At 46.2% G+C, this 121,896-nt stretch overlaps 7 protein-coding genes across 9 annotated transcripts; 6 read left to right on the forward strand and 1 right to left on the reverse strand.

Moving 5' to 3' along the window:
* Positions 1 to 2,053: 2,053 nt before the first annotated feature.
* On the forward strand, positions 2,054 to 14,936 carry wdr36 (WD repeat domain 36). Its single transcript, XM_023960812.2, has 22 exons — positions 2,054 to 2,311; positions 2,832 to 2,859; positions 2,980 to 3,080; positions 3,163 to 3,280; positions 3,355 to 3,487; positions 3,556 to 3,610; positions 6,292 to 6,424; positions 6,542 to 6,717; positions 6,783 to 6,903; positions 7,766 to 7,831; positions 7,903 to 7,992; positions 8,060 to 8,202; positions 8,274 to 8,391; positions 10,493 to 10,658; positions 12,748 to 12,856; positions 13,216 to 13,295; positions 13,378 to 13,485; positions 13,561 to 13,792; positions 13,863 to 13,982; positions 14,262 to 14,343; positions 14,448 to 14,635; positions 14,718 to 14,936. The coding sequence occupies exons 1-22, from the start codon at positions 2,165 to 2,167 to the stop codon at positions 14,865 to 14,867; spliced, it is 2,664 nt and encodes an 887-aa protein (XP_023816580.1). The 5' UTR covers positions 2,054 to 2,164; the 3' UTR covers positions 14,868 to 14,936.
* Positions 14,937 to 20,164: 5,228 nt separating this feature from the next.
* man2a1 (mannosidase, alpha, class 2A, member 1) lies at positions 20,165 to 33,202 on the forward strand. 2 transcript variants are annotated; one of them, XM_023960640.2, is made up of 25 exons: positions 20,170 to 20,382; positions 20,463 to 20,731; positions 21,122 to 21,264; positions 21,444 to 21,647; positions 21,716 to 21,860; positions 21,934 to 22,021; positions 22,097 to 22,180; positions 23,662 to 23,789; positions 23,864 to 24,037; positions 24,123 to 24,309; positions 24,376 to 24,553; positions 25,911 to 26,101; positions 26,174 to 26,365; positions 27,291 to 27,405; positions 27,486 to 27,553; positions 29,989 to 30,157; positions 30,226 to 30,462; positions 30,621 to 30,743; positions 30,811 to 30,922; positions 31,124 to 31,257; positions 31,340 to 31,481; positions 31,557 to 31,687; positions 31,793 to 31,987; positions 32,447 to 32,557; positions 32,635 to 33,202. In XM_023960640.2, the coding sequence occupies exons 2-25, from the start codon at positions 20,689 to 20,691 to the stop codon at positions 32,803 to 32,805; spliced, it is 3,465 nt and encodes a 1,154-aa protein (XP_023816408.1). In that variant the 5' UTR covers positions 20,170 to 20,382; positions 20,463 to 20,688; the 3' UTR covers positions 32,806 to 33,202. The 2 variants fall into 2 exon arrangements, with proteins under 2 accessions (XP_004084491.1, XP_023816408.1); XM_004084443.5 differs by lacking the exon at positions 20,463 to 20,731 and having other exon boundaries at positions 20,165 to 20,382.
* Positions 33,203 to 35,174: 1,972 nt separating this feature from the next.
* mocs2 (molybdenum cofactor synthesis 2) lies at positions 35,175 to 37,230 on the forward strand. The gene is made up of 3 exons (XM_078956416.1): positions 35,175 to 35,319; positions 36,871 to 36,995; positions 37,104 to 37,230. Exons 1-3 carry the CDS (start codon positions 35,308 to 35,310, stop codon positions 37,228 to 37,230), a joined length of 264 nt encoding a protein of 87 aa, XP_078812542.1. The 5' UTR covers positions 35,175 to 35,307.
* LOC101172945 (molybdopterin synthase catalytic subunit) lies at positions 37,204 to 38,558 on the forward strand. The gene is made up of 5 exons (XM_020699819.3): positions 37,204 to 37,234; positions 37,314 to 37,424; positions 37,609 to 37,765; positions 37,829 to 37,952; positions 38,027 to 38,558. Exons 2-5 carry the CDS (start codon positions 37,316 to 37,318, stop codon positions 38,126 to 38,128), a joined length of 492 nt encoding a protein of 163 aa, XP_020555478.1. The 5' UTR covers positions 37,204 to 37,234; positions 37,314 to 37,315; the 3' UTR covers positions 38,129 to 38,558.
* On the forward strand, positions 38,362 to 49,468 carry ugcg (UDP-glucose ceramide glucosyltransferase). Of its 2 annotated transcripts, none has more exons than XM_078956415.1 (10): positions 38,362 to 38,543; positions 39,757 to 39,901; positions 45,374 to 45,476; positions 45,563 to 45,664; positions 45,743 to 45,855; positions 45,942 to 46,120; positions 46,192 to 46,278; positions 48,068 to 48,175; positions 48,263 to 48,341; positions 48,414 to 49,468. In XM_078956415.1, exons 1-10 carry the CDS (start codon positions 38,362 to 38,364, stop codon positions 48,582 to 48,584), a joined length of 1,269 nt encoding a protein of 422 aa, XP_078812541.1. In that variant the 3' UTR covers positions 48,585 to 49,468. The 2 variants fall into 2 exon arrangements, with proteins under 2 accessions (XP_078812541.1, XP_004084487.1); XM_004084439.5 differs by lacking the exon at positions 38,362 to 38,543 and adding an exon at positions 38,948 to 39,328.
* An 8,632-nt stretch (positions 49,469 to 58,100) lies between these two features.
* hsdl2 (hydroxysteroid dehydrogenase like 2) lies at positions 58,101 to 69,135 on the forward strand. The gene is made up of 11 exons (XM_023960707.2): positions 58,101 to 58,285; positions 64,287 to 64,450; positions 65,460 to 65,558; positions 65,666 to 65,780; positions 66,520 to 66,623; positions 66,700 to 66,798; positions 66,875 to 67,069; positions 67,142 to 67,213; positions 68,311 to 68,460; positions 68,549 to 68,677; positions 68,755 to 69,135. The coding sequence occupies exons 1-11, from the start codon at positions 58,269 to 58,271 to the stop codon at positions 68,868 to 68,870; spliced, it is 1,260 nt and encodes a 419-aa protein (XP_023816475.1). The 5' UTR covers positions 58,101 to 58,268; the 3' UTR covers positions 68,871 to 69,135.
* Positions 69,136 to 77,042: 7,907 nt separating this feature from the next.
* LOC144996333 (uncharacterized) lies at positions 77,043 to 120,190 on the reverse strand. The gene is made up of 6 exons (XM_078955726.1): positions 120,059 to 120,190; positions 113,539 to 113,640; positions 113,260 to 113,363; positions 110,093 to 110,362; positions 108,734 to 110,023; positions 77,043 to 77,324 (listed from the first exon to the last, which is right to left on the reverse strand). Exons 1-6 carry the CDS (start codon positions 120,174 to 120,176, stop codon positions 77,043 to 77,045), a joined length of 2,166 nt encoding a protein of 721 aa, XP_078811852.1. The 5' UTR covers positions 120,177 to 120,190.
* Positions 120,191 to 121,896: the final 1,706 nt, after the last annotated feature.

The following is a 121,896-nucleotide window of genomic DNA, read 5'->3' on the forward strand; positions in this document are numbered from 1 at the left end:
TATTCATCACAATATTCTGAAATAGAGGCTGAAATGTTTTTGAATTCTTTAAACAATACCAGAACAATGAAAGACTCTGAGAAAGAACTTTGTGATGATCCAGTGAGTCGTGGAGAAGTCTGTGACGTCATCAAGGTGTTAAACCCAAAGAAATCTCCAGGAACTGATGGATTAACTTCTGAATTTTATACTTTATTCTACCAGCAGATGGCGCCCTTTTTACTGGAAGTTTACAACAAAGTATTTCTAATGACACCCTACCCTGGAGTATGTACCCTTATCCCAAAACCACAGAAAGATTTACTCTAGATTGATAATTGGAGACCCATCCGTCTTCTTAATAATGATTATAACATCATTAGCAAAACTGTTGATAAACTGCTATGCGACTTTGTCTGGAAAAACCAAACTCATCATATAAGGAAATCTGTTCTAATGAATGATTACACTAGTGGGGGTCTGAACTTTCTAGATTTCAGTACCCTAAATATGACTTTTAAAATTAATTGGATAAGAAAGTTTTTGAAAAATCCGAACTCTCTGGAACTTCATTCCCAGATCTATTTTCTCCCAGGTTGGTGACCTCGACTTTTTCCTGCTCTGCACCTACAAACCCGACAAAGCGTCCATCAAACTGTCCTCATTTCAGAAACAGATGCTGCTTATTGGTCCAGGATTTATAAACATGATTTTTCTCCTCACAGGTTTTCCATTTGGAACAATAGATACATTCTTTACAGAAACAAAACTATCTTTATCCAACAGTGGTTTGATAATAATATCAGACAATTATTCAATCAACAAGGTCAACTTTACACTCACACCGAATTCCTTCAGTTCTACCAGATCCCTGTTTCTGTGAAGGACTTTTCAGTTGTTTTGATGCCGTTTCCCTCAACCTCACCTATCTTTATAAAGGATCTCCATCTGCTCCCCAACCACAGCTTCACCTGACGGACACTGCTGTGGAAAACTCTGCTTCTCTGCTTTGAGAAATCAAAACAAAGCCATCCAAAGACGGTTCCAGCAGGAGCTAAAGACTGAATCCCCAGCCGGCCAGAACTTTCTGGACTTCACTTCATGGTCCGGTGTGTTGGGAAAAGGTTTGGCTTCTGCCAAACAACAAAGTGAAAGAGGTTTCATTCAAGATCATTCATAGGTTTTATCCAACAAATCAGTATATGCAAAGGCTAAAAAGGGATATTGATAAAAACTGTTCTTTCTGTTCTCAGTCTGAGGAAACGTTGCTGCATTTCTTTTGGACCTGCAAGTCCAATGAAACAATATGGGACGAATCAACAAACTTGATAAAAACTCAGATTTATCCACATTTTACCTTAACATGGAAAAACATTTTATTTGGTTACGTTAATTATGATAAGACATTTTTATCTCAATTTTATTTAATAAATCTTCTGCTTTTATTAACCAAGTATTATATTCACAAATCTAAATTCAGCAATAAAGCTCCTAATTTTCTTGATTTACTAGCCCAAGTTAGATGTTACTTACATTCCATTTTCCCCAGTACAAACAAAAAAGCTATTAAAACGTATCACCTTGCTCAGCTGTATAATTTAATCTAAATTTATTTTCTTGCTTGCTTGTTTTTTTTTGAACATTTCATGTACAGTTTAGTGTTCCTTGTTCTTTTGCTGTATGTCACTTTTGTTCTGCATCAATAATAAAAAAAAAAAAATTAACACATAAAGATATGTTTATATTTGAAATCAGTAAAGTTTCTGAAAAACAAAAATGCAGGAAAACTCTCCACTTTTATTGACAAACAAGCTGTAAGACAAGCCCTAAATTATATTATGTTTTCTTATATTATATTATATTATATTATATTATATTATATTATATTATATTATATTATATTATATTATATTATATTATATTATATTATATTATACTGTTACATTATGTTATGTTATATTAGGACATTTGTATTAGACTACAATTTTATCTTATTTCATCTTTATTTCCTTCTGTGTCATCCATGTGGATGTGATCTTTAAATTAAAATTAATTTTCTTAAAGCGGAACCTTCGCGCCGTCGGTCCATTTTTCGGGTCGGACTCATTTCCGGTTCCCCGCCGCCGCGTGTGTTTTTGTTTCGGAGGCTCCGTTTCACCGTGTCTGTGGGTCTGCTGGCGGCAACATGCCGACCGGCGGCAGCTCCCTTTTCTCCGGTTTCCGGGTCTTGGGTCTTTACTCCAACCACGTGCCGCACGCGTTCCGGTACCACGCGAAGCACCGGGAGTTCTACCTGGTGACGGCGTCGGGACAGCGCTTCCACACTTTCAACGTGAGAACCGCACGTGCACGACTCGCGCTTTTTTGTGTATTTGCTTAAGTTAAATACTGAAGTCACGCGGAGAAAAAGAACAAACGCGGTCGGACTTTCTGTACCGAACAGAGAAACAAGAGTTTAAGGTTTTATTTCCTCACCTTTACTTCTTCCTGCTGGGATTCAGAGTTTTACCCATTTAATTTATAGAGACACTGTAATTAGTGTTTTTTAATATTTCATTTCCCCCCAAAATTAAATCACTTGTGTTAGTATTACTATTTTATTCCTATTTTTAAATCCCGGTACCCCCCCCCCCCCCCCCCCCCCGTAGGCCAGTTGTGTTTTTTTTACACACGTTTTTCCAGCTGAAAGTGACGTCACACATCGGTATTGTTTACAACTCTCTGACATTTTGAGTAGAATACTAACGGAGTGAGTCATTCATATTTGACGGTCACTCATGGAGATCTGTGTGGCGTCTTCCTGCTGTCTCGAGTCCCAGTCCGAGTTCTGACGCTGTGCTCCGTGTCTGCAGGTGAACCGACTCGGCATCGTAGCTGTGAGTAAGTATCTGTCCCCCCGGATCCGAACATGTTTGAGGAACCATCAGACTGGTTCTTTGGTTCTTTGGATCATGGGAGCTGTGCCCAGAGTCTCTTTGATGCCAGGTTTTGTGTTGCTAGGCAACAGCCTGCAGGATGACATCACCTGCTTGGCCGCAGACCGGATGCTGGTGTTCGCAGCGACGGGTCGTCTGATCTGCTCCTTCTCCAGGAACAAAGAGGTTCTGTTCTGGTTCTGGTTGGGGGTGGTGGTGGTGGGGGGGTCTGTTGGTCTGCTGTTTTAAATAAAGTTTCTCCGTGCAGGTGGTCATGCGTTACCATGGTCACAAACAGGAAGTGCAGCTGCTTCTTCCTCTGGGCGATCAGCTGATCTCCTCAGACTGCGGCGGTGAAGTCATAGTGTGGGACGTGCAGGGGGGGCGTGAGTGTCCGGGGTGGGGCTGGGGCGGTGCTGACCCTGCTGTGCTGTTACCCATCATGCTCCTCTCCACGCAGACGTTTACCTCCAGCTGAAGTTTGACCCCCTCAGCTTTGCCGTGTCGGCCATCATGCATCCCAGCACCTACCTGAACAAGGTGCTGCTGGGCAGCTCCCAGGGTGCATTGCAGCTGTGGAACATAAAGAGCAGGTGAGATGGGGAGGCATCCCCCCCCCGTAGATGTGCTGCAGGTGCTTAATGAGGGTCTCTGTCTGCAGTAAACTGCTCTACACTTTCACTGGCTGGTCAGCAGGAGTCACGGCGCTGCAGCAGGTGAGTCCGCCGATCTAACGCACAACAGCAACGCACGACACCAACACGAAACGGAAACTCATTTTGTATCAGAAACCTGCAAAATGTAGACTTTGCTGCAGACGCTGCAGACACTGCAGACGCTGCAGACACCGGTCGGTCAGAGAACCTTAGAAAACAAACAAGAAATGATGCCGTTACTACGGAAAGTTAATGCATTTAATGAAAAATAGGAGGAGCTTCATTCAAGTCTTTTGTGATTTTTGCTGTAAATTTTTTACAACTACAAAAGCCAAGAACTACAAATATGGTGGACTCATCTGTTCATGAGAACTAGAAGATGAACTGCTTTATGATCTGCATGGCTTTGTCCACAAACGTCACAGAAAAACGTTGGAGAAATATTAAATATGGACCAGGATGAACTGTTTCTGTGTGTATCATGACGACAACATCGGACACAAAGCAGCAAGGTCTGACGGCGACCTGCTGGACGCTCATGTTGGAGGCGTGGTCAACTTTGTCAACTGCGCTATACTTTTTTTAGAATTGGCTTTTATATGTACCGTATTTTCCGGAGCAGCTACTGTTTTCCAACGCTTACAGCCCTGTGGCTAATTTATGGATTTATTTGGCGGCTGACTTGAGCGCTCCGTCGGCACCGGAGTGTGCAGGGACCGGACGTCAGTGGGCACGAAGCGCTCCTCCCTGGAGAGGAGGACTTTAAATTAGCCGGTATCCATCCTGAGCATCCTCTCCATCCTGTTCTTGACGGTCAGTGGAGAACCTTCTCCAACAGGCTAAGGCAGCTTCACTGTCACACCAACCGCTACAGGAGATCTTTCCTACCTCACTCCATTGGACTCTAGTACTCGTCATCCATTTGCAATAGATAAACTCATTTAAGTCTGTTTTACTCCTGAGCTGTCATCCAATACAACTGTTTTCACTGATGGTTCTTTCTGATTGATTGTTCTGTTCTCTGTTGTCACCCATTGTTTGTATGTTTGTATCTTGAGCCTTAAGGCCCGTCCACACCGGGACGAATATTCGCCAGCGTCTTTCAACATGTTTTTTGTGTTCACACCCAGGCGATTTTCGCTGACGATGAGCCGAGCGAACATGAAATTTCATTCCCTGACATTAGATGGCGCTTAATGTAAACAGAAATACTCCTGTACACAAGGTGGCGCTGAGCAACTTTACGATTCTTAAAGTCGCTTTTCACTCAGAAGAAGAGAGCAAGTATTTACGCGCTTGTCAGAATCAAACAAAGAAAACATGAATATTTCAAGCAGCAGTAGCTCCGACTGGTGCTTGGTTCGGGGATATTTTAGAATGTCCGTCAGTGAGTGCATCTTCTTCGTCATTATTGCTTCGCGGCAGTGTAGACGCTACTTGGCGTCTATCTTCTTCGCTGGTATGTGTGCTCAGCAAGGCAGTTTTGTGTTTGAGCGCCCCCAAGTTGTGTTTTACTGTAACTTCAGAAGCTCCAGACACGTGTGCAAAAGCGCCATTCTCATTGGTTGAATAGATTTCGACGCGAGTCGTCAAAAAAAAAAACGAACCCGAGCCATTTTTTTTTTTTTGACGCTTTGACGCGTGGCGTTTTTTCGTGTCGGTGTGCACACTCTCATTGGTGCCCTTTGTTTAGTCACGAGGCGTTAAACGTCGGCGAAATTCGTCCCGGTGTGAACGGCCTTAACGCTGACGCTGCGCTGAGGCGCGCGCCTTTCAGTCGCCGCTGCTCTCTTTTAATGGTCTGTTTTTTGAACCAGCCCTGTTTCTACCATATTGCTGCCGTGACACAGACGGTAGGAGAGGAGAGCTGCTCTCCCGTTCTCCACTCCTTCCACTGCTGCTCCTTCTTAAACACGCACAACAGTGTGGCGACCTGGGGGTTAGCCCCGCCTTAAGCCCCTGAGAGTCATGGGAAGTGGGGTGTAAATGTCCTCATCATAACTGAGGGATGTAATGTTGATTATATGCTTACTGTTATTTACTACTGTTATTTTATGTATGATACCTCAATCAGTAAAAAAACAAAACAAAACCATAACGGAGGAAGCTGTGAACAGAAGTGATTCATGCCGTTTGGCAGATGTGGGTGTGTTCTCATACATGAGCTGTCGCTGCTGGCTCCTCCCACTGTGAGACGGTCAGTCTCAAGCGGCTTGTACTCAGGTGCCCTTTATAGTCCGGAAAATACGGTATATGTTTATTAAAATATTTTTGTAGTCCTATAGAGAAAAGATAAGGACGCGTCTAAGACTTGCAAACATGCTGCTTCACGCTAAAAACTTGCGATTTGTGATATTAGTGATCAATATTCCGATGATTCAACAGTTTCAATGAGAGTCGCATAACGTAAGTTATTCTCCAAATGAGCCTGGTCTGCACAGGAGCCAACATGTAACGTCAGAGCATCTGATTGGTCAATAAATGGATTTATTTATTTAAATACTTCAACCTGACATTAGACTGCTTTAGCACTTTTACAGGAACCATTTAGCGCGATAATTGCCGTGTTGCCCAGCTTGGTACCGCGATACCGTAACCGGGGCAGAAAGACGTTTGTCTTCATTTCGTTTCTAAATGAAATGAAATCAAATGAAGAATTGATCACCGATCAGCTGATGTTTCACAGCGTCCTCTATTGTCGACCACTTTTATTTTGGAATCGTCTGCACTTCCTTTCTCAGAGTCCTGCAGTGGATGTGGTTGGCGTCGGCACGGCGACAGGCCGCATCATCATCCACAACATCCGCCTGGATGAGACCCTGATGAGCTTCACGCAGGACTGGGGGCCGGTCTGCTCGCTGTCCTTCAGGACAGGTATGTCTTTACCTCTCCCTCTTACCTGGCTGGCCACGCCCCTTCTGACCTGGTTGACCACGCCCCCTCTCCTTTCATAACATGTTTGTCTCCTCATGTTTTACTCTGTTCTGTCAGACGGCCCCCCCATTGTGGCGTCCGGCAGTCCTCAGGGCCACATTGCATTCTGGGACTTGGAGCGTCGACAGCTCGCTGCCCAGCAGAGACACGCCCACAGGACAGCTGTCGCCGGGGCAACGTTCCTGCATGGCGAGCCACTGCTGGTCACCAACGGGGCGGACAACGCCATCAAGGTGAGGCGGTCGCAAACGGAGGACTTAACGAGGAAAGCCAGTCCTCACTGTGGTCTTTATCTCAGGTGTGGATATTTGACCAAGAAGGGGGCGGAGCCAGACTGCTGCGCAGTCGACAGGGTCACAGTGCCCCGCCCATTGTCATCCGTCACCATGGCAACGATGGCAAGAACATCTTGAGTGCAGGTACGACCACTACAGGCTTCAGGTCAGAAATGGTGAGCTCTTCTCTGATTGGTCGGGCTTAAAGTGAGCAGCTCTGATGGCATCACTGCGTCTGATGAACAGAGTGGGCGTGGACTCATAGCGGCGGCGTGGAGTCAGGAGCAGACCAAAACAATTCTATTTGAAAAAATCATTTTTGGGACGTAGAAAATATGCTGGTCGGAGCCAAAGTCTCCCAGCTCCGCCCCTTTCTGATGCAGACGAATAGATCCATGAAAGTCTTTGTTTTCCTGGTCTGAGCTGCAATCTGGATCAGAACCAGCCGGATGGATGTATGGATGGTTCTGATCCAGTTTCCAAAGCGTTCCCAGGCATCTTTTCATGATGATGATGTCGTTTTCTAAGACATAGTTTCTGCAGAGCGGCAGGAGTTCATCAGAAATTCACCTCCCATTGTGGGCAGCACTGTTGCCACAGAAGGAAGCCTGCGCTCATTTCCCATCATCCCTTTCATTCCTCCCTCTAGCTCACAGCCCCTCCCACCCTCAAGCTAACGTTAGCGGTGCAACAACATCAGATCCGTCCATCCATCCGGTTCTGATCCAGATTCCAGCTCAGACCAGACAAAGTCTGATCCATGAACAAAGACTGTTTTCATCAGAAAGGGGCGGAGCTGGGAGACTTTGGCCCCGCCCCGCGTATTTTCTATGTCACAAAAAGGATTTTTTCAGATAGAATTGTTTTGGTCTGCTCCTGATTCACAACAATTGAAGAAATTCTCAGAAATGCCGTTTTCTCTAAATTTTCTTAAAACTCCGTTTTCATCGTCTGATGCTGGAAACGCGGCATCAGCAGCTAAGCTCAGTGTTTGCTGCCCCTGCAGGTCAGGACGGGACGCTGCAGTCCTTCTCCACGGTCCACGAGCGCTTCAATAAGAACCTGGGTCATGGTGAGTTCCTGGACCGGTACCGGCTCAGAACGCCCAGAACCGCAGGACTGAAGGTCTGGTGTCATTTCAAGGGTCTGTCTGCAAGAAGAAGGAGAAGAAAAAGAAGAAGGGCTTGTCTTACGAGGAGCTCCGCCTCCCCGCCATCACTGCCTTTTCTTCAGGTACCCCTCCCCCTCTCACCACCTCCCCCCACCAGCGTAGACTCTGACCCTCTCTGTTGATTGACAGCTGTCACGCGTCAGTCGGAATGGGATGGGATCGTGGCGTGTCACCGCGGCCGCCTCGCCGCCACTACCTGGAGTTATTACCGGTCCACCATGGGGGCCCACCACCTGCAGCCGCCGGGAGCCAAGAGGGGATCCTTCGCCTCGGTAGCCCCTCCCACTTCCTGCGGGCTCTACTTCCTGTTTGCTGTGATTGGTGACCTTCTGACTCTGCCCAGGCTGTAGACATCACCGCCTGCGGGAACTTTGCCGTGATTGGTTCATCCTGTGGCCGCATCGACGTCTACAACCTGCAGTCCGGCCTACACCGCGGTTGCTTTGGTGACGGAGGGAAAGGTGAGGCTGAACTGGAATTCTTCTCTACCTCCACATTTGACCCCCAGACCAAGAGATGTGGGACATAAGGGGGGGGGGTCCACATTCCTCCCTACTCACTATCTAGTAGGGGTGTTGGAAAGAATCCATTCAGCAACATATGGCGATAGTTCATTTGGTGAGACTTGTTTCTATTCCAAATGCTGTCAGGATGATTTTCATGTCATTATTTCTGAGCGGCCTTCAGCGTCTGACTCCTGTTTTCACCTTTAACCTCCAACCACTAGTTGGCAGCAGAGAACATGGAGCCTCTTTGAGCAGCTCTGCACCTCAAAACAACAGGAAGACTGCAGCCAGAGGCAGCTGGTTCTGTTGGACTACTTAGTTTTTACTTAGGACGGTCCCGAACAGAAACATGTAACACATAAAAACACGGATTCTGGTTCTTTGGAGCTGCGATCAGAACCAGTGAAGCTCTGCAGCTGCACAGCGCCTGATGCACGGAGACTAAATGCTGTCGGCAAAGCGGTTCTGCAGAACCTTCCAGCTGTAGATTCTAGTTCTGATGGATCAGAGTGATGTGTCCAACGCTCTGAAGAAAGGCCATCGCCGTGGCGATGAGCAGTGAAATCCGTGGTTACTTCAGCGTGTGAGAAAGTGGAGCTGCAGCTGCAGAGCAGACGGTCAATAAAGCATCTGAGCCACATTGAAGCTCTTCATCCTGTCATCCTCATCATCATCACTTTAGTGTTTCTGGGAGTGTTTTTTTCTTTATTTCTAAGGCACCGTTCAGACGCCGGAGCCCTGTTGGAAATAATCAGCACTTCATTTCCTCAGTCAGACTCAGAACCTCATTGGTTTAGAAACATTCATTCCATTTTTATACTGAAAGATATTTTGGTGTGGAAATAAGACAATGTTGACTGTTCCCTTTATATATTTGAAGTTACCAAAATAAAAGCACCATAAATCTGGATAAAAGCAGCTTATCCCTTGTGGGTCCAGATGACCCCCCCCCCCCCCCCTTCCATTGAGGTGTTCTCCCTACCATGACAAAGGTGGATAAAGGTGGAAAGATTTCATGTAATCCATGGACACCAGTGAAGATCACAAATCATTGAAGAAAAAAGGTTCAGAGCACTGACTAGTGGGTCTAGATGACCCAACTCCCAATGTTAAAGTGCCTAGGATAGCACAGGGGCTAGTGGGTGTAGATGACCCACCTCCCAACGTTAAAGTGCCTAGGATAGCACAGGGGCTAGTGGGTCTAGATGACCCACCTCCCAACGTTAAAGTGCCTAGGATAGCACAGGGGCTAGTGGGTCTAGATGACCCAACTCCCAACGTTAAAGTGCCTAGGATAGCACAGGGGCTAGTGGGTCTAGATGACCCAACTCCCAACGTTAAAGTGCCTAGGATAGCACAGGGGCTAGTGGGTCTAGATGACCCACCTCCCAACGTTAAAGTGCCTAGGATAGCACAGGGGCTAGTGGGTCTAGATGACCCAACTCCCAACGTTAAAGTGCCTAGGATAGCACAGGGGCTAGTGGGTCTAGATGACCCAACTCCCAACGTTAAAGTGCCTAGGATAGCACAGGGGCTAGTGGGTCTAGATGACCCAACTCCCAACGTTAAAGTGCCTAGGATAGCACAGGGGTTACAGATGAGATACGGTTCCAGTGTTTAACATTGTGATCATTATATAAACTGAATTTGACTATTTTATTACAAAGAAATGCGTATTAATATTCAGGTAGAGTTTTTTATAAGTCCAAAAAAAGGAATAGAAATGTTCTGGTACCACATCAGGATACGTTTATATACGTTTATAGAGCATCTCCATGTTCTAGTTTGTCTGAATCTACAATTCCAAAATCCAGAGCACTAAAATTTCCCAGAAGTCTCTGTGAAAAACCAGTGTGCATCCATGCTCACTAGATCAGCAAATATGGACCACAATGCATTGCGTCAGAACATTATTTACCAAAAACTACAGCTCCAAATGCCCCTGTAGTTGGAGCAACAAGGGGGCCAGAGGGGTAGGGGAGGTGTTCCCAGTGGTCCTGGTCTGGGATCTACCGTCACTTGTTCTTCTGGCTTTGATTGGCCCCTTCTGCTGCAGCTCATGACGGGACGGTGAGAGGACTGTCCGTGGACGCGCTCAACCACATGACCTTCAGCATCGCCTCCGATTCGCTGCTGAAGTTCTGGCGCTTCAAGACAAAAAAACAGGAAGACGTTCTGCAGTTGAGTTCAGTTCCAGGGACCCTGAAGCTGCACAGAGAGAGGTGGGTGTGGTCTTCACAGGACCCCCCCCCCCCCCCCCCCCCCCCCCGGTCCTGACTAGGGGTGTAACGATGAATTGATCCTACGGTCCAACCAGATCCATCCGTCTGAGCAGAGCTGCTAATCGAATCCAAACGGCTTAAACCGTTCAAAGCCAGATAAATCAGTCATGTGGGAAAATCCCAGCCGGACTGAGGTACAGCGGACAGCACACACGTGACGTCATTAACATGGATCAGTCCATTCTAGTCCAATGTGTGGACAGACTTTGAATAAAGTCATGTGACCATCCAGGGTCTAGACCAGGGGTGGGCTGGATCTGGCCCGCCTCCATGTTTGGTCCAGCCCTCTGAACAATATCAGAGACCCATATTTATTTAATTAATCTGGCCACACGATCAAGACATGACCTTTACCATCCCCCCCCCCCCTGCAGTCTGAGCTCCAACCTGAAAGCCTCTCAAATCTCTGTCAAACAGAACTGAAGACAGTCTTTCCTTTCTACGTCACAGTTCATCTTTCCCGGTTTAGTTCATTCTTTCAGAGCGATTATGCTGCTTTTTTTAAACAGCACCCTGTTCTGTGTCCTGATTGGCTGAAGACCCTGTCAATCAATCTCCTCAGTGCCGTGTCTCCTGTTCAGAAACACGGAGTTCTTCAGATCAGATCTTTGTTTTCATTCTAAGATCCTGGATCTAATTTCTATGAAGGTTTGAGAATTTAAACAAGAGAAAAGTGTTTTTATGCAGTGAGGAGTTTTCCTGCCATAAACGTCTGGAATCATTCTCTGTGGATTTCACTGATTATATTTAGAACGTAACTCCTGCAATAGACGAGGAAGTCTGTTCTGGTGAAAAGGTAACAGAAATATGATTAGCTGCAGCAGAAGACACAGAAATGAGCTTTTTCAGTGTCAGTGGATGAGAAACAGACGTGCAGAACACAGAACAGCTGCACAAACAGACGTGAGGAGCTCAAAGTCTCTGCAAAATTATGACGGCAGAGGATCCACTATTTATTGGTTTTTATGTATCAGTTTATTTTCCTGAATTTTTGTCAATCATAGTGTTATCATAATCATAGTTTTATTTCATAAATAATGTTATTTATTTCATTAAAAGGATCATGAATGAATGAAACTTTATTCATATATCACTTTATAACTCCTTGAAGGAACCAAAGGGCTTCACAATAAAAAATGATCTCAAATGGGAACAAAAGTTTTAAACTAAAAACTCTAGAATATTCGGTTTTGGAATATCATTTTCAATATAAATGTTTTCATCTACATTCCATGTTTTTCATTCTCCCTCCACACATCTGCTCCTGGTCCGGCCCTTCTATCCAATTTTAGAACCCAATGTGGCCCCCAGTTAGAATAATTGCCCCCCCCTGGTCTAGAATGTTCTAAGAATGTTCCCTTTGGATTCTCTGGATGTGGAAAAACAACAGTGGTGAACTTTAGGAAACTAACATGTGAATGGATTTGACATTCATTCTAGTTTACTTGTTGGTTTGGACACAGATTTCATTAACTTGATGATCTGGAAGAAATCCAAGAATCTGGAAAACTGTTCAGTAGCAGGAATTTCTGTCTGGAAGTTTGGATGAAGAGGATCTGGATCCACTTTAGGTCAGATGATCTGGATCCACTTTAGGACAGAGTATCGGATCCACTTTAGGACAGAGGATCGGATCCACTTTAGGTCAGATGATCTGGATCCACTTTGTGACAGAGGATCTGGATCCACTTTGGGACAGAGGATCTGGATCCACTTTGGGACAGAGGATCTGGATCCACTTTAGGACAGAGGATCTGGATCCACTTTGGGACAGAGGATCTGGATCCACTTTGGGACAGAGGATCTGGATCCACTTTAGGACAGAGGATCTGGATCCACTTTGGGACAGAGGATCTGGATCCACTTTGGGACAGAGGATCGGATCTAGTCAAAGCGAATCGTTACAGCCCTAGTCCTGACCCATGACCTTCATCTGGGTCTCGGTCCACTCTGACAGAGTCCAGACGTTCAGAGTGGGCCGGCATCCGGGCCGTTGCTGACAGCCTTGACCCTTTTTCTGTTTTGTCAGTGGGATGCTAGCTTTAGCATTTGACGACTTCACGCTGGCCATCGTGGACATAGAAACCAGACGGACGGTCAGGAAGTTTGCCGGTCACCGTGGAAACGTCAACGACATGGTGGGTCTGGTTGGCTCAATATTTGTGTGGCACAGACCCTGAGGTTACCCAGAACTTCAGACCCTGACACCAGAGGGCGCTCTGGACCTGATCCCGCCCATCTGGACCAACACCATCCAGGGTTGGTTTGGTTTGGGTTTAAACCAAAAAAATGTAAATCTGGTCCAAAGTCAAGCTGACTGATCTGCTATGGTTGATGGCTGGGGATCAGATGACAGACCTTTAGAGGAACCCAGAGTTCCTCTAAAGGTCTTCCTAAAGTCCTCAGGGCCTGGTGGCTTCTGCAGGTCTGGAGCCGTGTATCCAGAACATGGCACCAGGAGAACCTTTGCTCAGGATGAATCTGTGTTTCCTGTCAGACGTTCAGCCCTGACGGCCGATGGCTGGTCACCGTGGCCATGGACTGTACCATCCGGACATGGGACCTCCCCTCTGGCAGGTAAGGACCGCACCTCCTGAGGAACCGACAGCTGTTCTGGATGCTCTCAGGACCCGTCGTTGCATTCTGGTCTTCTCTTTAGTCTGGTGGACTGCTTCCTTGTTGCCGTGGCGCCCGTCAGCGTGTCCATGTCACCAACGGGAGACTTTTTGGCGACGGCTCACGTGGATCACCTGGGCGTGTTTCTTTGGTCTGAACCAATCCCAGTTCATGCTGAGGCCTTTGTGAATGCGTTTCAGCCAATCACTGTTGTTTTCTCTCTCAGGACCAATAAGAGTTTGTGTGGACCTGTGGGGCTCCGCCCCCTCCCAGCTGACTACCAACCAGCCGAGGAGACGATTCCCGGCATTACTGCTGAGGACGAAGACCTTGAAGTGCCTTCAGAGGAGGCTGACGATGTGTATCAGTCAGCTGAGCAGTTGGGGGCGGAGCTTGTGACTCTGTCTCTGCTGCCCGAGTCCCGATGGAAGAGTTTGCTGCACCTGGATGACATTAAGGTGGTCTGGAGGAATGTGCCGCCCGTCAGCCTCAGAGTTGGACTTTCCTCACAGGTGTGTTTGTTTTCAGAGACGGAACAGGCCTACGGCGCCCCCCACCCCTCCGCCCTCTGCCCCTTTCTTCCTGCCCACACTTCCTGGTCTGACACCTCGATTCAGCTTACCTGCAACAGCTGACTCGGACGCACAGGTACACCAGAACTCCGGCTCCGCCTCCTGGCATCACCCATTAACGCAGTTCACATCGTCTTGGTGGGTGTTAGGCTCGGCCCCCAGGTGCGGTAGAGGCCCTGCCCACCTGTGGGCCGAGCACGGTCCTTCCATTGTGTGAAATGTTACCGTTTTCCCGCCTTTCTTTAAAAAACCAGCGGTTTTGGATGTTAATGAAGTGTCTGCTGAACAAAACTCCTCCCAGTTGTGCTTTCTCACCTTGAGGTGGGTGGGGCCGTTTCTCTCTGGTTCCTTTCAGTCCAAGGTACTGCCTTTGGGTTTGCTGGCTCAGAGGTCCGAGTTCGGTTCTGCTCTGGAATCCGCTCAGCAGTCCGGGTCATGTGAGTTCTGGTGTTTTTCAGCGTTTTTTCCTGCTGTGATTCTGAGCTTACAGCTCAGTTCTGGTTCTGAAGAGTCCAAACCTTTAATCCTTCCAAACCTGCAGATGATCCACCGCTGCGCCTCCTGAAGGACTTGGGGCCAGCCGCGCTCTCTGTGGAAATCACCTGTCTATCATCAGAGGGGGGCGGAGCAGGCAGCCTGCTGCATGCCTTCATCTGCATGATTGACAGCATGCTGGCCAAGGGGCGGGACTTTGACCTGGCTCATGCGTACCTGGCTTTGTTCTTGAAGGTCAGCCAGAGGCCAGCAGCAGACTCTTATTGTGAAAGGACAGCACTCTTCCTGCCTCACAGTTTCGTTTGTTGTCTTCCAGCTTCATTTGGCGGCGGTGGCGCAGGATGCGGTTGCCATGGAAGCCCTGCAGCAACTGGCATCCCGGCTGGAGGCCGTGTGGGCGGAGCTTAGAGCCTCATTCAATCAATCCTTGTGTCTGCTGTCGTACACCAAAAGTGCACTGCTGTGACACGCGTGTTCTGCACGTGCACAGACACGTGCACAGACTGTTGTTTTGATTAAAGTTGTTGTTTCTTCATTTGTCTGAAGTTCTTCATGATGTGGGAACAGAACATTCAGAACCAGCACCATTTGGTTAGACAGGAAGTGGGGACGTCACATGACAGGTTCATGGTCACATCTGGAACAACAGATTCTTCATGAAGGTTCAGGAACATCCTGCTGATTCAAGTCCTGATCCAGTCTAAGTGGCTTTGAGATGGAAGGAAGATCCGTGAGGCGTTTCCTGTTTGACCTTAAGGTCGACCGTGAGGCGTTTCCTGTTTGACCTTAAAGTTGACCGTGAGGCGTTTCCTGTTTGACCTTAGGGTCGACCGTGAGGCGTTTCCTGTTTGACCTTAAAGTTGACCGTGAGGCGTTTCCTGTTTGACCTTAGGGTCGACCGTGAGGCGTTTCCTGTTTGACCTTAGGGTCGACCGTGAGGCGTTTCCTGTTTGACCTTAAAGTTGACCGTGAGGCGTTTCCTGTTTGACCTTAAAGTTGACCGTGAGGCGTTTCCTGTTTGACCTTAGGGTCGACCGTGAGGCGTTTCCTGTTTGACCTTAGGGTCGACCGTGAGGCGTTTCCTGTTTGACCTTAGGGTCAACCGTGAGGCGTTTCCTGTTTGACCTTAAAGTTGACCGTGAGGCGTTTCCTGTTTGACCTTAAAGTTGACCGTGAGGCGTTTCCTGTTTGACCTTAGGGTCGACCGTGAGGCGTTTCCTGTTTGACCTTAGGGTCGACCGTGAGGCGTTTCCTGTTTGACCTTAAAGTTGACCGTGAGGCGTTTCCTGTTTGACCTTAAAGTTGACCGTGAGGCGTTTCCTGTTTGACCTTAGGGTCGACCGTGAGGCGTTTCCTGTTTGACCTTAAGGTCGACCGTGAGGCGTTTCCTGTTTGACCTTAGGGTCGACCGTGAGGCGTTTCCTGTTTGACCTTAAGGTCGACCGTGAGGCGTTTCCTGTTTGACCTTAAAGTTGACCGTGAGGCGTTTCCTGTTTGACCTTAAAGTTGACCGTGAGGCGTTTCCTGTTTGACCTTAGGGTCGACCGTGAGGCGTTTCCTGTTTGACCTTAGGGTCGACCGTGAGGCGTTTCCTGTTTGACCTTAGGGTCGACCGTGAGGCGTTTCCTGTTTGACCTTAGGGTCGACCGTGAGGCGTTTCCTGTTTGACCTTAAAGTTGACCGTGAGGCGTTTCCTGTTTGACCTTAGGGTCGACCGTGAGGCGTTTCCTGTTTGACCTTAGGGTCGACCGTGAGGCGTTTCCTGTTTGACCTTAGGGTCGACCGTGAGGCGTTTCCTGTTTGACCTTAGGGTCGACCGTGAGGCGTTTCCTGTTTGACCTTAGGGTCGACCGTGAGGCGTTTCCTGTTTGACCTTAAGGTCGACCGTGAGGCGTTTCCTGTTTGACCTTAGGGTCGACCGTGAGGCGTTTCCTGTTTGACCTTAACAGGAAACGGACCTTAACTCTCGGTTCCCAGCTCTCGGTTCTTGGTTCTTTGCTCTCGCCATTGCCCCTATGAAGGTTAAATTGAGAAAACATAGACAGAAAGCTCCCTGGAGGAACGATGATCTAGTCAGGGCACAGAAACAACAGTGCCACAGAGCTGAGCAAAAGTGGCGCAAGTCAAAACTCCAGGTTCATTATGAAATGTATAAGGGGGAGTTGTACGCTTACAACCAGATCTTATGCAGAACAAGGGAAAGGTACTTCTCTGAAATCATTGGAAGTTGCAGCAGCAACTCTCGTGTCCTGTTCACAACAGTAAACAGATTAACTAACCCTCCAACCCAGCTACCAATAGAACTGGTTTGCACACCTAAATGTAATGAGTTTGCTGTATTTTTTAATGACAAGGTTCAGGGCATTAAAAAAGCCATCAACTCCACAACACATATAACTATCCAACGGCCACCTACTCACTCTAAGCTGACTCACTTTATACCTGTCACTGACCAAACTGTCCAAGAGACCATCACCCGTCTGAGCTCGTCTACATGCTGCCTTGATGTGTTACCCACTAGATTTCTAAAGTCTGTCCTGAACAGTGTGATGCCATCAATTACTCAAATAGTTAACATGTCTCTTCAATCTGGAATATTTCCGGAGGCCTTAAAAACTGCAGTCATTAAACCTCTCCTGAAGAAAAGCAGTCTTGATCCCACTGTACTGAATAATTACAGACCTATCTCTAATCTGCCATTTTTAGGAAAAGTCCTTGAAAAAGTTGTCTACCAACAGCTCACTGATTTTCTCTTATTAAACAATTCGTTTGATGTTTTCCAGTCAGGTTTTAGACCCCATCATAGCACAGAAACTGCTCTTATCAAGGTAACCAACGACATCCGCCTGAACACTGATGATGGAAAAGTCTCTGTCTTAATCCTGCTAGACCTGAGTGCTGCCTTTGATACTGTTGATCATGGGATCCTTTTGCACAGACTCCAAGACTGGGTTGGCATCTCTGGATCTGCCCTAAGTTGGCTCAAGTCTTATCTAGAAGACAGGAAATACTTTGTTGAAATTGGGAGTTGTGTCTCAGACTACATGGGCTTGAATTGTGGTGTGCCCCAGGGATCGATCCTGGGACCCCTTCTGTTCAACCTCTACATGCTGCCACTAGGGCAGTTAATACGCAGTAATAACATATCTTATCACAACTATGCAGATGATACTCAGATCTATGTGTCACTGACAACAGGTGAATATGGGCCGGTGGATTCACTCAGCCACTGCCTCCAACAGATCAGTGCGTGGATGCAGAACAACTTTCTCCAGCTAAACTCAAACAAGACCGAAGTTATTATTTTTGGCCCACAGAAACAAAGAGAAATTGTCAGCAGCTACCTTCATTCTCTGTCTCTAAAACCCTCAAATCAAGTCAGAAATCTAGGGGTAATCATGGACTCTGACCTGAACTTTAACAGCCATATCAAGTCAGTAACATCAGCGGCATTTTACCATCTGAAAAACATTGCCAAAATCAAAAACATAGTGTCAAAGCCAGACCTGGAGATACTTATTCATGCATTTGTCTCCAGCAGGTTAGACTACTGTAACGGCCTGCTCACCGGCCTCTCAAAACGAGCTGTAAACAGCTTCAGTACATCCAGAATGCTGCTGCTCGAGTCCTGACTAGAACCAGGAAGTATGATCACATTAGTCCTGTGCTCAGGTCTCTGCACTGGCTCCCTGTACCTGAAAGAATAGACTTCAAAGCAGCTCTGCTTGTGTACAAGTCTCTCCATGGCCGAGCACCAAAGTACATCTCTGACATGTTAGTGCCATATGAACCATCTCGTACTCTGAGGACCTCAGGGGCCGGCCTCCTGTTGATTCCCAGAGTCAGAACTAAACAAGGGGAATCAGCGTTTCAATATTCTGCAGCTAAAATCTGGAACAGCCTCCCTGAAGTCGTAAGACAGGCCTCTTCTGTGTTCATGTTCAAATCTAGACTTAAAACATTTCTGTTTAGCCGTGTATATGACTGAAAGGTCCTATCTGCACTTTTCTTTCCTTTCCTTACTTTATTTTAAAAATTTAAGATTAATCAAAATTTAAGATTAATAGATTTACAATTAAAACTGGACAATATGTACAAAGCTAAAGCCGAAGGAGCTTTTCTAAGATCTCGACAAAAATGGCTGGAACAAGGGGAACAAATGACTTCTTATTTTTTCAAATTAGAAAAGTCACACGCAAAGTTTAATTCTGTGTTACAGTTAAACATAAATGGAAAATTGCAAATGATAAACAGCTTATTTCTAGTTTTTGTCATGATTACTACTGTGAACTTTATAAGACAACTTTTAGTCAGGAAGCAATGAATTCATTCTGTGATTCCTTGAATAATATAAATACAATCAGTGAAGAGGATAAATTGGGTTGTGATTCTGTCATTTCTTTACAGGAAGTTTCAGATGCTATTAACAATCTAAAAAACAACAAGTCCCCTGGGAACGACGGAATAACAGCAGAATTTTATAAGCTTTTCTCAGAACTCTTGACCCCATTTTTACTGAATGTTTATACAGAAAGTATCACAAATATGATTCTTCCAGCCAGCATGACTCAGGGTGTTATTTCCCTGATCCCCAAACCCAACAAAGATAACTGGAGACCTATTAGTCTACTTAATAATGATTATAAAATTCTGTACACAATATTAGCCATGAGAATGAAAAGTGTTCTTGATACAGTAATAGATGAGAATCAGTCAGGTTTCATGAAAGACGGATGCATCTCTGTGAAGAAACTGGATTCTCTAGAAAGGACTGTATTTGTGTTAGTTCGTAACCCCGTCAGTTTCTTACACACAGAAATAATGAATAACGACTCAGAGACAAAACTTATCTTTTGTAGATTTACTCCGCACAAAGACCACAGATTTGTACGCAGGGTTACAGACAGATGAACAAGGTACATTCAAAGTCTGAACAAAGGGGTTCAGCAAAAGGCCTGGCATATATACCTTGCATTTGCATATTCAGAACCTCATTCCATGGATCATGGTGTGAAAAACACACCCACAGACTGTTGCAGGCTAGATGCTCGAAGGTCAGAGCACCTAAAGTGTCAGATCTCAGAGACATTTGCCAGAACGCAAACACCAGGACACACAAAGATGAAAAGGGAGGATGTTAAAGGAATGCTTGCGAGACAATAGTCTTGGTTGTGTTCTGTTTGGAGTGTAATATAATTTTGAGATGATAATACATAGTGAATCGAGGTTAAGCCATTAATGTGATAAAAGGTAAAAGTTAGTTTAATAAAATGTAAAAGGGAGTTTCTAACTATTCTGTTTCTAATCACTCCTAACAATTTCTAACAACCTAAGACTGGTTGTAGATCTCATAGATTATTCAGACCTCATTACTGAGGATGATAGCTTCATTCTGTTCCTTGATTTTTGTAAGGCATTTGATACTGTTGAGCATCCTTTTCTATTCTACTGTCTGGAAAAGATGGGTTTAGGGGATTATTTGTGTAGTGCTGTTAAAACACCGAAAGATCTCTCTCTCCTGAAACTTTAACAGATTCCTTTGCCTTTATTATTTTTGTTTTATTTTTTGCATAACCTGTTTTACATAGTTATTATTATGGTTTTTGATTTTTGTTCATTCTCCTGGCAAACGTGAAGATTGTATTTTGCACACAGTGTGGAGTTTTGTTTTTGGTATTTTGTATGTGCAATATTTGTTAATAAAGTTTATTCAAAAAAAAGAATGGCGGGAGAGTTTTTCACAAACGGAAATACGTCACAGTTGTGCTGAATCAGCTGAGTCCAGGCGGAAGCTACACAGAAGCGGTATTGCGCAGGCGCAGCAGAGGAGCCTTTATACTTTTTTGTTTATTTTCCATTTTCAGTTCTGGATTTTCCCTAAACAGTTTGGCGTCAACGCACGCAGACGTCACCATCTTAGGTACGAGAGGGCACGAGACCTACGGCGTGAGAAACCCGGATAGGCCGACGAAGCAGCTCCGGTAAGTGAGGAAGAGGCTGTGTTGTGACGTCACGGTGGAGCACTGTCTCTCTATAAACTCGATGATGAATTATTTCGTAGAGAGCGCGCCCCCTCCTGCTCAGCGACCGGGGGGGGGGGGGGGGGCGCAGCTAGTCACGTGACGGCTGCACGTCAGCTGTCATCGAGCCCCTTCATGGATGTCTCCTCTGAGCTGGAGGAGCGACATCAAAGATCCTGTCGTTCACCGGAAGTTCCTCCTGGCTGACACACCTGGTCCAGGTGGTCCAGGTCTCTGTGGCGCTCCGGGTCTGTTCAGACCAGGACCATGGCTGTTCCATCCATAGTCTGTAAAAACATGACAAAGCGAGGTGTGACGTCATCCACAGAAGATGCTTTTCCTTCAGCTCTCGTGAAATCAGGCCGAATCCCTCACTGTTTCTTCCTGATACGGGCGCCGCCATGTTGAAACCGGTCAAAAGTGATTGGTCCAAGTCGCTGTAAGTCATCGTATCTATGGCAACAGCGACAGGAGTTGCCATAGATACGATGACACACAGCAACTCGGACCAATCCCTGTCTACCGGTTTCAACATGGCGGCGCCCGTATCAGGAAACAACGGTACTTCCTATTTGGGAACACAAGAAGGGAGGGGTTGAGCTGTCCATCACTTACAGTCATGCTCAAATCCATTCTCGTTCCTACATTTCCCATGATACAACTGTGTCAGTATTTAAAAAAAGTGTTTTTTTTGTTGCAGAGATGAAAAGTGGGCGAGCACTTGCTGTGCTGGTGGGAGGAGTCTTTTTCCTAGCTGTGATGTCCCTATACCGCATGCTTGACTTAATGCAGGGGGCGGAGCCTCAGCTCAGCAGGGACTGGTCCGGAGAACGGTTTGACCAAGTAGTTTACATGTTTGAATCCTTTGGCACTAAAGCGCCGTGACAAAGTCTGATTGTTTTACATTCTGGTGTTTATGTTTTCTCCTTCAAAACAACAACAGGCTTGTTTACAAACACCTGAATGACATGTGACATGACTCACGCCACTGGGCTGTATGATCCAATCACGTCTCTCGGCAGGACTTGTCCCGCCTCCGGAACAAGATTGATGGGCTGGAGCAGCTTCTCATTAGCAACAACCGAATGGTTGCCACGCTGAGAGACTCTCTGCGCATCCACAAACAGGGCGGGGTCAATAAGAGCATAGGCTCCTCCCATGTCCGAAAAGAGTCGTTGCCTGGCTGCCAATTGGCTGAGCAGAAGGAGCGCTCTGCCGGCGTGCAGGTTAGCTTACCATGCTATCCATGCTACCAGCTGCTGTCTGTCATCACAGACATGTGGGTCTGTTTCAGCTGCTGGACGTCTACGACCTCCTGCCCTTTGATAACCCTGACGGGGGCGCATGGAAGCAAGGCTTCCAGATCACCTACCAAGGAAACGAGTGGGCGGAGCAGCCGCTAGAACTCTTCCTGGTTCCGCACTCGCACAACGACCCAGGTGAGGGGGGAGGGGCTCTCAGCTGTTTATTGGGTAAGGCGGGGAGGGTGAACCAATGGGCTGATGGTTTCAGGCTGGCTGAAGACCTTTGATGGGTACTACCAAGACCAGACCCGACACATCCTCAACAACATGCTGCTGAAGCTGGGCGAGGACAGCAGGTACGACACTTCCTGTGCCTCCGGATGCCCACTTCCTGTCGGCTTACAGCTGAAACCGTGATGTCTGACCTGCAGGAGGAAGATGATCTGGGCCGAAATCAGCTACTTCTCTAAATGGTGGAATGAAATCGATGAGCAGAAGAGGATGATGGTCAAACGGTAACCTTCAGCTTCTCTGTGACTCTGACCTGATCCATCCATTTACAATCGTTTTGCTGCTGGACTCTGTGACCTTCATCATTCATTGATCCACCTGAATGAATGAATGAATGAATGAATGAATGAATGAATCTTTATTTGCTCAATGCCGAAGGTCAACAATGCCAGGAAATGTTTGACTTACTGCAAATATTCTAGAGGTTCTTGTACCATGCTTTGCAAAAAATAAAGAGATGTAAACAAAAGAGAATAGAATAAGGGGGCAGGCAGGGTTAGAGAACAAGGTGCAACCCAAAGGTAGAGTTTGGGGCGTGTTATTTGTTATTGTACATGTCCAGTTGATCCTTGAAGGCTCCAGCAGGAGTTCAGGAGTCTTCAGCTTGGGGGTCATAACAGTCTCTCAGTGTTTTTGTACGTGTAGCAGGTTCCTGCCAGACGATAGCAGACGGAAAATTCCTTTAGCTTCAACTCCTTCCTCTGGGCAGTCCTAATGGTCCACCCGAGGTCATATTTGGCTGCTTTTGAAGTTTCAGGGTCCCCTGATTTGAAGGCAGTGGTGGGGGCCTTTAGGTTCAAATACAACTCTGGTCCAGTCCAGGGTTTCTGGTTGGGGTAAATGCAGATTTGGGTTAAAGTTGCAGGTTTGTAGCAGCTTGTCAGTAAGGCACTTCCTGGTGTAGCCTACAACGGTCCGTTTGCATTTGGGTCTCCACCTGTAAACAAGTGCCTGTCTGTTGTTTCTAAGCAGTCTTGTATGACCTCAACACACTGCTCCATTAGTATATCTGTTTGGGAACCTGTCTTCCCAGTTTGAGCCTTTCCAGGCCGGTAGCAGTAGTACCACAGGCTGGTGAATATCCAACAGTGTTGTATATTCTAATACCTGGAGGTTGGTATGAGTGGTAGGTGCTCGAACCCCCCCCCCCCCCCCCACACACACACACAATCACACACCCTCTTTAGCATTGCCAGGGGGACACAAAGGCAGATGAAGACCAGCTGATGTGTGATCCCAGACTGTCCAGGGTCTTCATTTGAGACCTCTTCCCGGTTGGACAGCCACCATGTCTCACTACATTGGTGTTTTTGTCCTCGGAAGTCCAAAACCTCCTCAGCTGATTCAGTTCATGTGGAGCTGCAACCCACACCCCCATGGAGATCCCAGCCTCTGTGCAGGAAGCTCATGTCCAACACATGTTCCTGTCATCTTAACTACTGAGTCACGGCAGGGGGTTCCACCTCAGACTGAAACAGGGAGCAGGAGAGTCGGCTTCTGGAGCGTTTCCAGTCTCTCCACTGAGATTTTAACAAACGTTTTTTTCCAATCAGTTGTTCTTTTTTTTCATAGTGACCGATCATCTTGGTTGATTTTCTTCTGAGGCCTGTGGCCCATTTGGAGTTGAACCAACGCCTCTTTTACAGCTTGAATAATAATCATTTGTTCTCCTTTGAAGTGTCTTTTTCTGTCTGTGATTGGTCAGGCTGGTGGAGGCGGGCCAGTTGGAGATGGTGACAGGCGGGTGGGTGATGGCGGATGAAGCAAACTCTCATTACTTTGCCCTGCTGGATCAGCTGATGGAGGGTCACCAGTGGCTACAGAGGCACCTGGGTACTGACCCGCTCTCCTTCTGGGGGGGTTCTGTGGCACGCCCCCCAACACTGACACGCACTTTTTCTTTTCAGGATTGAAGCCCAGCAGTGGTTGGGCCATAGACCCATTTGGCCACTCCCCCTCTATGACCTACTTATTGAAGGGGGCGGGTCTACGTAACATGGTCATCCAAAGGATCCATTATGCTGTCAAGAAGCATTTTGCCCAAAAGAAAACATTGGAGTTCCTATGGCGACAGAGTTGGGGTAAGAAAACATGACGTCATGTTTATCTCAAGTTAACAAACATCAATGACCCTGCTGTCCACCTGACTCCACCTGCCTGTTTCAGACTCCTCCCACAGCAGTGACATCACGTGCCACATGATGCCTTTCTACAGCTACGATGTGCCGCACACATGCGGCCCGAACCCGGCCGTCTGCTGCCAGTTCGACTTCTACCGTCTGCCGGGGGGGCGCACTTCCTGCCCCTGGAGGATCCCCCCACAGCCAATCACAGAGAAGAACGTGAAGGAAAGGTGAGTAGCTCCTCCCAGAGGAGGACCTTTCTGTTACTGGTTCTGATCCGACTTAATCTCCTCTAGAGCTCACGTGCTGCTGGATCAGTACCGACAGAAGTCCCGCCTGTTCCGCATCCCGGTTCTTCTGGTTCCTCTGGGAGATGACTTCCGGTATGTGGAGTCCGGCGAGTGGGATGCTCAGTTTAACAACTACCAGAAGCTCTTTGACTATTTTGACCAGCACCCAGAACTCCACATTAAGGTGAGGGGCAACTTTCGGTTTTCCACCAACCAACCTGAACACTGACCATGTTTCTCAGCGCTCCATTTTTTTGAGCCATTACCTGTCTCTACTGAACTTTGTTCTTTATTCCCTGTACTGGGGTTGACCCGGCACGGTAACATGAAAAGTGTATAAAAATGCTGAATATTCTGTGTTATACTGAAGTAACGTGATTGATGAAAAAACAAACGTCTACAATGGACTGTAATCAAACTATGAACTGTAATCGGACTATGGACTGTAATCAGACTATGGACTGTAATCAGACTGTGGACTGTCATCGGACTATGGACTGTAATCAGACTATGAACTGTAATCGGACTATGGACTGTCATCAGACTATGGACTGTAATTGGACTAGGAACTGTAATCGGACTATGGACTGTAATCAGACTATGGACTATTTAGACTGTAATCAGACTATGGACTGTAATCGGAGTAGGAACTGTAATCGGTCTTTGGACTATATGGACTGTAATCAGACTATGGACTGTAATCAGACTATGGACTGTAATCGGACTAGGAACTGTAATCGGTCTTTGGACTATATGGACTGTAATCAGACTATGGACTGTAATCGGACTAGGAACTGTAATCGGTCTTTGGACTATATGGACTGTAATCAGACTATGGACTGTCATCGGACTCTGGATTGTAATTGGACTAGGAACTGTAATCGGTCTTTGGACTATATGGACTGTAATCAGACTATGGACTGTAATCGGACTAGGAACTGTAATCGGACTATGGACTATATGGACTGTAATCAGACTATGGACTGTAAGCAGACTATGGACTGTAATCGGACTAGGAACTGTAATCGAACTATGGACTGTATGGACTGTAATCAGACTATGAAATGTAATCGGACTATGGACTGTAATCAGAATATGGACTGTAATCAGACTATGGACTGCATCAGACTATGGATTGTAATCAGACTATGGACTGTAATCAGACTATGGACTATTTAAACTGTAATCAGACTATGGACTGTAATCGGACTAGGAACTGTAATTGGTCTTTGGACTATATGGACTGTAATCAGACTATGGACTGTAATCAGACTATGGACTATTTAAACTGTAATCAGACTATGGACTGTAATCGGACTAGAAACTGTAATCGGTCTTTGGACTATATGGACTTTAATCAGACTATGGACTGTAATCAGACTATGGACTGTCATCAGACTATGGACTGTAATTGGACTAGGAACTGTAATCAGACTATGGACTGTCATCAGACTATGGACTGTAATCAGACTATGGACTGTATTCAGATTTTAGACTGTAATCAGGTAATGCTTTGCTTAGATTGTGGTTACGTGTTTCAGGCGCGCTTCGGCACGCTGTCCGATTACTTCTCCGCCCTTCATCGACGCCTCAGTGCCACGGAAACCAGCTTACCGACGCTAAGCGGGGACTTTTTCACCTACGCTGACAGAGACGACCACTATTGGAGTGGCTACTACACATCACGACCTTTCTACAAGCGGCTGGACAGAGCTCTGGAGTCCACACTCAGGTGAACAGGTGTGGTCAGTGTGCTTCCTGCTTTTCCTGCCGTTCTTCTTATGCTGGTCATTTTGTTCTGCAGAGCCACAGAAATCCTTTTCAGCCTCACACTGGCTGAAATGCGTCGTTTCCATGGCGACCTTGTTGTAGGGTTTCCGGCACGGGAACACTTCCAGCGCTTGGTGGAAGGGAGGCGGAACCTGGGACTGTTCCAGCATCATGACGGCATCACCGGTACTGGGCGAGATCCGGTGGTGGTGGATTACGGCACGAGGTGGGTGGTCAGCAGGAAGTGATGTCCTTCCTAAGGTGGTTGTGTGAGCGAAGAGCAGAGGTGGAGCAGTACCTCGTGGACCATCAAACCGAAGTTTGTCTCCAGAAGAACAAAACTGTCAGAACGTTTGAAGCGCGGCGAAGGTGGAAGCTTTGATAGCGAGTGTTCCTGCTTCCAAAAATCGGAGAAGTTAAACCAGAGACAGCAGGGGAGACTGGGACCTCCCCAGGAAGCTTCTGGTTGATGTCTTCTCCTCTGGTTCCTGCAGAAGCAAACCCAAACTGAGGAGATGTCAGGTTCAGATGTTTGTTTAAAGTGACAGGCGCTCAGAACTCAGAACTTTGTTTCTGTTAGAACAGAAACACAAGTGCAGTTCCTGAAGGGGGGGGGGGGGGGGGGGGCATTCAAAGAGTTTCTCACTTGGAGGAAGCCCCGCCCCTCTTAACTTGAATCTGTCACCGAAGCTGAAGGCTGCAGTCCCAAACATCCGATGATGCAGATCATCAGACTGCTGACGGCGTTTGTGGGTTGGGCTTTTGCCGTCACCGTTTTACTCACCTGAACCTTTTCCACCTGTTGAGTCGGAGTCTCTGATCAGCTGTGACCATGGTGGACACCTGAGCAGACATGAACATATGATCACAGATGTCAGCTTTAGCTTTAGCCTCTTTCATCTTTTCTTCCATGCTCTCTGCTGAAGGATGGCGTCGTCATGGCAACAGGAACAGGTACCATCTCCTGTAGTGTGAGCATTTAGCATTAGCCTCCCATTGCATCTGTCCTCTAACGTTACATCTAACCCTAGTGTCCATCACTCACATGTTAGCGTGTTGTTAGCGTGGTGTCGTGGTTTGCTTGCATTGCGTCAGCCTCACACATATGCGTGTCACACGCTGCTCCATCTGAATGCATGCCTGTTCCGCAGGTTGTTCCACGCTATCCTCCACCTGCGCCAGGTGCAGCAGAGCTCCGCCCACTGGCTCCTCCTCCTGGACAAGAACCAGTACCACCATGACCAGTCGAAACCTTTCCTGCAAACGGTGTCGCCCACGTCTGTTTGACGTTACCGGACTGAGCGGTGACGTGTCAGCTTCTGACCCAAGCTGTCATCCTTTTTCAGGATGACGTGATCTCAGCACAGGATGCTCTGCCCCAGAAGACGCCACTCGTGCTCAGTGATGAGCCCAGGTAAGGGGCGTGGCTTAACAGCAGGCAGATAAATAATAAAACATTTTATTTATATGGCGCCTTTCTGGACACTCAAGGTCGCCTCACAGTACGAAAAAATATGTAAAAACATAAAAATACAGCAACAAAAGTCCACAAAGCACAAAATAAGTTACCAGTTAAAACAGCAGTTTAAATATTACGTGCTGAATGAAAAAGGTGAGTTTTCAGGTGTTGGCAAACTGAGAGAGTGAGTCCATATTTTGTAGATCAGAGGGGAGGGAGTTTCAGAGTTTGGGGGCGGAGCTGCTGAATGCTCTGCCCCCCATGGTAATGAGACGAAGGGAGGAGGAGGATCTGAGGGAGCGAGTGGGAGGAGCAACAGTCAGGAGCCCTGGCAGATATGGAGGGGCGAGGGTGTGGAGGGCTTTAAAGGTTAAGATGAGGATAGTGTAAGTGATCCGGTGAAGTGCTGGTAACCAATGAAGCTGCTGTAAGATGGGCGTAATGTGGTGAATGGAGGGGGTTTGGGTTCTTATTCCAGCAGCTGAATTTTGAACCAGTTGAAGCTTCCAGAGGATTTTGAGGAAGTCTAGAAAGAAGAGAGTTACAGTAATCGATACGGGAGGTAAAGAGACTGTGGACTAGAGCTGCTGTGGAGTGAGAGAGGGACCGAGACAACGAGATCTCAGTGAATGGGAGATCTCAGAGAATGGGAGAAATCAGTGAATGGGAGATCTCAATGAATGGGAGAAATCAGTGAATGAGAGAGCTCAGTCAATGGGAGATCTCAGTGAATGGGAGAAATCAGTGAATGGGAGATCTCAGGGAATGGGAGAAATCAGTGAATGGGAGAAATCAGTGAATGGGAGATCTCAGGGAATGGGAGAAATCAGTGAATGGGAGATCTCAGGGAATGGGAGAAATCAGTGAATGGGAGAAATCAGTGAATGGGAGATCTCAGGGAATGGGAGAAATCAGTGAATGGGAGATCTCAGGGAATGGGAGAAATCAGTGAATGAGAGAGCTCAGTCAATGGGAGATCTCAGTCAATGGGAAAAATCAGTGAATGGGAGATCTCAGGGAATGGGAGAAATCAGTGAATGAGAGATTTCAGTGAATGGGAGATATCAGGGAATGGGAGAAATCAGGGAATGGGAGATATCAGTGAATGGGAGAAATCAGTGAATGAGAGATCTCAGTGAATGGGAGATCTCAAGGAATGGGAGAAATCAGTGAATGGGAGATCTCAGTGAATGGGAGAAATCAGTGAATGGGAGATCTCAGTGAATGGGAGAAATCAGTGAATGGGAGAAATCAGTGAATGGGAGATCTCAGTGAATGGGAGATCTCAGAGAATGGGAGAAATCAGTGAATGGGAGATCTCAGTGAATGGGAGATCTCAGTGAATGAGAGAGCTCAGTCAATGGGAGATCTCAGGGAATGGGAGAAATCAGTGAATGAGAGAGCTCAGTCAATGGGAGATCTCAGTGAATGGGAGAAATCAGTGAATGGGAGATCTCAGGGAATGGGAGAAATCAGTGAATGGGAGATCTCAGTGAATGGGAGAAATCAGTGAATGAGAGAGCTCAGTCAATGGGAGATCTCAGTGAATGGGAGAAATCAGTGAATGGGAGATCTCAGGGAATGGGAGAAATCAGTGAATGGGAGATCTCAGTGAATGGGAGATCTCAGGGAATGGGAGATCTCAGGGAATGGGAGATCTCAGGGAATGGGAGATCTTAGGGAATGGGAGAAATCAGTGAATGGGAGAAATCAGTGAATGGGAGAAATCAGTGAATGAGAGATCTCAGTCAATGGGAGATCTCAGTCAATGGGAGAAATCAGTGAATGAGAGTTCTCAGTGAATGGGAGATATCAGGGAATGGGAGAAATCAGGGAATGGGAGATCTCAGTGAATGGGAGAAATCAGTGAATGAGAGATCTCAGTGAATGGGAGATCTCAAGGAATGGGAGAAATCAGTGAATGGGAGATCTCAGTGAATGGGAGAAATCAGTGAATGGGAGATCTCAGTGAATGGGAGAAATCAGTGAATGGGAGATCTCAGGGAATGGGAGATCTCAGGGAATGGGAGATCTCAGGGAATGGGAGAAATCAGTGAATGGGAGATCTCAGGGAATGAGAGAGCTCAGTGAATGGGAGATCTCAAGGAATTGGAGAAATCAGTGAATGGGAGATCTCAGTGAATGGGAGAAATCAGTGAATGGGAGATCTCAGTGAATGGGAGAAATCAGTGAATGGGAGATCTCAGTGAATGGGAGATCTCAGGGAATGGGAGAAATCAGTGAATGAGAGATCTCAGTGAATGGGAGATCTCAGTGAATGGGAGATCTCAGGGAATGGGAGAAATCAGTGAATGGGAGATCTCAGTGAATGGGAGAAACCAGCGAATGGGTCGCTGTGAGTCGCTCACAGTTATTGATCGTGGTTTCAGGGTGTTGATCGTCTACAACCCGACAGAGCAGCGCCGCTCCTCTGTCATCAGCGTTGTGGTCAGCTCTCCGGACGCTCGTGTTGTCGACTCAGAGACGGCTCAGCCAATGCCTGTCCAGATATCTGCAGTGTGGGTGGAGCCACAGCAGGTGTCCTCTCAGGCCTTCCAGGTGAAGCGCTGATCAACAACGGCTCGCCTGATCCCAGCAGCTCCATTTGACTCCGTCTTTTTTCCCAGCTCTCCTTCGTTGCTGAACTTCCACCTCTGTCGCTAACCGTGTATCATGTGACCAAAGCACCAGCGGGCTCCACCCCACGCTCCACTTATGTCATCCATCGCCACGGCAACCGCCCAAGCATAGCCTCCCAGCACTTTCAGCTGTCCCGCCTGGAAGCAGCTGAAGCTCAGACCCATCTGTCGCTTAGCAACAAGCACCTTCAGATATGGAGCTCACCGGAAACAGGCCTGCTGCAGGTTCGACCTTTCAAAATAAAAGTCTGATCTGCTCTTCAGATTCTCTAAAGCGTTTCCATCGATTCGTAGGGTTTCATGTTTGGTGGTGTTTCTTTATTTGGAGCGGTTGTTGAGGTTTATCTTTGTTCTGCTGGTTCTTCTTTTGTTCTCAACCGCAGAAGCTCCGCCTCTCTTCCGGTCTGGTCCGCCGGGTCCAGGTGAAGTTTCTGTGGTATGGAACCACAACAAACAGGGACAAGAGTGGTGCGTACCTGTTCCTGCCTGGGCAGGGGGGGGCACAGGTGAGATCTGCACATCTGACCGTGATGCATCCTCTGTTCTCCTGACCTTCATCCTTCCCCCACGCAGCCCTACTCCTCTGAGCCCCCCCTGGTCCGGGTCTCCAGGGGTCCCATCTTCTCTGACATCACTTCCTGTTTTCAGCACGTCACACACACAGTCCGCCTCTTCCACCTGGAAGGTAAGAGCCGTCCTCTTTTACAGGGCAGGCTTTGCCCTTCGCAGTGTCTGTCAGGTTCAGCCTGAACTTATACAAACTGTACAAGAAGCTGCTTGAGAGGTCAAAGGTCATGTTTCCCTATTCAGAAATATTCACCCTTCTCATTTATTTTTATGAGTGTTGATCTTTAATGGCATAATAAGAGCCTCGAATCTCCCCCAGGGCATTCTGGGAAATCCATTGAAATTTCCAACATGGTGGATATCAGAGCTGAAACCAACCGGGAGCTCGTCATGCGACTTGAAAGCGATGTCGCCAGCAGCAACCGCTTCTACACCGACCTCAACGGCTTCCAGGTTATTAGCAGCGTTTCTTTAAGCAGAACTGTGATGTCACTGCTGAGCTGTGTGCTCATTGGTCCCCTACTGACGGGTGCAGATGCAGCAGCGCCGGACTCTGAAGAAGCTCCCCCTGCAGGCCAACTTCTACCCGATGAGCTCCTCCTCCTTCCTGCAGGACTCACTCAGTCGTCTGACGCTGCTGTCGGCGCAGAGCCAGGCCGCGGCGTCGCTGCAGTCAGGTGAGTCACACTCCGACCGCTGCCGCCACCTCCTCACTCGGTAGAGGACTTGACAGTGACCCCTCCCCTTCACAGGTGAGCTAGAGGTGATACTGGACCGCCGCCTGCAGCAGGACGATAACCGCGGCCTGGGCCAGGGAGTGACCGATAACAAGTTGACGGGAAGTCTGTATCACCTGTTGTTGGAGGACCGGAGGGCAGTTCAGGTAAGGGCGGGGGTACCTGACACGACATCTGTGTGTCTGCAGCTCGGCTTTCCCGCTTTGTTTGACCAAAGTTTCTCTTTTGCCTGGTTCCATTTCTTCCAACAGGAAGTGGGAGGAGCTACTATTGATCACCTCTCTCTGCTCGCCCACCTGGAGTCGCTCTCCCTCTGCCACCCGCCGATAATCATGTTTGCCCAGAGCGACATCCAGCTTCCAAAGCTCCGCCCCTTCCTGCCTCTGCACTCGTCACTGCCGTGTGATGTTCACCTGCTGAACCTGCGGACCCTGGAGGCTGAAGAGGTAAGAAGCACACCTGAAGTGCAGTTTTCCCCGCCGCTCCGTCACCACCATAAATCCGTGGTTCTTGTTCGTCTGAGTGTAAACGGCGTGGAATCCTTGCCTTGCGTCCCGTTTTCACAGCTACGCTTGTTTTCAGCAGACTCCTGGCCACCTAAGAGTGTGTGCCTTGTGGTGGTGGGGCACGAGTGCTAACCGCTACACCACGTGCGCTTTAGCGACATTTCAGCCGGCTTGTTGAACTGGCTAACGGAAACAGGCCTGCTGGAAGGTAACAGCATTGATGGGGTTCCAGCTGGTTCTGGTCGCGGTCCAGGTCACCAAAAGGTCTGAGACGTTCTCACTGGGGTGACTCAGTGGGTGTGGTCTGTTGGAATCAGGTGCCGTTTCTGGCGCTGTTAGCCACGCTTCCTCTGTGTCTTTAACGCTGGCGTTCTTTACCAGCCGTCTGTCTCTCGACAGGAAACCGGAGCTCCTTCACAGGAAGTGGCTCTGCTCCTTCACAGGAAAGGCTTTGAATGTAGCTCCGCCCCTGAGCCACCGCCACAGTGCACATGGAGTGCGCACGAGGAGGTGCGTGGAGCACAAAGACGGTTTTGGTTGTGAGGTGTTCAGATTGGATGATGGTCTTTTGGTCCCGCCCCCCGCAGGTGAACCTGGACGACCTCTTCTCTCCTCTTCAGTTCCGCTCCATCCGCCGCTCCGGCCTCACGCTGCTGCGTGACCACGACGAGCCCACGTCTGCCCGGCAGCAGCAGCCGCCCCGGCTCGCCAAGCTGGGGCCGATGGAGATCGCGGCGTTCCGTGCGGTTCTCGACTAAACCCTGAACCGGTCTGTGCGTAACCACTGCAGCCAATGAGGAGAGGCCTGGAGGCGCCGCCGTCCAATCAGAGAACACTGAAAGACCATGACCTGCTGAAACCCAGAAGGAAACAGAAAAATAAAAGCCATGAAATATTTATTCAGAGGAAACACTGAAGCCGTGTGAATGTAGAGGGTTTCCATGGCAACAGTCTTTAACTGCTGTGGATTATCTTCAACCTGGGGTGAAGTTTTTGGGTGATTTTTTTCAAATCTTGTTTCTGAAGGGAATTCTGGGAAAACTTGCTACTGTTTTTTAAATGTAGATTATTTTCTTACAGTTCACAGAATCTGAATCAACGGGAAATATTTCTCTGTCTGTGAAGATTTTTAATAAAGTTTGTGTTTTGATACAATCTTTTCTCGTCGACAGAGTTTGTACAAAAACACAGAAATACTTCAGAAAGAAATGTGTAAAAAACCAAACATGTTTGTTTTAAAAAGGTTTTATTAAAACTGTCTTTAAATCTTTTCTGCAGATCCACAAAAACCTCATTTCTGTTGTAACGTGAAAATGTGACAACAGCTGAGCAGACAGACGAGAGCTGAAAGCTTCTTGTGTTGCACAGATTTCCTGTTGCATTAGAGGTCAGGAAACATTTGACACTAGGTCACTGGGGTCAGACTCATTCTCACCGGGGGCCACATCAGCATAGTGTCTGTCCTCAAAGGGCCACATGTAACTTATACATGTAACTAAATGTAATGACAAATAAATGTAACTACTCCTTAATATTAAATAACTCATTATTTATTTATTATAACTGTTTAAAGTGACAATTCCAGCTGCATAGAAACATATGTTTGTTTGTTACTTTAGCATAAATCCTTTTACATTTGATTCTGTCAGGTTAAGTTATATAGACAGTGTTTAAGTCCTAATGTAAAGATGACCATATTTCAAGTCTGATTCCCCCTAGATATGAATAAATACACTAGTTTTAATTTTAAGAAATGTAAAACGTTTATGCTCCCGTGGGCCACGTATTCATCGTACTTTTATCTGTAACAGTCTGTAGTTGGACTAGACGGAAAAGAAAAGAAGGGAAGAAGAGAGAGGGATGCCGGGGGTAGGAGGGTGATTAAAGAAGAGGGGGGGTAGAACCGTGAAGCAGCATAAAGAAACAAGTTGCTGGATGTTTACAATCATTACAGTCAGGTTCAAAAGTAGTGTAAATCCGAAGGGGGCGGGGCCTGTCCACACACACACCTACAGTGGCTCCAGGGCCGCTGAGGCTGCATCAGTAGAGACCATCAACAAGTATGAATGAATGATGGACACATCATAAGCCATTTGAGCGTCCGGAAAAGCAGAAACATCCAGTCCATTATTGTTAAATCCCACAAACATACCTGTTGGCTCCAAAAATGCCCACAAACAAAACATGTCAGCATGTACACAACACAACTGATGTCCACACACACACACAGACGTGTGCATTGGGACCGACACGTGAAACATTTGTTCAAAGGTGAGACAGCACCTGTGCTCCAGTGGATCTTTATGTTCCTCTAAAGTGGATGATGGGATGTCCGGCCATCCCCACACCAAGACCCCCGCCGTAGCAGCAGCGGCAGCCAGGACCCCCCCCAACAACCGCCCGCAGGGCAATCACAGCGCCACGGGGGCCCCAACGCCAGATAGCCGGGAGGCACGGAGGGACAGAGAGAGCAGCCCCCCCACCACGCCGTCTTTCAGTACAACCTGTGCTCCCATCATCTGTGTTTGTTGAACCTCTGCAGTCATCAGTGAACACAGACAGGAAGTAGTACAAGTCGTTGTTTTATTGTGTAGACAACAATTAAATTAAGTAAAAGAATACACAATGACACAAAAATACAAACTTAAACAAAATGAGATTAAAATAAAACAAATCTAAAGCTGTGAATCATACTTTGATACAAAGGTCTACATCAGTCTTTGTCGATTCTGGTCCGATTCGTACCGGTTCTGGTACTCCAGGACTGTTCGTGGCGTCCATCGGGCCCACGCCGCCGCCCTATCTGGGACATTTCTGAAGTCCCCCCCCCCGACAATAGGACCACAGTCCAGTTCTCTGATACAGTCTATGCTGACCACGTGACGCCCAGAGAAAACTCCCAAGATGCACCACAGGCACATCACAATGACCGTGAAACCACAGCTGCTGAACTTTGATCTCAGCTTAAACAAGAGAAAACCAGAACCTGAACAGTTTCTGTAACTTCATCGCTTTGGCTCACAGTCCAAAGTTCTTCTGGTTCTCCTCCTTTCTGTTTCTCCTGGTGGGCGGGGCTTCTGCAGCGTCTGGTTCCATTGGCCAGAGGACTTTGAGTGACAGGTGAGGGACCCACGCGCCCTGCTGCGGTTCCTCCGGTCCAGCAGGCGGCACTGCAGCGGTGGACGAGCAAAAGCAGGAAGTGGTGCCGCGTGCGCGCGTGACGCTCGGTTCTCCGGTGCCGAGATAGCTGCAGTAACTTCATGACTGCGCAGGTGAGTGGAGGGTTTGACCCCTTGCATGCTGACGTCAGGCTTTGTGTCACACATGTGCCACACACTGCGCAGCCTTTGTGTCTGCGCATGTGTGGTTTCTGCACGTGTTTTGTGCTAGTCTGCTTTGTGTCTATGGTTGTGAGTCTTTTGTGAACTCCAGTGGATCACATGGTCTGGCCTGTGGGGCGTCACGTGGTCAGCATAGACTGTATCTGAGAACTGGACTGTGGCCCTATTGGGGGGGGGGGGGGGGGGGGTACAAATCGGACCAGAATCGACTAGGATGTAGACCCCCCCCCCCACACACACACACAGTTGCCCGCCTGTAACCTTTATGCTGTGCTTCACACCTGTTTGGTGTACAGTGATCCCTCGCTATAACGCGGTTTACTTTTCACGGTTTCGCTACTTCACGGATTTGCATTGTGCATTGTCTTCTGCATTCTGATTGGCTAAAAAGTCACTCCACTTCTTCTCTACCTGTGCGTCAATAAAGTTGCAGTTTAACATGTACACGTAGGTAAAACAGCTTCCCAAATTACAACAGATACGTGCAAATTCTCTTGCAATTTCGAGTTTCTCTATCCCCCATGGAAAAAAGAGCGACACCAACTGTCAATCACTGTGTTCTTCTCCCGAACAAACACAGCTGCGCCGCGGGCTTCAAAGGGAGAAAACACTGCAGAGCGGAGTCAGGATCAGCGGCTCTAGAGCAGTGAAATACACCTGAGTCACTATTTGTCTGACCTTACTTTGTATTTTTTTTTAAATCATTTTAAATTTTCTCCCGTTTAATCCAATTACTCTCGGGTCGCGGTGGGCGGGGCTAATCTCCGCGATTTGAAGCCTGATTAGTTATTATTTGACAGTACAGTACAGAAGATATTTGTTGAAAAACCTTTTCTAAAGTACTTTTATTTGTGAAACAAATGCCTGAGCCTGTAAAACGGTTTGTTCTTTCTTTTCAATGTATAATAGACTGTTTAATAGTATAATAATTGTTAAAAAAATAAAGGTTTCTACTTCACGGATTTTGCCTTTCACGGGTTCTTTTTGGAACGTAACCCCCGCGAAAAACAAGGGTTTACTGTAAAGCGAGTTCAGAAAGGAAACACAGGCAGAAGTCAGGATCCTGACAAGGTCACTATTGGAAAGAAAACCCGCAAAAAGACGACCAAGGTCCAAACCCAAACTAAAATCCAGAACCAGCAGGAGGCTGAGGACCAAGAGAGACGAGCCACCCAGCACCGCTCCAACTCTGACCCTCCTGCTCCTCGGCCAGCAGGTACCAATCAGGAACATTGGCCCCTCCTTCCAGGTGAGCAGAAGGACGGGGTGTGAAAAAGGTGCATGCCAGCAGCAAGATGAACACAGCCAATAGGCAAACAGATGATGACATCAGTGAGGATGAGGCGGATGAAAAGCAGGAAGCGTTCCCGTAAAACATCACCACGCGTGTTTCTAGACCCGAATGTTTTCCCGTCACGTTCCACGCTGCAGTCCACGCAGCCTCACGTGTGGCACTGAGCTCATACAGGTGTTTGTGTGCAGGTGAGCGTCATCTACTTTGGTCAGAGTGCCGAGCTGACTGGGCTGAAGGGGGAGGAGCTTGTTTCTGTTCCAACGCCCATCAGCAGCAGGGAACTGTGGGAGCTGCTGCAGCAGAGACATCCCCGGTACGAAACCCAGGAAGCAGCAGAACCTGACGGCGGCTGATCGGATTCTGACCGCTGCATGTGTGTGCGTGTGTGTGTGTGTGTGTGTGTGTGTGTGCGTGTGTGTAGGCTAGCAGTGCTGCGTGGTCACGTGGTCTTGGCGGTGGCTCAACAGTACATTCCCATTGCGGAGCAGCTGGTGGTTCTGAGGGACGGAGACGAGGTGGCCGTGGTTCCTCCGCTCAGCGGCGGGTAGGCAGGTATGTGCTTCAGTCAGTCGCTGCTCTCCATCCCAGCAGAGGAGACGGGTTCTCAGACGTTCTACCGGGTCGGTTGCAGGAATGTCCCAGCAGGAGGACGCGGTCAGGCTGAGCCGGGATCCTCTGTCCGTGCAGGAGGTGGTGGATGCTGTGAGCAGCTCCTCCTGTGGAGCCGTTTCCGTCTTCGTCGGTACGGATGGACGGGACTTTTAGCCGTGTTGGGTAGCGACTCCCTGGACGGGGGGGACGGGAGTGTTTGTGTTCCACTTCTATTTTGAGTGCTAAAGTGAGGAACAGCGGTGCGGGCCGTTACAGCGTGTTGGTGGGTCCGGTTCGGTTCCTCAGAACTCAGGAGTTTCACATCATCTGTGCAGGAACGACCCGGGAGGACGAGGTGGAGGGCAGGAGGGTGGTGGGACTGCACTACGAGGCGTACGAGTCCATGGTCCAATCAGAGTTCACCAAGCTCTGTGCTGAGCTGCGGGGGTGCTGGCCCAGCGTGAAGCACATCTGCGTCCACCACCGGCTGGGGTGAGCGCTCCGCCACTCCTCTGACCGGCAAACGCCAGACTTACCTGACAGGTTCCTCTTTAGGTGGGTGAAGGTGGGCGAGGCCAGCGTCGCCATGGCAGTTTCATCTCCGCACCGCCACGACGGCCAGCAGGCCATCCAGCACTGCATCAGCCAGCTGAAGGCCCGGATGCCCATATGGAAGAAGGTAGGAGCCGGCGGCGGTGGGACGGCCGAGCCGGTGGGACGGCCGAGCCCTCACCCCCTACCTGTGCTCCACAGGAGGTCTACAACACCCAGGAGGAGAGCTGGAAGGAGAACCTGGAGTGTCCGTGGTCCAGCACCGCCCAGCTGCTGACGGATGGATGTGACAAAGAAAACTGAAGCTTGTGATCCAACTGAAGGGGGCGCCAGTTAGCTGCTACCCGCAGAGCAACTGACTTCATTTAATCATTTGTTTTTCTTCCTGAAATAATCTGTTGTAATTGTTGAAGCGTCACCGTGTTCTCAGTCTGCAGGACGTCCTGCTTCCTGAAGGAACTCAGATTGTCCATGACGACCGCGGTCTCTGGTTCCTGATCCAGTTCAGTTTCGGTTGCTCAACCCCAGCAGGTGTTATGACACACACTGACAGGTGTGGCTGTTTACCACGAAGTCTGACGCACCTGAGCAAAGCAACCAGTTTCCACCGTTGTCACGTGACTCAACACAGCTGCACCTTCAGCAGCGGGAACTTCCCTGTTCTGAGCGACAATCGGCTCATCCAAATGATCAGAACTGGATCCACAGTAAATAAAGGGTATTTTCAGCTTTGTTTTTGATTTGTTTTTCGAGGCCAAACTTTATTCAATTTAATCATGTTTGAAAATTTGGGGATTTTCAGCTTAATGGAGGAAGTCACAGAGAAGAACTTTCAGAGCAGATGAGCAGTTTGAGGTGGAAGCACATCAGGATTATCTGGGTTCTGAAGGAGCAGAATGAAGACAAGGAGGCTGAATCCATGTAGACTTACAGTTACTCAATAAAAGCACGAAGAAAACATGTAGCAGTGAAGGAAGCAGTTAGATTCCTGGGGTTCTTTGCACTAAAGCTCATCCTAAACACCTTTGTACTAACGTTTAGAGGCACTAAGGCCGCCTGGTTTCATTTATCTTAGGCTGTTGGGAGGGGCTTTTATTTTGAAAGAGTCCGGAAGTGCCAGCCAGTGATGACTTCCTGTTTGATCACCGTCTTTCCCGGTTGGTCAGCTGATCGTGGGCCGGTCTGCTGACTGTCAAACGCCCGACCTCATCGCCGCTAAACCGCGCTCCCCCAGGCCGTCTGTGGCCCCCAGAGTTCCCGCTGCCGGAGCTCGAGGTCCAACCTACTTCCGGTACCGGCCCCGCCGGATTTCTGGCTCTTTCGTGACGGACTCTACAGAACCCCCCGGTGTCCTGCCCGACCACACACGGAGCCCGAACGAGCTGTGGCGGCCGTCCGCTGCGCCATGGCCCCGCTGGAGCTGGCCATGCAGGGCCTCGCCGTGTTCGGCCTCGTGCTCTTCCTCGTGCTCTGGCTCATGCACCTGATGTCCATCATTTACGTGTGAGTGCGCGCGCGCCGCCGCTTGAAGCTGTTCGCCCGCGGGGGGCCGAGCCGCTGATGCCCGCGCCTCTCTGGCTGAGTGCCCGGTCGGTGGGTTACCGCTAACCGGTGCACGTTAGCTCAACGGGAAGGGGCTAACTGACGTAAAGCTGACTGTTCGCGCGTACGTTAGTGCGGCTTAAGCTAGCAGCGGCTTCCCGGCTAACGCAGCGGCCGCGGCGGCCTTCCGCTCCAGAGACGTTTCTGTTCATTGATATTCAGGGAAGCTGTTGGTTCCGTCTGTCTGACTGCGCGCGCACGCGGGCGGAACTACCGGTCCCGGCTGCTCTTTCTGCGCGGGGGTGGAGGCAGCAGAGCCTTGTCCGAAGAACCGGGTTTTCACATAGACAGTGACCTGTTCTGATCCGGGTTCCTGGCCTCTGTTTCAGACGCCTACACCTTCACAAGAAGAGGTCAGAGGTCAAACAGCCGTTTGCTCAGCTGGCAGGAGTTTCTCTGCTGAAGCCTCTGAAGGGGGTCGACCCGAACCTGATCTCCAACCTGGAGACCTTCTTCACTCTGGATTACCCAAAGGTGAGAGAAACCCCGCGACAGTGGTACATCCCCCATGACAGACATGACCATCATCAGAGTCAGCACCCCCGTCCTCGGCTAACACAGGTGTGTGTGGGGGTGTGTCAGACAGGTGGGAGGTCCACCTCGGCTAACACAGGTGTGTGTGTGGGGGTGTGTCAGACAGGTGGGAGGTCCTCCTCGGCTAACACAGGTGTGTGTGGGGGCGTGTCAGACAGGTGGGAGGTCCTCCTCGGCTAACACAGGTGTGTGTGGGGGCGTCTCAGACAGGTGGGAGGTCCTCCTCGGCTAACACAGGTGTGTGTGGGGGCGTGTCAGACAGGTGGGAGGTCCTCCTCGGCTAACACAGGTGTGTGTGGGGGCGTCTCAGACAGGTGGGAGGTTGTCCTCGGTTAAAACAGGTGTGTGTGGGGGAGTGTCAGACAGGTGGGAGGTTGGGCTCGTCTAACACAGTTGTGTGTGGGGGCGTGTCAGACAGGTGGGAGGTTGTCCTCGGCTAACACAGGTGTGTGTGGGGGCGTCTCAGACAGGTGGGAGGTCCTCCTCGGCTAACACAGGTGTGTGTGGGGGTGTGTCAGACAGGTGGGAGGTTGTCCTCGGCTAACACAGGTGTGTGTGGGGGCGTCTCAGACAGGTGGGAGGTCCTCCTCGGCTAACACAAGTGTGTGTGGGGGCGTCTCAGACAGGTGGGAGGTCCTCCTCGGCTAACACAGGTGTGTGTGGGGGCGTCTCAGACAGGTGGGAGGTCCTCCTCGGCTAACACAGGTGTGTGTGGGGGTGTGTCAGACAGGTGGGAGGTCCACCTCGGCTAACACAGGTGTGTGTGTTGGGGTGTGTCAGACAGGTGGGAGGTCCACCTCGGCTAACACAGGTGTGTGTGGGGGCGTCTCAGACAGGTGGGAGGTCCTCCTCGGCTAACACAGGTGTGTTTGGGGGCGTCTCAGACAGGTGGGAGGTCCTCCTCAGCTAACACAGGTGTGTGTGGGGGCGTGTCAGACAGGTGGGAGGTTGTCCTCGGCTAACACAGGTGTGTGTGGGGGCGTCTCAGACAGGTGGGAGGTCCTCCTCGGCTAACACAGGTGTGTGTGGGGGTGTGTCAGACAGGTGGGAGGTCCACCTCGGCTAACACAGGTGTGTGTGGGGGTGTGTCAGACAGGTGGGAGGTCCACCTCGGCTAACACAGGTGTGTGTGGGGGCGTCTCAGACAGGTGGGAGATCCTCCTCGGCTAATACAGGTGTGTGTGGGGGCGTGTCAGACAGGTGGGAGGTCCTCCTCGGCTAACACAGGTGTGTGTGGGGGCGTCTCAGACAAGTGGGAGGTACTCCTCAGCTAACACAGGTATGTGTGGGGGCGTGTCAGACAGGTGGGAGGTCCTCCTCGGCTAACACAGGTGTGTGTGGGGGTGTGTCAGACAGGTGGGAGGTCCACCTCGGCTAACACAGGTGTGTGTGTGGGGGCGTGTCAGACAGGTGGGAGGTCCTCCTCGGCTAACACAGGTGTGTGTGGGGGCGTGTCAGACAGGTGGGAGGTCCTCCTCGGCTAACACAGGTGTGTGTGGGGGCGTCTCAGACAGGTGGGAGGTCCTCCTCGGCTAACACAGGTGTGTGTGGGGGCGTGTCAGACAGGTGGGAGGTCCTCCTCGGCTAACACAGGTGTGTGTGGGGGCGTGTCAGACAGGTGGGAGGTCCTCCTCGGCTAACACAGGTGTGTGTGGGGGCGTCTCAGACAGGTGGGAGGTTGTCCTCGGTTAAAACAGGTGTGTGTGGGGGAGTGTCAGACAGGTGGGAGGTCGTCCTCGGCTAACACAGGTGTGTGTGGGGGCGTCTCAGACAGGTGGGAGGTTGTCCTCGGCTAACACAGGTGTGTGTGGGGGTGTGTCAGACAGGTGGGAGGTTGTCCTCGGCTAACACAGGTGTGTGTGGGGGCGTCTCAGACAGGTGGGAGGTCCTCCTCGGCTAACACAGGTGTGTGTGGGGGCGTCTCAGACAGGTGGGAGGTCCTCCTCGGCTAACACAGGTGTGTGTGGGGGCGTCTCAGACAGGTGGGAGGTCCTCCTCGGCTAACACAGGTGTGTGTGGGGGTGTGTCAGACAGGTGGGAGGTCCACCTCGGCTAACACAGGTGTGTGTGTTGGGGTGTGTCAGACAGGTGGGAGGTCCACCTCGGCTAACACAGGTGTGTGTGGGGGCGTCTCAGACAGGTGGGAGGTCCTCCTCGGCTAACACAGGTGTGTTTGGGGGCGTCTCAGACAGGTGGGAGGTCCTCCTCAGCTAACACAGGTGTGTGTGGGGGCGTGTCAGACAGGTGGGAGGTTGTCCTCGGCTAACACAGGTGTGTGTGGGGGCGTCTCAGACAGGTGGGAGGTCCTCCTCGGCTAACACAGGTGTGTGTGGGGGTGTGTCAGACAGGTGGGAGGTCCACCTCGGCTAACACAGGTGTGTGTGGGGGTGTGTCAGACAGGTGGGAGGTCCACCTCGGCTAACACAGGTGTGTGTGGGGGCGTCTCAGACAGGTGGGAGATCCTCCTCGGCTAATACAGGTGTGTGTGGGGGCGTGTCAGACAGGTGGGAGGTCCTCCTCGGCTAACACAGGTGTGTGTGGGGGCGTCTCAGACAAGTGGGAGGTACTCCTCAGCTAACACAGGTATGTGTGGGGGCGTGTCAGACAGGTGGGAGGTCCTCCTCGGCTAACACAGGTGTGTGTGGGGGTGTGTCAGACAGGTGGGAGGTCCACCTCGGCTAACACAGGTGTGTGTGTGGGGGCGTGTCAGACAGGTGGGAGGTCCTCCTCGGCTAACACAGGTGTGTGTGGGGGCGTCTCAGACAGGTGGGAGGTCCTCCTCGGCTAACACAGGTGTGTGTGGGGGCGTGTCAGACAGGTGGGAGGTCCTCCTCGGCTAACACAGGTGTGTGTGGGGGCGTGTCAGACAGGTGGGAGGTCCTCCTCGGCTAACACAGGTGTGTGTGGGGGCGTCTCAGACAGGTGGGAGGTTGTCCTCGGTTAAAACAGGTGTGTGTGGGGGAGTGTCAGACAGGTGGGAGGTCGTCCTCGGCTAACACAGGTGTGTGTGGGGGCGTCTCAGACAGGTGGGAGGTTGTCCTCGGCTAACACAGGTGTGTGTGGGGGTGTGTCAGACAGGTGGGAGGTTGTCCTCGGCTAACACAGGTGTGTGTGGGGGCGTCTCAGACAGGTGGGAGGTCCTCCTCGGCTAACACAGGTCTGTGTGGGGGCGTCTCAGACAGGTGGGAGGTCCTCCTCGGCTAACACAGGTGTGTGTGGGGGCGTCTCAGACAGGTGGGAGGTCCTCCTCGGCTAACACAGGTGTGTGTGGGGGTGTGTCAGACAGGTGGGAGGTCCACCTCGGCTAACACAGGTGTGTGTGTGGGGGTGTGTCAGACAGGTGGGAGGTCCACCTCGGCTAACACAGGTGTGTGTGGGGGCGTCTCAGACAGGTGGGAGGTCCTCCTCGGTTAACACAGGTGTGTTTGGGGGCGTCTCAGACAGGTGGGAGGTCCTCCTCAGCTAACACAGGTGTGTGTGGGGGCGTGTCAGACAGGTGGGAGGTCGTCCTCGGCTAACACAGGTGTGTGTGGGGGCGTCTCAGACAGGTGGGAGGTCCTCCTCGGCTAACACAGGTATGTGTGGGGGCGTGTCAGACAGGTGGGAGGTCCTCCTCGGCTAACACAGGTGTGTGTGGGGGTGTGTCAGACAGGTGGGAGGTCCACCTCGGCTAACACAGGTGTGTGTGTGGGGGTGTGTCAGACAGGTGGGAGGTCCTCCTCGGCTAACACAGGTGTGTGTGGGGGCGTGTCAGACAGGTGGGAGGTCCTCCTCGGCTAACACAGGTGTGTGTGGGGGCGTCTCAGACAGGTGGGAGGTCCTCCTCGGCTAACACAGGTGTGTGTGGGGGCGTGTCAGACAGGTGGGAGGTCCTCCTCGGCTAACACAGGTGTGTGTGGGGGCGTCTCAGACAGGTGGGAGGTTGTCCTCGGTTAAAACAGGTGTGTGTGGGGGAGTGTCAGACAGGTGGGAGGTTGTCCTCGGCTAACACAGGTGTGTGTGGGGGCGTCTCAGACAGGTGGGAGGTCCTCCTCGGCTAACACAGGTGTGTGTGGGGGTGTGTCAGACAGGTGGGAGGTTGTCCTCGGCTAACACAGGTGTGTGTGGGGGCGTCTCAGACAGGTGGGAGGTTGTCCTCGGCTAACACAGGTGTGTGTGGGGGCGTCTCAGACAGGTGGGAGGTCCTCCTCGGCTAACACAGGTGTGTGTGGGGGCGTGTCAGACAGGTGGGAGGTTGTCCTCGGCTAACACAGGTGTGTGTGGGGGCGTGTCAGACAGGTGGGAGGTCCTCCTCAGCTAACACAGGTGTGTGTGGGGGCGTCTCAGACAGGTAGGAGGTCCTCCTCGGCTAACACAGGTGTGTGTGGAGGCGTGTCAGACAGGTGGGAGGTCCTCCTCGGCTAACACAGGTGTGTGTGGGGGAGTGTCAGACAGGTGGGAGGTCCTCCTCGGCTAACACAGGTGTGTGTGGGGGAGTGTCAGACAGGTGGGATGTTGTGCTCGGCTAACACAGGTGTGTGTGGGGGCGTGTAAGACAGGTGGGAGGTTGTGCTCGGCTAACACAGGTGTGTGTGGGGGCGTGTCAGACAGGTGGGAGGTTGTGCTCGGCTAACACAGGTGTGTGTGGGGGCGTGTCAGACAGGTGGGAGGTTGTGCTCGGCTAACACAGGTGTGTGTGGGGGCGTGTCAGACAGGTGGGAGGTCGTCCTCGGCTAACACAGGTGTGTGTGGGGGCGTGTCAGACAGGTGGGAGGTCCTCCTCGGCTAACACAGGTGTGTGTGGGGGCGTGTCAGACAGGTGGGAGGTCCTCCTCGGCTAACACAGGTGTGCGTGGGGGCGTCTCAGACAGGTGCGAGGTCCTCCTTGGCTAACACAGGTGTGCGTGGGGGCGTCTCAGACAGGTGGGAGGTCCTTCTCGGCTAACACAGGTGTGCGTGGGGGCGTCTCAGACAGGTGGGAGGTCCTCTTCGGCTAACACAGGTGTGTGTAGGGGCGTGTCAGACAGGTGGGAGGTTGTCCTCGGCTAACACAGGTGTGTGTGGGGGCGTGTCAGACAGGTGGGAGGTTGTCCTCGGCTAACACAGGTGTGTGTGGGGGCGTGTCAGACAGGTGGGAGGTTGTCCTCGGCTAACACAGGTGTGTGTGGGGGCGTGTCAGACAGGTGGGAGGTCCTCCTCGGCTAACACAGGTGTGTGTGGGGGCGTCTCAGACAGGTGGGAGGTCCTTCTCGGCTAACACAGGTGTGTGTGGGGGCGTGTCAGACAGGTGGGAGGTCCACCTCGGCTAACACAAGTGTGTGTGGGGGCGTCTCAGACAGGTGGGAGGTCCTTCTCGGCTGACACAGGTGTGTGTGGGGGAGTGTCAGACAGGTGGGAGGTTGTCCTCGGCTAACACAGGTGTGTGTTTTGCAGTACGAGATCCTGCTGTGCGTTCAGGACCAGGATGATCCAGCTGTAGACGTCTGTAAGAAGCTGCTGGGGAAGTACCCCAATGTGGACGCGCGCCTGTTCATCGGTGAGTGTTGCTAGACCTACCTTCTGTGCTGTTGCTCACCTGTGGCTGATGTTCAGAGGTAACTCCTGACGGTCTATTGTCTTCAGGAGGGAAGAAGGTTGGTATCAACCCAAAGATCAACAACCTGATGCCGGGTTACGAAGGTGCCAAGTACCAGCTGGTGTGGATCTGTGACAGCGGGATCCGAGGTGAGGCCCAGTGTCCGGGCATCAATGCTTTTGTCCCACCCTTCCTGTTTAAGCTGACGAGTGTTTGTGGGGGGGCAGTGAAACCTGACACCCTGACAGACCTGGCCAATCAGATGACGGAGAAAGTAGGGCTTGTCCACGGACTGCCATACGTTGCTGACCGTCAAGGCTTCGCCGCCACTCTTGAGCAGGCAAGGCGAACATCTTGTTTGTGTGTCCGTGTTCGGCCATCAAGCGCTTCTGCTGACAGGCCTCACCTGTGTTCACCTGTGTGCAGGTCTACTTCGGGACGTCCCACCCCCGCTCATACATCTCAGCCAATGTGACGGGGATCAAGTGTGTAACAGGAATGTCGTGCCTCATGAGGAAGGACGTGCTGGACCAGGCCGGCGGGCTGATCGCCTTCGCTCAGTACATCGCAGAGGATTACTTCATGGCCAAAGCTATCGCAGACAGGTTAGCACGTTAGCAGTGCTGCATCGGGGCTCCGCCTCCGTTCAGGTGGTCATTCAATGTTTTATTCTCAGAGGCTGGAAGTTCTCCATGGCGACACAGGTGGCGCTGCAGAACTCTGGCTCATACTCCATCGGTCAGTTCCAGTCACGTATGATCAGGTGAGTGTCTGCGTCAGTCCAGCCCCAGGTGACCTCGAGGACGGCGCTTCTTCTGAAAACATGTCTTATGGTCATCTGGTGGTCGTTAGCTGCTCAGCTTTGATGGATGACGCGCAGGCGTCCATTTCTGATGGTGGTTCTGTCCAAACTGTATGTCGAGTATGAAAATGGAGTGCTCAGTGATTATGAGCCGAACCGATTATTACAGTGTCCCCCCTGTATGCGGGGGAGGTAGGGACACCCGTGAATGTGGAGAACCGTCCCACCGGCTCGGCCGTCCCACCGAAACGTTTAATAAAGAACAGCGGACTCCCTTTTAATTCAGATCACTAGACTGTACCACAGAGAACTGGAGTCTGTCTGGGCCTTAAAACCTTCATCGGTTCAGTGCCAGAGGCCATCTTCTTCCAGAACAATGTCCTCCATCATTCATTCATCTGGATGATAATTATTCTCCGCGGTTATCTTCCTCGGCGTTTCAGGAGATTTTCCGGCTGTTTATTAGTCAGCTGATTCTGCTGGAGCACAGACGTCGGTTATAGCGGTTCAGGAACCTCTGGATCCAGTTTTAGCAGCCGGCGAGGAAGCCGACACGCCCGCAAGGAAGCCGACCGGCCGGCGAGGAAGCCGACAGGCCGGCGAGGAAGCCGACAGGCCGGCGGGGAAGCCGACACGCCGGCGTGCTCTTCTTCTCCGCTCCCCCTTCAGAAATTCGTGCAGCACCTCCTTCAGACGCAAAAATCATCCAAGCGTCTTGTTTCCTGAGCTTTTGTGATGAACCGAAGGAGTCTTGTGACTGAAGAAAGAATCGTACTTCAGAATTTCTAACCACTCTTTTTATTTTTGTATTCTTGTTGGTGTCCTTGTCCCGGCTGAACCCAGTTATAGGTGGGGTTCTGGTGTTGGTCGGTAGAAGGTCCATGATGGCTGCGTCTCTGTTCTGCTGTCAAATCGACCGCCTTCTTTCTGGATTTAGAGTTTCGAATGTTCTCCATCATAACCGGGGCCATCCAGCTCACCGGTATCGGGACATTGTTAGCATGATCTAAATTAGCATTAGCTGCGTTAGCCTTTGATCAGGGTCTGATTTGTAGTAGGGATGTTGGGAAATCCGGCCCGATGTTATAGTGTCTGACTCGATGGAATCACTGATCGGCTATTTACTTTTATTATTTGATCAGCGCTGCATCGTTTAAGTTTGTTGTTTGAAATAAACAGAAGTCTGCGCGTCACGACCTGATCCCCACATTTTACTGTCAGGGTTCTGAGTTTTCCTTGATAAAGAGAAGAACCACAGGAGATGAGAACGTTAGCTAGACTGCAGGAGGAGAACCGCTCTGTGACAGCAGGAACAGAGCGGTTCTCCTCCTGCAGTGGATCCAGTCTGGTTTCATTGGTGGTTGATAACATAAAACATAAACAGGAGGAAAGTAGGAAAGATTTCACCGATTCAGGCTTCACGGCTCAAAAAGTATTTTCAACGCAAACAACCACCTACAGAATCCTTTAACAGGAAGAAAAAGAACGGCACTCATTTCAGGGACGTCAGGAAACTTTCTGTCCTAGAACGTCTTCTCCTGCTGTAGACACGAGAACACGCTAAAGGCGTGTTGTCTTTCCCCGCCGCTCTGCTCACGACGTTTCAGTTATGACATCAAACTTCCAGTTCTGCTGCAGTGAAACGCGGGAACCGTCTCCACGTGTTCACCTGGTTTACCTTTGTGAACGAGGCCCGAGAACAGCAGCCGAAGCTCAGGCCCAAACCGGTTCTGATCCAAACTGTGTGCAGGTGGACCAAGCTGAGGATCAACATGCTGCCTGGAACCGTGCTGGAGCCCGTCTCCGAGTGCTTCCTCGCCAGCCTCATCATCGGCTGGGCCGCCCATCATGTCTTCAGGTATGTCCAATCACAGAGCAGCTGCTGGGCGGGGCCTGTCAGTCGGCCTGTGACAGCAGGTTAATGTCAACGTGTCCCCCCCTGCAGGTGGGACATGATGGTCTTCTTCATGTGTCACTGCCTAGCCTGGTTCATCGCCGACTACATCCAGCTGACCGGAGTGCAGGTACGGTGTCTTTTATTTTGAAATCAGGAGCAGGTGTGTAAAAGCATGACTCACTGATGACATCATCTGTAGGGCGGCCCCCTGAATTTCTCCAAGTTGGACTTCGCTGTGGCCTGGTTCATCCGGGAGTCCATGGCCGTGCAGATCTTCCTGTCGGCTCTGTGGGACCCCACCATCAGCTGGAGGACGGGCCGGTACCGGCTGCGCTGCGGCGGCACCGCCGAGGAGATCCTGGACGTGTAGCTGCTCCGGCGGCGTACCGCTGCTCCGGCGTACCGCCGTCCTGCAGGAACAGGCTGGTTTCTTTTGTCGAGGAAAACCAAAGGAGTGAGTGCGAGCATGAGTCTGTGTTTTTTACCTATTTATATTTCTTTTGGTGCTATGAAAAAAACAGCAGGCCACACCCACTGATGATGCAGGACCACTGTCAATCAATCAAGACAGAGCCCCCCCCCCTGTCAGGATTTCTGCTTTTGGCCTCTTCATGACGTTTTATTATTTATTTTTTTTAAGGAAACTATGTTACAAGTACTAAGTCGGTACTGAAACCAGTCCAGTCGTCACGATCATGACAAAGGCTGTAGGGGTTAAAGGTCAGGAGGCCTTTAACTAAAAAAGAGATGGTGTGGTCCGACTGCACGGGTGTCTGTTCTGTCCTGAACGAGGACCGTTTTGAAGGTCCACAGCGCCGAAGTGATGAAATGCGATCCTGTAATTGGCGCCTCCATGTTTCTGCCCAACTAAACCAAGCGGGCCTCTGTGCGGGAACCAGAACCTTTGTTTGGGTCGGACTCTGCATCTGTGTTCTGATAAAAAGGTCAAAACATTTCAGAAGAAACACACCGGACCAAACCAGGCACACATTTGTCTGCAGCTCCACCACATTTGTGTTTGGGTGTCCTGAGCGCACCTGAGCGCACCTGTGCGCATGCTAGCTTGTAGCTCTTAGCGTAGCCTCTGAGGGTTTGGGTGATGACATCATCATGGTGTCAGATGAACTCTCTCTGCTGTTGTCCAATCAGATTGTAGCATTGCTGTTTGTGTGTTTTTTAAATAAATATTTGCTGTAATCTGGAAAAAAAAAAAGTCACAGCTGAGGAACAATAAAGTTTTACCTTTTGAAAACACTCAGTGGAACGTGTTTGGCTCAGTCCACAGTGGGAGGTGCCTACAGAGTAAGGATATACCCCCCCCCTCTTAATTTTCCAACCAAACTCATTTAGAAACATCAGTGAAGTCCCGCCCCCATGAAAGATCAGAGCATCAGCTCAGCAGCTCCGCTTAACGCCGCTGAAGCCTCCCCACAGGGGAGGGGCCTCTGACCAACCTCCGCCCCTCTGGAGAACGAGGCGTCAAGCGTCACTCATGAATAAAGGTGTAAGCAAACAGGAAATGATGTCACAGCGCATGAGTGGCTGGGACAGAAGAGTTCCTGTTTCAGAGGCATAGATGTTGAAGGAACAGGAAGCGGCTCATAAACTGCTTCCTGTCCAACGGGGGGGCACTTCCAGCAGGCAGCACTCTGTCACATCAGTCCGTTTCCATGGAAACCAGGGCAGCTTCTGCTCTCAGAACCATCCATTCAGAGATAGAGAAATCGGCAGGATGAGAAAATCCAGAAACCAGATGGAGGCTGACCCTGCATCAGTTACAGCCAATCAGATGAGGCTCCGCCCCCATAGCCAGAGAGTTTAAATTGATGAGCAAATCATCTGAGGGAAATGTACACCCTTCCTCTGATAGATATCATCAGCTGTGGGCGGAGCATCTTTGTCACAAGACTCAAGGCGCCTCACCTGCATCGTCGGCGAGACCAGGTGGGAAAGGCACCTGGGATGAAGGAGAACAGGAAGTTGGGTTGTCCTGATATTTGGTTGAATTTTAATAAGCCCCTCCCCCTGGGTATGGTCTGTGCTATTATGAATTTAATATTCATTTTAAGGTTCTGTAATGAATGGATTTTTTATCAATAGGTTTTTAATTTTCATTGTCTCATATTTGTATTTTTCTTTTATATCTTCATTATTGATATTTTTAATTGTTGTTTTTAGTTTCTAAGTGTCTGTCTGGAAACAGAAGAACGGCTGCTGTGATGAAACAAAACTGAGGTTCTGCAGACACCAACCAATCAGAACCACAGATGTTTTAATGGCTCCTTTTGTTGCATTAATGCAAACGTCTGCTGGATGTTTAGCATTCAAACCACAATGATTACAGTAGAAAAGCTTCAAGTAAAAGAATTTCTAATGACAAAGTCATCTGAGTTTCATATAAATAGAAATCCTGTTTATTTTTTCATCAGTGATTTACTTTTTACATAAAGTTATAACGTATTCTGATTTCCCCCATTAGCTGCGTTTACCTGGACAAAAGTAATCGGAATAAACGTCTGATCAGAAGAAAAAAGCCTCATGTAAAACACGCCGTTCAGAATACTCGGACCCCATCAGACTCAATCGGATCAGAATTTCTTTCTGATAGGTGGTTAGGCTGATTGTTGATCCGGTCCGTCCGGTGAGCGAGCTGCCGGTTCTACCCCCACCCACGGTAGAACCGGCAGCTCGCTCAGAGCAGAGGAGCGGCTCTGGAAATGCACAAAAGCAGAAATGCCGCTCAGTCCTGGAAAACCGAGCAAACAATCAGATGAATTTGTGTTTCCAGTCGTGTCCAGACAGAATAAAGGCTGATGTGATTCCCACATGTTTACGTTCAGCTAAGATGCAGACTGAGGCTTTGACTGCATGGATTTATGTTCAAAGGCTAAATGCTGTTAGCATGTGTTAGCCTAATCCTGACCCTTCTTCCAGCTCCGTTCAGCCACAAAAAAGCTGTGACCACACGGATTAAAAATAAAACTAGGAGCTGCATTTCCAAAAGAAAATGCAGGGTTGAATGCTGTACTGCTGAATGAAAGCTAAATTTGCTGAAGAAATGGCTGAACTGTACAGGAAAAACCTTGAAAAGTTAAAGGATCAAAAGTCCTAGCAGGAATAAGCGGAAAAAGTTGAACATTGTGGTAGTAGAATGACTAAAATAGGTCAAAGTTTGTAGAAGGAGTTAAGAATTAAAGCTGAAAGTGTTGGAAAAAATGTATGTACTATTGAAAATCTGAATATGTTGCTAAAATTGCTAAAAGTGCTAGCATTGGAATCATCAACTGACTCAAAAAAACACATTGTTTGAGAGTATCATATTGGTAAAAGCTACATGTTCTAAGTTGATAGAAAATCCACTTTTTCAAAATGGCTGCTTTTCTATTGATTTTATCTCCATAGCAACCATTTTATGTTTGGGTCGCCTGGGGATGACGAACAAATCGACGTCAGTTTCAGACAAATCGGAAAAAGTAAACCTTTGGACGTCCTTAGCAACGAAGTTTGTTTGCTAACCACGCCCACATTCCTTATATGTCCAGATCCAGTGAATTTCAATATGTTCCGTTCCAGCCATGGATAAAGTTTATTGCAATAATTGCTTCAGATTTTGTCAAAAAAATGGCCACCAAACAGTAGGTTGTGTTGCCATCCCATAATAAGTTCAAAACCTATGTTGAAGTCCAAAGCCTTGTGAACATTTCAATGTTTGAACGGTGTCTCTAGCTGAAAGCATGTTGAAGTTACAATGGTTAAAAGAAACAAAGGTTTTTCAAGGATTATCCTTGTATTTAAATTCAGCATAAATCCTGGAAAATCCTGGAATATCTTGAAAAATTCAAGGATATGAAGGACCGAAATTCATAGCTGAAAGGATTAAGCCATAAGAGTTGAACATTTCAATAGTAGAATGGTTAAAATAGGTTAAAAATTGTAGAAGTTCAGTGCCGAAAAACGGCGGAAGATAGCGTAAGAGGAAAACAAAGAGTTGAAGCTTTACAGCATTCAACCAATGATGAGCAAACAGGCACTTCATGATCATCTCTATGCTGCAGCTTTGTTTGTTGCCAACAGAACTCATTTCTTCTGCTACAGTCATCTTCAGTATTTTAGAGAGTTCTGCACACGTCCAAATGATTAATTCCTACTGAAAATGTGGCGGATATAAACTTTTGTTATAAGGTTTTTCTGGGCCCCTGTACACGGTTCAATTCATGATCAAAGACATTATGCACATGGAACCAGAGTCCTGTATCTCCTACATCGGGCCCTCTCCTACCTGGAGACGGGGGCTGTGCTGTGAGAATGCTCTTTAATGACTTCTCCAGGCCCTCCTTCTCCAGCAGAAGCTCCTCTCCTTTGGTGTGAACCTCCAACTGGTGTCATGGATAACAGACTTTCTGACAAACAGGCCACATTCTGTCAGAATGGGGATTGCAGTTCCTCCACGCTGACTGGCAGCACGGGGGCTCCACAGGGCACAGTGCTCTCACCTCTCCTCTTTACCCTCTGCACCGCTGACTTCCACTACAACTCGGATGCATGCCACATGCAAAAGTTCTCGGATGACGCAGCAATAGTGGCCTGTATCAAAGAGGGTGAGGAGGGGGAGTACAGCCAGCTGGTGGAGGACTTTGTGCACTGGAGCCAACAAAACTGCCTCCACCTGAACACCACCAAGACAAAGGAGATGGTGCTGGACTTCCATGGAACAGCATCATCGATGGAGCAGAGGTGGAGGTAGTGGAGAACTACAAATACCTTGGAGTCCTCCTGGACAAGAAGCTGAACTGGTCTGCAAACATGGACTCCATTTACAGGAAGGGGCAGAGCAGGTTATACTTTGTAAAAAAGACTCGCCTCTTTTAATGTCTGCTCAGAACTCTTTTTTATGTTTTATCAGTCTGTTGCTTTAGGTGCCCTGTCTTATGCCGGTGGTGTGTTGGGGGGGGTGAACAAAAAGGACATAAAAAAACGGAATCGTCTGACCAGGTGGGCAGGCCGTGAGGTGGGGCGGAGCCTGGAGACAGTGGAGGGGGGGCCAGACCCCCCCTCCACTGCTCTGTTGAAGGGGAACTCGGCCTGATCTGGATCACCGTCCTCCAGAAACAGCTGATAAACTTCGTAACGGAGGCTCACATTTTCTATTCCAGAGTAACTGCTGTAAAAAAACATCCCAGCTGCTCATTCTAACCCAGATTTTGTGAGCACCTTTAACTGGTTAGATATCTGCTGGGCTGGCTTGTGTCTTGGAAAGATGATAAAGTATAGTTACAAAAGAAAGTTAATCTTTTTGACAAACTTCACATTTAATGGATTGAAAAATCAACAGACGTCCCTCTTTAGGGGTAAAAAAGTCCATGTTCATCAAGAAAGAGATGATGATGATGATGATGCAATAAAAGAACCAAAACCCCTGAGCAGGCGGCGGAGGGATCCCTGCTTTCCTGGTGCTACCGCTCTCCCATTTTCCCGCCGGCCAACGGCAGCAGGCGGCGGGCAGAACAGGCGGGACAGGCGCGTCTGCACCTGTCCAGGTGCATCCCGGTCTCACCCAACAGGAGCCGGGACAGATTGTGGGAGCCCCGTGACCCAGCAAGGAAAAGAGTGGGTAAAGAATGTGGACGGACAAAAAATCAAGAAAGCTACTTGAAGCTAAAGTAGACTGGTGGACGACTGCAGCCATAGTTAAAAAGAAAAACAGAAAGAAAGGAAGTTCAAAAAAGACAGAGTTGGGTATTCTGATCCTAATGATTTTTATCTATTTGTTTATTATTGACTTTGATCTTTTTGACGGCAGCAACAGTCGGCTAATAGTTAGCCTTCTTTAGTTCTGAGTTAGCTGAGCTCTTTTTGTTTTGTTATCCTTCTTATCAGCCAAAAAGCCAGACAGGCACCTTTTTTACATCTAATGAGGAGAGTGGAATGTCCTCTGCTCCTTTCTGGACTGTTTTCCTCCACTTCTGGGTCTGACATCATCAGCTGATGACGCCTAGCAGGTCGCTGTTCAATGATCTGTTTTATTAAAGCGGGTGACTGACAAATTTGATCTTGTGGAATTAATTGAGGGCCCAACAAGAATTACCACCTCAAGCAGCACTCAGATAGATTTAATATTTAGCAACCGTCCAGAAAGAATAACTAAGACATACAACATGTTAGCTGGCCTCTCTGACCATAATCTCCTCCTGGTAGTTAGAAAGCTATCAAAGAAAAGATTTAATTTCACTGCCACAGAACACGACTTCATTGGGATCCCAAAAAAAATTAAGGAAGATTTTAAGAATGCTGTTGATCAAACCGACTGGAATCAGATATTAAAGAAAACTGACTGTGAAAGGGACTGTGAATTATTCACAAAAACACTTAAAGAAATAATTAAAAGCTTCAGTTCAAGAATCAAAATCAAACAAAATAAAAACCAGCTACCCTGGATGAATTCTGACATTACAAAATTGATGAAAGAGAGGGATTTAGCACTGAAAAATGCAATCAAAAGTAAATCTCATAGTCCAAGATATCTATTTACAACATTGAGAAAAAAAGTGGTAAAAAAGCATACGGAAGGCCAAGGCAGATTTTTTCTTGACAATAATTAAGAATGCCAAAGGGGATTCCAAAAAAACATGGAGCCAATTGAAAAAACTTGAAGGAAAGGACACAAAATGTAAAAAAGGTTTAGAAATAAAGGTCAATGGACAAACTACTAATGATCCAGACACAGTTGCAGATGCCTTCAACAGAGGTTTCATTGAATCTGTTTCCTTAATTGCTCGTTTTAAAGCTAACGATTTGCATGTTTGTTCCATAAATAAGACCGAGCCTATACTTAACTTAATGACTGTCACTGAAACTGAAGTCGCACAAACAATCATGTCTCTTAAGTCAAGCAGAACAAAAGACATATTCGGTATGGATACTTTTGTGCTCAAAGAACTCTGCTCATCCTTAACATCTCCCTTGACCACTATTCTCAATCAATCAATCTCTGAATCCATATTTCCAAGCGCATGGAAGTCATCAGTGGTGATTCCAATCTACAAAAATGGCGACTCCATGTTGCTTTCAAATTACAGGCCCATCAGTATCATACCCACAGTGTCCAAGATCACAGAAAAACTTATTGCCCAACAAATCATTGAACACCTCAACAATACATCCTTTTCTCTTCATCCAATGCAGTTTGGTTTTAGAGCTCTGCACGCAACAGAGACAGCCAACTGCTTTTTCACAGAAAACATAAAACAGCTGTTGGATAAGGGGGGTGTAGTTGGGGCTGTGTTTCTTGATCTAAAAAAAAGCATTTGACACTATAAATCATAAAAAGCTACTGATTAAACTAACCAAATTCCCATAAAATGGATAGAATCATATATGTCAAAGAGATCCCAGTCAGTTAGGATAAATCACTGTCATTCCTCACCTCTCCCTATCTCTACAGGTGTCCCGCAAGGTTCTATTCTAGGGCCTTTACTTTTTTCACTCTACATCAATGATCTGCCCTCTGTTTGTTCAAATGTCTACACTCAGATGTATGCTGATGATACTGTCATTTATTCACATGGCAATAACACATCTGAGGTGGCAGAGAAGCTCACTGAAACGATGGAACATGTGGCAAAATGGTTGGAGCAGTCAAGTCTATGTCTCAATGTAAACAAAACAGTTGCAATGTTCTTTTCCAAAACAAACCGCAAAAATATTCTGGCTGATGTTTTTGTGGCAGGAAAGAAAATAGACATTGTTGAAAAGTTTGAATACCTTGGGATTCTAATTGATACAACTTTCAATTTTAAATCACAAATTCAAAAAGTTTGTAACCGTGTGAGGTATAACCTGTCCAATTTTAGATTTATTAGGGCAAATTTGTCACTGCAAGCTGCCACAATGTTCATGCATGCAATGATTTTATCCCACATGACATACTGTCTCACTACATGGTCACAGGCAAACAAATCAGCATTAAAACCTCTGGAGTCACTTTACAAACAAACAATTAAAGTACTGGATAAAAAAACCAATAAGACATCATCACTGTGACATTTTACAAAAACACAAACTGTTAAGCTGGGAGAATTTCATCAAGTATACAAAACTATGCCTATTCTATAAAATCATTTACGGTCTGTCATCCCCTCCACTCAGTCAGTTTGTTAAAATAAGATCCTCCCAAAGAGTGACTCGAGGGTCGGGTCAACAAGACTGGATAGTTCCTCTGAGGAGAAGTGCCTTCAGCCAGAGCGCCTTCTCCGTAACAGCAGCACAGGAATGGAACTCTGTCCCTCACATCATAAGACACATCACCACATACACTCTGTTTAAAAAGAACCTAAAAAACTGGCTCATATCACAGCAAACATGTTCACATTGAACTGGATTAACACCTGCCCTTCCTCCTCCCCTCTATCACCTTTGTGTCTTTTATACTTGTTTTTTATGTTTTCACTATGTGCATGTTTTTATTAGTATATGTATTTTAGATGATAATATAATTGTAAATGTATATTTTTAATTAATGTACTTAATTGATGTTTTTAGGTTTTTAGGTTGACAATTTTTAACACCTGTCCAGGGACTACGGATGAAAAATAGCCTTTGGGCTAATTCTGGTGCATTGCAGTGATGCTTTTAATGTGCACTGTCCCTGTTAAATAAACGAATAAATAAATAAATGAAAATAAAAATTCTACTTTTAACAGAGCTGTAGTAACTAGATCATTTCCCCATTATGGGATCATCAACTTTCTAAAAGTTGTAATTTATTTCAGTTTTATAAATAAACTTCAATATGCATGTGCCACTTGTCAGAAGTCACAGGTCTGCCTTTCCCTCTGGTCACCGGCGGGACCTGTCCCCAGAGTTCTAGCCACACTACATCTCCCAGCAACCCCAGTGCACACTTCCTGGATGCTGCACACCTGACTCTCATTCATTCATTCATCAACCAACCACAGCAGACTTCAGCTCTGCACTGAGCCTCACTCAGTGTGAAGTACTGCCTTCAGTGTTGTAGTTGGACCTGCGTTTCTGTGTCTACCCTGTTTCTGACTGCCGCCCGCCCTGACCCTCGGCTGGATTTGGACCACCCTGTCTCTCCTCGGATGATCTCACGCCTGTTATCGAGTCCTGCCAGCTTGACCCTGATTTAGCTGTGTGAACTTTTAGCTGAGCTAATAAACCTGCTGCCTCTGGATCCGGCCGTCTGTCTGTTCTTGTGACACAAATGTTTATGCCTGTGGCCCCCTGACGTACTTTTGACAGAGTTAAAATTTCGTGTTCATAATAGTAATGTCAAACATGAAACTAAATGTTGTATTCATATAATTTGTGCACAACTTTGTCTTAATGAATGGGTTTCTTATTGACATATTCCTTACCCTATGAAAATGCCGTACATCTGGCTACGGCCAAATCAAGACAATTTAGTCGCCATTTTTCTGTGAAACGCCGCCGCCATTTGGAGCCAGACGACAGTGATTGGTCCGAGTCGGTTTGCGTTATGTTTCTAGGCCAATCCGTGATTTTGTTGGAAGTCCACACCCCTTCCACTGCAAGTGACTCGGGAGAAATCTGTCAATCACACATTCGAAGTGGGGGCCAGTGAGCACCACATGCTTTTACCGAGGCATCTGATTGGTCAGTTTATAACCCGAATTACTGTAACTACAAAGAAAAAAATGTCCTAAAAATGTGGATTATCAAGAAAAGAATGTTTAGAAAAGGCATCAGATCCAGAATGTTTCTTCTGACCAGTACAACGACTGCGGAACAAATGTTTATTTCTCTGTACGGGACTTTGGCTTCTTGGAGGTACTTCCTGTATGGAACGCCAGGGGGCGGGGTCAGGCTGCACGGATCAGTTCGAGCGTTTTAACTGTTCCACCCCAGAACAGTAGGGGGCAGACATGAGTCTAGTTATGTGGGGAATCGCATCCCGAAACTAAAGGAAGAAGAAGGACATCCGGGGCGGGGCTTGTGTAAATGGGTGAAAGGTGAACGTGAAGCTGACTGCCTGCCGCTTTGACCGCACCTGTCCGCGCACACCTGAGGCACCATGCTGCAGAACACGGGGTAAGTTCGTGCGCGTGGACACCACTGTGCGCGGGACTTTGTGGCCGACCCGGTTCGTTTTCGTGGGCGGTTCGGCCTCCAACTCTGAGGTGAAGTTTTCGGACCAGCAGAGCTCTCAGTCATTCCACCCTAGTTCAGAAGAACCCGGGTCAGAACAGTTCGGGTCGCTTCGGTTTCGATCGTCTGTTGCACGATGTCCTCAAAATCTGCCAGGATAGTGGGACCACTACGGAACCAGACTTCTCCGAATCTCCTGGCTGTGTTTACGGAGGCCGAAAGGTTCCTGTTTGAGGAAAATTCTAAAGTTCTTATGAACGGGATCCATTTGGATCAGTGTTCCGAGCTGCACTTCGGACTGGGTCCATGTCAGCCTGAGCCTGAAACAAGAGACTCCAACACTCTATGTATAATATATTCTATAGTATAGTATAGTATAGTACATAACAGTATAGTATAGATGTGTACTTAGAGAAGGAAAGCAGCTGCGGTAAAGTTAGCTTCAGGTTAGATTCCACAGACATTCAGCGCAAAATAAATCCGATTATTTAGACAAAACATGAGGAAATGTTTTATAGTAATTTATTTATTTTTGCAAAGCATTTAGGTCTGGGTTTGATCTAAAATCTTCTTCATCTCATGCACTTGTTAATTTGTTGACGGTCCCTAAGAGACCTCACTGGGATCTGCGCTAAATGTCTGTGGAATCCAACCTGAAGCTAACTTCGCCGCAGTGAAATCCGCTCCTTGTTGCTGTTTTCAGTCCTATGATTGACACATTTCTAGTGAGGACTGATCTACTGAGGTTTTGTCACTATAGAGTTGTAGTAAATAGTAAAGATTCACCTTTAAACTACAGATTTATGAAAATTCTAGTAACTAATTATAGAACGTGATGCAAAGAAATGAAAAACTACTTCGTACACGCAGGCTGCAAATGAACCCACCTTAACTTCAAATGTTGACTTAACTGGTTCAGAGTTTTAGAACTCTTCCTTCTCCTCTTCCTCTTCCTTCTTCTTCTCCATCTTCAGCACCACAGCTCATTCCACATGTATGAACACACCAGTCATGGCGTCTGAGCGTTATCATTAATGTTACAACATGAACGTTTGAGATCAAATAAGAGCTTAATAAACAAACAATGATGTCAGCAGCAACATTAAGGCCCTCTTCAGTTTTAGTCATCGACCACAAAACAAAAGTTTTTGGCGTCGCCATGGCGGTGAGCAGGAAACATGCATCCATCCCCATGAGGACAAACCCTTTTTCTAATCTCGCTTCTCTTCTTTTTTTTTTTTCTAAATGGCGTTGACATTTTTTTTGTCCGTCTCTACGGTGTTTTGGCGCTTGCCGATAAACCTCCCACCAAAAGCGTCAACTAAACCAATTTTCCCCTTGGTGACCTCATCGTTTTGTGTTCCCCATTTTTATTTGGCCATTTTACACAAAAATTAACAAAGGTATTTAAAATTCTGCATTCTATTATAAAATGTAGGTTACAGAATCACTGATTCATTTATTCATTCACCTTCTTCCGTTTGTCCCTTTCTGGGTCACTGGGCTGCTGGAGCCTATCCCGGCTGCTCGTGGGCGAAGGCGGGGTCATCCTGGATAGGTCGCCAGTCTGTCTCGGGGCCACAATCACACACTCATGCACTCTCACGTGCACACCTAGGGACAATTTAGAGTAAATGAGCCTATGAAGCATGTTTTTGGACGGTGGGAGGAAGTCTGAGAAAACCCTGAGAACATGCTAACTCCATGCAGCCGGGACTTGAACCTGGGCTATTCTTGCTGTGAGGCAAGAGTGCTAACCACTGCACCACAGTGCAGCCCCACTAGAACGACCGATTTTTAAAATATTTTGTAAAGCAGATTCTGACCTCCACCCCTCCATTTTTTTTCACACACCTTTGCGGCGCCTTTTCAGCCGACAGAAACGCGCTCAGGCCGCCGATCGCTGGTTTCAGGCGGGTACAAACATTATGATGTAACAGAAAATAGAAAATCGCAACACCAAACCATCTTTTTCCTCCAAGCGCTGAGCCGGTGTCCCCTTTGAATTGGTGCCCCGGGCAACTGCCCGTAGTTAGACCGCTGCTGAATACGTGGGTAATAAATTGGTTTATTTGACCCTTAAACACAGCGTAAAGATATTTTTGTTTTTATTGAATTTTAGTTTTATTTGGCTTTATTTTCCTTAGCTGCTCAATCTAACCTTACAAGCCCTGCATTGTTGGGTTTATGTTTTTGTGTTGTTGTGTGTTTGCTTCTTCTGGCTGCGATTGCTAATCTGTTGACGAAAGCTCCAAATTCACCACAATAATACAAGACGCTCTGATCCTCAACCAACCGGGGGCTCCCTCCGCCCACCTGCTCCTGGATCAAGGACCTCCTAGTCATCTCTGTAGCAACTGTGTCACACACACAAAAAAGGAAAAGAACTAAATGGGCTAATGACCAGAAGACTGAAATTCGACTCTCTGAGGGAATGGCAGGAAACTGAAGTTGTTGTTTGGTGTGGGGCAATTTATTTACAGTGATAGACAATAATGAAGAGAAACAATGAATGGCCATTCAGATAGACACAAAAGTACTTCAAAATGTTTCACATTTACAAAGGCATGACTGTTGTAGGGTGTCCTCGAGTCCAGCAACTTTTAGTTGCACCATAGAAACAAAAACACAAAGAAAAACCAACCCGCCCACAGTTCAGAGGAAGGTAAGTGCACTGGGAAGCGTGAATTTAGTTTGTATGAATATAGTTCATTAAAGCGATGGTGTGGGCATAAGCTGGGTCAGAGGTCTTTGTTTTCAACTGGGCTACTAGGAGCCCCCTACCGGCTTGGCGGGAGGATGCGGCTTTTCTGATGGTTCAGGTTCCAGGGTCTAGCTCGCCATCATGGACCTGGCCTGGGTAACGGGACCAGAGTCTCAATTAAATCTATGTTTTCTTCACATCAACAAGCAGAAAAAAACCCCATTCCCTTGCCAGTTAACATAATCCAGTGTGCACACAATTCATAAAAATATAGTACTAATTGCACCACATTCAATTCCAAACATTAAATTAGCAATAGCAAATACATCACTCAATTCAATTCAATTGTATTTGTACAGCCCAAAATCACAACAACAGTCGTCTCGATGGGCTTCGAAGTAAAACATGAACTCAAAAGGATCACGAATACAAAGAGTTCAATAGAAAAATACTAAAATGAACTAACAAACTGACTAAGCTATACTGGCATCCCTGCCCTTAGACCCCCCTTCACGGTAAGGAAAAACTCCCAAAAAAAACGGATTCCGGAAGAAACCTCAGGGGTGTCCACATGAAGGAGGGATCCTCCCCCAGGACGGACAGGCGATTTACCAGAAATCTTAGAGAAGAATTAACTTATCTAAATCTACAACTACATATATAAAAGTCCAGCAGACGAGCTTCATCCAGCCGTGGTTATCGGGACAGTCAAAGGCGCGAGTCGAGCCGGAGACAGGAACCAAAGCCAGGTGTAGGAGCAGGAGCAGAGACGAGGTACTCGGTCAGGCACAGAGCAGAGACGAGCCAGAGATGAGCCAGAGGCAGGATCCACAGCCAGGTGTAGGAACAGGAGCACGGATGAGCCAACAGGAGTCTGGAAGCACTCCCACTCCCCAGGAGGGGAGAGGAAAAGAGGGACAATACATGAATCGCACTGCACCAAACAGAGGCATGGAGAACTAAATGATAAATAATGATCAAGAATAGAGAAGAGAGGAAGGGTAGAAGTAGATGAGAAAGAGGACAGAACCCCAGAGCACCATAGTTACCCCAGCTTCAACTTCTAGCAGCCTTTTAAAAGAAATAGTTATTATTAAGTTTAATTTAAACAAATTAACATTAAGTTAAATAATCTCTGAATACTAACTAGTCTGACAATATAACTAATTCAACACATTCTTTACATATGGGTACGTACCCCTTTTCAGGTTTAGGTTGAAACAGGCAGAAAGCTTGATGAAAAGCCATGCTAGTAGCTTCCATGTTAATGAGTGACAGTGGCTAAGCTACATTAGCATAACAAACTATTGACTCACCAATTTCCGCCAAAAATCACTTCCAAATGCTCTTTGTTTTGAACTGGATAGAGGGCCCCTGTGACATACCATGCATCACAATAAACATCCAGTGAAAATAGAGCAGTAAAGTAGGAAACTAACTTAAATCATACCTGTGCCTTGTCTCATCTGGCCTCCCACTGCATCTAACACTGCTGACTTCCTGTACCCTTATATGCGTTTGTGATTGGCTGCGCCGTGTCACGTGATGCTGTGACGTCACGGAATAAACGCTCGTGATTGGCCGACCGCCCCATGTGACCAAATGACGTCACCGCCGCGGGAAATACAGAGTGACCAGGAAGGAGAAAAATACAGGGGCAAGGCAGGCAAAACAAAGCCAGTAGACAACACCTGGGTTACATGTCCCTTTGGCGCTTCAGCTGCACAGACGCAGACAGACGGAGACCGACACTGTACAGAAAATCACCGTCTGTCCTCTGCCTGCACTAGCTCCTGCTGCCTCAACAGAGCTAGAACCATTCTGAAGGACAGTTCTCAGCCCGGCGCCACTTTTTCAGTCTGCTGCCTCTGAGCAGACCAAGTCAGAGACGGTTTCTTCCCAACAACTGTCATTGTACTGAATGCCATCTTTACACCACAAGCCTCTGGTATCCTGCACATCTTTGCTTTGATCCTTGCCCATTTGTCTGATGGTTGTGCATTTGTCTGATTGTTGCACATTAGTCTGATTGTTGCACATTTGTCTGATTGTTGCGCATTTGTCTGATGGTTGTGCATTTGTCTGATTGTTGAGCATTTGTCTGATTGTTGCACATTTGTCTAAATGTTGCACATTTGTCTGATTGTTGCACATTAGTCTGATTGTTGCACATCGGTCTGATTGTTGCACATCGGTCTGATTGTTGTGCATTTGTCCGAATGTTGTGCATTTGTCCAAATGTTGTGCATTTGTCTGATTGTTGCACATTTGTCTAAATGTTGCGCATTAGTCTGATGGTTGCACATCGGTCTGATTGTTGCGCATTTGTCTGATGGTTGCGCATTTGTCTGATTGTTGTGCATTTGTCTGATGGTTGGTTCATTTTTCTGATTGATGCACATTAGTCTGATTGTTGCGCATTTGTCTGATTTTTGCACATTTGTCTGATTGTTGCACATTTGTCTGATTGTTGCACATTTGTCTGATTGTTGCGCATTTGTCTGATGGTTGGTTCATTTTTCTGATTGTTGCACATTAGTCTGATTGTTGCGCATTTGTCTGATTGTTGCACATTTGTCTGATTGTTGCACATTTGTCTGATTGTTGCACATCGGTCTGATTGTTGTGCATTTGTCCAAATGTGCATTTGTCTAAATGTTGCGCATTTGTCTAAATGTTGCGCATTTGTCTAATCGTTGCGCATTTGTCTGATCGTTGTGCATTTGTATGATTGTTGCGCATTAGTCTGATTGTTGCGCATTAGTCTGATGGTTGCACATTTGTCTGATGGTTGCGCATTTGTCTCATGGTTGCGCATTTGTCTGATGGTTGCACATTTGTCTGATTGTTGCACATTTGTCTGATTGTTGCGCATTTGTCTGATGGTTTTGCATTTGTCTGATTGTTGCACATTAGTCTGATTGTTGAGCATTTGTCTGATTGTTGCACATTTGTCTAAATGTTGCACATTTGTCTGATTGTTGCACATTAGTCTGATTGTTGCACATCGGTCTGATTATTGTGCAGTTGTCCAAATGTTGTGCAGTTGTCTGATTGTTGCGCATTTGTCTGATTGTTGCGCATTTGTCTGATTGTTGCACATATTACACCATGTATAATGTAGATAAATATTTTTTATTCTTTTCTGTTCTGTATGAAGCCATGTTCTGTTAAGTTCAGCCATTGATTTAAAAAAAGATGCTAATGAGGCTTTTGAAGCTAACTGTAGTTCCTGTTCAGGAAGCTAGCTGGCTGCACGCTCTTCATCACGGGCGCGAGCCGTGGAATTGGAAAAGCTATTGCTTTGAAAGCTGCCAGAGACGGCGCCAATGTCGTGATTGCTGCAAAGACAGCCGAACAGCACCCAAAGCTGCCGGGCACCATCTACACCGCTGCTGAGGAAGGTGAGTTAACAGCCTCTCTGTTTGGGTCGTGGGGTCTGCAACCTGCTGTGTGATGTACGACCGTCAACTGCATCTGAGAACTGGACCCAGTATGACTTCCTGCTAACTGGCTAAACGCAGATAGTTGCTCCGTCTTCAAGTAGACGTGTAGCTCAACAATAACCAGAGTATTGGTTCAGCGCTTGGTTCAAGGTTGGGTTTAGGGTGTTTTTCAGTGGTTAGCTTAGCGGTTCGTTCAGAGGTTGGATGGAATCCCACTTGCACTAAACATCAGTGCACTCTCTGTCGGGACTGATCTGATCCACATTTGTCACTTTTATCTTTACACTTCATCTGACTTTTTGTGGTTTATCATATTTTGTAAAGTTACTTATCAAGTAAAATTCAGAAAGAAAAGGCGGTGAAACAGAAAAGATCCCTTCTGTGATGACCAAGTACAGTATAGGAAGAAACCCACATTTCTATTTGACAAATGTGGATCAGATTTATGAGCCTGTTTTGGGGTGAAATAAAGCTGATGAAGGGAGGACAGTGAGAAAGTCTGTATCATTTTCAATCCTATCGTAAAGACAGGAAGTACCATGTTACAATGGGGAAAGAAAGTACCAATTGTTCTCTGACTTCAAAAGATGAGAGAGGCCTGTAATTTCCATTATAGGTAAACCTCAACTATGAGAGGCAAAATAGAAAAGAAAATATTTGTAAATTATAGTGGAAAATAAGTATTTGTTCATCTACAAAAAAAGCTAGATTTCTGTCTCTCACAGACCTGTAACTTCTTCTGTAGAGGATCCTCGGGTCCTCCACTGGTTACCTGTATAAATGTCACCTGTTTGAACTGGTTATCCATAGAAAGACACCTGTCCACAAAACCCCACCCCCCAAACAAAACAAGTGTTTTACTGCATCTCTGACCAGGACTGTGCTAAAGGCCGTTGGGTCTTGAAATGGACTCGGTCAAGCCGGTTCCTGCTTTTGCCTCCAATAACGGTTTTCTAACTGTGTTCAGTGGAGGCAGCGGGGGGGAAGGCGCTACCATGCATCGTTGACATCAGAGATGAGCAGCAAATTGGAACAGCTGTTCAGAAAGCCATCGACACCTTTGGAGGTAAGCGTTTCGTCCCATGGAGGCGCGACGGCTCCTTTGTGGTCAGACTACACTGAGGTGGTCTGCTGTCATGGTGACGTCATGGCAGGTGTTGTTTGTGACGGCAGGTATTGACATCCTGGTGAACAACGCCAGCGCCATCAGCCTGACGGGAACTCTGGAGACCCCAATGAAAAAGGTTGACCTGATGCTTGGGATCAACCTGAGAGGAACATACCTGACGTATGAAACACCTTTCTCCTACTTCTATGTACAATTTCCAAAGTACCTGGAAGAGTGGTCCCCTCTCAGCACCCCCCCCACACCCATGATCAACGTTGGTGTTCCGGCCTCAACTTTCTACCCCACTGATTCCCATGAACTCTTCATCCTGGATGTACTTGATCTCTCCATCGCTCCCTGTTTTTATTGCTTTTCTTCCTTTGGAATCACCCACTCCCCCCTCAGTTCATCCAGCTCAAAGCCTTCAGCCCCCTCCCATCATGTGAGGTGTGCCTCAAGGCTCTGCTGTTGTGCCAACATTCATTCATCAAATTCAATGTTCAATTCCACTGTCTCACTGACATCCAGCTTTATTATTGTAGGACCCCCCCCCCCCCCCCCTGTTTGAGATTCAGTTTACTTCAGATCAAACTAGTGTGCCTGTGGTGCATCCGTGGGGCGGTCAACCTCTGACTGAAAAGTCACAGGTTTGGTTCTCACCCTACCTTAGTCCAAGTGGCGCTGTCAGTGTGTGTGTAAATGGCCAAAACCCCCCCGCCCCCCCACACTCCAGAACTCTGTCCCCCTTTTCTCCATGCCCTCCCCCCATGTGCAGATGAACAGGTGTCATGAACATACATGTGCAGATGAAAATGTTCACAGCTGCCAGAGCATCACACCTGTGTAACAGCGGCGCCGTTTTCTCCGTGACATGAAAGCGAGCTGTTGAAGTCACCTGACAGACGGTCCTGTCCTTCAGGTCCAAGCTGATCATCCCTCACCTGCTGAAGAGTCGCTGTCCTCACATCCTGAACCTGTCCCCGCCTCTCAACCTCAACCCTGTCTGGTTCAAGAACCACACAGGTAAAATGGCAAACAGAGAGGACCCCCTCTTTCCGGGTCCCACATCATTAACCCCCCTTTATTTTGGGTTTATTAGCTTACACGATGGCTAAGTACGGCATGTCCATGTGCGTCCTGGGAATGGCGGAAGAGTTTCGGGGTCAGCTTGCTGTAAACGCTCTTTGGCCCAAAACAGGTAACAGAAGCGTCTTCCACCCTCCAGGGTGATGAACGGGTCACATGACACTGTAACCATGTGGGGTCCATCCTAGCAATCCAGACAGCCGCCATGGACATGCTGGGTGGAGAAGGCGTGGCCAAACAGTGCCGCAAAGCTGACATCATGGCGGACGCCGCCTATGCCATCCTGTCCAAACCGAAGGAATACACGGGTCACTTCCTGGTGGACGAGGACGTCCTCCGAGAGCAGGGAGTCCAGGACTTTGAGGCGTACGCTGTCCAGCCTGGTGAGAAGGTTTGTCTAAGCAGAAGCTGCACAGCACAGGTGATGCTCACAGAGGCTTCTGATTGGTCCACAGGTCACCCTCTACTGCCAGACTTTTTCCTGGACGAAACCCCGGACGTGTTGGTCCAGCAGATGGAGCAGCACGGTGAGTCCTGTTGGGGTTCTGTAGGGTGGAGCTCAGCGTGCCAGAGGCCGAGGCCTTTGAGGACCACTGAAAGGAAATGTGACGCTTTTTCAAATAGTGGGGTGCACCAATGCGATGCCAGGGGGGGGGCGCAGTAGTAACGGTTTTAGGCACAGGTAATACGGGCAATTGCCCGGGGCGCAAATTTAACAGGGGGCGGTGGTGACAGCGGCTCAGTGCTTGGAAAAAAGTCTGGTCCACTATTGGTTTCCTGTTATCTGTTATATGACAGAGTTTGTAACAGCCTGAGACTGTGAACTGCCGTCCCTGCAGCTGCTCCTGTCTCCTGACACACGCGTGTGTGAGAAGGAGAGGGGAGGGATAGTGGGCTCAGGATGCCGGTGGAACAGCAGACGCAGAGAGCTGCCTATTACGCAACACCAGGATCATCATGTGTCTTTAGATTCCTCAGTTCATTCTAAATATGTCCTTCTTTATGAACTATTGTAGACATTTTGATGACGTATCTTTATTTTCCATCAATGTTTTCTTTGTCTGCCTGTGGTTTAGTTGGTGTCAGTATTTGACATAAAGACAGCAGGTAAAGCAGGAAAACAGCTGCACTTTATGACATCATGAATAAATAATCCATCATTTAGAAAAATAATCAACACAATGTTTTTTATCTATTTCTTCAGACTAAAAACGTTAAACATATTGGTGCTGTTAATGTTTCAGATCAATTAACATTTAATATTATTTATTGATTGAATTATTTTTCTCAGCATCAAATGGTTCAGTTGGTCAAAATGTTTCTAGTTTAAATTAGGAATGACAGATTTTTTATATTTCAGGCACTTTAAGCTTCTTTTCTGTTTTAGACTAGAACAGTGGCTAAATAAAGTTAATATTTGATGAAAGTGGATTTATATTGAGTTTTTCTTTTGTTAAAAGATACAATTTTAGGTATAACTACACAATTTTGTATATAATATTGTCACCGTACGAGTGTGTGTGTTTGTGTGTGTGTGGGGGGGGTGTGAAACTTTTTTTTTTTTCCTTGCAAAAAATAATTGAGAAGTACTGCTGTAAAGTGACTTGCCTTTCATGGTTGCTAGGGGCAACCCCAGCCTTCAAACCTCCACCATTGTCGACAGCCCCGCCCCCCTCCGATGGACCAATAGAAAGCACCTTCAATGCCATCAGAGGCGTTCTCAGCGAGGACGTCGTCAAATCGACGCAGGGCGTCTACAGGTTTGATCTGTCAGGTGAAGTGGAGACCGCCGCCACAGTCTTGTGAGGAAAGGGCAGTTCTCTGGTGGGCGTGTCCTAAGCGTTCCTGTCTATCCTCTTTAGGGGAGCATGCCGGCGTCTGGTTTCTGGATCTGAAGAGTGGCTCTGGCAGTGCGGGGAAAGGCGACCCGTCGCTTAAAGCGGACGTTGTCATGAAGATGGATTCTGGGGACTTCAATAAAATGTTTGCAGGTGAGCGCAGGTCTGATGCTGCAGCCATGGCAACCATGCATTCTGAGCATCACCGTGGTGACTGCCTGTTGTTTCAGGGAAGCTGAAGCCCACTCTGGCCTTTATGTCTGGAAAACTGCAAATCAAAGGTGACATGACCCTTGCAATCAAACTGGAGAAACTGATGAGCCGCATGAACAAGGCCAAACTGTGAGCTGGTGTCCACGGCACGAGGCCATGGCCGCGCTCTGACGACGCAACCGTTTCAACCGCACACGTTGCCTTAATTGCAGCAACAGTCAGACAGGAATCCTTGATAACCGCTGCTGTCCAGGTAACTTGACTTAGCTCTGAGCCGATCAGTGGGGGACGGCCGGACCTGGAGCCGTCTGGAGCCTTTGGTTGGAACACTTAGCAGTTTAACAAATGACCCCTGTATCACCATGGTAACCCTCAATAAAATGGTTGGTTTGATGTGATTTTTGTGTGGCTCTTGTCTATGATTGATGCTGCACTTGGGCTGTGGGTTAAAGTCCAATAGTTGAATCCTGGGAAAATAAAGAGCCCCCCCAAGAAACACTTCTGGTTTAAGGGGATACAGTTAGTAGTTAGCGGGTTAAGTTTGCAATGGCCCCCCACCATGTAGATATGAGACAGAAAATGTTCCGACGTTCCAGGTCTGAAGTTCATTGAAGGTTGTCACCAAGCTGTCTTCTCTTCCTAAAAACGTCACCCTTGTTAGTAAAACACGCCTGATCCAAACCAACGGTAGTTCATGCAGAATGTCTGGAAAACCAGCAGGACTCTAGTCCTTAGGGTCTGGAGTTTAACTTCTTTGCTTTAGAAAATGACAACCGTGATCCTTGGAAAGAGCTGGGAGGCCCACGTCTGTTGGACGGGGCCAAAAGGGCACCAACTGAAACTAAAGAAGTTCTCTTCCTTTGTTGGAAGGCTAGCATGACCAAGACAGACTGTACTAAGATTGTAGCCCTAATTTACCCGTCTGCCTCCGGTGCAATGTCATTTTCCAGGAAACCCTCAGCTTCAGTCTTAAAGTATTTTTGTCTAACAGCAAAACGTCTTTCTATAAAGTCTGGCTCTTCTCCACCAACTTCTCCCTGTGTTTCTGGATGCTGACTTTACCAGCCACACAATAAAAGGAGAAAAAGCCTGATAACGCTACATACACGATTAACCTTTATCATGAGTCAAATTTGATCTGTCTAGATTTTTTGTAACCGAAGGATATTTGAACATTTTTACAAAGTTTTACACCAATTACAGAAAAGCACATTTGTTTTAAAGTAGTGTGAGTGACAGGGTACCTGAGTCAAATCTTCTGTGATTTTGATCATCACAACTGAAAGTAAAAGCTTTTGTAAAATCTCTGGCATCACTCTATTTTTCATTTTAAACAGGCTTAACCCGTGTGCTATCTTAGATGACCCCCCCTCCCCCCTTCCATTGACATGTTCCCCCTACCATGACAAAGGTGGATAAAGGTGGAAAGGTTTCATGTAATCCATGGACACCAGTGAAGATCACAAATCATTGAAGAAAAAAGGTTCAGAGCACTGTCTAGTGGGTCTAGATGACCCCACTCCCAAAGTTAAAGTGCCTAGGATAGAACAAGGGTTAAAACAACTCATTTTCCCGTAGGCTTAAGTTTTCCCAATTTTCAAAACGGGTGACAAATGTTGCTTCAGTAACTACAGGTCAGTCTCCTTGATCTTAGAGTTTTCTAAAATCTTTAAAAAGTTGTTTGTTTTGTTAAAAAAGTCCATTTTTACATGACAGTCATTATCGTTTTCAGTCAAATCAATGTAAAGCTGATTGATTTTTATGTCAATTGATGTCTTGGTCTTTAATATTTGTTTTATCACAGATCGTTTCTCATTTTCATCCACCTCAGACTGAAACATTGACTGCATCACCTTATTCTCCCCTTTCCAATTTTTATTCACATTTCCCTGTTTTCTTGTAATTTCCAAATTAGGTTTTATATTAATTCTAAATAATGGTAATGCTTTACAATAAAAGTCCTCAATAAACTATAAGACATTAACAAGCACTAGTAATGTTTTAGTAAGCTGCCTATAAGTACATTAATTAGCATTTGTAAATGTCTTTCAACTGACTTCCAAGTTTAAATAAGCTGTTTATAAATACATTAACAAATTACTTATAATAATAATACATTTTATTTGTTAGGCGCATTTCAAAGATCCCAAGGTCGCCGTACATAAAAGTGAAAATAAAATAAAAGCAATCGAATGCACAATAAAATATACATATAAATAGGCCAGAAAGAGGAAGTTATCAGGGGGAATAGGCAAGTTGGAAAAGATGAGTTTTTAGTTTTTTGGTGAATTGTGAGAGAGACCCAATGTTTCTGAGGTCCGGAGGTAGAGACTTCCAGAGCCGGGGGGCAGAGCAGCTGAATGCTCTGCCCCCCATAGTGACAAGGCGAGCAGTGGGGACATCCAGATGAAGGGAGGAGGAGGATCTGAGGGTACGGGTGGGAACGGCCACATGAACAAGATCTGATAGATATGATGGAGCAAGGTTGTGGATGGATTTAAAGGTCAGGAGAAGTATTTTGTATGTAATCCAGTGTGTGATCGGTAGCCAATGGAGCTGCTGCAGAACAGGTGTGATGTGTTGGATGGAAGGTGTTTGAGAGATAATTCTGGCAGCTGAGTTCTGAACAGACTGTAGTTTACGTAGAGTTTTTTGTGGTAAACCAAAAAGAAGGGAGTTGCAATAATCAAGGCGGGAAGTGACGAGACTGTACACCAGAACGGCTGTGGAATGAGGACTGAGGGAAGGGCGAAGACGACGGATGCTGCGAAGGTGGAAATAGGCAGACCGGGTGATGCTATTGATGTGAGAAGTGAAGGAGAGGGGGCCGTCCAGGATGACACCCAGACTCTTAACCTGAGGGGAGGGGGAAATGGAGGAGTTTTCAAAGGGAATTGATAAGTTCTGGAAGCTGTTTATAACGGATTTGGTGCCGATCAGGAGAAGTTCAGTTTTATCGTTGTTTAGTTTTAAGAAATTAGTAGTAAACCAGTATTTTATTGCAAGAAGGCAGTCAGTGAGGGAAGTGGGAGGTAGAGAGGAATTTGGCTTGGTGGAGATGTAGAGCTGAGTATCGTCTGCATAACAAGACATTAACAAGCATGAGTAATGTGGTATTAAGCTGCTTATAAAGACATTTATCAACATTTGTTAATTATATTCAAAAGCTATTTATAAATTGCTTGAATGGGATTAATAAATATATTAAGTTTTCTTATTAACAGTTTATTGAGTGTTTTGCAGCCCCCCAATCTAAAGTGTGACCAAATAGGGGGTGAGCTTTACAAGCCATTTATAAATTGCTAACAGAATTTACCCAGCTAAAATGTTTATTCAAAATAGATTTAGATTGAAAAATGACACACTCTGTAGTTTTTGCTGCAACTCCCCTGAAACAGTCCTCCGTCTCTTCTGGTATTGTCCTCAAGTTAACGTGTTTTGGCAGAAAATTTAATTAATGATTAAAATGATTCTTGTTTTGTTTTATTCTGAAAAGGTTTTCTTGTATCAAAGATGTCTAATGTCAAAAAATATAAAAAAGGACTCTGGTTGACTTTTAAATCTCTTGCTTATTTTGGCCAAATTTCATATTCATAAACGTAAATTCTCTGGTAGAAAATCCTGTTTCATTGTATTCTTTTCTGAGTTAAATCAGTATATTAACAGTATTCGTAATTCTGAGAAGCCAAAAGCAGTCTAAACATTGTCTTTATGTGATAGATTCATGTTTTCTCATAGAGTTTAACCCCCCCCCAGCTTATTTCTATTTCTATTCTTGTTTTTTTAACCCTTGTGCTATCTTAGATGACCCCCCCCTTCCATTGACGTGTTATTCCTACCGTGACAAAGGTGGATAAAGGTGGAAAGATTTCATGTAATCCATGGACACCAGTGAAGATCACAAATCATTGAAGAAAAAAGGTTCAGAGCACTGTCTAGTGGGTCTAGATGACCCAGTCCCAATGTTAAAGTGCCTAGGATAGAACAAGGGTTACGTGTGTTTGATCTAATTGCATACCTCAAAGTGAATCCTAGTAAAAGAAATTATAAATTGCTTGTATGGGATTAATAAATATATTACCACTTCCCATGTCAAGCTGATAAGACTCCACCTCCAGACTTCACCACCTGGATGAACGAGAACCTTCATTGACAGTTTGAGTGTTTTGCAGCCTCCTCAGCTGTTGACCACAAAGTACAGAATACGAACAATGACCTTTATAACACTAACCAAAGCCACAAGCATATAACAACTCTTCAAAACATCACAACAACAATGTGAAAGAACAGACACACGTACTGTCCTTTACAGATTTGGCCTTAGTGCCTTATAACATTTTGAACTAAACACATTTTAATAAACTTCAAAATGTTTGCACACAGAATCTGCCCTTTCCAAAGGGCAGTAACTGTCCACAAGCAATTCATAAATGGCTTGTAAAGATCACCCCCTATTTGGTCACGCTTATTTAAACTTGTAAGTCAGTTGAAAGACATTTACAAATGCTAATTATTGTACTTATAAGCAGCTTACTAAAACATTACTAGAGCTTGTTAATGTCTTATAAGTAGTTTATTTAAGACTCTTATTATAAAGCGTTAGCCTTTTTCATTACCCACTCTATCCCTGTTTTTTTTCTTGAAATGTCTGTTCATTTGTTTTTGTATGGTTTTTCAGAAGCATTTGATCTACATTTTGAAAAAACTTTATGGAGTTTCTTTTTTTGCATGCAGTCTGTAAACCCTTTGTTATCCAGGGTCTTTCTTAGTTTTTGTGTTCATTTCTACAAACAACTTTTGGCTAATGCTACCATACTGAGCTAAGATCAATGGTGGAGTGACATCTTCTTCTCCTTCAGGGTCTCCACAGCCAATCAGCTTCCTCCGTCTGTCTCCTGCATCCTCTACCAGCAGCTACCTTCATGTCTTCATCTCTGGATCCAGAATCCTCCTCTCTGGTCTTCCTCTACACTCAGCATCCTTCAGTCTCTCCTCTGGACATCTCATCCCAACCATCTCAGACTGACTGGATCTCCAGAACCAGAACATGTTCTGTCCCTCTGATGTCCTCATTCCTGATCCATCCTGAACCTCAGCATCTTCATCTCTGCCACCTCCAGCTCTGCTTTCTGTGACCCTGTCCATCACTATTGCAAACAGGAAGGGGGCTCAGAGCTGATCCCTGATGTCATCCCTCCTCCATCTTGAACTCCCCTGTCAGCGCTACATATGCAGAATTTACATCATCTATCTAAACCTCTTTCCATTCCACTAATGAGGACATTATTTATCACTTGTTACAAAGAAAGAGCAGCTTTACATTGATCCACAGGCCGATGCTTCTTAAAGGTCCTGATGTTTATAAGTAAAGAACATTCAGTCTAAATCAAGACAAATTTTTCCAGGTTAGTTTGGAGACTCCTGCAGAGCAGCTTCTGTCCCTGCTGCTGAAACCCAGAGAAATGAAGATACTTTCACTGAAACAAAATGTTTGTAGGAAAAGTTCAGCAGCCAGAGAGAAAGAAGTTCTATAAAACAACAAATGTTAAACAAAACAAACGCTAAAGGCTTGGTGAAGCGGCCGTCACTTCCGGTTGGTGCTTGTAGAGGGTAGTGATGGGTCCAAATGGATCTTTCAGGTTTTAGGGGGCTGATGCTCCCCCATGGTCCCACTAAGGAGACCAGAATCAAAGTTGGGACTCAAAGACTGTGTCAAACGTTTAAGATTTTTTATTATAAGTCTTTTTTTTTTAATGCAGAATCCAGAAAACTTGTTTTTCAGTTTCAATGATAACATTTCTTTACAATAAGCACCATTACAGAGAGGTAAACTCACCAAGAAAAGACAAAAGACAAGGAACTTTGAGAAAACATCGTCAAAACTCTGGGTACATTTTATTAAGTCTTAGCTGAAACAGATGGAAGCAGCAGGGGCTCAGATAGCAGAGCAGGTATCCTCTCACAGTGATGGTACGTTAATGTCTTTTTTTCATCAAAACAGTTGCTCTCACTTTGCTTATTAGCTTCTCAGGACCTGGCATCCTCAAACGTTGACATCCCATCTTGGTTATATTTCCACCGTAGGGTATTCTGATTAACTTCAGCCCTGTGACTACATATTTAGAGAGTTACCTCAAATATTAGCTTGGGTCTTAAGAGGGGAAGTTTGTTTGTGTGGAGAGCTGATGATGAATTACTGGCTTGTTTAATCTCTAACATTTGATGCAGCTTTCAGACTTATGGTCCTCTGATGAGGTAGTTTTCATCTTATGAAAGTACAAAGATACATCTGATATTCCTTCACACTCCCTCTTAAATCCTCATTTTGATTTAACATGTCGCTTATCAAAAAGAGGTTGTCTGTTGGACTTGGGGCTGAATTCAGGTGGGTACATTGATGTGAAACCTCCTTGGTCTTGATAGAGCTGCAGTCTGTGGTCTGTAGACATGAGGGTACTGTGGCTTTTGTGGGCTTGAGGGATTCACCTTTCTGGGCCTTGGCCTGATTATGTTAAAAGGCTGAGGCCTGGCAAAAACTGGATATTGTGGCTTTGTAAACATTGTAGGTTGTGGCTTATAAAGATTAAAATGGTGCAACCTTGAAACAAAGGAGCCTCGTTGCTTGGTAAAGTCTGGGGGCTGTGGCATATGAAAGCTGGTTGGCTGAGGTTTTGATAAGTTTGGACTCTCCTGTCTAAGGAGGCCTTGTAGCTGGGGCTTGGAGTTTGACAAAGGTCGCGCTTGTGAATAGTTTGGATTGTTTGGGAGCAGGAACCTGGGAGGTTGTGGTCTTGACAAAGTGGAAGGTTTTGAGTCCAATAATTGTACATGCCGTGGTTTTGAAGCCAGCTGGGGATGTTGTCTTAACACAGTGGGAGGATTTGGTACCTGGAAATGAGAAGGCTTTGGCCCTGGAGCTGGTTGGAGATGTGGTCTTAATAGGGAGGGGGAACTCGGTTTCAAGAAACGGGAAGGCTTTGGCCTGGGAACTGGTTTGGGATGAGGCCTTAACAAAGGTGAGGGGTTTGTTTCTAGGAAAAGAGATGGCTTTGGTCTTGGAGCCATTTGGGGACTAGGTCTTAACTGAGTAAGGGGATTTGGTTCTAAAAAATGGGAAGGCTGTGGTCTTGAAGCAATTTGTGGATGAGGTCTAGGAGGACTTTGTTCTAGATGATAGGAAGGCTCTGGCCTCTGAGCCGGTTGGGGGTGAGGTCTTAAATGAGTGGGAAGATGTGGCTCCAGTGAATAAGAGGGCTTTGGCATGGGAGCTGGTTGGGGAAGAGGCCTAGGTCTTAGCCGAGTAGGAGTTGTTGGTTTTAGAAAACGGGAGGGATTTGGTCTCGAAGGAGGATGAGGACGAGGTTTGAATTTAATTGGGTAATTTGGTTCCAAAAAATGTGAAGGCTTTGGCCTTGTAACAGGATGAGGACTAGGTCTTGATTTAGAAGGGGGATGTGGTTCCAAAAAATGAGAAAGCTTTGGCCTTTTAACAGGATGAGGACTAGGTCTTGATTTAGAAGGGGGATTTGGTTCCAAAAAACCGGAAGGCTTTGGCCTTGTAACAGGATGAGGACTAAGTCTTGATTTAGAAGGGGGTTGTGGTTCCAAAAAACGGGAAGGCTTTGGCCTTTTAACAGGATGAGGAACAGGTCTTGATTTAGAAGGGGGTTGTGGTTCCAAGAAACGGGAAGGCTTTGGCCTTTTAACAGGATGAGGACCAGGTCTTGATTTAGAAGGGGGTTGTGGTTCCAAGAAACGGGAAGGCTTTGGCCTTTTAACAGGATGAGGAACAGGTGTTGATTTAGAAGGTGGATGTGGTTCCAAAAAACGGGAAGGCTTTGGCCTTTTAACAGGATGAGGAACAGGTCTTGATTTAGAAGGGGGTTGTGGTTCCAAGAAACGGGAAGGCTTTGGCCTTGTAACAGGATGAGGACTAAGTCTTGATTTAGAAGGGGGTTGTGGTTCCAAGAAACGGGAAGGCTTTGGCCTTGTAACAGGATGAGGAACAGGTCTTGATTTAGAAGGGGGATGTGGTTCCAAGAAACGGGAAGGCTTTGGCCTTTTAACAGGATGAGGACTAGGTCTTGATTTAGAAGGGGGGTGTGGTTCCAAGAAACGGGAAGGTTTTGGCCTTGTAACAGGATGAGGACTAGGTCTTGATTTAGAAGGGGGATGTGGTTCCAAAAAACGGGAAGGCTTTGGCCTTGTAACAGGATAAGGAACAGGTCTTGATTTAGAAGGGGGATTTGGATCCGAAAAACGGGAAGGCTTTGGCCTTGTAACAGGATGAGGAAGAGGTCTTAGTTTAGTAGGGGGATTTTGTTCTGTAAAGCGGATAGGCTTTGGCCTTGAAGCCGTTTGTGGACGGGGTCTTGACCAAGTGTGAGAGTTTGGCTCTGAATAATATGAGGGCTTTGGCATTGGAGCCAATTGTAAAGAAGGTCTTAAATGAGTGGAAGGATTTTGCTCCATGTAAGGGGAAGGGTTTGGCATTGGAGCTGGTTGGGGACGTGGAGTTAACATAGTAGGAGGATGTGGGTGTAGAAATGGAGAAGGCATTGGCCGAGGAGGTGTTTGAGGTCGTGGTCTTGACAAACAGGGAAGATTTGGTTCAAGAACATGAAAAGGCTTTGGCCTTGAAGTCGGTTGGGGGCGAGGTCTCAATGGAGCGGGGGTACTTGGTTTAAGATAACGGTAAGGGTTTGGCGTGTGAATTGGTTGAGGTTGCGGTCTTAATAAATTTGAAGGTTTTGGTTTTGAAAAAGGCTGGGAATTTGGTCCTGACATAGTGGAAGAATGCACCTCAACGAGATGCAATAGCTGTGATTCGGGAGAAGTTGAAAGATACGTGCTTGTGGAAACTGTATGTTTAGACCCAAAAATGCTGGAGGTCTGATAAATGGGAGTTGTGGATATAGAAGAACTGTTGTATATTATGGCAGACAAGAAGTCTTCATTGGTCGGAGACAAGGTGGTAAACTGCATAAATATGTTGGTGTCTGAGTAGACAGATATTTTACTGATAGCGGATGGAGGGATAATCAATGCATCGCTGGTAGTCTGGTTTGCTTTGGGTGAAAGAAGCTGCTTTCTGGTTGGGTGTGTTTTTGACGTCCAGTTTTCAAGGGGGGTAGTTGGTTGTGAGGTGGCTGTTATTAAAGTGGGTGAGGTGGTGTTTTGCGTTCCACTGATCGTGTTGGCTAGTGTAGCGTTGAACACTGAGTCTATTGATGTTTTATGAAACGAGGATGTAACTGACATGTCAGTGGATGTGACATCTGTAATACTGCTGGGATGCATGTCTGTTGACAAATCCTTTATGTCCCTTGGGATTTCACCTGTTGAATTTTCAGCAAGTCCAGAAAATGCCGCAGTGTCATTGGTTTTGGTAAGCACTGTGGAGGACATAATCAAAGCTGAATTTGTTTGGGGATCTGTGGTGGTTTGGGGAGTGTCACTTAATGTTTCATGAGTGGTCGAAGCTGCACTTTTAAATGTGTTGACAGTCCAATTGGAGGTAGCGGAACCTTGATTTTGAATATGTGTTTCAGAAGCCAAGGTAGAGAGGAGACTATTGAACAGGTTTTCTGTGACTGTACTTCTATTTTCAGTACCTTTGACATCACCGAGAGCTGTGGCTATTGGTGATTTTGTGCCAATGCTGAGTGGTGTGGTCCGAATTGGGGTGTTGTTGGATTTAGATGAGTAAACTATGGCACTGGTAGCAGGTATTTCAGGAGGTCCCGTTGTTGTAGAAGAGCTTGTGTTAAGGATATTTGTAAAATGATGTGTTGTAGTATAAGTCAAAGGATCAGTCCAACTGTTTACTCCTGTAGTGTAAGTCATGGAAGCCATAGTGGTAAGTCCAGTTGTTGTGGTTATAAGAGTGTCTTTTAGGTTTGCCATGGCATCAATCATTAGTGGGTTTTCAGTGCTTTTGACTGAAATGGAGGAAATCTTAGCTTCCGTGTTGGTGTTTTGTTCAGTAGTTTTAGGCACGGAGGCTCTGCTTGTCTGGGGAGTTGTAGGGGCAGGAGTACCTTCATACAACATGGTAGATAAACCATTGTCATCTGTGACAGGCATACTGGTTGTCTCCCTTAATATTGCAGTTGTTGGGTAGACAGAGTTCTTAGTGTCAGTAGCAGGGGTGATAATCAATGCATCACTGGTAGTTTGGTTTGCTTTGGGTGAAAGAAGCTGCTTGTTGGTGGTGATTGGAATGTCAGTGGTGGCTTTCAGTTCATGTTTCAAAGTGCTTTGAATGTTGTTGGTTGTCCAGTTGTTTGTGAAGGCACTTGGATTATTGAAGGTTGTAATATCAGAGGTAGTACTTGACAACCAACTCTGACTGGTTGTGGTTGGTAACAAGTCTTTAGAATCAGAGCCTGTGTTTGTGCGAGCTGTGATTTTTACTGGGGTGTCAGTAGATATTGTTGGGCCACCAATGGTTTTGCTGTGTGTTATTGTGGTTGCACTGGGGGAACTGAGAGAATCGGTACTTTGCCCTGAATCAAATGTGGTGGAAATAAGTACATTAGGCCTGGCATTTGGCAAAGAGGAGGTTGTCAGACCAGTACTACTTAAATGGTCATCAGTTGATGTAATCGCTTTATCGGAAGTGCTAACCATGAGATCCGGAAACCGACTGCTCAATAAACTACTATCTTTTGTTGCAGCCAATCCTTGATAGTTTCTTTCTGTGACAGAAACATCTGTGCTTTTCTTGTATACTTGCGTAACACTTGTTGGGTGTGTGCTGTCGTGTCGTGTGGTAAGGAAAGCTGGGAAATTGATTTCTGATCTTTTGCCAGCTTCTGGGCTTTTAAATGTGTCTAAAAGAACAGTGGTGTGTGCAGTATCACTGGCCAGATTCAGATCACCAGTAGAACTGGTTGGGTGTGTTTTTGACGTCCAGTTTTTAAGTGGGGTAGTTGGTTGTGAGGTGGCTGTTATTAAAGTGGGTGTGGTGGTGTTTTGCGTTCCACTGACCGTGTTGGCTAGTGTAGCGTTGAACACTGAGTCTATTGATGTTTTATGAAACGAGGATGTAACTGACATGTCAGTGGATGTGACATCTGTAATACTGCTGGGATGCATGTCTGTTGACAAATCCTTTATGTCCCATGGGATTTCACCTTTTGAATTTTCAGCAAGTCCAGAGAATGCCGCAGTGTCATTGGTTTTGGTAAGCACTGTGGAGGACATAATCAAAGCTGAATTTGTTTGGGGATCTGTGGTGGTTTGGGGAGTGTCACTTAATGTTTCATGAGTGGTCGAAGCTGCACTTTTAAATGTGTTGACAGTCCAATTGGAGGTAGCGGAACCTTGATTTTGAATAGGTGTTTCAGAAGCCAAGGTAGAGAGGAGACTATTGAACAGGTTTTCTGTGACTGCACTTCTATTTTCAGTACCTTTGACATCACCGAGAGCTGTGGCTATTGGTGATTTTGTGCCAATGCTAAGTGGTGTGGTCCGAATTGGGGTGTTGTTGGATTTAGATGAGTAAACTGTGGCACTGGTAGCAGGTATTTCAGGAGGTCCCGTTGTTGTAGAAGAGCTTGTGTTAAGGATATTTGTGAAATGATGTGTTGTAGTATAAGTCAAAGGATCAGTCCAACTGTTTACTCCTGTAGTGTTAGTCATGGAAGCCATAGTGGTAAGTGCAGTTGTTGTGGTTATAAGAGTGTCTTTTAGGTTTGCCATGGCATCAATCATTAGTGGGTTTTCAGTGCTTTTGACTGAAATGGAGGAAATCTTAGCTTCCGTGTTGGTGTTTTGTTCAGTAGTTTTAGGCACGGAGGCTCTGCTTGTCTGGGGAGTTGTAGGGGCAGGAGTACCTTCATACAACATGGTAGATAAACCATTGTCATCTGTGACAGGCATACTGGTTGTCTCCCTTAATATTGCAGTTGTTGGGTAGACAGAGTTCTTAGTGTCAGTAGCAGGGGTGATAATCAATGCATCACTGGTAGTTTGGTTTGCTTTGGGTGAAAGAAGCTGCTTGTTGGTGGTGATTGGAATGTCAGTGGTGGCTTTCAGTTCATGTTTCAAAGTGCTTTGAATGTTGTTGGTTGTCCAGTTGTTTGTGAAGGCACTTGGATTATTGAAGGTTGTAATATCAGAGGTAGTACTTGACAACCAACTCTGACTGGTTGTGGTTGGTAACAAGTCTTTAGAATCAGAGCCTGTGTTTGTGCGAGCTGTGATTTTTACTGGGGTGTCAGTAGATATTGTTGGGCCACCAATGGTTTTGCTGTGTGTTATTGTGGTTGCACTGGGGGAACTGAGAGAATCGGTACTTTGCCCTGAATCAAATGTGGTGGAAATAAGTACATTAGGCCTGGCATTTGGCAAAGAGGAGGTTGTCAGACCAGTACTACTTAAATGGTCATCAGTTGATGTAATCGCTTTATCGGAAGTGCTAACCATGAGATCCGGAAACCGACTGCTCAATAAACTACTATCTTTTGTTGCAGCCAATCCTTGATAGTTTCTTTCTGTGACAGAAACATCTGTGCTTTTCTTGTATACTTGCGTAACACTTGTTGGGTGTGTGCTGTCGTGTCGTGTGGTAAGGAAAGCTGGGAAATTGATTTCTGATCTTTTGCCAGCTTCTGGGCTTTTAAATGTGTCTAAAAGAACAGTGGTGTGTGCAGTATCACTGGCCAGATTCAGATCACCAGTAGAACTGGTTGGGTGTGTTTTTGACGTCCAGTTTTTAAGTGGGGTAGTTGGTTGTGAGGTGGCTGTTATTAAAGTGGGTGTGGTGGTGTTTTGCGTTCCACTGACCGTGTTGGCTAGTGTAGCGTTGAACACTGAGTCTATTGATGTTTTATGAAACGAGGATGTAACTGACATGTCAGTGGATGTGACATCTGTAATACTGCTGGGATGCATGTCTGTTGACAAATCCTTTATGTCCCATGGGATTTCACCTTTTGAATTTTCAGCAAGTCCAGAGAATGCCGCAGTGTCATTGGTTTTGGTAAGCACTGTGGAGGACATAATCAAAGCTGAATTTGTTTGGGGATCTGTGGTGGTTTGGGGAGTGTCACTTAATGTTTCATGAGTGGTCGAAGCTGCACTTTTAAATGTGTTGACAGTCCAATTGGAGGTAGCGGAACCTTGATTTTGAATAGGTGTTTCAGAAGCCAAGGTAGAGAGGAGACTATTGAACAGGTTTTCTGTGACTGCACTTCTATTTTCAGTACCTTTGACATCACCGAGAGCTGTGGCTATTGGTGATTTTGTGCCAATGCTAAGTGGTGTGGTCCGAATTGGGGTGTTGGTAGATTTAGATGAGTAAACTGTGGCACTGGTAGCAGGTATTTCAGGAGGTCCCGTTGTTGTAGAAGAGCTTGTGTTAAGGATATTTGTGAAATGATGTGTTGTAGTATAAGTCAAAGGATCAGTCCAACTGTTTACTCCTGTAGTGTTAGTCATGGAAGCCATAGTGGTAAGTGCAGTTGTTGTGGTTATAAGAGTGTCTTTTAGGTTTGCCATGGCATCAATCATTAGTGGGTTTTCAGTGCTTTTGACTGAAATGGAGGAAATCTTAGCTTCCGTGTTGGTGTTTTGTTCAGTAGTTTTAGGCACGGAGGCTCTGCTTGTCTGGGGAGTTGTAGGGGCAGGAGTACCTTCATACAACATGGTAGATAAACCATTGTCATCTGTGACAGGCATACTGGTTGTCTCCCTTAATATTGCAGTTGTTGGGTAGACAGAGTTCTTAGTGTCAGTAGCAGGGGTGATAATCAATGCATCACTGGTAGTCTGGTTTGCTTTGGGTGAAAGAAGCTGCTTGTTGGTGGTGATTGGAATGTCAGTGGTGGCTTTCAGTTCAGATTTCAAAGTGCTTTGAATGTTGTTGGTTGTCCAGTTGTTTGTGAAGGCACTTGGATTATTGAAGGTTGTAATATCAGAGGTAGTACTTGACAACCAACTCTGACTGGTTGTGGTTGGTAACAAGTTTTTAGAATCAGAGCCTGTGTTTGTGCGAGCTGTGATTTTTACTGGGGTGTCAGTAGATATTGTTGGGCCACCAATGGTTTTGCTGTGTGTTATTGTGGTTGCACTGGGGGAACTGAGAGAATCGGTACTTTGCCCTGAATCAAATGTGGTGGAAATAAGTACATTAGGCCTGGCATTTGGCAAAGAGGAGGTTGTCAGACCAGTACTACTTAAATGGTCATCAGTTGATGTAGTCGCTTTATCGGAAGTGCTAACCATGAGATCCGGAAACCGACTGCTCAATAAACTACTATCTTTTGTTGCAGCCAATCCTTGATAGTTTCTTTCTGTGACAGAAACATCTGTGCTTTTCTTGTATACTTGCGTAACACTTGTTGGGTGTGTGCTGTCGTGTCGTGTGGTAAGGAAAGCTGGGAAATTGATTTCTGATCTTTTGCCAGCTTCTGGGCTTTTAAATGTGTCTAAAAGAACAGTGGTGTGTGCAGTATCACTGGCCAGATTCAGATCATCAGTAGAACTGGTTGGGTGTGTTTTTGACGTCCAGTTTTCAAGTGGGGTAGTTGGTTGTGAGGTGGCTGTTATTAAAGTGGGTGTGGTGGTGTTTTGCGTTCCACTGATCGTGTTGGCTAGTGTAGCGTTGAACACTGAGTCTATTGATGTTTTATGAAACGAGGATGTAACTGACATGTCAGTGGATGTGACATCTGTAATACTGCTGGGATGCATGTCTGTTGACAAATCCTTTATGTCCCTTGGGATTTCACCTTTTGAATTTTCAGCAAGTCCAGAGAATGCCGCAGTGTCATTGGTTTTGGTAAGCACTGTGGAGGACATAATCAAAGCTGAATTTGTTTGGGGATCTGTGGTGGTTTGGGGAGTGTCACTTAATGTTTCATGAGTGGTCGAAGCTGCACTTTTAAATGTGTTGACAGTCCAATTGGAGGTAGCGGAACCTTGATTTTGAATAGGTGTTTCAGAAGCCAAGGTAGAGAGGAGACTATTGAACAGGTTTTCTGTGACTGCACTTCTATTTTCAGTACCTTTGACATCACCGAGAGCTGTGGCTATTGGTGATTTTGTGCCAATGCTAAGTGGTGTGGTCCGAATTGGGGTGTTGTTGGATTTAGATGAGTAAACTGTGGCACTGGTAGCAGGTATTTCAGGAGGTCCCGTTGTTGTAGAAGAGCTTGTGTTAAGGATATTTGTGAAATGATGTGTTGTAGTATAAGTCAAAGGATCAGTCCAACTGTTTACTCCTGTAGTGTTAGTCATGGAAGCCATAGTGGTAAGTGCAGTTGTTGTGGTTATAAGAGTGTCTTTTAGGTTTGCCATGGCATCAATCATTAGTGGGTTTTCAGTGCTTTTGACTGAAATGGAGGAAATCTTAGCTTCCGTGTTGGTGTTTTGTTCAGTAGTTTTAGGCACGGAGGCTCTGCTTGTCTGGGGAGTTGTAGGGGCAGGAGTACCTTCATACAACATGGTAGATAAACCATTGTCATCTGTGACAGGCATACTGGTTGTCTCCCTTAATATTGCAGTTGTTGGGTAGACAGAGTCCTTAGTGTCAGTAGCAGGGGTGATAATCAATGCATCACTGGTAGTCTGGTTTGCTTTGGGTGAAAGAAGCTGCTTGTTGGTGGTGATTGGAATGTCAGTGGTGGCTTTCAGTTCAGATTTCAAAGTGCTTTGAATGTTGTTGGTTGTCCAGTTGTTTGTGAAGGCACTTGGATTATTGAAGGTTGTAATATCAGAGGTAGTACTTGACAACCAACTCTGACTGGTTGTGGTTGGTAACAAGTTTTTAGAATCAGAGCCTGTGTTTGTGCGAGCTGTGATTTTTACTGGGGTGTCAGTAGATATTGTTGGGCCACCAATGGTTTTGCTGTGTGTTATTGTGGTTGCACTGGGGGAACTGAGAGAATCGGTACTTTGCCCTGAATCAAATGTGGTGGAAATAAGTACATTAGGCCTGGCATTTGGCAAAGAGGAGGTTGTCAGACCAGTACTACTTAAATGGTCATCAGTTGATGTAGTCGCTTTATCGGAAGTGCTAACCATGAGATCCGGAAACCGACTGCTCAATAAACTACTATCTTTTGTTGCAGCCAATCCTTGATAGTTTCTTTCTGTGACAGAAACATCTGTGCTTTTCTTGTATACTTGCGTAACACTTGTTGGGTGTGTGCTGTCGTGTCGTGTGGTAAGGAAAGCTGGGAAATTGATTTCTGATCTTTTGCCAGCTTCTGGGCTTTTAAATGTGTCTAAAAGAACAGTGATGTGTGCAGTATCACTGGCCAGATTCAGATCACCAGTAGAACTGGTTGGGTGTGTTTTTGACGTCCAGTTTTCAAGTGGGGTAGTTGGTTGTGAGGTGGCTGTTATTAAAGTGGGTGTGGTGGTGTTTTGCGTTCCACTGACCGTGTTGGCTAGTGTAGCGTTGAACACTGAGTCTATTGATGTTTTATGAAACGAGGATGTAACTGACATGTCAGTGGATGTGACGTCTGTAATACTGCTGGGAAACATATCTGTTGACAAATCCTTTATGTCCCTTGGGATTTCACCTTTTGAATTTTCAGCAAGTCCAGAGAATGCCGCAGTGTCATTGGTTTTGGTAAGCACTGTGGAGGACATAATCAAAGCTGAATTTGTTTGGGGATCTGTGGTGGTTTGGGGAGTGTCACTTAATGTTTCATGAGTGGTCGAAGCTGCACTTTTAAATGTGTTGACAGTCCAATTGGAGGTAGCGGAACTTTGATTTTGAATAGGTGTTTCAGAAGCCAAGGTAGAGAGGAGACTATTGAACAGGTTTTCTGTGACTGCACTTCTATTTTCAGTACCTTTGACATCACCGAGAGCTGTGGCTATTGGTGATTTTGTGCCAATGCTAAGTGGTGTGGTCCGAATTGGGGTGTTGTTGGATTTAGATGAGTAAACTGTGGCACTGGTAGCAGGTATTTCAGGAGGTCCCGTTGTTGTAGAAGAGCTTGTGTTAAGGATATTTGTGAAATGATGTGTTGTAGTATAAGTCAAAGGATCAGTCCAACTGTTTACTCCTGTAGTGTTAGTCATGGAAGCCATAGTGGTAAGTGCAGTTGTTGTGGTTATAAGAGTGTCTTTTAGGTTTGCCATGGCATCAATCATTAGTGGGTTTTCAGTGCTTTTGACTGAAATGGAGGAAATCTTAGCTTCCGTGTTGGTGTTTTGTTCAGTAGTTTTAGGCACGGAGGCTCTGCTTGTCTGGGGAGTTGTAGGGGCAGGAGTACCTTCATACAACATGGTAGATAAACCATTGTCATCTGTGACAGGCATACTGGTTGTCTCCCTTAATATTGCAGTTGTTGGGTAGACAGAGTCCTTAGTGTCAGTAGCAGGGGTGATAATCAATGCATCACTGGTAGTCTGGTTTGCTTTGGGTGAAAGAAGCTGCTTGTTGGTGGTGATTGGAATGTCAGTGGTGGCTTTCAGTTCAGATTTCAAAGTGCTTTGAATGTTGTTGGTTGTCCAGTTGTTTGTGAAGGCACTTGGATTATTGAAGGTTGTAATATCAGAGGTAGTACTTGACAACCAACTCTGACTGGTTGTGGTTGGTAACAAGTTTTTAGAATCAGAGCCTGTGTTTGTGCGAGCTGTGATTTTTACTGGGGTGTCAGTAGATATTGTTGGGCCACCAATGGTTTTGCTGTGTGTTATTGTGGTTGCACTGGGGGAACTGAGAGAATCGGTACTTTGCCCTGAATCAAATGTGGTGGAAATAAGTACATTAGGCCTGGCATTTGGCAAAGAGGAGGTTGTCAGACCAGTACTACTTAAATGGTCATCAGTTGATGTAATCGCTTTATCGGAAGTGCTAACCATGAGATCCGGAAACCGACTGCTCAATAAACTACTATCTTTTGTTGCAGCCAATCCTTGATAGTTTCTTTCTGTGACAGAAACATCTGTGCTTTTCTTGTATACTTGCGTAACACTTGTTGGGTGTGTGCTGTCGTGTCGTGTGGTAAGGAAAGCTGGGAAATTGATTTCTGATCTTTTGCCAGCTTCTGGGCTTTTAAATGTGTCTAAAAGAACAGTGGTGTGTGCAGTATCACTGGCCAGATTCAGATCATCAGTAGAACTGGTTGGGTGTGTTTTTGACGTCCAGTTTTCAAGTGGGGTAGTTGGTTGTGAGGTGGCTGTTATTAAAGTGGGTGTGGTGGTGTTTTGCGTTCCACTGACCGTGTTGGCTAGTGTAGCGTTGAACACTGAGTCTATTGATGTTTTATGAAACGAGGATGTAACTGACATGTCAGTGGATGTGACATCTGTAATACTGCTGGGATGCATGTCTGTTGACAAATCCTTTATGTCCCTTGGGATTTCACCTTTTGAATTTTCAGTAAGTCCAGAGAATGCCGCAGTGTCATTGGTTTTGGTAAGCACTGTGGAGGACATAATCAAAGCTGAATTTGTTTGGGGATCTGTGGTGGTTTGGGGAGTGTCACTTAATGTTTCATGAGTGGTCGAAGCTGCAGTTTTAAATGTGTTGACAGTCCAATTGGAGGTAGCGGAACCTTGATTTTGAATAGGTGTTTCAGAAGCCAAGGTAGAGAGGAGACTATTGAACAGGTTTTCTGTGACTGTACTTCTATTTTCAGTACCTTTGACATCACCGAGAGCTGTGGCTATTGGTGATTTTGTGCCAATGCTGAGTGGTGTGGTCCGAATTGGGGTGTTGTTGGATTTAGATGAGTAAACTGTGGCACTGGTAGCAGGTATTTCAGGAGGTCCCGTTGTTGTAGAAGAGCTTGTGTTAAGGATATTTGTGAAATGATGTGTTGTAGTATAAGTCAAAGGATCAGTCCAACTGTTTACTCCTGTAGTGTTAGTCATGGAAGCCATAGTGGTAAGTGCAGTTGTTGTGGTTATAAGAGTGTCTTTTAGGTTTGCCATGGCATCAATCATTAGTGGGTTTTTAGTGCTTTTGACTGAAGTGGAGGAAATCTTAGCTTCCGTGTTGGTGTTTTGTTCAGTAGTTTTAGGCACGGAGGCTATGCTTGTCTGGGGAGTTGTAGGGGCAGGAGTACCTTCATACAACATGGTAGATAAACCATTGTCATCTGTGACAGGCATACTGGTTGTCTCCCTTAATATTGCAGTTGTTGGGTAGACAGAGTTCTTAGTGTCAGTAGCAGGGGTGATAATCAATGCATCACTGGTAGTCTGGTTTGCTTTGGGTGAAAGAAGCTGCTTGTTGGTGGTGATTGGAATGTCAGTGGTGGCTTTCAGTTCAGATTTCAAAGTACTTTGAATGTTGTTGGTTGTCCAGTTGTTTGTGAAGGCACTTGGATTATTGAAGGTTGTAATATCAGAGGTAGAACTTGACAACCAACTCTGACTGGTTGTGGTTGGTAACAAGTTTTTAGAATCAGAGCCTGTGTTTGTGCGAGCTGTGATTTTTACTGGGGTGTCAGTAGATATTGTTGGGCCACCAATGGTTTTGCTGTGTGTTATTGTGGTTGCACTGGGGGAACTGAGAGAATCGGTACTTTGCCCTGAATCAAATGTGGTGGAAATAAGTACATTAGGCCTGGCATTTGGCAAAGAGGAGGTTGTCAGACCAGTACTACTTAAATGGTCATCAGTTGATGTAATCGCTTTATCGGAAGTGCTAACCATGAGATCCGGAAACCGACTGCTCAATAAACTACTATCTTTTGTTGCAGCCAATCCTTGATAGTTTCTTTCTGTGACAGAAACATCTGTGCTTTTCTTGTATACTTGCGTAACACTTGTTGGGTGTGTGCTGTCGTGTCGTGTGGTAAGGAAAGCTGGGAAATTGATTTCTGATCTTTTGCCAGCTTCTGGGCTTTTAAATGTGTCTAAAAGAACAGTGGTGTGTGCAGTATCACTGGCCAGATTCAGATCATCAGTAGAACTGGTTGGGTGTGTTTTTGACGTCCAGTTTTCAAGTGGGGTAGTTGGTTGTGAGGTGGCTGTTATTAAAGTGGGTGTGGTGGTGTTTTGCGTTCCACTGACCGTGTTGGCTAGTGTAGCGTTGAACACTGAGTCTATTGATGTTTTATGAAACGAGGATGTAACTGACATGTCAGTGGATGTGACATCTGTAATACTGCTGGGATGCATGTCTGTTGACAAATCCTTTATGTCCCTTGGGATTTCACCTTTTGAATTTTCAGTAAGTCCAGAGAATGCCGCAGTGTCATTGGTTTTGGTAAGCACTGTGGAGGACATAATCAAAGCTGAATTTGTTTGGGGATCTGTGGTGGTTTGGGGAGTGTCACTTAATGTTTCATGAGTGGTCGAAGCTGCAGTTTTAAATGTGTTGACAGTCCAATTGGAGGTAGCGGAACCTTGATTTTGAATAGGTGTTTCAGAAGCCAAGGTAGAGAGGAGACTATTGAACAGGTTTTCTGTGACTGTACTTCTATTTTCAGTACCTTTGACATCACCGAGAGCTGTGGCTATTGGTGATTTTGTGCCAATGCTGAGTGGTGTGGTCCGAATTGGGGTGTTGTTGGATTTAGATGAGTAAACTGTGGCACTGGTAGCAGGTATTTCAGGAGGTCCCGTTGTTGTAGAAGAGCTTGTGTTAAGGATATTTGTGAAATGATGTGTTGTAGTATAAGTCAAAGGATCAGTCCAACTGTTTACTCCTGTAGTGTTAGTCATGGAAGCCATAGTGGTAAGTGCAGTTGTTGTGGTTATAAGAGTGTCTTTTAGGTTTGCCATGGCATCAATCATTAGTGGGTTTTCAGTGCTTTTGACTGAAATGGAGGAAATCTTAGCTTCCGTGTTGGTGTTTTGTTCAGTAGTTTTAGGCACGGAGGCTATGCTTGTCTGGGGAGTTGTAGGGGCAGGAGTACCTTCATACAACATGGTAGATAAACCATTGTCATCTGTGACAGGCATACTGGTTGTCTCCCTTAATATTGCAGTTGTTGGGTAGACAGAGTCCTTAGTGTCAGTAGCAGGGGTGATAATCAATATATCACTGGTAGTCTGGTTTGCTTTGGGTGAAAGAAGCTGCTTGTTGGTGGTGATTGGAATGTCAGTGGTGGCTTTCAGTTCAGATTTCAAAGTGCTTTGAATGTTGTTGGTTGTCCAGTTGTTTGTGAAGGCACTTGGATTATTGAAGGTTGTAATATCAGAGGTAGTACTTGACAACCAACTCTGACTGGTTGTGGTTGGTAACAAGTTTTTAGAATCAGAGCCTGTGTTTGTGCGAGCTGTGATTTTTACTGGGGTGTCAGTAGATATTGTTGGGCCACCAATGGTTTTGCTGTGTGTTATTGTGGTTGCACTGGGGGAACTGAGAGAATCGGTACTTTGCCCTGAATCAAATGTGGTGGAAATAAGTACATTAGGCCTGGCATTTGGCAAAGAGGAGGTTGTCAGACCAGTACTACTTAAATGGTCATCAGTTGATGTAGTCGCTTTATCGGAAGTGCTAACCATGAGATCCGGAAACCGACTGCTCAATAAACTACTATCTTTTGTTGCAGCCAATCCTTGATAGTTTCTTTCTGTGACAGAAACATCTGTGCTTTTCTTGTATACTTGCGTAGCACTTGTTGGGTGTGTGCTGTCGTGTCGTGTGGTAAGGAAAGCTGGGAAATTGATTTCTGATCTTTTGCCAGCTTCTGGGCTTTTAAATGTGTCTAAAAGAACAGTGGTGTGTGCAGTATCACTGGCCAGATTCAGATCACCAGTAGAACTGGTTGGGTGTGTTTTTGACGTCCAGTTTTTAAGTGGGGTAGTTGGTTGTGAGGTGGCTGTTATTAAAGTGGGTGTGGTGGTGTTTTGCGTTCCACTGACCGTGTTGGCTAGTGTAGCGTTGAACACTGAGTCTATTGATGTTTTATGAAACGAGGATGTAACTGACATGTCAGTGGATGTGACGTCTGTAATACTGCTGGGAAACATATCTGTTGACAAATCCTTTATGTCCCATGGGATTTCACCTTTTGAATTTTCAGTAAGTCCAGAGAATGCCGCAGTGTCATTGGTTTTGGTAAGCACTGTGGAGGACATAATCAAAGCTGAATTTGTTTGGGGATCTGTGGTGGTTTGGGGAGTGTCACTTAATGTTTCATGAGTGGTCGAAGCTGTACTTTTAAATGTGTTGACAGTCCAATTGGAGGTAGCGGAACCTTGATTTTGAATAGGTGTTTCAGAAGCCAAGGTAGAGAGGAGACTATTGAACAGGTTTTCTGTGACTGTACTTCTATTTTCAGTACCTTTGACATCACCGAGAGCTGTGGCTATTGGTGATTTTGTGCCAATGCTAAGTGGTGTGGTCCGAATTGGGGTGTTGTTGGATTTAGATGAGTAAACTGTGGCACTGGTAGCAGGTATTTCAGGAGGTCCCGTTGTTGTAGAAGAGCTTGTGTTAAGGATATTTGTGAAATGATGTGTTGTAGTATAAGTCAAAGGATCAGTCCAACTGTTTACTCCTGTAGTGTTAGTCATGGAAGCCATAGTGGTAAGTGCAGTTGTTGTGGTTATAAGAGTGTCTTTTAGGTTTGCCATGGCATCAATCATTAGTGGGTTTTCAGTGCTTTTGACTGAAATGGAGGAAATCTTAGCTTCCGTGTTGGTGTTTTGTTCAGTAGTTTTAGGCACGGAGGCTCTGCTTGTCTGGGGAGTTGTAGGGGCAGGAGTACCTTCATACAACATGGTAGATAAACCATTGTCATCTGTGACAGGCATACTGGTTGTCTCCCTTAATATTGCAGTTGTTGGGTAGACAGAGTTCTTAGTGTCAGTAGCAGGGGTGATAATCAATGCATTGCTGGTAGTCTGGTTTGCTTTGGGTGAAAGAAGCTGCTTGTTGGTGGTGATTGGAATGTCAGTGGTGGCTTTCAGTTCATGTTTCAAAGTGCTTTGAATGTTGTTGGTTGTCCAGTTGTTTGTGAAGGCACTTGGATTATTGAAGGTTGTAATATCAGAGGTAGTACTTGACAACCAACTCTGACTGGTTGTGGTTGGTAACAAGTTTTTAGAATCAGAGCCTGTGTTTGTGCGAGCTGTGATTTTTACTGGGGTGTCAGTAGATATTGTTGGGCCACCAATGGTTTTGTTGTGTATTATTCTGGTTGCACTGGGGGAACTGAGAGAATCGGTACTTTGCCCTGAATCAAATGTGGTGGAAATAAGTACATTAGGCCTGGCATTTGGCAAAGAGGAGGTTGTCAGACCAGTACTACTTAAATGGTCATCAGTTGATGTAATCGCTTTATCGGAAGTGCTAACCATGAGATCCGGAAACCGACTGCTCAATAAACTACTATCTTTTGTTGCAGCCAATCCTTGATAGTTTCTTTCTGTGACAGAAACATCTGTGCTTTTCTTGTATACTTGCGTAACACTTGTTGGGTGTGTGCTGTCGTGTCGTGTGGTAAGGAAAGCTGGGAAATTGATTTCTGATCTTTTGCCAGCTTCTGGGCTTTTAAATGTGTCTAAAAGAACAGTGGTGTGTGCAGTATCACTGGCCAGATTCAGATCATCAGTAGAACTGGTTGGGTGTGTTTTTGACATCCAGTTTTCAAGTGGGGTAGTTGGTTGTGAGGTGGCTGTTATTAAAGTGGGTGTGGTGGTGTTTTGCGTTCCACTGACCGTTTTGGCTAGTGTAGCGTTGAACACTGAGTCTATTGATGTTTTATGAAACGAGGATGTAACTGACATGTCAGTGGATGTGACATCTGTAATACTGCTGGGATGCATGTCTGTTGACAAATCCTTTATGTCCCTTGGGATTTCACCTTTTGAATTTTCAGCAAGTCCAGAGAATGCCGCAGTGTCATTGGTTTTGGTAAGCACTGTGGAGGACATAATCAAAGCTGAATTTGTTTGGGGATCTGTGGTGGTTTGGGGAGTGTCACTTAATGTTTCATGAGTGGTCGAAGCTGCACTTTTAAATGTGTTGACAGTCCAATTGGAGGTAGCGGAACCTTGATTTTGAATAGGTGTTTCAAAAGCCAAGGTAGAGAGGAGACTATTGAACAGGTTTTCTGTGACTGCACTTCTATTTTCAGTACCTTTGACATCACCGAGAGCTGTGGCTATTGGTGATTTTGTGCCAATGCTGAGTGGTGTGGTCCGAATTGGGGTGTTGTTGGATTTAGATGAGTAAACTGTGGCACTGGTAGCAGGTATTTCAGGAGGTCCCGTTGTTGTAGAAGAGCTTGTGTTAAGGATATTTGTGAAATGATGTGTTGTAGTATAAGTCAAAGGATCAGTCCAACTGTTTACTCCTGTAGTGTTAGTCATGGAAGCCATAGTGGTAAGTGCAGTTGTTGTGGTTATAAGAGTGTCTTTTAGGTTTGCCATGGCATCAATCATTAGTGGGTTTTCAGTGCTTTTGACTGAAGTGGAGGAAATCTTAGCTTCCGTGTTGGTGTTTTGTTCAGTAGTTTTAGGCACGGAGGCTCTGCTTGTCTGGGGAGTTGTAGGGGCAGGAGTACCTTCATACAACATGGTAGATAAACCATTGTCATCTGTGACAGGCATACTGGTTGTCTCCCTTAATATTGCAGTTGTTGGGTAGACAGAGTTCTTAGTGTCAGTAGCAGGGGTGATAATCAATGCATTGCTGGTAGTCTGGTTTGCTTTGGGTGAAAGAAGCTGCTTGTTGGTGGTGATTGGAATGTCAGTGGTGGCTTTCAGTTCAGATTTCAAAGTGCTTTGAATGTTGTTGGTTGTCCAGTTGTTTGTGAAGGCACTTGGATTATTGAAGGTTGTAATATCAGAGGTAGTACTTGACAACCAACTCTGACTGGTTGTGGTTGGTAACAAGTTTTTAGAATCAGAGCCTGTGTTTGTGCGAGCTGTGATTTTTACTGGGGTGTCAGTAGATATTGTTGGGCCACCAATGGTTTTGCTGTGTGTTATTGTGGTTGCACTGGGGGAACTGAGAGAATCGGTACTTTGCCCTGAATCAAATGTGGTGGAAATAAGTACATTAGGCCTGGCATTTGGCAAAGAGGAGGTTGTCAGACCAGTACTACTTAAATGGTCATCAGTTGATGTAGTCGCTTTATCGGAAGTGCTAACCATGAGATCCGGAAACCGACTGCTCAATAAACTACTATCTTTTGTTGCAGCCAATCCTTGATAGTTTCTTTCTGTGACAGAAACATCTGTGCTTTTCTTGTATACTTGCGTAGCACTTGTTGGGTGTGTGCTGTCGTGTCGTGTGGTAAGGAAAGCTGGGAAATTGATTTCTGATCTTTTGCCAGCTTCTGGGCTTTTAAATGTGTCTAAAAGAACAGTGGTGTGTGCAGTATCACTGGCCAGATTCAGATCACCAGTAGAACTGGTTGGGTGTGTTTTTGACGTCCAGTTTTTAAGTGGGGTAGTTGGTTGTGAGGTGGCTGTTATTAAAGTGGGTGTGGTGGTGTTTTGCGTTCCACTGACCGTGTTGGCTAGTGTAGCGTTGAACACTGAGTCTATTGATGTTTTATGAAACGAGGATGTAACTGACATGTCAGTGGATGTGACGTCTGTAATACTGCTGGGAAACATATCTGTTGACAAATCCTTTATGTCCCATGGGATTTCACCTTTTGAATTTTCAGTAAGTCCAGAGAATGCCGCAGTGTCATTGGTTTTGGTAAGCACTGTGGAGGACATAATCAAAGCTGAATTTGTTTGGGGGTCTGTGGTGGTTTGGGGAGTGTCACTTAATGTTTCATGAGTGGTCGAAGCTGTACTTTTAAATGTGTTGACAGTCCAATTGGAGGTAGCGGAACCTTGATTTTGAATAGGTGTTTCAGAAGCCAAGGTAGAGAGGAGACTATTGAACAGGTTTTCTGTGACTGTACTTCTATTTTCAGTACCTTTGACATCACCGAGAGCTGTGGCTATTGGTGATTTTGTGCCAATGCTAAGTGGTGTGGTCCGAATTGGGGTGTTGTTGGATTTAGATGAGTAAACTGTGGCACTGGTAGCAGGTATTTCAGGAGGTCCCGTTGTTGTAGAAGAGCTTGTGTTAAGGATATTTGTGAAATGATGTGTTGTAGTATAAGTCAAAGGATCAGTCCAACTGTTTACTCCTGTAGTGTTAGTCATGGAAGCCATAGTGGTAAGTGCAGTTGTTGTGGTTATAAGAGTGTCTTTTAGGTTTGCCATGGCATCAATCATTAGTGGGTTTTCAGTGCTTTTGACTGAAATGGAGGAAATCTTAGCTTCCGTGTTGGTGTTTTGTTCAGTAGTTTTAGGCACGGAGGCTCTGCTTGTCTGGGGAGTTGTAGGGGCAGGAGTACCTTCATACAACATGGTAGATAAACCATTGTCATCTGTGACAGGCATACTGGTTGTCTCCCTTAATATTGCAGTTGTTGGGTAGACAGAGTTCTTAGTGTCAGTAGCAGGGGTGATAATCAATGCATTGCTGGTAGTCTGGTTTGCTTTGGGTGAAAGAAGCTGCTTGGTGGTGGTGATTGGAATGTCAGTGGTGGCTTTCAGTTCATGTTTCAAAGTGCTTTGAATGTTGTTGGTTGTCCAGTTGTTTGTGAAGGCACTTGGATTATTGAAGGTTGTAATATCAGAGGTAGTACTTGACAACCAACTCTGACTGGTTGTGGTTGGTAACAAGTTTTTAGAATCAGAGCCTGTGTTTGTGCGAGCTGTGATTTTTACTGGGGTGTCAGTAGATATTGTTGGGCCACCAATGGTTTTGTTGTGTATTATTCTGGTTGCACTGGGGGAACTGAGAGAATCGGTACTTTGCCCTGAATCAAATGTGGTGGAAATAAGTACATTAGGCCTGGCATTTGGCAAAGAGGAGGTTGTCAGACCAGTACTACTTAAATGGTCATCAGTTGATGTAATCGCTTTATCGGAAGTGCTAACCATGAGATCCGGAAACCGACTGCTCAATAAACTACTATCTTTTGTTGCAGCCAATCCTTGATAGTTTCTTTCTGTGACAGAAACATCTGTGCTTTTCTTGTATACTTGCGTAACACTTGTTGGGTGTGTGCTGTCGTGTCGTGTGGTAAGGAAAGCTGGGAAATTGATTTCTGATCTTTTGCCAGCTTCTGGGCTTTTAAATGTGTCTAAAAGAACAGTGGTGTGTGCAGTATCACTGGCCAGATTCAGATCATCAGTAGAACTGGTTGGGTGTGTTTTTGACATCCAGTTTTCAAGTGGGGTAGTTGGTTGTGAGGTGGCTGTTATTAAAGTGGGTGTGGTGGTGTTTTGCGTTCCACTGACCGTGTTGGCTAGTGTAGCGTTGAACACTGAGTCTATTGATGTTTTATGAAACGAGGATGTAACTGACATGTCAGTGGATGTGACATCTGTAATACTGCTGGGATGCATGTCTGTTGACAAATCCTTTATGTCCCTTGGGATTTCACCTTTTGAATTTTCAGCAAGTCCAGAGAATGCCGCAGTGTCATTGGTTTTGGTAAGCACTGTGGAGGACATAATCAAAGCTGAATTTGTTTGGGGATCTGTGGTGGTTTGGGGAGTGTCACTTAATGTTTCATGAGTGGTCGAAGCTGCACTTTTAAATGTGTTGACAGTCCAATTGGAGGTAGCGGAACCTTGATTTTGAATAGGTGTTTCAGAAGCCAAGGTAGAGAGGAGACTATTGAACAGGTTTTCTGTGACTGCACTTCTATTTTCAGTACCTTTGACATCACCGAGAGCTGTGGCTATTGGTGATTTTGTGCCAATGCTAAGTGGTGTGGTCCGAATTGGGGTGTTGTTGGATTTAGATGAGTAAACTGTGGCACTGGAAGCAGGTATTTCAGGAGGTCCCGTTGTTGTAGAAGAGCTTGTGTTAAGGATATTTGTGAAATGATGTGTTGTAGTATAAGTCAAAGGATCAGTCCAACTGTTTACTCCTGTAGTGTTAGTCATGGAAGCCATAGTGGTAAGTGCAGTTGTTGTGGTTATAAGAGTGTCTTTTAGGTTTGCCATGGCATCAATCATTAGTGGGTTTTCAGTGCTTTTGACTGAAATGGAGGAAATCTTAGCTTCCGTGTTGGTGTTTTGTTCAGTAGTTTTAGGCACGGAGGCTCTGCTTGTCTGGGGAGTTGTAGGGGCAGGAGTACCTTCATACAACATGGTAGATAAACCATTGTCATCTGTGACAGGCATACTGGTTGTCTCCCTTAATATTGCAGTTGTTGGGTAGACAGAGTTCTTAGTGTCAGTAGCAGGGGTGATAATCAATGCATTGCTGGTAGTCTGGTTTGCTTTGGGTGAAAGAAGCTGCTTGTTGGTGGTGATTGGAATGTCAGTGGTGGCTTTCAGTTCAGATTTCAAAGTGCTTTGAATGTTGTTGGTTGTCCAGTTGTTTGTGAAGGCACTTGGATTATTGAAGGTTGTAATATCAGAGGTAGTACTTGACAACCAACTCTGACTGGTTGTGGTTGGTAACAAGTTTTTAGAATCAGAGCCTGTGTTTGTGCGAGCTGTGATTTTTACTGGGGTGTCAGTAGATATTGTTGGGCCACCAATGGTTTTGTTGTGTATTATTCTGGTTGCACTGGGGGAACTGAGAGAATCGGTACTTTGCCCTGAATCAAATGTGGTGGAAATAAGTACATTAGGCCTGGCATTTGGCAAAGAGGAGGTTGTCAGACCAGTACTACTTAAATGGTCATCAGTTGATGTAGTCGCTTTATCGGAAGTGCTAACCATGAGATCCGGAAACCGACTGCTCAATAAACTACTATCTTTTGTTGCAGCCAATCCTTGATAGTTTCTTTCTGTGACAGAAACATCTGTGCTTTTCTTGTATACTTGCGTAACACTTGTTGGGTGTGTGCTGTCGTGTCGTGTGGTAAGGAAAGCTGGGAAATTGATTTCTGATCTTTTGCCAGCTTCTGGGCTTTTAAATGTGTCTAAAAGAACAGTGGTGTGTGCAGTATCACTGGCCAGATTCAGATCATCAGTAGAACTGGTTGGGTGTGTTTTTGACATCCAGTTTTCAAGTGGGGTAGTTGGTTGTGAGGTGGCTGTTATTAAAGTGGGTGTGGTGGTGTTTTGCGTTCCACTGACCGTGTTGGCTAGTGTAGCGTTGAACACTGAGTCTATTGATGTTTTATGAAACGAGGATGTAACTGACATGTCAGTGGATGTGACATCTGTAATACTGCTGGGATGCATGTCTGTTGACAAATCCTTTATGTCCCTTGGGATTTCACCTTTTGAATTTTCAGCAAGTCCAGAGAATGCCGCAGTGTCATTGGTTTTGGTAAGCACTGTGGAGGACATAATCAAAGCTGAATTTGTTTGGGGATCTGTGGTGGTTTGGGGAGTGTCACTTAATGTTTCATGAGTGGTCGAAGCTGCACTTTTAAATGTGTTGACAGTCCAATTGGAGGTAGCGGAACCTTGATTTTGAATAGGTGTTTCAGAAGCCAAGGTAGAGAGGAGACTATTGAACAGGTTTTCTGTGACTGCACTTCTATTTTCAGTACCTTTGACATCACCGAGAGCTGTGGCTATTGGTGATTTTGTGCCAATGCTAAGTGGTGTGGTCCGAATTGGGGTGTTGTTGGATTTAGATGAGTAAACTGTGGCACTGGTAGCAGGTATTTCAGGAGGTCCCGTTGTTGTAGAAGAGCTTGTGTTAAGGATATTTGTGAAATGATGTGTTGTAGTATAAGTCAAAGGATCAGTCCAACTGTTTACTCCTGTAGTGTTAGTCATGGAAGCCATAGTGGTAAGTGCAGTTGTTGTGGTTATAAGAGTGTCTTTTAGGTTTGCCATGGCATCAATCATTAGTGGGTTTTCAGTGCTTTTGACTGAAATGGAGGAAATCTTAGCTTCCGTGTTGGTGTTTTGTTCAGTAGTTTTAGGCACGGAGGCTCTGCTTGTCTGGGGAGTTGTAGGGGCAGGAGTACCTTCATACAACATGGTAGATAAACCATTGTCATCTGTGACAGGCATACTGGTTGTCTCCCTTAATATTGCAGTTGTTGGGTAGACAGAGTTCTTAGTGTCAGTAGCAGGGGTGATAATCAATGCATTGCTGGTAGTCTGGTTTGCTTTGGGTGAAAGAAGCTGCTTGTTGGTGGTGATTGGAATGTCAGTGGTGGCTTTCAGTTCAGATTTCAAAGTGCTTTGAATGTTGTTGGTTGTCCAGTTGTTTGTGAAGGCACTTGGATTATTGAAGGTTGTAATATCAGAGGTAGTACTTGACAACCAACTCTGACTGGTTGTGGTTGGTAACAAGTTTTTAGAATCAGAGCCTGTGTTTGTGCGAGCTGTGATTTTTACTGGGGTGTCAGTAGATATTGTTGGGCCACCAATGGTTTTGCTGTGTGTTATTGTGGTTGCACTGGGGGAACTGAGAGAATCGGTACTTTGCCCTGAATCAAATGTGGTGGAAATAAGTACATTAGGCCTGGCATTTGGCAAAGAGGAGGTTGTCAGACCAGTACTACTTAAATGGTCATCAGTTGATGTAGTCGCTTTATCGGAAGTGCTAACCATGAGATCCGGAAACCGACTGCTCAATAAACTACTATCTTTCGTTGCAGCCAATCCTTGATAGTTTCTTTCTGTGACAGAAACATCTGTGCTTTTCTTGTATACTTGCGTAACACTTGTTGGGTGTGTGCTGTCGTGTCGTGTGGTAAGGAAAGCTGGGAAATTGATTTCTGATCTTTTGCCAGCTTCTGGGCTTTTAAATGTGTCTAAAAGAACAGTGGTGTGTGCAGTATCACTGGCCAGATTCAGATCATCAGTAGAACTGGTTGGGTGTGTTTTTGACGTCCAGTTTTCAAGTGGGGTAGTTGGTTGTGAGGTGGCTGTTATTAAAGTGGGTGTGGTGGTGTTTTGCGTTCCACTGATCGTGTTGGCTAGTGTAGCGTTGAACACTGAGTCTATTGATGTTTTATGAAACGAGGATGTAACTGACATGTCAGTGGATGTGACATCTGTAATACTGCTGGGATGCATGTCTGTTGACAAATCCTTTATGTCCCTTGGGATTTCACCTTTTGAATTTTCAGCAAGTCCAGAGAATGCCGCAGTGTCATTGGTTTTGGTAAGCACTGTGGAGGACATAATCAAAGCTGAATTTGTTTGGGGATCTGTGGTGGTTTGGGGAGTGTCACTTAATGTTTCATGAGTGGTCGAAGCTGCACTTTTAAATGTGTTGACAGTCCAATTGGAGGTAGCGGAACCTTGATTTTGAATAGGTGTTTCAGAAGCCAAGGTAGAGAGGGGACTATTGAACAGGTTTTCTGTGACTGTACTTCTATTTTCAGTACCTTTGACATCACCGAGAGCTGTGGCTATTGGTGATTTTGTGCCAATGCTAAGTGGTGTGGTCCGAATTGGGGTGTTGTTGGATTTAGATGAGTAAACTGTGGCACTGGTAGCAGGTATTTCAGGAGGTCCCGTTGTTGTAGAAGAGCTTGTGTTAAGGATATTTGTGAAATGATGTGTTGTAGTATAAGTCAAAGGATCAGTCCAACTGTTTACTCCTGTAGTGTTAGTCATGGAAGCCATAGTGGTAAGTGCAGTTGTTGTGGTTATAAGAGTGTCTTTTAGGTTTGCCATGGCATCAATCATTAGTGGGTTTTCAGTGCTTTTGACTGAAATGGAGGAAATCTTAGCTTCCGTGTTGGTGTTTTGTTCAGTAGTTTTAGGCACGGAGGCTCTGCTTGTCTGGGGAGTTGTAGGGGCAGGAGTACCTTCATACAACATGGTAGATAAACCATTGTCATCTGTGACAGGCATACTGGTTGTCTCCCTTAATATTGCAGTTGTTGGGTAGACAGAGTTCTTAGTGTCAGTAGCAGGGGTGATAATCAATGCATCGCTGGTAGTCTGGTTTGCTTTGGGTGAAAGAAGCTGCTTGTTGGTGGTGATTGGAATGTCAGTGGTGGCTTTCAGTTCAGATTTCAAAGTGCTTTGAATGTTGTTGGTTGTCCAGTTGTTTGTGAAGGCACTTGGATTATTGAAGGTTGTAATATCAGAGGTAGTACTTGACAACCAACTCTGACTGGTTGTGGTTGGTAACAAGTTTTTAGAATCAGAGCCTGTGTTTGTGCGAGCTGTGATTTTTACTGGGGTGTCAGTAGATATTGTTGGGCCACCAATGGTTTTGTTGTGTATTATTGTGGTTGCACTGGGGGAACTGAGAGAATCGGTACTTTGCCCTGAATCAAATGTGGTGGAAATAAGTACATTAGGCCTGGCATTTGGCAAAGAGGAGGTTGTCAGACCAGTACTACTTAAATGGTCATCAGTTGATGTAGTCGCTTTATCGGAAGTGCTAACCATGAGATCCGGAAACCGACTGCTCAATAAACTACTATCTTTTGTTGCAGCCAATCCTTGATAGTTTCTTTCTGTGACAGAAACATCTGTGCTTTTCTTGTATACTTGCGTAACACTTGTTGGGTGTGTGCTGTCGTGTCGTGTGGTAAGGAAAGCTGGGAAATTGATTTCTGATCTTTTGCCAGCTTCTGGGCTTTTAAATGTGTCTAAAAGAACAGTGGTGTGTGCAGTATCACTGGCCAGATTCAGATCATCAGTAGAACTGGTTGGGTGTGTTTTTGACGTCCAGTTTTCAAGTGGGGTAGTTGGTTGTGAGGTGGCTGTTATTAAAGTAGGTGTGGTGGTGTTTTGCGTTCCACTGACCGTGTTGGCTAGTGTAGCGTTGAACACTGAGTCTATTGATGTTTTATGAAACGAGGATGTAACTGACATGTCAGTGGATGTGACGTCTGTAATACTAATGGGAAACATATCTGTTGACAAATCCTTTATGTCCCATGGGATTTCACCTTTTGAATTTTCAGTAAGTCCAGAGAATGCCGCAGTGTCATTGGTTTTGGTAAGCACTGTGGAGGACATAATCAAAGCTGAATTTATTTGGGGATCTGTGGTGGTTTGGGGAGTGTCACTTAATGTTTCATGAGTGGTCGAAGCTGCACTTTTAAATGTGTTGACAGTCCAATTGGAGGTAGCGGAACCTTGATTTTGAATAGGTGTTTCAGAAGCCAAGGTAGAGAGGAGACTATTGAACAGGTTTTCTGTGACTGCACTTCTATTTTCAGTACCTTTGACATCACCGAGAGCTGTGGCTATTGGTGATTTTGTGCCAATGCTGAGTGGTGTGGTCCGAATTGGGGTGTTGTTGGATTTAGATGAGTAAACTGTGGCACTGGTAGCAGGTATTTTAGGAGGTCCCGTTGTTGTAGAAGAGCTTGTGTTAAGGATATTTGTGAAATGATGTGTTGTAGTATAAGTCAAAGGATCAGTCCAACTGTTTACTCCTGTAGTGTTAGTCATGGAAGCCATAGTGGTAAGTGCAGTTGTTGTGGTTATAAGAGTGTCTTTTAGGTTTGCCATGGCATCAATCATTAGTGGGTTTTCAGTGCTTTTGACTGAAGTGGAGGAAATCTTAGCTTCCGTGTTGGTGTTTTGTTCAGTAGTTTTAGGCACGGAGGCTCTGCTTGTCTGGGGAGTTGTAGGGGCAGGAGTACCTTCATACAACATGGTAGATAAACCATTGTCATCTGTGACAGGCATACTGGTTGTCTCCCTTAATATTGCAGTTGTTGGGTAGACAGAGTTCTTAGTGTCAGTAGCAGGGGTGATAATCAATGCATCACTGGTAGTCTGGTTTGCTTTGGGTGAAAGAAGCTGCTTGTTGGTGGTGATTGGAATGTCAGTGGTGGCTTTCAGTTCAGATTTCAAAGTGCTTTGAATGTTGTTGGTTGTCCAGTTGTTTGTGAAGGCACTTGGATTATTGAAGGTTGTAATATCAGAGGTAGTACTTGACAACCAACTCTGACTGGTTGTGGTTGGTAACAAGTTTTTAGAATCAGAGCCTGTGTTTGTGCGAGCTGTGATTTTTACTGGGGTGTCAGTAGATATTGTTGGGCCACCAATGGTTTTGCTGTGTGTTATTGTGGTTGCACTGGGGGAACTGAGAGAATCGGTACTTTGCCCTGAATCAAATGTGGTGGAAATAAGTACATTAGGCCTGGCATTTGGCAAAGAGGAGGTTGTCAGACCAGTACTACTTAAATGGTCATCAGTTGATGTAGTCGCTTTATCGGAAGTGCTAACCATGAGATCCGGAAACCGACTGCTCAATAAACTACTATCTTTTGTTGCAGCCAATCCTTGATAGTTTCTTTCTGTGACAGAAACATCTGTGCTTTTCTTGTATACTTGCGTAACACTTGTTGGGTGTGTGCTGTCGTGTCGTGTGGTAAGGAAAGCTGGGAAATTGATTTCTGATCTTTTGCCAGCTTCTGGGCTTTTAAATGTGTCTAAAAGAACAGTGGTGTGTGCAGTATCACTGGCCAGATTCAGATCATCAGTAGAACTGGTTGGGTGTGTTTTTGACGTCCAGTTTTCAAGTGGGGTAGTTGGTTGTGAGGTGGCTGTTATTAAAGTGGGTGTGGTGGTGTTTTGCGTTCCACTGATCGTGTTGGCTAGTGTAGCGTTGAACACTGAGTCTATTGATGTTTTATGAAACGAGGATGTAACTGACATGTCAGTGGATGTGACATCTGTAATACTGCTGGGATGCATGTCTGTTGACAAATCCTTTATGTCCCTTGGGATTTCACCTTTTGAATTTTCAGCAAGTCCAGAGAATGCCGCAGTGTCATTGGTTTTGGTAAGCACTGTGGAGGACATAATCAAAGCTGAATTTGTTTGGGGATCTGTGGTGGTTTGGGGAGTGTCACTTAATGTTTCATGAGTGGTCGAAGCTGCACTTTTAAATGTGTTGACAGTCCAATTGGAGGTAGCGGAACCTTGATTTTGAATAGGTGTTTCAGAAGCCAAGGTAGAGAGGAGACTATTGAACAGGTTTTCTGTGACTGCACTTCTATTTTCAGTACCTTTGACATCACCGAGAGCTGTGGCTATTGGTGATTTTGTGCCAATGCTGAGTGGTGTGGTCCGAATTGGGGTGTTGTTGGATTTAGATGAGTAAACTGTGGCACTGGTAGCAGGTATTTCAGGAGGTCCCGTTGTTGTAGAAGAGCTTGTGTTAAGGATATTTGTGAAATGATGTGTTGTAGTATAAGTCAAAGGATCAGTCCAACTGTTTACTCCTGTAGTGTTAGTCATGGAAGCCATAGTGGTAAGTGCAGTTGTTGTGGTTATAAGAGTGTCTTTTAGGTTTGCCATGGCATCAATCATTAGTGGGTTTTCAGTGCTTTTGACTGAAGTGGAGGAAATCTTAGCTTCCGTGTTGGTGTTTTGTTCAGTAGTTTTAGGCACGGAGGCTCTGCTTGTCTGGGGAGTTGTAGGGGCAGGAGTACCTTCATACAACATGGTAGATAAACCATTGTCATCTGTGACAGGCATACTGGTTGTCTCCCTTAATATTGCAGTTGTTGGGTAGACAGAGTTCTTAGTGTCAGTAGCAGGGGTGATAATCAATGCATTGCTGGTAGTCTGGTTTGCTTTGGGTGAAAGAAGCTGCTTGTTGGTGGTGATTGGAATGTCAGTGGTGGCTTTCGGTTCAGATTTCAAAGTGCTTTGAATGTTGTTGGTTGTCCAGTTGTTTGTGAAGGCACTTGGATTATTGAAGGTTGTAATATCAGAGGTAGTACTTGACAACCAACTCTGACTGGTTGTGGTTGGTAACAAGTTTTTAGAATCAGAGCCTGTGTTTGTGCGAGGTGTGATTTTTACTGGGGTGTCAGTAGATATTGTTGGGCCACCAATGGTTTTGCTGTGTGTTATTGTGGTTGCACTGGGGGAACTGAGAGAATCGGTACTTTGCCCTGAATCAAATGTGGTGGAAATAAGTACATTAGGCCTGGCATTTGGCAAAGAGGAGGTTGTCAGACCAGTACTACTTAAATGGTCATCAGTTGATGTAGTCGCTTTATCGGAAGTGCTAACCATGAGATCCGGAAACCGACTGCTCAATAAACTACTATCTTTTGTTGCAGCCAATCCTTGATAGTTTCTTTCTGTGACAGAAACATCTGTGCTTTTCTTGTATACTTGCGTAGCACTTGTTGGGTGTGTGCTGTCGTGTCGTGTGGTAAGGAAAGCTGGGAAATTGATTTCTGATCTTTTGCCAGCTTCTGGGCTTTTAAATGTGTCTAAAAGAACAGTGGTGTGTGCAGTATCACTGGCCAGATTCAGATCACCAGTAGAACTGGTTGGGTGTGTTTTTGACGTCCAGTTTTTAAGTGGGGTAGTTGGTTGTGAGGTGGCTGTTATTAAAGTGGGTGTGGTGGTGTTTTGCGTTCCACTGACCGTGTTGGCTAGTGTAGCGTTGAACACTGAGTCTATTGATGTTTTATGAAACGAGGATGTAACTGACATGTCAGTGGATGTGACGTCTGTAATACTGCTGGGAAACATATCTGTTGACAAATCCTTTATGTCCCATGGGATTTCACCTTTTGAATTTTCAGTAAGTCCAGAGAATGCCGCAGTGTCATTGGTTTTGGTAAGCACTGTGGAGGACATAATCAAAGCTGAATTTGTTTGGGGATCTGTGGTGGTTTGGGGAGTGTCACTTAATGTTTCATGAGTGGTCGAAGCTGCACTTTTAAATGTGTTGACAGTCCAATTGGAGGTAGCGGAACCTTGATTTTGAATAGGTGTTTCAGAAGCCAAGGTAGAGAGGAGACTATTGAACAGGTTTTCTGTGACTGCACTTCTATTTTCAGTACCTTTGACATCACCGAGAGCTGTGGCTATTGGTGATTTTGTGCCAATGCTAAGTGGTGTGGTCCGAATTGGGGTGTTGTTGGATTTAGATGAGTAAACTGTGGCACTGGTAGCAGGTATTTCAGGAGGTCCCGTTGTTGTAGAAGAGCTTGTGTTAAGGATATTTGTGAAATGATGTGTTGTAGTATAAGTCAAAGGATCAGTCCAACTGTTTACTCCTGTAGTGTTAGTCATGGAAGCCATAGTGGTAAGTGCAGTTGTTGTGGTTATAAGAGTGTCTTTTAGGTTTGCCATGGCATCAATCATTAGTGGGTTTTCAGTGCTTTTGACTGAAATGGAGGAAATCTTAGCTTCCGTGTTGGTGTTTTGTTCAGTAGTTTTAGGCACGGAGGCTCTGCTTGTCTGGGGAGTTGTAGGGGCAGGAGTACCTTCATACAACATGGTAGATAAACCATTGTCATCTGTGACAGGCATACTGGTTGTCTCCCTTAATATTTCTGTTGTTGGGTAGACAGAGTTCTTAGTGTCAGTAGCAGGGGTGATAATCAATGCATTGCTGGTGGTCTGGTTTGCTTTGGGTGAAAGAAGCTGCTTGTTGGTGGTGATTGGAATGTCAGTGGTGGCTTTCAGTTCAGATTTCAAAGTGCTTTGAATGTTGTTGGTTGTCCAGTTGTTTGTGAAGGCACTTGGATTATTGAAGGTTGTAATATCAGAGGTAGTACTTGACAACCAACTCTGACTGGTTGTGGTTGGTAACAAGTTTTTAGAATCAGAGCCTGTGTTTGTGCGAGCTGGGATTTTTACTGGGGTGTCAGTAGATATTGTTGGGCCACCAATGGTTTTGTTGTGTATTATTCTGGTTGCACTGGGGGAACTGAGAGAATCGGTACTTTGCCCTGAATCAAATGTGGTGGAAATAAGTACATTAGGCCTGGCATTTGGCAAAGAGGAGGTTGTCAGACCAGTACTACTTAAATGGTCATCAGTTGATGTAATCGCTTTATCGGAAGTGCTAACCATGAGATCCGGAAACCGACTGCTCAATAAACTACTATCTTTTGTTGCAGCCAATCCTTGATAGTTTCTTTCTGTGACAGAAACATCTGTGCTTTTCTTGTATACTTGCGTAACACTTGTTGGGTGTGTGCTGTCGTGTCGTGTGGTAAGGAAAGCTGGGAAATTGATTTCTGATCTTTTGCCAGCTTCTGGGCTTTTAAATGTGTCTAAAAGAACAGTGGTGTGTGCAGTATCACTGGCCAGATTCAGATCATCAGTAGAACTGGTTGGGTGTGTTTTTGACGTCCAGTTTTCAAGTGGGGTAGTTGGTTGTGAGGTGGCTGTTATTAAAGTGGGTGTGGTGGTGTTTTGCGTTCCACTGACCGTGTTGGCTAGTGTAGCGTTGAACACTGAGTCTATTGATGTTTTATGAAACGAGGATGTAACTGACATGTCAGTGGATGTGACGTCTGTAATACTAATGGGAAACATATCTGTTGACAAATCCTTTATGTCCCATGGGATTTCACCTTTTGAATTTTCAGCAAGTCCAGAGAATGCCGCAGTGTCATTGGTTTTGGTAAGCACTGTGGAGGACATAATCAAAGCTGAATTTGTTTGGGGATCTGTGGTGGTTTGGGGAGTGTCACTTAATGTTTCATGAGTGGTCGAAGCTGCACTTTTAAATGTGTTGACAGTCCAATTGGAGGTAGCGGAACCTTGATTTTGAATAGGTGTTTCAGAAGCCAAGGTAGAGAGGAGACTATTGAACAGGTTTTCTGTGACTGCACTTCTATTTTCAGTACCTTTGACATCACCGAGAGCTGTGGCTATTGGTGATTTTGTGCCAATGCTGAGTGGTGTGGTCCGAATTGGGGTGTTTTTGGATTTAGATGAGTAAACTGTGGCACTGGTAGCAGGTATTTCAGGAGGTCCCGTTGTTGTAGAAGAGCTTGTGTTAAGGATATTTGTGAAATGATGTGTTGTAGTATAAGTCAAAGGATCAGTCCAACTGTTTACTCCTGTAGTGTTAGTCATGGAAGCCATAGTGGTAAGTGCAGTTGTTGTGGTTATAAGAGTGTCTTTTAGGTTTGCCATGGCATCAATCATTAGTGGGTTTTCAGTGCTTTTGACTGAAGTGGAGGAAATCTTAGCTTCCGTGTTGGTGTTTTGTTCAGTAGTTTTAGGCACGGAGGCTCTGCTTGTCTGGGGAGTTGTAGGGGCAGGAGTACCTTCATACAACATGGTAGATAAACCATTGTCATCTGTGACAGGCATACTGGTTGTCTCCCTTAATATTGCTGTTGTTGGGTAGACAGAGTTCTTAGTGTCAGTAGCAGGGGTGATAATCAATGCATTGCTGGTGGTCTGGTTTGCTTTGGGTGAAAGAAGCTGCTTGTTGGTGGTGATTGGAATGTCAGTGGTGGCTTTCAGTTCAGATTTCAAAGTGCTTTGAATGTTGTTGGTTGTCCAGTTGTTTGTGAAGGCACTTGGATTATTGAAGGTTGTAATATCAGAGGTAGTACTTGACAACCAACTCTGACTGGTTGTGGTTGGTAACAAGTTTTTAGAATCAGAGCCTGTGTTTGTGCGAGCTGTGATTTTTACTGGGGTGTCAGTAGATATTGTTGGGCCACCAATGGTTTTGTTGTGTATTATTCTGGTTGCACTGGGGGAACTGAGAGAATCGGTACTTTGCCCTGAATCAAATGTGGTGGAAATAAGTACATTAGGCCTGGCATTTGGCAAAGAGGAGGTTGTCAGACCAGTACTACTTAAATGGTCATCAGTTGATGTAGTCGCTTTATCGGAAGTGCTAACCATGAGATCCGGAAACCGACTGCTCAATAAACTACTATCTTTTGTTGCAGCCAATCCTTGATAGTTTCTTTCTGTGACAGAAACATCTGTGCTTTTCTTGTATACTTGCGTAACACTTGTTGGGTGTGTGCTGTCGTGTCGTGTGGTAAGGAAAGCTGGGAAATTGATTTCTGATCTTTTGCCAGCTTCTGGGCTTTTAAATGTGTCTAAAAGAACAGTGGTGTGTGCAGTATCACTGGCCAGATTCAGATCATCAGTAGAACTGGTTGGGTGTGTTTTTGACGTCCAGTTTTCAAGTGGGGTAGTTGGTTGTGAGGTGGCTGTTATTAAAGTGGGTGTGGTGGTGTTTTGCGTTCCACTGACCGTGTTGGCTAGTGTAGCGTTGAACACTGAGTCTATTGATGTTTTATGAAACGAGGATGTAACTGACATGTCAGTGGATGTGACGTCTGTAATACTGCTGGGAAACATATCTGTTGACAAATCCTTTATGTCCCTTGGGATTTCACCTTTTGAATTTTCAGCAAGTCCAGAGAATGCCGCAGTGTCATTGGTTTTGGTAAGCACTGTGGAGGACATAATCAAAGCTGAATTTGTTTGGGGATCTGTGGTGGTTTGGGGAGTGTCACTTAATGTTTCATGAGTGATAGAAGCAGCACTTTTAAATGTGTTGACAGTCCAATTGGAAGTAGCAGAACTTTGATTTTGAGTAGGTGTGTCAGGAGTCAGTGTTGCATTTTGACTGAGACTATCTGTATCAGTCGCTAAAAGTACAGTGGTTTTTGACGAATTACTTGCTAGATCCAGGTCATGAGTAGAACTGGTTGGGGAGGTGTTGTGTGCAGGTTTGGAGCTTCTTAAGTATGTTAACGACTCATTCACAGATCCAGTTTCCATGACAGTTGTAGGAGTGTTTTTAGAAAGAGTTTCAAGAACGTTCTTAGGCTTTGTTTTAGCCCGTGAAGCTTTTGCAGTATGCAGACCATTTTGGTGCATAGATGCAGCTTGACTCATTGTAAAAATTGGTATAGATGGACTTAGAACATGACTGATGGTGTTAGAGTCTCCTGTGAATTTCCTTGAATCTGTACTGAAATTGTAATCATCTATGCCTTCATTCAGAGTGCTTGCTGTATAGGGGAATGCAGTCATAGAGGGGGGTGTGTAGGTAACTTCGTTTGTTTTAATCAGAGCATCTCTTGCAGTCTTGGTTTTAGGAGTGGTGTTGGGGTCTTCTATGTCACTTGTTACCTTAAAGATGGTTGTTTGCGTTATGGTTTCTGTTATTAACTCTGTTTTGTCATTGGTAGTTGATGATGTAATGGCAGCTTTTGAATTAAATGTAGATTTCAGATGGTCTGTTTGGTTTTTAAAGATGGGGCTGGGAGTCGCAGAGTTAGTGCTAGCAGTGATGACAGAAGCATCAGGCAGGAAAACTTCCAGTTTCTTCAGGGTGTCAAGATGAGTGGTAGCACTTGATATCACAGGGGTTCTGCTTTGGACTCTTATGTTAGGAGGAGCAGCAGTGATGTTAGTTGTTGTTTGGTTTGCGTTTGAAACATCACTGCCTGAACTTGTATATTTGGTGTTTTCCTGTGGAAAGGTAGTGGCTGTCAAAACATCAGTTATGATGGTTGAAAACATTTTGAGGCTTTTGCTTGATTTCAGGTCTGCAACTGATGGACTAAGTGGATCCTTGGTAGATGGGGTATCAATGGTCACATTCGGTTGATCTTGTCCCCCCAAAGCTTTTGGATGTTGAGTCCCCATACCTCTCTTGGCAGCAGTGAAACACGGCACCAAAATCGTTGACATTTCGCCGTCAGAGTCCAAATAAATTATTTCAAGAAGTGAGTCCTGCAAGACATACAGCTGTTAGCTTTTCCCATAGGTTTTCCTGTCAATCATATTTTGGAGCCTTCTCACCGTTTCTTCAGTGTTTGAAATCTTCATGACCACTGGGCCTGTTATTGTGTAGGTCCCTCTGTCCACAGCATACCTGCCCAGAGTTCTAACCCTCTCAGGCCTTGCTTCAGGAGGCAGTTTCACAGTGATTTCTTTGGGTCCACAGTGTATTGATGGTAGAACTAGAGACTGCTTAGGCTTGTGGCAGCTGACCACAGCTGAGACTTCTGTCTGCAGCACACGGTCAAAGTAATGAAATGACAGCTGGTGAGGTGCGGCTCCATCAGAAGTCTGGGAAGACAAAAATGTTTAACACATGACCATGGGAAATATATATACAAGAGCACTAGTGAGCACAAAACCGTGAAAATAATACTTTAAGCATTTACGTAGCTTCTTTAGATGCTCTGTTTTGTTTACCATTTTCACATTTGTGTTTAAAAGCATTTTTAGATGGATGGATGGAAATAAAGAAAGAACTTTAATTTTTATTTTTAACCTGTCCTGTCCAACAGCTAGGCAAACAGATGAGAGCTGAAAGCCTCTTGTGTTGGACATATTTTACTTTTACAACAGGGGTTGTGAATTTTCTGACAAACCAGAGGTATGTCTGAATAAACCCCTTTTGGAATCGAGACCAAACTTTATTCATTTTAATCGTATTTTTAAAATATTTTGTGTTGGAACTGATGGAAAAGGAAAGGAGGGAAGAAGAGAGAGGGATGTTAGAGAGGGGGGAAGGGGGAAAACCATGAAGCAGCATAAAGCAACAAGTTGCTGGATGTTTATCAATACGGTCAGGTTTAGATGTAATACATATTTAGAGGGGGTGGGGCCTGTCCAAAAAGAACTTTATTTTTATCCAATGATGGAAAAATCAATTTAAATGTTTGAAAAGTGTTGTCTCCAAAATTTTCTGTAATTTGCTGGGAATAACTTTGGTAAGAACGCTCGCTCATTCTGCCTAGGCTGCTATCATGAAAGACTGTGGCCGGAATATTCAGCAAAGCTTGATGCATGCTTGTGTTTACCGTGTTGTGAATTTGGAGGGAACAATGACAGAGATCTGGTTTTCACAAAACAAGGATTTAATGATTGGAAAACTGCACTGGAAAAAGGCAAGGAACTCACAAAGCATGCATCAAGTCAATGCCTCATAAAAATGCAAAAACCTGGTTCTAAAATGTCCAAAGAGAGGCCACCATTAGTGGTCTATTAGGGCCCACTCAAGGTGAAAAAAGGAAATGTTACATAAAAACAACTGGAGAAGTAGTTCAGTTCCTTGCAGTAAATGAACTTCCACTTCGTTGCAGTGTGAAAAGCTCAAATGATGATGATTTCTCTGCAGGACTGTTCTTAAAAAGGAACCCACGCTCCCTTGCTGTGTGGTTCCATCACATCCAAAGTGATGGAACCAGAGACGGATGGAATGTGGATCTGTCAGTCATGATTAGATTTGTCTGTAAAGGTATTCCAGAGGATCAAATGAATGGTCAGAAGTTATTACCAGTCAAATTCTTGAGCATCTTCCTGCTACAGGTTACAGTGAAGCTGAAATTGTCAGTCAGCCTATGGTGGAGCTTCTGTCATGATTGGGGTCAGGGCCCAGGCCTTATTGCCAAAAAAAGGTAGGGAAGGATCTACCTTCTATCCACTGCTAGAACCAGCAGCTGCCTTTGGCAGTGGTCCATGTATGCAAGCAGAGACGTGTGCAAAAATCTTTTCTGATCTGTCGGGATCCCTGCACTCATTTTCTCTTCTCTAGAACTATGATGTTCCTGCCCTAAAATGACTGTTAGAGATCAGGTGGACAAGCCATCATGATTTGACCAAGTGCCTTGTGGAGAATCGGGATGCTGTTATGAGTATCCTGTTAGAGGTCACAGAGGTCATAGCTGCTGCTGGTGACATCTGCACAGAGGCATCAGGGTCACGGATAATGTTAAGGCGGCACCATTTCTTTGAAACAGAAAAGTTTCTTCTAAAAGTTCTGGCTTCCTTAAAGTCTGCAGATGCCCTGCTGCAGATCATTCTGTTGACCTGTGCTGTGCTTCAGAAGTAGTCTGTGCATCTCTGCAGGCTCTGAGCAGATGAGGAGAGTGAGTATTGCTCAGCAGACTCCTGGACTCCTCCAGGCTCTGAAGAGAGATTCTTAACATTTTGGACATAGCCATTGTAGAGATGGAAACAAGATTTTCCTAAAGCAATCTTGACCTCATGAAAGCAGCTATTTTCTTAAACCTCAATTACCCTCTTTTCTGGATGTTGTCATGTTAGGTCCTTTGCAGAAGTGACAGTGACAAACTTTCCAACAAGATTCTAACAGGTTTAAAAAGACTGATGATGACAGCAATGCAGAGTTTGTAGACCTCTCCTATGTTTACAAATGTGGGTATAAGAATGCTTTTCCTCAGCTCTACCGCATGTATGTGACCTGCATTTTGATTGGTGGATCATTTGCATCATGTTAAAGCTCTTTCTCAACTTTGTCTCCAGTTCTTACTCCGTTCTGCTGCACCATGCTACATGACAGAAAACAAAATGTATTTATTTTAGCCGACAAGGAGGTTATAACAAGAAGCCTGATATGGACTCATTTGTTAGAAAAAAACAGACTAATGCTGTAATTACTGATAGAAGCCGTGCTGTGTGTTCAGAACAAAATAAACTAAAGGCACAAAAAAACATTAAAAAGAAACGAAAGTCAAAAAAACTCAAAAGAATAAATAGCTACACAGACAGACAAGCTTAGAATAAATAAAGGTAATTAAAAATTGCTCACTCACTCGCTCGCTCGCTCTCTCACTCACTTCCTCACTCACTCGCTCACATAATTAGTCACTAACTCACTCACTAACTCACGCACTCACTCGTTTGCTCGCTCGCTCACTCATTCATTTACTCACTCACTCGCTCACTCATTTGCTCACTCACTCACTCATTTGTTCACTCGCTCACTCATTCGTTTACTCACTCGCTCAGTCATTCACTCACTCACTCATTTGTTCACTCGCTCACTCATTCACTCACTCACTCATTTGTTCACTCGCTGACTAATTTGTTTACTCACTTACTCACTCATTCGTTTACTCTATCACTCACTCACTCGCTCGCCCATTCGTTCGCTTACTCGCTCACTCACTCGCTCACTCACTTGCTCACTCACTTGCTGACTCCCGTAAGGTTACCTGCACAAGACAGCGGCTGTAAGGGAGCTCCAGCTGCAGCCATGGTCCAACGGTTTGAACAGAACCACCACACCTGTCTGGCAACAGCATTAAGCTCGTTCCGTCTGCAGAGACAATCAGATCTGACAAGGTCTTCAAGAACTTTCTGGTTCAGATAAGGTCTTTGCTGTGTTATCTGGATCTGATCCAATCAGCTCTCTATGGTCAGCAGACCCAGAGTCGTTTTCTCCTGTGGGAGTGTGAAGGGGGGGGGGGGGGGGGGGGGGATTCATAAGTTACCTTGCAGCTGCAGGCTGGAGTGTCGCCACGTCGAGAAGCGCAGCGACACCGACATGGTTCCGCAGAGAAGCTGAGGCCTGCCCGTCTCTAGCCCATGAGAAGCTGCAGAAAGCACAGGACTTTCAGAGATGGCATGACACAGCGACCTGCCCCCCCCTCTGTGCTTTGAGCAGGAAGTGGGAGAGCCTTTCAAAATAAAGCATCCTACATAAAGTTCTGTTAAAGGAAGTATGGGAAGAACTGGGATAATCCTTTTGAAGACGTCTGAATGCAGAAATTACAGCCGTGCTGATTACCAAAGTCTTCTTTTTAATCAGTGATGTTTTCTCTCACAATCTTCTCTGTTTTGGGGGGCAGCTGTGGTGCAGAGGACTCAACCTCTGATCAGAAGGTCACAGGTTCAGTTCCCACCTTGTCCACCCATGTTTCAAAGTGTCCTTGGGCAAGACATTGGAAGAGTGGATGAGTGTCTGCCCTGAGATTAGGCCGTAATGGTTCAAGTCCACAGTAAATGGGGTCCAATGCCTTACTGCTGGACACATTTGCATTTGGGTCTTGTTATGTAATGTTACACATTTAAAAGTAGGTCAACTATCAGAACTTTAACCTCAATTAATGGTAAAAATAGAGAAAAAGAAAATCTAACCATTTCTTTCTGCCATTCCACTGCATTTCTGTTTTTTCACTGATTGTCCTGTCCAGCAGTGAGAGAAATAAAAGCTGAGAGCCTTGTGTTCTGGACAGATTTGATCTTTATATTTAGAAATCCTGAAGCAGCTGAACATCTGTTTAAACCTGTTTGGTGTTTGAAACTAAACTTCCATCTATTTCCAAAACCTGTTGGACCTCCTATAGCCCAACCCCAACCTTCTCATGATTACAGGGTTGCTGGAGCCTATCCCGTGTACTGTAGGTAAATGTGGGGTTCACTTTGTACAAAACTAAACTGAACTTTATTTTTAAGGGCTTTTTCTGTCTTCTTTTTTGGGGGGATGGGGGTGCTGGATCAAACAGTGAAGAGAGAGAGACTTGGTTAGAAAAAAGAACAGCGAATAGAACTTGTAAAAAAACGTACACAATTTAGTTTACAAAACATCAAAATATGCTTAAAACTGAACATTAACAACGTGATGTTTATAGAAGGTCGGGGGTTTAGGGGGTCTGGGCTTAAGGGGGTTGGGGGTATAGGGGGTCTGAATTTTGGGGGTTGGGGTCATAGAAAGTCGGGGTTTTAGGGATTTGGGTTATGGACGGTTGTGGTTTTAGAGGGTTGGGGCTATAGTGGTCAGGGTTTTAGGGGGGTAGCATTTTAGGAGGTCAGAGTTATGGGGGGTTGGGATTATAGAAGGTCGGGGTTTTAGGGGGTTGGGGTTATAGCAGGTTGGGGTTTTAAGGGTTGGGTTTATAGAAGGTCAGGGTTTTAGGGGGTTGGGGTTTTAGAAGGTCAGGGTTCTAGGGGGTTGGGGTTATAGAAGGTCGGTGTTTTATGGGTTGGGGTTGTAGACGGTCGCGGTTTTAGGGGGTTGGGACTATAGAAGGTCAGGGTTCTAGGGGGTTGGGTCTATAGAAGGTCAGGGTTCTAGGGGGTTGGGGTTATAGAAGGTCTGTGTTTTATGGGTTGGGGTTGTAGACGGTCGCGGTTTTAGGGGGTTGGGACTATAGAAGGTCAGGGTTCTAGGGGGTTGGGGCTATAGAAGGTCAGGGTTCTAGGGGGTTGGGTACATAGAAGGTCGGGGTTTTAGGGGGTTGGGTACATAGAAGGTCAGGGTTCTAGGGGGTTGGGGTTATAGAAGGTCGGTGTTTTATGGGTTGGGGTTGTAGACGGTCGCGGTTTTAGGGGGTTGGGACTATAGAAGGTCAGGGTTCTAGGGGGTTGGGGCTATAGAAGGTCTGTGTTTTATGGGTTGGGGTTGTAGACGGTCGCGGTTTCAGGGGGTTGGGACTATAGAAGGTCAGGGTTCTAGGGGGTTGGGGCTATAGAAGGTCAGGGTTCTAGGGGGTTGGGGCTATAGAAGGTCAGGGTTCTAGGGGGTTGGGTACATAGAAGGTCGGGGTTTTAGGGGGTTGGGTACATAGAAGGTCAGGGTTCTAGGGGGTTGGGGTCATAGAAGGTCGGGGTTTTAGGGGGTTGGGGTCATAGAAGGTCAGGGTTCTAGGGGGTTGGGGCTATAGAAGGTCAGGGTTCTAGGGGGTTGGGGCTATAGAAGGTCAGGGTTCTAGGGGGTTGAGGTTATAGAAGGTCGGTGTTTTATGGGTTGGGGTTGTAGACGGTCGCGGTTTTAGGGGGTTGGGGCTATAGAAGGTCAGGGTTCTAGGGGGTTGGGGCTATAGAAGGTCAGGGTTCTAGGGGGTTGGGTACATGGAAGGTCGGGGTTTTAGGGGGTTGGGTACATGGAAGGTCGGGGTTTTAGGGGGTTGGGTACATAGAAGGTCAGGGTTCTAGGGGGTTGGGGTCATAGAAGGTCGGGGTTTTAGGGGGTTGGGTACATAGAAGGTCAGGGTTTTAGGGGGTTGGGGTCATAGAAGGTCAGGGTTCTAGGGGGTTGGGGCTATAGAAGGTCAGGGTTCTAGGGGGTTGGGGTTTTAGGGAGTTGGGATCATAGGCTACGTTCACACTGCAGGCTGAAACGACCCAATTCCGAATTTTTTGCCCCTAAGCGGCCCAATTCCGATCTTTTCATGACAGTCTGAATGACACAGATCCGATCTTTTCAATTGCGACCCAGGCCCCGTGGGTTTGCCGGCCTGATTCCGAATTGTAGCCGTTCTTTTCAATTGCGACCGCCGTCTGACCGGCCAGGCGACTTGATTCCGAACTGTACGTCATCGACACGCAACAAACGTCATCATTTTGCGTTAAAGTAGGCAGGAACGAGAACGTAAACATCAACCATGGTGGACGATGCTGCTGAGACCAGACAGTGGAAGGGAAGCGAGATCCCCGATTGGATTAATATTTGGGCTGATCGCTCTTTTCAGGCCAAACTCCAGGGCTCTTATTGCAACTGGGCGGTTTTTGAAAAAATTTCCAGATAAATGGCAGAGCGTGGTGTTGAACCTTTACCGCGATAACTTTTTTTTCTTTCTCCCCTTTGACCGTGCTCAAGCGCGGGGGACCCGAGGCGATCCCCCTCCTCCTCCTCCCTGTTCTGATCCTTAGATTCTCCAGAACGGGTTAATAAAGAGTCCATAGCATTTATTTTGGGGGAAAACCTTCTTTTATTACCGTCCTCCGTAACACACAACATGAATGCGCGCACACACTGCCCCCCCCCCCCCATTCTCTATCGCGGCACGCGCTTGCACACACACACGCGGGCGAGCGGCTCCAACACATACACATTTCCATTCCACTACAGTGGGTACAGACGATCCAGACTCCATTGCCTTCTTAAAATGAGAAGATTGTAATTGTGCTGCTCCTTCGTGAAAATAAATTTAATATATTACAAAAAGAGCTCCGCTTTTGACAACACTGTTGTTGACATCCATTGTTAACGTTGGCTCCGCAAACAAGTGACGTCGTTCACCGTTGAGTATTCTTCTGGCTTCTGCGCATGCGGGTCTCGTTTGGGTCGTGTCACGGTCACACTGGTGATCACAAAAGTTCGGATTTACTTGGAAATGTGAACGGTCTAGCAAACAATTCGGATTTTTTCAAAAAATCCGAATTGAGCATTAAGCCCTGCAGTGTGAACGTAGCCATAGAAGGTCGGGGTTTTAGGGGGTTGGGTACATAGAAGGTCGGGGTTTTAGGGGGTTGGGTACATAGAAGGTCAGGGTTCTAGGGGGTTGGGGTCATAGAAGGTCGGGGTTTTAGGGGGTTGGGTACATAGAAGGTCAGGGTTTTAGGGGGTTGGGGCTATAGAAGGTCAGGGTTCTAGGGGGTTGGGGCTATAGAAGGTCAGGGTTCTAGGGGGTTGGGGTTTTAGGGAGTTGGGGTCATAGAAGGTCGGGGTTTTAGGGGGTTGGGTACATAGAAGGTCGGGGTTTTAGGGGGTTGGGTACATAGAAGGTCGGGGTTTTAGGGGTTTTGGGTACATAGAAGGTCGGGGTTTTAGGGGGTTGGGTCTATAGAAGGTCAGGGTTCTAGGGGGTTGGGGTTATAGAAGGTCGGTGTTTTATGGGTTGGGGTTGTAGACGGTCGCGGTTTTAGGGGGTTGGGGCTATAGAAGGTCAGGGTTCTAGGGTATTGGGGCTATAAAGGTCAGGGTTCTAGGGGGTTGGGTACATGGAAGGTCGGGGTTTTAGGGGGTTGGGTACATAGAAGGTCAGGGTTCTAGGGGGTTGGGGTCATAGAAGGTCGGGGTTTTAAGGGGGTTGGGTACATAGAAGGTCAGGGTTTTAGGGGGTTGGGCACATAGAAGGTCAGGGTTTTAGGGGGTTGGGGTCATAGAAGGTCGGGGTTTTAGGGGGTTGGGCACATAGAAGGTCAGGGTTTTAGGGGGTTGGAGTCATAGAAGGTAGGGGTTTTAGGGGGTTGGGGTCATAGAAGGTCGTGGTTTTAGGGGGTTGGGGTTTTAGGGAGTTGGGATCATAGGCTACGTTCACACTGCAGGCTGAAACGACCCAATTCCGAATTTTTTGCCCCACACACACATTCACACACACATTCACACACTGAAGGGGGCTCCGCTGCCGAACGCTGTCACCAACCTGTAACCACCAGGAGCAATGGGGGGTTAAGTGTCTTGGCTGAAGATACTTTGCCACATGGGGCATAGGGTGGGGATAGAACCTTTCATCCTAAAATCCCAGGTTGACCGCTCCCCCTCTACATCATGGTTGTACAATTTCATTCTAACCTGCTTACACACGCCTCTCCACCTTTAGTGGGAAACAGGTGGAGTCTTCTCCACCTTCTCCACCTCTGCTACCTGGAACCTCACCATTCCACAGGAGTCTGAAGTCTGGTTCACCTCCTCCCTAAAACCACACAGCACACTTCTTTTCACTGTTACCATCACTTGGTCCTGTGCTGTGGCTTTGTCCTCTTCATCTTCCTCACACCCCCCTTCTCTGCTCCATTCTGCATTTGAGTTCTTCCATTCAAAGTTCTACTCAAAACAAATCCCTGCATTTAGCTGGACTTGGGACCAGCACACAAAGGACTGGATTGTGTCTCTTTGTGGTTGTATTGCATATCCTCACATATATCCACACTGAATTATCCACACAATGACAGATCATACACATGTAACTACTGTCTACATCAACCTGCACACACACACACATGTGCAGAGATACACACACACACACACACATGTGAGCATTTACAAGTTACTGTACAATGCGCTGCATTTCCAAATCTAAAATCTGTTGGACTGAAGGTCAGGTTTCGTCATCCTCTGATGTCTCACGTCTTTACTAAAATCCTCTAAGAGTGAGATGTCTGTTTGGGGTTTCCTGTTGGAAGTCTTCTGACCTCACGGACAGACATCACTACATGGACAAAAACAGATTTCCAATCAGCAGATATGATGTGGGTGGAGAAGAACTGAACATTTCAATCTGAACCAATGATCTGGAATCTGTTCTAACCTCTGATCAACGTGTCATTTCATCTGCTCGTCTGTCTTCTCATGTTGTCTTTTTGTTTTTTTCTGTTACTGTCAGAAATCCTGATGATATTTCATCACAGAACACTTTTCACATTAGAAAGTTCCCTCAGCCGTAATGTTTCTGCGCCTTTGTCATTTAAAGCTGCTCTTGGTTCTTCAGACTGAATCTGGCTTAAATATTAGGATTTTTGATACATCTCCTGAGTTCATTTCAGCAGCAGCGGCTGCTGCAGCAGGTCTCGTTGCTGCATCATTTGACTTTATTCTATTTTGGACAAAGCTTCTCATATTCAGAGCAAAAACAGCAGAACTGATTCTTCTACTGACCTGTGTTGTTTTTTTACCTGTTGTCATGGTGATTCTTCAATCTGAGCTCCACTTAAGGTATTTTAACGTCCACAAGAGTCTGATGAACTCAGACAGAAGTTGATCTTAACCTGATGAGTTAGAGTTTCCCAGTTCAGATTCAACCAGTGAGAGTTTTTGTCAGCTCAGGTTAGGCTCAGCATCCTCAATGACCAGAGCTCCAGAGCAGTTCTCCAGAAGAGCAAACAATAAAGAAGATAAAAGATCCACAACATGCTAAAGGATGTCCGTGTGCTGAGTTTGAGAACCAGATAAGAACTTTGTGCAGCTGACCTGAATATTTCAGAGAATCCAGAGTCTGATGGTTTATTTCTGCTCGGAAACACTGAATCAAGCATGTCAGACATGGACGAAGGCTTTGCCAGCAGAACCACAAACACGTTTCAAACAATCATCGGGATCCCCCTACTCCAAAATCTGCTGTTCATGACACCACAGCACCAGGGAGGATAAGTTTGTAAGAAAGAAGAAGCAGTTTCATTGGATGAATTCAGCCAGAACTCTTCAGCTCAAAGTCCACCGAACCAGTTCACATGCTGATCTCTGTCTGACTCAGAATCCCAAACCAGGACCAGAACCAGGCATATTCTCACCGTTCACGAACTTCCACACTGACACGGAGCCCCCGTCGGGGCCAGTCATGGTGCCGTCCTCAAGAGCCGAGCCGAACCAGACCACTGTGATCCATCCGAGCCAAACCCAAACCGTCATCTTACCACTGAGGATAAAACCCCGCCCCCTGAAGTCGACAGGTGCTGATGGTTGTGCAGCCCGAAACTGACCCAAACCGCCTGCACACTGAATAAAGCATCTAAGGTGAAGAGAGGAGACGAGCTCCTCCTCTTCTCTGACCAAAATAAGGTTTTGTTATCTTGGAGCCGGAGCCAGATTGGAGAGGAGCCCTGATAAAGCCCAGTTTGAAGCCTGAGAACCGATCCAGAACCGCAAATGCCACGCCTAGTTTTTCTTCTCTGCTGGTACCCATCGCCGATGTGTTTCATGTTGTGAACAGTTGAAGCCACTCTGGAAGGAAAACCATTACTGAACCAGAACCTTGTCCTGATTTGGGCCCCAGATCACGTACTGTTTTCACCAAACAAAGCCAAGGCCTCACACTGATAAGATAGTGGATTTCCTCCCAGCTACTTTTGAATCAGGTCACACTGGGGGTGGGGGGTTACTTCGATTTATTGAAACCTGAAAAATGTCATAAGTTTAGATTCAAATGAAGAATCGGATGTTTGATTCCCTATTTTCCTCCGATTATGAAAGTTACTCTGACTGTCCTTGACTACAGAGACATGACAACAGCTTGTGTTCAAAAAAGGGGGTTGGTTGGTGTGTTGATAACATTTGAGTGTGTGTGTAGACGGGCCCCGCCCTTTTTGTACTGCATTTGAACCTTACCATAATGATTAACAACCAGTAAACCTGTCTGCTCTATGCTGCTTCATAGTCTTATCCCCCTTCCCCTCCTATTATCACCCCCTACCGCCCCCTCTCTCTAGCGTCCCTCTCTCTTCTTCCCCTCTTTCCTTTTCCGTCCGGTCCAACACCAAAGATTTTCAGACATGATTGAAATTAATAAAGTTTGGCCTCAATTACAAAAGGGGTTTATTCAGACATACCTTTGGTTTGTCAGAAGATTAATAACCCCTCTTGTTAAAGCAAAATATGTCCAACACAAGAGGCCCTCAGCTCTCGTCTGTCTGCCCAGCTGTTGGACAGAACAAGTTAAAAAAAAAAAAAAAAAGGGGGTTGGAGCTTTGTGTGTCACCCTCTGTGCGGGGTAACAGGCAACCCCCCCCCCATACACACACTATCTTTTTACAAGACACAGTTGTTCAACTTGATACATACTACTGGGTGCGACATAAAAAATATCCAAACAGTCAGTCATCAAACATTGGACAGTGAATCAGCAAAAAGACACCATACCTCCAGTATCTCTGGCATTGAAAGAACTCTAGAGGGTGGATAACCTGTCCAGGCCTGTAGGGGGTGGAGTACCTGTTCAGGCATGTAGGGGGTGGATAACCTGTCAAGGCCTGTGAGGGTGCTGAACAAGTCCAGGCCTGTAGGGGGTTGGAGTACCTGTCCAGGCCTGTGGGGGTGAAGTACCAGTTCAGGCCTGTGGGGGTGAAGTACCTGTTCAGGATTGTAGGGGGTGGAGTACCTGTTCAGGCCTGTGGGGGTGGAGTACCTGTTCAGGATTGTAGGGGGTGGAGTACCTGTTCGAGCCTGTAAGGGATGGAGAACCTGTTCAGGTCTGCGGGGGTGGAGTACCTGTTCAGGCCTCTAGGGGTTGGATAACCCGTCCAGCTTGTAAGGGGTGGAGAACCTGTCCAGGCCTGTATGGAGTGGAAATCCTGCCCAGGCCTGTAGGGTGTTGGTGTACCTGTTCAAGCCTGTGGGGGATGGAGTACCTGAT

The sequence above is a fragment of the Oryzias latipes genome, chromosome 12 (assembly GCF_053564925.1).
Source record: "Oryzias latipes strain Hd-rR chromosome 12, Olatipes_Hd-rR_3.1".
Taxonomy (NCBI): Eukaryota; Metazoa; Chordata; class Actinopteri; order Beloniformes; family Adrianichthyidae; genus Oryzias; species Oryzias latipes.

Bases quoted from the DNA above. Each gene is read 5' to 3' on its own strand.
- man2a1 (XM_023960640.2), top strand. From the start codon at position 20,689: ATGGCTGTTCCATCCATAGTCTGTAAAAACATGACAAAGCGAG. The intron at 20,732-21,121 runs GTGTGACGTCAT...TTTTTGTTGCAG, and splicing joins TAAAAACATGACAAAGCGAG to AGATGAAAAGTGGGCGAGCA. The intron at 21,265-21,443 runs GTAGTTTACATG...GTCTCTCGGCAG, and splicing joins CCGGAGAACGGTTTGACCAA to GACTTGTCCCGCCTCCGGAA.
- ugcg (XM_078956415.1), top strand. From the start codon at position 38,362: ATGACACACACTGACAGGTGTGGCTGTTTACCACGAAGTCTGACGCAC. The intron at 39,902-45,373 runs GTGAGAGAAACC...TGTGTTTTGCAG, and splicing joins TCACTCTGGATTACCCAAAG to TACGAGATCCTGCTGTGCGT. The intron at 46,279-48,067 runs GTGAGTGTCTGC...AACTGTGTGCAG, and splicing joins TTCCAGTCACGTATGATCAG to GTGGACCAAGCTGAGGATCA.
- wdr36 (XM_023960812.2), top strand. From the start codon at position 2,165: ATGCCGACCGGCGGCAGCTCCCTTTTCTCCGGTTTCCGGGTCTTGGGT. The intron at 2,312-2,831 runs GTGAGAACCGCA...CCGTGTCTGCAG, and splicing joins AGCGCTTCCACACTTTCAAC to GTGAACCGACTCGGCATCGT. The intron at 6,904-7,765 runs GTACGACCACTA...CTGCCCCTGCAG, and splicing joins CAAGAACATCTTGAGTGCAG to GTCAGGACGGGACGCTGCAG.
- LOC144996333 (XM_078955726.1), bottom strand. From the start codon at position 120,176: ATGACGGTTTGGGTTTGGCTCGGATGGATCACAGTGGTCTGGTTCGGC. The intron at 110,024-110,092 runs GTGAGAAGGCTC...TATGTCTTGCAG, and splicing joins TTTCAAACACTGAAGAAACG to GACTCACTTCTTGAAATAAT. The intron at 77,325-108,733 runs GTGCTTACCAAA...CTGTTTGTCAAG, and splicing joins CTTTGATTATGTCCTCCACA to ACCACGACCTCAAACACCTC.
- mocs2 (XM_078956416.1), top strand. The intron at 36,996-37,103 runs GTACGAAACCCA...GCGTGTGTGTAG, and splicing joins CTGCAGCAGAGACATCCCCG to GCTAGCAGTGCTGCGTGGTC.
- LOC101172945 (XM_020699819.3), top strand. From the start codon at position 37,316: ATGTCCCAGCAGGAGGACGCGGTCAGGCTGAGCCGGGATCCTCTGTCC. The intron at 37,425-37,608 runs GTACGGATGGAC...TCATCTGTGCAG, and splicing joins AGCCGTTTCCGTCTTCGTCG to GAACGACCCGGGAGGACGAG. The intron at 37,953-38,026 runs GTAGGAGCCGGC...TGTGCTCCACAG, and splicing joins GGATGCCCATATGGAAGAAG to GAGGTCTACAACACCCAGGA.
- hsdl2 (XM_023960707.2), top strand. The intron at 65,781-66,519 runs GTATGAAACACC...CCTGTCCTTCAG, and splicing joins CTGAGAGGAACATACCTGAC to GTCCAAGCTGATCATCCCTC. The intron at 66,799-66,874 runs GTAACAGAAGCG...GGTCCATCCTAG, and splicing joins CGCTCTTTGGCCCAAAACAG to CAATCCAGACAGCCGCCATG.